Below are 144179 nucleotides of genomic sequence, written 5' to 3'. Positions count from 1 at the left end.
TAATTGAAGATAGACATATTGAAATGCTCCAGGTAGGGAAGAGAGAAAAAGACAAAAAGGAAGTGAAGAGAGTCTCCAAGAACTATCAGACTCAACTAGGAAATGCAACATAAGAATTCTAGGTATTCAAGAGAGAGAAGAGAAGGAAAATGGAGCAGAAAGCTTGTTCACAGAATTAATAGCAGAGAATGTCCCAAACCTAGGGAAGAAGACGGAAATCCATGTGGAAGAGGCTATCAGATCTCCTAACACTGTCAAAGTAAAAAGACCTATTGCAAGGCATATAGTAGTGAAACTGGCAAAAGTGAATGACAAAGAAAAAATACTAATGGCAGCAAGGCAGAAGAAAATAACCTACAAAGGAAGCAGTATCAGGCTTTCAGTGGATTTCTCTGAAGAAACCTTACAGGCTAGGAGAGACTGGAATGACATATTCAAATCTTTGAAGGACAAAAACTTTCAGCCAAGAATACTGTATCCAGTGAAAATATCCTTCAGATATGATGGAGAAATAAAAACTTTTCCAGATAAACAAAAGCTAACGGAGTTAATAGCCACAATACCCCTCCAACAAGCAATCCTCAAGAAGGCCCTCATACCTGAAGAAGAAAAGGGAGAAACGGGTTAAAAGCATGGAGTAAGGAGATAAATAGGTACACAAAATCAGAAAATTGTAGCTGTATATAAGAATAGGTTACCAAATACTCAAGTATAGCATTAAAGATAAAGGGAAGGAAAACACCAAAAACAAAGATAATCTTGTCATTTTAACCACAAACTCACAACACAAGATGGAATAAGATGTGAGAAAAACAACGTAGTAGGGGAAGAGGAAAGGGACTGAATCAGTTTACTTTAAGGAAATAAGAGGCCATCAGAAAATGACTATCTTATCTACAAGATTTTGAATACAGACTTCATGGTGACCACTAAACAAAAAAGCAGAATAAAGTGTTACAAATAATAAATAAGGAGAGGACAAAGAAACACAACATACAAAACTACATAACTCAATTGGTAGACTGAAACATACAGGATGAGAAACAAAGGAAATGCAGGAGAACCAGAAAATGCGTGATAAAATGGCAGCAGTAAGCCATCATATATTGATAATCACCCTAAATGTAAATGGATTGAATTCTCCAATAAAAGGACACAGAGTGGCAAGATGGATTAAAGAGAAAGACCCAAAATTATGCTGCCTCTAGGAAACACATCTCAGCTCCAACAACAAACACATGCTCAGAGGAAGGGATGGAAGAAAATATTCCAAGCTAATGGCAAACAAAAGATAGCAGATGTCACAATACTTATATCAGACAAAGTAGACTTCAAGATAAGACAGGTAAAGGGAGACAAGGAGGGGCAGTAAATAATGATCAAAGGGACACTCCACCAAGAAGACATAACACTTATAAATATCTAAGCACCCAACACAGGAGCACCAAATTACCTAAAGCAACTATTAACAAACCTAAAAGGAGATATTTTAATAACAACACAATAATAGTAGGGGACCTCAGCACTCCACTCACATCAATGGATAGATCATCCAGACAGAAAATCAACCAGGGAAGAGTGGAATTAAATGAAAACCTGGACCAGTTGGACTTGATAGACATATATAGAACACCGCATCCAAAAACAGCAGAACACACATTCTTCTCAAACGTGCATGGAATTCTCAAGGATAGACCATGTATTGGGAAACAAGGCAGGCCTCAATAAATTTAAGATGATGGAAATAATAACAAGCATTTTTTACGATCACAATGCTATGAAGCTAGAAATTAATTACAAGATAAAAGCTGAGAAAGGGACAAAGATGTGGAGACTAAACAACAAGCTATTGAACAACCAATGGGTCATTGAAGAAATTAAAGGAGAAATCAAAAATATCTGGAGACAAATGAAAATGAAAATATGCCATACCAACTTACATAGGATGCAACAAAAGCAGTACAAAGAGGGAAATTCATCACAATACAGGCTCACCTTAACAAACAAGAAAAATTCCAAATAAGGAATCTCAAACCACACCTAAGTGAATTAGAAAAAGAAGAACAAACAAAGCCCAAAGTCAGCAGAAGGAGAGAAATAATAAAAATCAGAGCAGAAATAAATGCTATCGAAACAAAAGAGGCAGTAGAAAGGATCAATGAAACAAAGAGCTGGCTCTTTGTGAAGATAAACAAAATTGACAAACCCCTAGCCAGACTTACAAAGAAAAAAAGAGAGAAATCTCAGATAAATAAAATTAGAAATGAAAGAGGAGAAATAACAATGGGTACCACAGAAACACAAAGGATTATAAGAGAATTCTATGAGAAGCTATATGCTAACAAAATGGACAATCTAAAAGAAATGGATAAATTCTTAGACTCTTACAACCTCCCAAAGCTGAATCAAGAAGAAATAGAGAATCTGAATAGACAAATCACAAGTAAAGAGATTGAAACAGTAAGCAAAAGCACCCCAAAAAATAAAATCCCAGGACCAGATGGCTCCCCTGGGGAGTTCCACCAAACTTTCAGAGAGGACTTAATACCTATCCTTCTCAAGCTATTCCAAAAAATTAGGGAAGATGGAATGCTTCCTAACACATTCTATGAGGCCAACATCATTCTGATACCAAAGTCTGACAAGAACAACACAAAAAATGAAAACTACAGGCCAATATCACTCATGAACATAGATGCAAAAATCCTCAACAAAATATTGGCAAGTCGAATACAGCAATACATCAAGAAGATCATACATTACGATCAAGTGGGATTTATACCAGGGACACAGGGATGGTTCAACATCTGCAAATCAATCAATGTGACACACCGCATTAATAAAATGAGGAATAAAAACCACACGATCATCTCAATAGACACAGAGAAAGCATTTGACAAGATCCAACAGCCATTTATGATAAAAACTCTTAAAAAATAAGGATAGAAGGAAATTATCTCAACATAATAAAAGCCATATATGACAAAACCACAGCCAACATCATACTCAATGGGGAAAAACTGAATGCCATCCCTCTGAGAACAGGAACAAGACAAGATGCCCGCTATCACCACTGTTTTTCAACATAGTACTGGAGGTTTGGGCCAGAGAAATTAGGCAAGAGAAAAGAATAAAAGGAATGCAAACAGGGAGTGAAGAAGTGAAACTCTTGCTCGTTGCAGACAACATGTTCTTATATATAGAAAACCTTAAAAAGCCCATCAGAAAACTATTAGAAATAGATAACTACAGTAAAGTTGCAGGGTGCAAAATCAACTTACAAAAATCAGTTTCATTTCTCTAATCTAATAAAGAACATACAGAGAGACAACTCAAGAATACAATTCCATCTACAATCACAACAAAAAGAATAAAACATCTAAGAATAAATTTAACCAAGGAGGTGAAGGACTTATACAATGAAAACTATAAGACATTATTGAAAGAACAGATGATGACAGAAAGAGATGGAAAGAGATTCCATGCACGTGGATTGGAAGAATAAACATAGTCAAAATGTCCATACTACCCAAAGCAATCTACAGATTCAATGCAATCCCAATCAGAATCCCAATGACATTCTTCACAGAAATAGAACAAAGGATCCTAAAATTCATATGAGCCAACTGAAGATCCTAAATTGCTAAAGCAAGCCTTAGAAAAAAGAACAAAGCTGGAAGCATCACAATCCCTGACTTCAAGATGTACTACAAAGCCATAGTAATCAAAACAACATGGTACTGGTACAAAAACAGGCACACAGATCAATGGAACAGAACTGAAAGCCCAGAAATAAAACCGCACATCCATGGACAGCTAATTTTCGATAAAGGTGCCAAGAACATACAATGGAGAAGATGTAGTCTCTTCAGTGAATGGTGTTGGGAAATCTGGACAACCACTTGCAAAAGAATGAAAGTAGACCACTGTCTCATGCTGTACACAAAAATAAACTCAAAATGGATCAAAGACTTAAGATACGTCCTGAAACCATAAGACTCCTGGAAGATAATATAGGTAGTACACTCTTTGATGTTGAACTTAAAAGGGTCGTTTTGAATACCATGTCTTCTCAGACAAGGGAAACAAAAGAAAAAATAAATAAGTGGAAATACATCAGACTAAAGAGCTTCTGCAAGGCAAAAGATACTAGGATCAAAACAAAAAGACAATCCACCAATTGGGAGAAAGTATTTGCAAATCGTATGTCTGACAAGGGGTTAATCTCTGTAATATATGAGGAACTCACACAACTGAACAAGAAAAAACAAACAGCCTGATCAAAAAATGGGCAGAGGATATGAACAGACATTTTTCCAAAGATATACAGAGGGCCAATAAACACATGAGAAGGCGTTCAACCTCACTAATCATCAGGGAAATGCAAATCAAAACTACTCCAAGATACCACCTTATACCTGTTAAAATGGCTATAATCACTAAGACTAAAAATAGCAAATGTTGGAGAGGGTGTGGAGAAAATGGAACCCTCATACACTGCTGGTGGGAATGCAAACTGGTGTAGCCACTATGCAAAACAGTATGGAGATTCATCAAAAAACTAAAAATAGAAATATCATATGACCCAGCTATCCCAGTACTGTGTACCTACCCAAACAACCTGAAATCAACAATCCAAAGTAACTTATGTACCCCTATGTTCATTGCAGCACTACTTACAATAGCCAAGACATGGAAACAATCCAAGCACCCATTGACCAATGACTGGATAAAGAAGATGTGATATATATATATATATACACAATGGAATACTACTCAGCCATAAAAAAAGACAAAATCCTCCCATTTACAACACATGGATGGTATTATGCTAAGGGAAGTAAGCCAGACTGAGAAAGACAAACAGCATATGATTTCACTCACATGTGGAATATAAACACATGGACAAAGAAAACAGTTCAGTGGTTACCAGGGGAAGGAGGTTGGGGGGTGGGCACAGGGGGTGAAGGGGAGCACTTATGTGTTGACAGACAAGAAGTAAGGTACAACTGACATTTCACAATGATGTAAACTATTATGAACTCAATAAAAAAATTTTTTAAAAAGTACAAAATGATCAAGTGGGATTTATCCCTCAGATGCAAAAATGGTTCAACATATGCAATCAATAAATATGATATACCACATTAACAAATTGAAGAATAAAAATCATATGATATCTCAACAGATACAGAAAAAGTATTTGACAAAATGGCTGCTATTAATAATGAAATATTTTCCATTTCTAGCTCTGGTTCATGTTACCATAGACAGGAGTTATGGATTTTTATATATATTCACCTTATATCCAGTCACCTTAATAAATAGCCTCTGATTTTTATAGTTCTTTGATGAAGTCTCTGGAATTTCATAGAGATATAATTTTATGATTAGCGAAAGAGATTATTTAGCTCTTCTTTTTCAAAAGTTATGCCAGTAATTTCATCTTCTTGTCTTCTTGAATTCTTTATAACCTCCAGTGAAATAATAAATTATAACGGTGATAGCATTTTCTTATTTTTGTGAGAATCTTGAGTCTTATTAAATGATATGTTTGGCATCTGTTGATGTAAACATATAAATTTTTCCTTTATTCATGTTGACACATATTTTGATTTTAGACCATAATTGCATTGCTAGAATAAAATTCTACTTAGTAGTATTGATTATAATTTTGCTATAGTACTAGATTTAATTTGCTAATATTTTTATGTAGAATTTTAATACTTAGGAATGAGATTGGTCTACAATCTCATAGCTTTTCTGAACTCTTTTCATCAGCTTTTGCTGTTAAACTTAAATGTTGACCTCATGAAATAAATTGTTGAGATTTCCATGCTCTGGAATGGTTTAAATCACGTTAGAATCTGCTGTTTTTGAAACCTTCTGGTTCTGGCACCTTTTGTAATGAAAAAAATCTTTGCTCTCTTTTCAATTTCTTCTATTATGATTGATCCAAGATTATTCCCAGAATCGTTATACTAATTTATACTTTTTAGTGAATCATCCTTTTCACCTAGGTTTTCAAATTTATTTCTAGAGAGTTTCAGGTAGTACAATGTTATAATTATTTTGATCTGATTCATTTCTGTACTTATTTCCTTATTTTCATATTCATAACCTTGTGTAATTTTGTCTTTCTGTGTAATTTTTTTCTCTATCAGGTTCTTGAAAATATCTATTTTAATTTTTTTAAAAGCAATTTTTATATTTATTTTCCATTCTACTTTTTGTTCTATTTTTTTGAACTTCAGCTTTTATTTCTGGTTACCAGCTTCTTACATTCTCAGAATTATTTTATTGCTCTTTTCTATTTTATTAAGATGGATACAGAATTCCCTTATTTTGGTATTCTGGTATTTTATCTTCAATAGCAAAGGCATTTAAAGCTATAAATTTTTCACTGAACTGCTTTAACTGAGTCCCATTGGTTTGGGTAAGAGGTGTAATCCTCTTATTGCCTTTATAAACATTTTGTAATTTCAATTTCAATGTCCTCTTTGATTGAAGGGTTATTTAGATTTCTCTTTAATCTTTAGCACTTGAGTTTTTGTTGTTTACGCATTTTTAATTTCTAATTTCATCAGGTAAAGATCAGAGTATATAACCTGCAGAGATCTCAATTGTATGAAAAAAATGTTTAATGTTTTCTTTGTGGTCAAATGCAAAATTTATTGTTGTCTAGTGGCTCTGCCTTATTCTGAAAAAAGAATACTTTAAAATCTCTCACTCTTATTGTGCTTTCATCGACTTATCCTTGCATATCTAATAGTGGTTGCTTTATACACTTCACTGCTTTGTCATTTGGTGTATGCAATTTATCACGATTAAATCATTTTCATAAACTGTACTTGTTAGGATGCCACAATGTCTCACTTTTTCTGATATCAATGTAACCGCTTTTGTGTGGGGAGCCCATTGCTAAGTTTGAGGCCCCAAAATGCCATAATTAACAAGGCTGTCCTATGGCAAATCAACACACAAACCATAAGACTTTTCTTCTTCCCAGATGTTTCATTCAATTTCTTTAGAGTGAAGCCTATCAGATTTTTGGCCCGGGGATATATTTCTCTCTCATCTACACTTCAGGAGCTTGGGGATGGGGTTGTATAGGAAGATACCTTTATTGGTAAATTGCTTCCTTGTCAAACTCACTTTTCACTCCCTATCTCTGCTACGCCTGCTGAACCTTGACTAGAATCAATCTGAAGTTCTGAAAGGCAAAGAGGAAGGTGGAGAAGGGAGAGAAAGGTCAGTCTGAGGGCATTTATTTGCTTAGGAAATTTCAAGATGTGTGGTACTTTAGTGTTCCCGGGGGCACAAAATTGGCAGAAGACAAATGGTGGATGATAGAGAGTTTGGCTGAAGCCAGGAAAATATTCTTTCTCTCCATTGGTCCCTCAGAAGAAGGCTCCTGTGGAGACTACTAGCTGTCCCAACTCTTTCTTTCTATTTCCTGACAACATATCTGTTCCTAGTGTGATATTAAGGCAATTAACAATGAGACAAGTTGTAACAGTGGAAAGACAGATTTTCTTATGGTTCCATTATGGGCTATGGGTTCCTGATCAGAAATAGGATCTAATAGTTAAAGGCATGAATTTGGACATAGACTTCCTTGACTCAAATCATGTTTCCATCATTTAGCAATTGTATAATTTTGGGTGAGTTGCTTAACCTCTACAAACTCAGTCCTCAATTTCCAGAGAAAGGCTATAATCATTCTTATCTTAGGGTTCTTGTGAGGAGAAAATGGTAGAATGTGTTTAATACAGCACCTGCTACCCAGGAACCTCTTAATAAGTAGTAGCTGTTGTTGCTGCTGTTATTAATATTGCTACCTAACATCATCATGCTCCTGTTTTCTCATCTTAAAATGTAGTGGGTAGGAGTTAATTTAATTGCCATCTCCTTGGAAATGTGCACATGTAGATTTTCTCTGTCAGCCTTCCTGGCTCAGCTTTATTTAAATCTATTTTAATTGTTGAGAATGTATAGTTCTTGTTGTCTGACCTGGTATTAGTTTCATCTCATTACCAGTGCCCTGCAGGGCCTGATGCTTAGCACTTACTAATTAACCACCCAACACTGAGAACACCACTCCTGGAGCTCTGCTTTTTCAGCAGCAATTGTCTGCTACACCTTTGAGCCAAGGGCTTAGATTAAGCTTCCGGCTCCTGAGGCAGAGGAAGGTGCTGGGGGAGCCAATCTTTTGTTTTCTCTAAAACAAAATGAGAATTAAAAATGAGCTCTCAACTTATACAAATCCCAAACAAGCACGTTGGAAAGTCGATGGCCTTCCCTAAGGCAGTAGAAAATCAAATTTATTTATTGACAAGAGATGAGTATGAAATATTTTAAATACTAACAATGAGCATGTAACTGAAGTTTGTGAAGGGAGAAAGGAATAAGATTCAAATAAGCTGAAGAAAAGTTATAGCAAAAATAACAGGGGTAGGAACTTTGCTATATACTAATGCCATTTGTATTAACATGTCAACCAGTTTTAAAAAATGTTCATGTGCATAAGGATAATACAAGTTTGCAGACTGATACAAAAATTGTGCATGACTAATCAGAATTTATCAGAGTGGGCAACAGTCATCAGTCTTGTCTGTACTTTGCAGAGTCCGGGCAAATGCTTCCATCACACAGGAAGGCCAGCCCCTTGCAGGAATCCATGTGATGAAATGAAAAGAGGATAGGCTTTGGTGTCTGGGCTGGCTCTGAAATATGATTCTATGACTTATTATCTTGGTGACTTTGGGTACGTTTATCCTTCATCTCTATAAAATATCCACAGTTATTTCATTCTATAAAATATCCTAACAGCTACTTTAAAATATTGCTGCAATAATTGGAAATAATGCTTGTAAATGACCTAAAATATATAAGATACTTAAATGGTAGCTACTACAACCAAACAGTGGCTTCATGTCAGTACTGATATGAGGCATAGCTAAACTTTTATTTAGATTTGTTTGTTGTAAAGAATCTAACCTGGCCCATAGAAGTCTGAAGAATGTCCTGCCTAATAAAAGTGTCTTTATTTACCTGGGGGCGTCAGGCCACACAGATAGTCTAATATGTGATTTAGAGTGAGGGCTTTAGGTCACACCGTATTAGCTCAGCCTCCTGAGGAGCTGGAGACTGAGGGCAGCCATGTGGACAGCCAACCGGTCTATGTGACCAATAAAACCTCTGGACACCAAGGTTGAGCTTTGCTGGTTGGCAATACTCCATGTGTGTTGTCACACATCGTTGCCAGGAAAGTTAATGCTATCCAAGACTCCAGAAGAAGGCAACTGGAAGCTCCATGTTTTGAACTTCCCAGGATGCTGCTCCATGCATCAATTCCCTTGGCTGATTTTAGATTGTATCCTTTAGCTGTAATAAACTGTAGCTGAGTGTATAACAGATTTCAGTGAGTTCTTTGATCCTTCTAGGGAATTATCAAAACTGAGGATGGGCTGGGGCTGGGCCAGTGGTGCAGTGGTTAAGTTTGCACATTCTGCTTCAGCAGCCTGGGGTTCACTGGTTCAGATCCTGGGTGTGGACCTATGCATTGCTTGTCAAGCCACGCTGTGGCAGGAGTCCCACACATAAAGTAGAGGAAGATGGGCATGGACATTAGCTCAGGGCCAATCTTCCTCAGCAAAAAGAGGAGGATTTGTGACAGATGTTAGCTCAGGGCTAAACTTCCTCAAAAAACTAATAAATTAATTAATTGATTAAAAAACAAAACAAAACTAAGGATGGTCTTGGGGACCTCCAAACTTGCAACTGGTGTAAGACGTGAGGGTGATTTTGTGGAATGTTCTCTAACTTTGCAAATTGCTTTGCAACTTCTCTGTAAATCCAAAATTATTCCAAATAAAAAGTTTACTTGAAAACAAGACAAAATGAACAAACAAAAAGCAAGAATCCACTGGAATCTGGCTAGATACAGCAGAAAGGAGGGCTTAATATAGGATATTAAGTGGAGGACTCTTAAGGCTGAGGAACAAAGCCTCAAATCACACCATCAAATTTCCCTAACACCAGGAACTTGATTCCACTGCAACTACTGGTAGCTCTGTCACACGGGCTTCTTCTGCTTCCAAAACTCAACCTTACAAACACTAGAAAATCATCACCACTGCTGCTCCTGTCTCCTGTACCAGCAAAAAATGGAAGCCCCATTTACAGCCTCCCAATCAAATATACCTTAGCTGCAAAGAAAGCTTGAAACATGAGTTCTGACATCTCCCTTGGGGAGGGATGACTTGTTTTGTGGGAAAAGGGAAAATGTATAACCAAGTGGATGATAGAATAAATACACCAAAGAGAAGAAAGAGATTGCAACTCTAACTTATTCCTTCATGATTAGAAAGATATTATTAATGCTATGGAGAGGCAGATTTGGCAAATATGATAGCAACAAAAGTTATCATTAGTTCAGCATCTATTATGTGCCAAGTGCTATCTATACACCATCTCTAAACTTCCTAACCGGCCCTGTGTGGCAAGTATTATTATCTTCATGGTTTATGACAAAACTGGAGTCAGAGAAGTTAAACCAGGGCCAAGATCACACTGCAGCAGATGTCACTGGCTTTTCACCTTCTCCATGCTGCTTCGTCAGAACGCCACCAAACAGAGCACCAAGTCAGGGAAGCACTGCTATATGGATAATGTACTAAAATACAGTTAAAGTTTAGCTATTCATGTTCAGTTTTCCTTGAAGGATTGTTTTCACTCTGAAATCCCGGTCAATGCTGTGTGTTCTAGGCATTATCATAGTAGAAATGTCTAAGCCCAGGCAAAGGCTAGTGAACAAGAGGTCAAGAAAGGTGTCCACTCAGAGGTGGTTGCAGAGTGAGGAATGTAAGACAGTGACTTTTGACACAGAGAATCAAGAGGTTCTGTCTGGCTTAGTGTTCTATCAATAACACTCTTTTTTTTTTTTTTTTTTAAAGATTGGCACCAGAGCTAACATCTGTTGCCAATCTTCTTTTTGTTTTTCGTTTGTTTCTTTCTTTGTTTTTTTTCTCCCCAAAGCCCCCCAGTACATAGTTTTATCTTGTAGTTGTAGGTCCTTCTGGTTGTGCTATGTGAGACACCACCTCAGCATGGCCTGACTAGCGGTGCCACGTCCGCGCCCAGGATCCAAACTGGCCAAACTCTGAGCTGCCAATACAGAGCATGTGAAGTTAACCACTCAGCCACAGGGCCAGCCCCTCTCAGGAACACTCTGGAGGTTCATCTTCCTGAGCATGGGAAGATTGGATCAGGCTGTCATCCTGCTGTTTGGCACCTCATCTGGCAGAGCCTGCAGAAGCCCTGAGGATGACATACAATAAAAAGAATGCTGCACATTTTTTAAACTTCCAACAAGTTTATTATTAGGACATTGTATACTTTTTACCTTGTGAATTGCCATTAGGTTTTCAGCTAAAGACTTAAAAGACATACTTCTATGTTTTAGGTGAAATACTATTCTGGGAAGGTTATGAGTTCCCCATAGAAAACTCACGTAAGGGAGAATATGAAGGCGGCAGAGTAATTCCTTTGTCTGATTTGCCATATTTAAATTTCTTTTTCTAATCATTTCTCAAGATTTCAATGATGTGGACTTGTTTTAGCATAATATGTGTGGTATAAACGGCTTAATACCCATGAACAATGCTTTCTTGAGTATCAAAATGAAAGCATACCAGAGTGATATATTTAACATTCATACTGGATCATGTGACTCCTCTGCCGAAATCCTTCCAATGCCTTTTCTTTGCTGTTAGAATAAAATCCAAACTCTTTACCACAATGGAAGAAAAATAAATATAGATTTGCTTGCCTTTGTTATTTCTTTTGACCTTGGCTTTATAAGCTTGAATGAATTTACCTACTGAACTCTGAGGCAATGTAGCTTATTACAAGGAGCTGGGAAATATAGTTCAATTTAGTTAAATAATATTCATTAAGTAGCGATCATATGTCAAGTTCATGGTAGGTGATGGGGATATAAATTTATATAAAACATGGATATTCATGCAGTCTGATTGCAGAGACGTATATAAATAGCTACAGAACAACAAGGTGCATGCGAAAAAAGCGCATTCAAGATGTAGTAGGGAATAACTGTTGGGAGGCAGACAGCCAGGGAGGACTGCACAGGAGACAAGATGACTGAATTGGGCTTTAAAGGATGGATAAATAAGAAAAAACAGCATAGGAAGAAGAACCAGCATGTTAAAAGGCCTGGGAGCATGAAACAACACAATAAGGATTTTGTCACGTTGGGTCATAAAGCGCTTGAGGGACAGGATGCAGAAGAGGAAGACAAAGCTGGGAAAAGATCCTGAGGGACTCGAATATCATGCTAGGGTTTTGCTTGCTAGTCTTCAAGCCAACGGTTTTCAATAATTTTTGAGTCTACAGTAGAGATCTAAATGAAAAACATGGTAACACATCAAGTTTAAAAAATACATAAAGATATACAATATTGTGTGTGTAAATATATATATAAATGGATATTTATAGTCTAATAATAAGATGAAGTACCATAATTATTCAAAATCATAATTGTAAATTGATTTACATTGTAAAGAGATGAGTCTTAAGCCTATTTATAACCAACTGGTTGGCCCCTATCCCCTCAGGCCATTTGGGAAGTCACCTCAGACAGTTCCCTCACATCCCAGTGTGTTTCTCTGAGGGCTTTTTCTGGTGGTGAAAATATATTCTTCAGCCTGCACAAGGGATCAGCCAAAAGTACCAAGGAGTGCCCACAGGCACCCCTCAAACAATGAAAGAAGGCTGTTAGTCAGAAAATACTCCTGCTTCCTCAACCCTCAGAGAGACAAAGCTCAGGTTTTTTCTTCACCTTCTTTCAGAAGCCCTAGCAAACAGAGTCCAGTTGCCCACAGCTGCAACCCCTCATCAATGTGCCTGTTAGCAGCTCTCTTTCCTTCCCCATCTCACATCTCCACCCCTCACCATGCTTCTGCCATTCACCTCCCAAATAAACCCTTGTCTCAGGGTCTAGGATGTTGATCTATTTTACATATTTTAGAAATGTTAGGAGGAAAAACTATAAGCCTCATTTTATGTTCAAGAGAATGAAATTTTTCCGTTTTTCACACATTATAAGATTATAGAAGATTATAAGGGAAGAATCTTCTCTTATTAGAATTTTAGAATCTTCTGTTATTAAAAGAATCCCATTTTGCAGAGATTTGGACAAAAAAGCTAAAGTAGAATTATGAGAGTGTGACTGGTCATCCTTCAGCATTGGGTTGCTCTTTAGGGAGACCCATTTACTGTTCTCACTCCCCAAAGAAGGATCCTGCAGTTCCAGGAGACGTGTGGACTTTCTTTTGGCCTGGCTTGATGTCAGTGTCAGCAAGCTCTACCTGAGTCTGCACTGAATTGCATGACCCTCTCAGCTCCACATTCTCTCTGATCATCATGTAGTCTCAGTTAGAGCAAAACCAGATTTTACACATTGATCAAAGCTTTACACTTTTTGATCTATAAGGGATTGGTGGTCACAAGTGTACAATCACATAGCAGCTGTAAGCAACGGGGGAGTCCTTGAACAGTTTTAAGTAAGGAAATGGCATCTGAATTTTATTTTACAAAGATCACTCTGGAAGCCAGAGTGGAACATGGAATGAAGGGAGGGTAAGAATGGGGATAATAAATGAGGAGGCCATATCTAATAAACCAGGTCAGAAATGGCTAAGGCCTGAACCCAGGGTATGAAGTTGGAGACCAGGAGATAGACTAGAGTGAAATTGTAGGACAGCATTCTTCAAGCACTGGCAGCAAATACAAATGCTTCTGGGTACCACAGATATTTGGTTACATCAAGTTTTTGTTTTGTGTTTGAGACTGGCTTCTACAAAAGAGAAATTAATTACAAGATACAACATACAGGACTCTACAACTACCTCAAATGATCTCTAGAGCTGGGACTTACCTTCGTAGGGAGTGCTATGACTGAGTTTTACAGAATTTGGAAACTACTGAAAATGTATGTGCAAATCTGTGCACTGTTGTGGAGAGACAGCTCGTAGTTTTACAAGTATTCAGATGGATCCAAGACCTAAAAGAGAAAGCATTAGCCTAAGAGAGGTGAAGACAAAGCCTTCAAATAACCTTTCCTCACAGGGAAGCATGGAAGTCAACTGGGAGTGAATGTTATGAAGAGCTTGTTGAGAACAAAGAATGACTGAGCCCTGAACATACAAGTTACTGTGAAGATTCTGGTCAATGGAGAAAGCAAGGCCTGGATGTTAAGGCAGGAAAAGTACTCAGCAGTACCTGATAGGGAAGCTTGAGATGGAGACGCAGCATAATTCTTTCTTAAGTCTGTGTTGATTCTTTCTTTCAGGTAGGGCTGATTGGGAAAATAAGCACAGGCCCAAGGCATTACAGAATGGGTAGGGGTAGATGGAAGATGTTTCCAAATAGGGGAGACAAAGAAGGAAGAAGCATTAGTGGCCCAGGTGTCAAAAAATGACCAGAGAAAGTGCTATCGGCCAAGACTATGCTAGTACACATGGTGCTTTGGGAATTTTAAAAAGCCTCTCCACTTCCTCCAAGGGGGTGCCATCTTGACAGGGCCCACAGCTTGGTGGATTCTAAACCCTGCTCCTCCCCTCACCCAGCTGCCCTTGTTCAGGACCCCACCTGCACAACAGTGCACAATAGCTCTTCCTCTGGTATACGTGGACATTCAGGACAGCATGTCAACAGCCCTCCTGCCACATCCTTTCCACCTTCCCTAGTCATCCCCTTCTCTACACCAGCTGCCCCAGACCCCAACCCTTGCTCCCACCACTCTACCCTCTCAGAGACACACTGGATATTCTCCACACCCTTCCCATCTTTTAAACAAAAATTCTATTCACCTCTCTAACATGCTTCTTAGACAGAAACACTTAAAACATCTTCCCAGCCTCATCCTTTCTCAAGACCAACACCTGATTCATCGTTAGATCTTCTTGATGTCGCTGGGGACATCTCTTTCCTTTTCTCATTCTACCGTCTTCTTCCCTTCATATCACCTTTCTCTCTTCCCTTGTGCCGTTCACTTTTTTGCTCCCTCAGGGATTCTGGTTGATCTTTGTTACTTGCTTTCTTTGTAGAATCAGGAACTCAAAACCAGACAAGACTGGAGTTAAAAGAATGTCATGGTGAATGTCACCACCGCACAGTTTTCTGGCTCTGCCTCACAGTGTTCTGCCAAATTTCTAGAATGCCTGCTTCATCAAATTCCTCCCAAATGGTTCTGGGACCTGAAGAGAGCATCTGGTATGTGTGATGTCAAGGCCTCTTTGCTACCTGTTGGCACCTGCCATTTTCTTCCTCAACTGGCTCAGCTTAGCAAGGTGTTGTTTTCCACCATTGCTGGGACCCCCATGGCAGGGTCTACAAGATGTCCCCACCATTGCTCCTACCCAGGGCAAGGCTGCCAGTGACCAAGTGTCAAAAGTGCTGATGTCTACTCAGAGGATGTCATCTGCCATTGATGCTGACACCCGTGCTGCTAACATCTTAGGCTTTCAACCTCTCGATGTCGTTCCTGATATATTACCATGCTGTGCTCAAGAATTAATTAACCTGCTTTTCTCCCGTTGTTTAATAAAATTATTAGAAAGCAAGCTGCTAACCGTTTGGTAAATTGTCAAATTGTGGTTAACATGAAAGAAGAGTGAATATTTATGATTCTAATATCTGGATCAGACCTGTGTAAAGAGTAAATGGTATTTCATCCCATTAACAATTATAAAGATGTTAATTAATTTTCATTCATTAACCAATGTTAGAAAGAGAGCTCTGAGTGGTACTTTTATACCACTTGAGAGGTTGATGTATTTCCTGCTACAGTTCTTTCATTTCTTTTCTCTAATGTTCAATTTCCAGCTGCTATTTATTAAGGCTGCCCGTGATCTTAATTCTAAATCAGAATTCTCCCGTAAAAAGAAGGCATGGAAGGCACAGACCGTGCCCTCTGTGGGATTTCCCATAAGATCCTTACTATCTATTATGGATTGAATTGTGTCCCCCAGGAAGATATGTTGAAGTCCTAAGACCTGGTGTCTCAGAACACGACCTTATTTGGGAATAGGGTTGTTGCAGATGTAATTAGTTAAGATGAGGTCATACTGGAGTAGGGTGGGCCCTTAACCCACTATGACTGGTGTCTTTATAAGAACAGAGAAATTCAGACACAGACACAGAGGGAAGATGGCCCTGTGAAGACTGAAGCTGAAATTGGAGTTTTGCTGTCACGAGCCAAGAAACGCTTGGGGTAACTAGAAGGAAGAGGCAAGAATGGATTCTCTCCTAGAGGTTTTGGAGCAAGTGTGGCCCTACTGACACCTTGGTTTCAGACGTCCTAGCCTCCAGAACTGAGAGAGAATAAATTTATGTTCTTTTGAGCCACCCAATCTGTGGCAGTTCATTACAGCAGCCCTAACAAACTAAGACACCACCCAAGAAATAACTCTACTACTAATTTACTTAGTCCAGAACCACTAGTTAGGCGTCCATCTAGGCTGAGTGCTAGGACTACAGAGATGAACAGCACAATCCCCACTTTCCAGGAACCCACAGTCTCAGGGGAGCAGACTCACCAACAACCAACACTAACCAGAGGGCTCCACCGCATAAGACAGAGGTGAGTACCAAACGTGAGAGCAACACGTGAACTGAGGTGACTGAGGGAGGCTTCACCCAGGAGGGGGCTTTCAGGCTGAGTCTAAGAAAGGAGTAGGAATTCTACAGAAATTGAAGGAACAAGAACTTTTGAGACAGAAGGAACAGTATTAATAAATGACCCCATCATAATATTTGACTGGCATGAACAATTGAATCACCATCCACATTCAGATCCACAGGAGTGTCCTCCTAGCCATTAAAACAAACTGTGTAGCCTCTGACTTCTGATATCACAGGGAGTTACCCTAAGGTATCCATTTGTTTGATTGCTCAGAACAGATCACTCTGTTGTCAAATACTGTAATCTGTAAAACACCTTTAAAAAGCCTATTTTAAAATGTAGGTTTTATTATTATTGGGTATGGTGAGGCCAACAGATCAGGAAATGATTGCCGCTGAATGCATAGTTTGTTACATTTCCCAAGAGGAGGGGGCACAGCACACCACGGGTGTCACATGGGGAAGCACCAGGGTTGGTCAGAAGGTAGAGGGAGTAGGAGAAAAACATGGACGAGGAACTTTATTTGGTTTCTGTAGGATGAGGCAAGGTGAGCAGGTTTAGGATTGGCCAGAGTGAATCATTTTAGCAGGCACTGGGCTGTAGGGGCTGTCCCAAACTGCCTGGTACTTGGGCCTGGGGTGATTCGGGCAGGTGGATAGTGGTCCAGAGCGTGAGAGCCAGGTAGAGATAAGGGTGTGTGTGGGCTCTGGATTAGTTAGTTTGCATGTGAAAGGCATGCGCCTGGGTTTATTGAGTTTACTGTCTGTAGTAATTGGCTAGCCCTGGGAGGGGCAGTCTCTCCAGGGTCGGCAAGGCCTCAAGATGCCAAAGCATCAGAAACACAGAACAGAAAAAGGCATGTTTAATACAAGCCCTTTTCTTATAATTAAGTCCAGTGTAGATTAGGTACAATTCTACTTCCTAAACTGTCCGCCTTAAGGAAATTATTTTAGCATTAAATGTCTTCTAGTAGAGTCCAAAAGAGGCACCAGGGCCAGGTCACAGGTTCCAGTGCTGAGACACACGGGCACTTTTGCTGCTATTCAGTAGGACTCAAAGAGGACCCTTGTACTTCCTTCTCTGTAAAAGGGAAGTCAGATGGAGTAGCTGACTAACAAGGAGTCATTTGGACTAAATGAGAGCTAAATGAGTTGCTTTCTGTGGTGTCAATGTGGAGCAGGTTGATTCTTTTGGTTTTTACGCAGAGCTCCAAGAGAACAATGCCAATTATTTCCACAAGTAGAAGGGAACAATACAGCTATCTGAGGAGTGATTTTCGCATGCTTAATCCCTTAAGGGATAAGAACTTTTTTCCTTCCTTCCTTATTCCCCTCCCTCCTTCTTTCTTTCCTTCCTTTCTTAGAAAAAAATTATCTTGGAAGTTAAAGAGGCAAAACTCTAACCTAAATTCAAATTCTTCCTAGATGTTTGCCAATGTTGACGTTGTTAGATGTCGTTAGGTCAATCCTCAACCTCTATTGACTACTTTTTATTTGCCCAGAACCGTGCTACGAGCTGTACAAGCATGTACGAGCTGTACAAGCATGAGCTCATTCATCTTGCTAATAACCTTTGAGGTAGGTGTTCTCACTCCCCTTGTGTTGGAAATAAGAAAACTGAGGCTTAAAGACGTTAGGGAACTTGCCACAGGGCAGAATTAGAAGAAGGAGTGTGGCAGTGAGGACTCAATACCAAGTCCATCTGATATCATCGCCGGTGTTTCTGACGGCTGCACCAGCGCTTCTTAAACTGAATGTGCATGGAAACCACCCCAGGATCTTGTTGAAGGGCAGATTCTGATGCAGGATGCTTGTGCTTCCTTAGGGGTCTGTGACTCTGCATTTCTAACAAGCTCCAGGCAGTGCTGGTCAGCGGCCCGCATTTTGAGTAACAAGGCAAGGCTTTTACTTGCAATATGACCTATTCTTTCAGGAAAGCAAGAATCCTACTTTTCTGAGTGCTGAAAGTCAAAATAAATGTGAAATTACTTTTAAAATTTTCAGATAGTTTCTATTTTCACGTAAAATTTTGTTTTAAAACCTCAGTGAATTTCAAAGTTTTCTGGCAGCAAAACTCATTTCTTAAAATTAATATGCTTATTTTAGAACAGTTTTCAGTTTACAGAAACATTTCACAGAAAGTACAGAGAGTTCCCATATATACCCTCTCCCCAGATGCACAGTTTTCCCTATTATTAATATCTTGCATTAGTGTGGGACATTTATTACAATTGATGAGCCAATATTCTTATATTATTATTATTAACTGAACTCCATAGTTTACCTTAGGTTCCCTCTTTGTGTTGTGCATTCTGTGGATTTTGATACTGTCCCCTTCAGACAGGACGCCCCTAGTCCTCACCACATCCTTCTGTCTCCTCAACATCTGCTATTTAGCATCATGTGTGCTCTGTTGTTTTTCTTATGAAAGAAAGACATTTTTTGGTATTCACATCTCTTAAAAAATGAGAAAATGAAAGCTCAACCAGAAAAAGCTTCATGTTTCCAGAAAAGTGGATGAGAGCAATCATGTAGCTTCACATGCGTTTGTTGACTACCCAGTCCCAATTATTTTTTAAGTTTGAGATGCTTGATAAAGAACTCCTTTCTCCTGCAACTTTGTCCTTTATGCCTCCAGCCACAGAGGACGGCGGTCATACAGGAGGACAGCATGCTGCAGGATTACAGGAAACCCAGCATTTTCCAAGGGCATCCAGTTCTGCCTCCTCCTCTCGCCCTCTTTCAGCTGTTGCTCCCTCCCTGCCAGAAATAGTTCCAGAGTGTCGGGCTCCTCTCGCACAGTCCATCCTGCTGCCATGCTCTCATAGGGGCTGTCCCAGGTTTCTTTGGTATAAAATACAGGATACCCAGTTAAATTTGAACTGAGTATGTTCATTGGATTCATTTAGTACGTCCATGGGACTGACTAAAAATACTACACACACGCACACACACACACAGATAATTTTTTATTTGAAATTCAAATTTAACTGTGTCCTGTTTTTGTTTGTTTGTTGTTGTGTTGTTTGTTTTGTTTGCTTTTTACTAAATCTGGTAACCCTATCTCTAAGACATCTTCTCACCTCCTCAAATACCATCCCAGAGACGAGTGTTTCATCTTTTTGCTGGGACCTGCTCGGTGTTCCTCCCCAGGTGAACCAACCATCTTGAGTTAATGTTCCTATTTTCACTCTAACTCTGTAGTTGACAAATGAAATGGCTTGTCATTTTCTTCTGACATAATAGTAATAATAGACCTCTTTATTAATTTTCACCTCTTTCTGTCTTTCCTCTGTGACCAAAGCAAGTATCAGGACAATGCTTAAACAGAAATAAACTGGTAAAGGCATGTTCTTCCTGCGAATCCTTCCTCCACACCACCATCTTCCAGGCTCAACCTCAGGTTTTTAGGCTGTACTTTGAAGCCTTTCCCCAATTTTATTTATTTTACCACTTCTATTTGCTGCTGCTCACTCCATTCTTTTTATTTGAGTCCATTTTGAAACACCTCCTTTCGGTGTTTCCTTTAATTCATTAGGGACAAGACACCATGCAATAAGAACTTGCCATCTTTTATATATTAGAATCATTTTTGTGATAACATTTTTGGGACCAGAGGTATAAAAAACGAAATACTTGCTCAGCCCCAGACTTGCTGAAGCCATCACAGTTGGATCTCTGATCACTTTCTGAGTGTAAAAGGAGTAGACCTGAATTGCTCAGGAGGGTTTGGTGACGTGTTTTTATGCCACAGACGTTGACCAATGGAGGGACTCATTTTGTAATTACTTTCCCCAGAGGTTGCTGAGGTTTCAAATGGGTCTTCGGAGCCTCTGCTACTCTGGCCTCCCCACACTCTCTCCATCCCCCGTCAATAAAGCCTCTCAGATCTGTTGAGGTGAGAACGTGTGCTGGTCTCTTCCATCATAATATTGCTATAAAACTAAGAGGAAACTAGAGGTCATTTTGAGAACAAAATAATCTAAAACCTATAACCTAGGTTATTAGTGTCAAAGCTGAGAGCGTTGGGAATTAGGGTGGAACATGAAGAACTGTGAAAGCAAAAATCGGAACACAAAATTCACAACGTATGAGCTTCATCAATCGTGTGTCCACATCCTCAATAGAACTTGTTTTCAACTGCACAGGAAATCAGTCCATTTATTATCAACATTTTTATAACAAGTGATTTGTGTTATCAGATTAACCGTCCACTGTGTTTGCCACACTTGATTATTTTCCAAAACCAAACACCCTCTCAAAGGCAGAAAATAGTGTCTCTGAGAAATATTCAGATTTTGCCAAAGCATGTTTGTTTTTAATTTCTTCTCAGTTATCCCTGTAATCTGCACTAAATGACTTGGCACAATTAGGTTTCAGTCCACTCAAGTTGTAAAAATATGCTTAACCAACTTGAAGGTTTTTGGTGACCATTTCAGCGAGGTCCAATCACTTGTCAGTGAGAGGATTTTTAATTTCTAAATGAATTGAATCAAAGCATCTCTCTCAGTCCTGCTTCTGTAATCATGATGCCCCTGCAATGTCTTTCTGAAGTTTATACATTCAAAGAGGCAATGGAATGAATAGAGCTTTACCATTCCTATGGCAGGGCCTTAATCAACAAATTTGTGAGGAAAGCTAAGCCAAACGGAAAGATCCCAAGGGAGTAAATAAATGGTTACGTGGTGACATCGTTGATATTCAAGCACTGATTTTCTGTTTTGTTTTTGGTTGTAAACTCACGTTCCCTTAGGGATTTTGACTTAGGCCAGAAGGATCTGACGCTTCTCTTTCCCAGGCTTTGAGGTCCCGTTGAGGCAGTTTTGCCTTTTGCCTCAAAAGTTGCTGAATGCCACCTGACACAATATTTTTTATGGAGTGTTATTTTCTTTATAAAAATTATTTTTCCTGAAATAAACGTATCTGAAATAATTAAAAGTATGCTTAGAGATTTTAAGCTTGTAAAGCTAAATATTATGAATGTGAATTAAAGTCAACTGGCTTTTATGCAAGCCCCATTAGCATAAGAGCAGGAAAAATACTTCACAAATCTGAACATAGCCCCACAATCCATAAGAGCTAAGGTTCTGACGTGGGATGGATTTTTAATGTGAAGGCATCAATTACGCACAGCCTCTCTATTTATGTGTCCTCCGTGGGGCGAAGCTCAGTGAATTTGGAATAGATTTGCCCCATATTATCGGGATTATATAATGCTACAGCTAGCCTAATTACTAAAGCAGCACAGTCCAGATCTCTCTTGTGGCAGATGAGGAAGGTGGAAACCCAAGTGAGTATACCCCAACCAACTTGGGGCAGATGGTTTTAGAGGCCCATTGTCAGACTCCAAGGCTAAGAATTGTTAGCCTTTACACAGTTAGACAGGGTGGTAATACTGTGTTCTGGTCTACACAGCATCTATTCCCCCCTTCTTCTGATTTGGCTTCCTGGATCATAGATGCTGGAGCAGCTAAAACAGCATTTCCCAGATGCCCTTTCAGCCTGGATTCTACACGTGACCTGGAGAAGAAAGAATTAACTGCTGGGCTGTAAATCTTACCCCAGCCTCAGAGATGCTTGCGCACAATTTGATCCTTAGCCAAACTTTTTGAAATATCTATTGTGGTTAAATGAGGGATACAAAACTGTCCCTAAGTAAACTGTTCTGGTTGGCGTATAACTGATAATTTATGGCTTGAAGCTGCAATGAAGAGTAAGAGCTTGGCACATGACCCTTGGGGTGCTAGGTGATTAGCAAAGTATTTAAGCTCAGGGATCCTAAACGCTGTGGCTTCTCTATGCTGATGTGATCCACATTCACTTCAGCTGCTTTTCATTTCTTGTGACCAAAACATGCCCGATGCATGTAATTGGTGACTTCAGCAACTGCATCCAAGGCCTCTGTGATGCTGTTGTTCTGGATGTTCTCTCTTCCGGATTCTTTTTTTTTTTTTTGAGGAAGATCAGCCCTGAGCTAACATCTGCCACCAATCCTCCTCTTTTTGCTGAGAAACACTGGCCCTGAGCTAACATCCGTGCCCATCTTCCTCTACTTTATATGTGGGAGGCCCACCATAGCATGGTTTGACAGGTGGTGCATATGTCTGCACCTGGGATCCAAACTAGTGCACCCCGGGCCCCCGAAACAGAACATGTGAACTTAACTGCTGTGCCACTAGGCGGCCTCGTCTTCTGGAGTCTTTCTTGAATTAAGCAAACATTGCACTGGGTAAGCCTATTGTGCCTTGAAGGTTTGAATGACAATCCAAACTAGAATCCCACCCTGGGGACCTCACCCTGAAACTCTGCCAAGCAGACCCTCCTGTGTGCCACCAGGCGATGCGGCCACATGAAAAGCCATCAAGGCCTCCAGTAGGCATAATTCAAGAAGTATGTGGTTTTTCTGGGGCAACTCCAGTGTCTTTGTACTGTCCAGACTCCAGCATCATAGGTGTGAGCAGCAAGCTATGGCAGCAGAGGTTTTTCCATGATAACTAACTTAACATATGGCAGTGCACGCGGTTCCCCTCAATATGCAGACTTTTTGCTTCCTGTCCCCACAACTTGGAGATTTTCCAGTTTAGAAGGAATTAATTTTTCCATCAGAGGATGGTTCTGTTGAATTGGAAACTGAGACTACAACCTGGCCACTTTGGACTCCTCATGCTACTGATCCAACAGGCAAAGATGAGCTTAATCTATTGGCTGAGATGATTGATCCTTATTACTAAAAGGAAATTAATTTGCTGATATTATTGGGGCAGAGAGGACTATGTTTGGAATCCAGAGATTTCTCTGAGAAAAAAGGCAGGTCCACTGAAGATTCAGACCCTTCAGTAATGAAGGTTTAGAATATCCCACCAGGTTAAAAGAAAATCTTGATCTGCTGAAATTATGGCTGAGAGCAAAGGAAAGAAGGAATGGGTAGTGGAAGAAGGAAGCTGGGAATATAAACTATGGCCCGGTGACTAGTTATAGAAACAATGACTAAGCGGCTATATATATTTTCTTCTTTCTCGTTATATGAATGTATGCATGTCTCTGTATTTGTAAATACAAATTTATTTTTTTCTCACATCTCTCCCCTTACTACTTTATATAAATTTTGTTGGAAGTTAAATTTACAATTTAATCTTTAAGTGACCAAATATTCAGGTGGAACTATAACTGAATTTGGGGAATAATTATTATAGCTCAGAGATAAATAGTGTGACTACTAATGAAGGTGGATACATCTATTGTTGAAACTTTGGGCTCCTCGTTTTGAGAAAAGGATGAGAATATCTTTATTTGTACAAGGGATAGTTGCCTTTCTGGGTGAAAACACAGTTGTTTTGTTGTTTGGAAGACAGACATAGAAAGGATGCATATGTGTGCTGAGTAGCCAAAGGGATGGATTTTCCAAGTTATTAAGTTATTGTCTCTTAGATTCAAATGCACCCTGCCATGATTTGCGAGGCTGGGGCTGGGACGCCACAAATCGCTCTGGAACAAAGCTTTGCCAGAAGGCTTTGCTCGCCTCTGCCAATAGGGGGTGCTAGAGGGAAACCACCAGACAGGAGGGGGAAGAAGAGGCTTGCTCCTTCCTGTTACTTACTGTTTGCTTCTTATTTGTTCTCTATCCTATCAGTGTCACCCTAGCCTCACTTCTTCGCTCTAGAAGTGGCAGCCTATTCTCCAACATTTGCAAACTAGCCTCAACATGCTCCAGCTCAGAGATGCCAGCACGAACTGTCCACTGCCCTCTCCATGGAGGTCTGAGCTTCAGTTGCCCAGGGCTCACCTCTAGGCTTCTAAATTTAATAATTTCAACCTTTTTTCTTATTCCTCCAGCCCTAGAATTATAGCTGCTTCATGCAATTTCTACTTCTTATCAGTTTTATCAGTTCTTCAAAAACTAGTTATCAATTCTTTACATTAAATTCTTCCAGTAAAAATGACTGGTGTGGTTTCTGTCTCCTGACTGGCCCCTAACTGATACAAAAGATAAGGGCAGGCTGGATCATAAAGCATATTACGATACCATTACGTAGTTTGGACTTACCCTCAATAAGATGTCACTGAAGGGTGTTTAAAGCAGGCAAGTGACATAACCAGATTTAGATTTGAGAAAAACTACCCTGGCTGCACTCTGGAGAATAGGTTGGAGGGGTCGATACCAGAGGCACTTAGGAAGGCATTGCAGAAATCCAAATGAGACAGTGGCTTGAACTGAAGAAGTGAACGTCTTGATAGAAAAAAACTGAATGAATATAAGAGCTAGTAAGTAGCTAGAATCAACAGGACTTGGTGATGGATTGGATAAAGGTGGTGAAGGAGGGAAAGGAATTTATTTCATATGGAGGTGAAAAAGAAGGATGATGCTCAGTCTCTGGTAATGATAGCTGGGTGATTCAATTCATAAAAGGAAGCCCAAACACTGAGGGTAATCAAGATTAGGGCAATCAAATGAGCTCCATTTTGAACTGTGGCCTTTTAGCTCTTAGAACATCTAAGAGTGGTTGGATTCAGAGATATGGAGCTTGAGAGAAAGAGATTTGACCTGGAGATGGAGATTTGGGAATCCTCAAACTATGGTACAGAGAGCCAAAGAAGTTGATGGAGTTCCCAGGGAGAGAATGGAGTGAGAATTCTAAGGCCAAAATTCTAAGAACAAAATGTGAGCATGCTTGGTGTGGTTCTTAGAGTAAACAGGTGCATTTCTCTCTATTCCTGAATTTGTGTTCAGATTTATAGCCTATTCTTGTGACCTCAGGAAATTTGCTACACAGTCTCCTCCTTATGAGAGAGTTGCCATTGTCTAGCATTCACAGCCACATCTGCAGTGTCACTCTGCATCGGGGGGCTTCAGTGGGGAGTGCCCTATTTGTTGGCATGACTACTAGTGACCAGTGTGGGGCTATCATCTAGGAGGAGTTGATTCAGAGGTGCCTAAAGAAATGCTGAGAAGCCTGTCAGCAACATGAGACCCTCTGAGAGGGTAAGACCACTGGAAAGCAAGTGTCTAAAGGGCCACTTGATGAGGACATGACCAATGGGTGCTGACACAAAGGGGACCAATCTATCACCTTTACCCCTTCAATTACATTTTCCTTTAGGAATAAGTATAATGGTGCAGTGGTTAAAAGCACAGGAGCTGGGCACACTCAAAGAGTGGATCCCAGCTCTCGCACTTATCAGCTATTTGACGTCTGGCAAGTTATTTCATTCCTCTAAGCTTCAGATTATTCATCTATAAGATAGAGAAAGTAATGGCAACCCAACTCATAGGGAAGTTGAGGTTTAAAGGAGAGTAAATCCCAGTGCTTGGCATATGATAAGCATTCTATGTTAGTTATAATGTGCTAGATGTCAGTTTATTTCCTCTCCTCTCCAAAGTCATCCTGCATTATCAGCTCTATGATAATGGAGATTTAGGTATTTCTCCTTTGCAGTGAGCCCGGTATTAAGCTTTGTCAATGGAGGGTTATTGTGGGAGGAGGGATTTCTCTCTCCGATTCTAGTCTGCTGCCATTTGTGCTTGTTGCTCCTGCTCCATGGCTGTCAGCAGCACATGTGTTGGGAGATCCAGTGGTATTCTGACCCAGCTGCACGCCCAGGATGTATAGTCTCTTGTCAAGCTTGTAGCTTGGCCTGGACCGGTGATCACTTCACATGGCCCTCCTGCCATGGACACTGAGCATCCCAGGCCTTGTGGCATTCTGCCCACAAGTAAGCTTCCAACGCCCCGACTCACTCTGTGTGCCTGCCTGCCAGCCTCAGCACACCCACCAGAGGGTAGTTTCCTGCTTGTCCAGCAAATACAGACTAGCTCAAGCCGGGGCAACACAGCCAACGTCTCTACTGTCCCGTGGGCTGCAACTACGCCTTCTCCAGTGAACTCTGAATCCCAATCTTGGGAAGGGCCCCTCACTCCAAGTTTGTCCTTCCTTGGGGACTCTCCCTCAGCCCTAGGATATCCTTTAGAGTTTTCCATACATCTTTAGAGTTACTTTCCTGCTATATTTAATACTTTTTATACTAAACTTTCCATATTCAAATTACTGTTGGTTTCTCTCTTCAGAATGGACCCTGACTGATAGACTATTTGTAGGTATTATTATTTAATTCAATAAATTCCTACTGAGTTCTTGCAATGTGACTGAGTAGTGAAGAAACATTAGAGAACAAGACAAAATTCCTGCCCTGATAGAATTTGCATTCTTTATAGAAGGATTGAAGCAACAGAGTTAAATGATGTGAGATGTCTCTTTGGTTCTAGAATGCAGAAGGTGCCCTCATGTGTCTCATAAAGCTGAGCTTTGAGATAAAACTCACGTCTCCTCCATACTCTATAAAAGTTGGTTTAAAATATCAACTAATTCAAATCCAGTTAATTCAAATGTTTTTACCATAATCTTTTTATTTAATCCTATTTTAAAATCACATTGCTTTTGAGTGAGCTTATCTTACAAGTTCATTATGATATACATTTTAAATTTAAATTTTTACTATTCTTGTATCCTGGTACTTTGTTCTTTTTTCAATCATCTTAATGTGAGTGGCAGTATTCACTAGCTGTGTCGTTACTATGCAGATATTCTTTTAAAGTTGCTTAGCAACAATTATTCAACATTCAGCTTTTATTAGCTTTTGCTCTGAGATGTTTTGAAACCCTGAAAAGGGTGTACTATTTCAGTTATCTAGCATTAAACTCTATTATTTCTTTGCTAAAATAGCACAAGTTAATCTTAAAATTTGTACAAAAATAATATATTTATTAAAGCCGATAAGAATTACCAATCGAGCCCAGCATTTCTGCACATTTCTGTCAGACTTACAGATATTCAGAACACAATGCTAGTTGGAATAAGTGAATTTGTGTTTCAAATTCACTAATCTTGAGAGTCAAGATGCATTTCTTGATCAAATAAATTCTGAAAATGAAAGGATGAAAAATGTGGTTAGACTAGATAAACTTACCAGCCTCTTCGATAATTTTGTAGGAATCTAATTGACGTTACAAAGGGCCTCTGCCCTTTCCTCTATCAAGTCTTTTACCAAAAGAATAAATTAGAGACCAAAGAGAAAATGTAAACAACTGTCAAGTGTTTTTCCCTGAAAAAACAAGTTTATTTGAAACATATCAATGTAAAATGGTGCCAAGGGCTAGAAAGTAAAGTGCTTTATAAAAAATAAATAAAAGCAACAAGTACAAACACAAAAGTAACCATTATCTTTATTTTCCCTCTCAAACAGTTGTGTTCTTACATATTGAACAAGTTCATAAAATGTTATGAATAAATCAAAATTGTGGAGAGTTGGATTATGCTAAAAGAAAACCTTGGTTGATCCTTAATTGAAATAAAATAATTATTTTCCTACTTTATTGAATCTTCAGGCAGTGTGCCCAGTAATCTGTGTTTTTAAAAATCCAACATCACACTCAGTAGTGAAGCAGTCTTCTTTAGTAAGGCTCAACATGCTGTGGGGGGTGGGGGTCAAGAATAATGATAAACATTCATATAAACATCATCCAGTCAAAATATAAAACACTGCCACCCAGGACCCCAGAAGACCCCATGTGTCCATTCTTAATCACAACCTCATTCACTCTCCTGGACATAACCATCCTCCTAATTTTTTTGACTGTTATTTCCTTGCTTTTCATTACAGTTTTACCACTAATATCTGTATTCCTTATAATAGTTTCATTTTGCCTGTTTTTGAACTTTGTACAAATGGATTCATATAGTATGTGTTTGTATTTGACTTCTTTCTTTCAATCAGTGTTATAGCTATGAGAAGCTGTAGTTCATTCCGTGTCATTGCTGTGTTATTAGTCAATAACTTTTTATCCATTCTACTGTTGAGGGACATTAGGATTATTTCTGGTTTGGGGCTGCTAAAGTAATTCTTGGATGAACATTCTTGTATAGTATCCTAATCCTCCACAAGTGCATAAGATTTTCTAATAATTTTGTGGGTTGTAAAGTAATACTAATAACAACAATAATAGCAATAACAACGAGAGCAAATATTTTATAGTATTTATTATTTTCCAGGGACTGTTCTGAGAATTTCACATAAACTCATTTAATTCTCACAAAAGTCCTATGAGGGCAAAAATTGATTCTTGGGTCTGGGGTAGGGTAGAAGAGACAAAATCTTACTCTTTTTGTGTACAAAGTCACATGCTCAACATCACAGAACTAGAAAGATAGGCTTCAAATCCATGGAGTTGGCAGCAGAGTCTGTATTCAACTACCACATCACAGTGCAATAGTATTTATAAGGTATGAACTTCTTCAAACTTGTTAGAGAATGTCAAACTGTTTCCAAAGAGGTTATACTAATTTATACTCCCACTAGCAGGATAAGAGGGTTCACTATCTTTGTCAACACTTGCTATTGTCAACTTCCTTATTTTAGTCAATCTGGAAATAATCTCGTGATTTATATTTGTGTTTCTCTATTACAAATGAGGCTGAAGACTTTTTCTTTTTTATGTTTACTGACTATGTGGATTTCCTTATTTACGAATTTCTTGCTCAAGTTTTTTGCTCATTTTCTATTGGATTTTACACCTTTGTCATTGATATATAGGAGTTCTTTAGATGTTCTGTATACTATTTCTTTGCCTATTGCATGTGGTGCAACTATCTCTTCATACTCTGAGGCTGGCAGTTTTACTCTTTACTGCTTTTGGTGAAAAATAGTAATGTTAATGTATTCAGATTTATTCACATTTTTCCTTTATGATTAGAGCTGATTGTGTCTTATTTAAAAAAATCCTCTCCTATCCCAACATTTTCAAGATAATCTCTATATTCTCGTTGTAATTTTGCCTTTAACATTTCAATCTCTAAGAAACCTACAACCAATTCTAGGTATCAAAGTTTTTCTCCACAAAAATACCCAATTGTCCCAGAATCATTTGTTGAAAAGCAGTCCTTATTCCACTGCAGAGCTGCACCACTGTGGCCATAAACCAAGCCTCCATATAATAAAGTGCTACACTACCTTAATAACTATAGTTACATTTTGATACCTGCCAGGCAGGGAAGCGCTGTTATATCATTCTTCTTAGAGTGCCTTGGCTATTCTTGTTCCTTTACACTTCCATATAAAATTTTAAAATATACAAAATTTAAAAAAATTTGGAATTTTGACGAAGATTGAATTGAAACGACAAACCATTTGGGGATAATTAAGATATTTGCAATATTAAATCTTCTAATCTTTGAGCATGGAGTACCACTTTGTCTTCTTTAGTGTCTTTAAGTAAAACTTCATAACTTTCTCCAGAGTTTTGTACATCTTTTGTTAAATTGCTAAGTATCTAATATTTGTTGGTATTATTTTAATGATACTTTTACGAATTTTCATACTCTGTTGCTGCTATATAAAAATGCAACTGATTTTTGTATAGCAATTTTTGCATTTATAACTTGTTAAATTCTCTTATTCTAATAATTTGTAGGTTCTTTTAGATCTTCTACATATACAACATTATCTAACAGTTTTGACTTGAAAGCGGTGATGACAGACATCCTTGTCTCCTTCCCAGTCTAAGGGAGAAAGCTTTCAAGGATTCATCATGCTGTTTGCTGCAGACGTTTGGTAGAAACCCTTTAATTAGACTGATGAAGTGCCCTTTATATCTAGTTTGTTAAGACAGTTTTTATCAGAATGGATGTTGAATGTTTAGCAAATGCTTTTTCTACATCCAATGAGATCATCATGATTAAATCTCCTTTAATTTGATTATGTGGTGGATCATGGTAATTGATTTTCTAGTATAAAACAACTTTTGATTCCCAGCATAAGCCTGACCAGGTCCTGATGAATCATGATCTTGGCTGGATTGGTCTTAACACTTAGTTTAGGATTTTGCATCGATGTTCCTAAGTGAAATTGGCCTGTAATTTTCCTTTCTCATATCATCATTTGGTATCAGGTATTTGCTGGCCTCATAAACTGAGTTAAGGAGTATCCCTCATTTTCTATTCTCTGGAAGGGCTTATGTTCAAAATTATATATTTTTTGAATATTTGGCAATACTCACCAAAGAAGTGGTTTAGGCCTGCAATTTTTTTCTAGGAATATACATTCAATTAATTTAATGGCTATAGAACCATTCTTTTGTCTTTTTTGGTAAGCTATAGATGTCTAAAAATATGTCCATTTCTTCTACATGTCATAAATTTATTGCCTGTAAGGTGTTCATAAGATCTATTTAATGTCACAACAGAAAATTATGTCCTCTTTTTCACTCCTGATATTTATGTGCACCTGCTCTCTTTTTTCTTAACTTTGCCAGAGGTTTATCACTGTTGAGTCTTTTTCAAAGAATAAACTTTTGATTTTTTTATTACTTCCTGCTCTTTATTTTCTTCTTTTCTGAGATTATTTTGCGTTTTTCTAACTTATTAAGATAGTTGATTCTCTCATTAATAGTCAGCCTTTCGTTCTACTACACACATTTAAGGCTATCAATTTCTTCCAACTACTGTTTTAGCTACAACCCATACATTTTATTATTTCAGTAGTGTTCAGTTCCACTTATATTCTAAGATCCATTAGGATTTCTTGATTGATTCATGGGTTATTTGGAACTGTGTTAACTTCCTAAAATATGGGGCTGCTTAATCATTTACTTCCCAGGTAAATACCAATTTAAAATTATCCTCCTACTCAAGTGAAACTTTCATTCTATGAAGTTACTTTATCTCTAGCAATGTTTCTGCTTTAACAATCTTTTCAGATATTAATACACCTACATCAGCTTACTTTTGGCTGGTATAACTTTTACCATTATTTTACTTTGAAATTTTCTGCATTTTATGCTTTAAGTGTGGTCTCTTACAACAGCATATCATTGGTTTCATTTTTCAACCGGTTTAACAATCTGCCTTTAAGTAGATAACTTAGTCCATTGACATTTAATGTAATTACTGACATATTTGGGTTATATCTATTATCTCAATATTTTTCTATTTATCCTTCCCCTTCTATGTTTTTCTCTTTACTTTCCTTATTTTATAAAGATCTTTTTCCCTCTTTCATTTTTCCCCTCTACTAGCTTGTAAGTTATATACTCATCTCTATATAACAACCATTTTATTGGTTGCTACATAGAAATGAGTTACACACTAGGTATCACCTTCATACTTTAAGTTAATCAATATTTTTAGTCTCTTCTCAGACCATCCACACTGAAAGCACTTACTCTAATCACTACTCTACCAATATATATATAATCATTATTCTTGTGTATTTTAAATCCCTCATTTTTTAACCCCATGAAGTATATGGTAAATGTTACTTTAGATTATTTTATACCTACAACCATCTTGGTCCTTTATTCCTCTCATCACTTTCCTACTACATGAAGCACAGCCTTCAGAATTTCCTTTCCTAAGAGCTACAGGTGGCAACCTTGCTCATGTTTTGTTCTACAACTGTCTTTATACCACCATCATTCTCTAAATATATTTGCTGACTACAGAATTTTAAGTTGGAAGTTACTTTTCTCTCACACACTACAGATAGTCATTCAATTGGTCTCTAGCTTCCATTATCACTGTTGACAAGTCAACTAAAGAAAAGTCTAGCTGATATTGTTTTGAAGGTCATCTGTGACTTTTGGCTACTTTTACAAGTTTTTGTCTTTAGCATTCTACTGTTTCAGCATGGTTTAAGTGAGGATTTCATATTTATCCTGCTTGGCATAAATCTGTGGATTGACACTTTTCATTGATTTGAAAAATTCTCAGCAATTTTCTCTTCAAATATTGCTTCTGCCCAATTATCTATTTGAAACTATTATTAGCTATACACTAGACCCTTTTACTTTATCCTCCACTCTTTCATATTTGCAAACTCCTTTTCTATGTTACATTCTGGGTACTTTTTTTTGTCCTATTTTGCAGTCATTAATTCTTTTTTCAGGCCTATCTATCTAATCTTCTGTTAAACTTGCCCATTGGTTTATTTTTAATTTTAGTTATTCTATTTTCCATTTCGAGAACTTCTACTTGGTTCTTTTTCAAATAGGCTAGGTCAATTTTTATGCCGTTTCCTGAAGAGATTTTCAAACTTGACTTTTATTTTTTAAACATATATAGATGTTTTATATTATACATGTGCTACTTCCAAAGTTGTTTTCTGATGGTCCTTTGTCTTTCATTAATGGCGCTAGTCTTCCTTGTGAAGTTTAAATTTGACGCATTCACTTCCTAGGAAAATTATTTGTGACCTTATTATCCTCGAAAGACCTGTTATATCTGCCAGGTACTCATTCTGGGGCCACTAAGTTCATAGCTTAAGTTTTGTTTGTTTTAACACCCAGATCACTTGAATTTGGCATGGCCTGCAACTTGGCACAAATACTGGAGCGGGTCTGCTTCTAGCTCACTCTTACCTTGAAAGTGAGAGGCTGGTTTTCTCCACCTCAGGTGAGCTCTATCTATGCTTTGTCTTCTGCCCTCTGTGGTCCAAAGGAGCATCAAAACCAAAGCTGAAATTTACCCTCAGGGCAAAAGAGTCTTCAGCAGTTTCACTTAGAAATTGGACTTGTAATTACTTAATCTCTTAGGATATTGCCAACGCCTAGATGTTTCCCCAAAATGACTTTATACTCTACCTAAAAGTTTTAGTTTTCAGCAAGAGAAGTGCTCAGATCAACGTACATTGCAGAAAAGGAAATCTAACATCTTTGTGAAAATGTTGTATATTTTGTAGCATCCTTTCCTTGTTTATCAATGTCAAGAAATTTCCCACGTCATTAAAAACTCTTTGTAAGAGAACAGATTAGTGGTTACCAGGGGAAAGCGGGGGTGGGAGGTGGGCACAAAGGGTGAAGTGGTGTACCTATAACACGACTGACAAACAATAACGTACAACTGAAATTTCACAAGGTTGTAAACTACCATAATTTCAAAAAAAGTTAAGCAGCTCTTTGTAAACCTAAATTTAAAGTGTTTAATTATGCATATTATCACAACTCAATTTCTGATGTTTGGGGAATTTTTACTGTTCTTAAATTTTCACTCTCTTAAAAAACATTCTAATTATGAAAAACTCTGTCCACATTTCTGAATTTTTTTCCTTAGGATAGAACCCTAAAAATAGAATTAATGAGTGCAAAAGGCATGATAATTTTTGATGTTCTTAATACACATTGCCAATTTATTTCCATAAACTGTGTCAGATTCTCAACCACCACCACCAGTGGTAAGATGCTCATTGTGCCATCTCTTACTGCCATTGAGTATAATCCAAACATCTCCCCCATTCCAAATTTCAAGCAGAAAAATGTTATGATCAGATCTGCATATCAGTAAGGTGATGTTTACAACCACATGGAGAATAATATATTAAGGAGCAGGCCAAAGTCACGGAAGCCACATACAGGTTACTACAGAAAAAAAAATTCTAAGTCTAAAATACCAGACTGCTAAGTGGAAAAAAAGGAATGATTTTGAGAGAGTAAAGCAGTAGAGTGTAGCAGCTTTAACTGTATAGCAAACCACCGCAAAACAGAGTGATTTAAAAGAACTACAATTTATTCGGCTTATCATTGGCAATTCGGGCTGGGATCAGCTGGGCAGTTCTTCTGATCTTGGGAGGGCTCATTCACATATCTGTGGTTGGCTGAGAGCTGGTTGGTCTAGGATGGCTTCAGCTAGGGTAGCTCACCTCTGCTCCATATGATCTCTCATCCTCTGATAGGTCAGCCTGAGCTTGTTCACATGACAGCTGGGCAGGTTTCCAACAGTGCGGGAGGAAGTGTATAAGACTCTGAGGCCTACACCCTAAATTTGCATAATGTCATACCCATATTCTTTTGAGCAAATCAAGGAACAAGGCCAGTTCAGGTTTGAAGAGCTGAAAAATAGATGTGATGGAAGGAGCTGCAAAGTCACATTGCAAAGGGCATGGGTACCAGGAGCAGTAGAGAACTATGGTCATTTTGCAGTCCACTACATGGAGTTGTCAGAATTGCTGTTAAATGAGAAGGAGCCCTCTAGAGAAATGGTGAAATTCAGGCTGAATTGAAGAACCCTAAACTGGTGAACTGGGTATATGTTACTTTCCTTCCCTGCTCAGTGAATGAATGATAGTAAATCTGATTTTAAATGAGTTGGAAATGCCAAACAGAATTTCAAACACAGACCTGAAGTTCAGAAATGAGACTGAGGTTGGTGTTACAGATTTAAGAGTAAAGCTAATATCTGAAGCAATGGATGTGTAAACTAAGAGTCCTAAAGATGAAATCCCAGACAACATCTTTATTTAAAAAGAAAAAAAAGAAAATTTATAACTTAAAGGAGAGTTAGGCAGTATACAAACCAAGCAGGAGTGGTTTGAAAGTAGTAGAGAATAGTTAATACTATCAAGCCTCACAGGATAACTTATCAATCTTACACTGATTAATATCCTATTGATTTCAGCGAGTGAGTGGTCACCTTGGTGAGAGCAGATGATGAGGGAAAAAGAAAAGGAGATGATGACATTGAGGGCATTGCTAATGGCTGGCTGAAGCGAAGGATCACAGAAACTAGGGCAGATTGGGATGGAAGTGAAGGCAGTAAAGAAATGACATTGATCAAATGGAGTGGTCAAAAGACTAGTGAGTTCACAGTTAAAGACCATTCATTCCTTGACACTACTTCAGGAATTTCCAAACATACCCTTACTGTCTCAGTATTTGCACAGCACACCTACAGCAAAAACAAACCCAAAAACCCATATGGTTTCATTTATTACATAGTCCAAACAACTTAGTATTTGTCCTAACAACTGAGCACCTGTTGGACACCACACAGCTTCTCAAACTTTGTAACCACATTGGACATTTTCTCTTACTAATTTTTCTGTTATACTTGCTTTTATCACAGCAATTGCTAAAAGCCCAGCTTCACAAAGATATGTAATCCAAAAGAATGTTGCAATATAATAGTAAAACTGTGAAATACCTCAAGCTAGTAATTTGTGTGGTGTCCAATAAATATGGCTGTGATTTCCTGAAAAACTTAAAATATCCTCCAGCACCCCTGTGAGTTCTCTTTGGTGCCCTGGGGCATCTCAGTTCACAATTGGGGAACCACAGCTCTATCCCCTAACCTAGCTTTATTTTTCTCCATAGTACTTATCACCCTACATATTTTATTTACATATTTTATTTCCATCCTTTAGAATGCGAGTGCCAAAAGGCTGCACATTTTGTCTTTGATAACTGCTGTATCCCCAGTCTCTAGAATGATGCCTGGCATATGAAAGTTCTCAACAGGCATTTGTTGAACAAATACTAGGTGCAGTGGGAGTAAGAAACCGCTCACATTATGGTAAGAGATAGTGACAAAAGCATGAAATGTTGTAATACATAATTTCATATGCAGCAGTTCTGAACAAAGTGAGTTTAAGTGTAACCATGATTATGGGTGACTGAATAAGTGAAAGTGAATCATGAACCGTCAAAGAGCCATTAGGCTACTAGATATGTCAACCACATGGATTAATACTAAGGTCACCAACATGATGGCAAAAATTGAGATGGAGAGGTATGAGCCAGTGCCAAAGAACAAAAAGGAATAGGGAAGTATAACAAAAAACAAAGTATAAATGAAAAAGAATTCTTAAGTTACGGTGGCACAATGATGAATTGAAAGGGACAGTAAGGAGGGGGTTTTACGTTATAGCAAGTTGTAAATGGATCCACAACTCCCACTTCACAAGATGCAGAGAAGCAGTATCCTCATGGGTGTTAGATTTCTATTTGCCAAGATGATGAAAAAGATAGTACCGTAACGAGTTTGAGGATGCACTGTATTTGGTCATGATGAAACAAGGTTCCTGAATGCACAGTCAGATTTTAAACTTCTTGAGGGCAAGAGCTTTATCTTATTCATTGCTGTATTCCTAGAACCTGTTATAGTGTAGAGACTAGATTATTGATTGACTGACTGCCTCTCTCTCAATGAGAAAAGACTAACTGATCAACCTACAGACTGACTCAAAGAGGAATGGAAGAAAGGACTGAGGGGCCTGGCAGCCATACACAAAGAGAAAGCACAAGACAGCAAACCAGAGCAAACACAAATCAATTTTTAAAGAGCTGACATAAACACAATTGCATCTGAGAAAGGATCACTTCAGAATCTCAGAGTAAACATACATAAAGATACAAGTCATTTTAGTGTATAATAATTTTTAAAATTCATACACATTTTAGGATGTGAATGGGATTATCATTTGCTTTTTTCAGTTTATAAATCAACTTAAGTGTACAAAAAATTTATGAAGGTCATTTTATCTCCTCAATCATTAGGCAATGAGATTCTCAAGGTAACTACAAATTATTTAAGGGTAATCTGTCTTACTAACAAATACTGTAGAAATGAATTATACAATGTATATTATATAAATGATAGTATACTACTAAATCTTAAAGCTTCTTTTTAACCCTTTATTGTAAATAAACAATGACTAGGGGATAACGGGCATTTAAGAGAATAGTCATATATGTACTATTAAAGTAGAAATAAAACTTTCAGGATGACAATGTCTTTAAATAATAACCTTGTTGGAATTCCACATCTATCATTATCATGATATATTTATCTGATGAAGCTAAAGAGATGAGGCTGATGCTTGAACAAGAATAGCATTAAAAACAAATTTATATATAAAAAATGTTTGGCAAAATTCCACAGTTTTGTCCATTTCATAGCCATTCTTTCTTTAGTCCAAAAATCAAATTCCATCAAGTACCGTTACTTCAATAATGTAAAGCTTCATCCACTAGTGATCCTGATCTATATATTGCAGATAGCATTCATGACATCTCCAAATAAAAGAATACGTCATTAACACCAGGCATTCTCAAAGCCTAAAAGCTGAAGAAATACATTTTTAAAAACAAGGATATGTTAAATTAAGCAGTTCTGAACTTGAAACGCTTTGTTAAGCTTTTCTGGATAGACTAAAGTTTCGGTTTCCGAGACTCCGTAATACTAAATTGCCTATTGGGTTTAGTGGCTTCCTGCATCAGCTCCTGCAACTGTCCAATTTGTTCATCACGAAAGTCATTAAGTTTTTCTTCTGGTAGGGTGGTTCCAAAACATGCTTTTCCAGTTGAATTTTGTCTGTTTTCATTAGCTTGTTGCCACAGAACTGCTGCATACAGCTAGTGAAAAGAGAAAGAAAAATGAAGGTTACGGATAAAATAAGATCTGTATTCACTCATTCAATATCGGAGGACTTGAAGAATTCTAATTCCACCAATTTTTCTCTATCACTTAGTTTTCTGCATTTGGCGAAGAAGATACAAACAAATCTTATTTTTAGCACTTTAAGTGTTTTAATAGACTGTTAGCGAACTTCTTAACCTGGAAATCTGGGGGGGGGCAGGTTGAGAAGGAAGGGAGTAGTCCATAGACGGGCTTCAGGAGCATGCAGAAACCACCCCAAAATCATGCAAAAGTGTATGACACAAGCATGCACATAGTTCTGGGGCCATAGTTGTCATCAGATGTTCAAAGGGATAGCCATGGGTCTTACACGCTTAAAAGTAGGTCTCAGAATTCATTAAGTTCATTCCCCTGTCTCCAATTAAAAAAACTAAATCACACCAGAGAGAAAGAAACGTTTCAAACCTTTAAGCCTTCAATATTTAACAACATCTTTGTCAGAAAAAACTGCATTTTTTAATGCTGTAACTTTCCTCTCATTCAGTCAACATCTTCAGCCTAATATTCTAACTACCTTAGTCCTGCACAATCACACTTTTTTGAAGCAGATTCCTACTCTCAACTCAATTTTTTAATCAGGCAGGAAGAACCAATGTATTTCAGTTCATGAAGGTAACAGATTATATGCACCCTCTGGGTAGTGAATGAACTAGTTAACCCTGGATAATACCGCTACTCTGGTTTAAGATCATTAAATTGCTCATAATTGCGGGATTGCCAGCATCACCAAAGGAATTTGAATTCCTAACATTCCAAACTTTTACTTGTATTAGAAATATTTTCTTCATGTTTTACAGAAATCCATTTCATATAATAACCAAAAAGAAAAAAAAAAATGGCACACCCCCCAAGCTTTATCAATCCCACTTCTAAGTATATGCCCCAGAGCAGGGTTTCTCAATCCTGGGACTATTAACAAATTGGGTAATTTGGATAATACTTTGTTGAGGGGTGGGTGGGAGTGTCTTCTTGCACTATAGAATGTTTAGTAGCATCTCTGGTCTTCATCATCTAGATGCCAGCAGCACGCCCCTTCTCTTGATAATCAAAAATGTCTCCAAATATGCCAAATGTTCCCTGACAGGCAAAACTGCCCCAGGTTGAGAACTTTTGTCCTAAACAAATTTTCAAACGTGAACAAGTAGCATGTGCAAGAACGTTCATTGTGGCATTGCCTGTTAAATTAGCAAAAAAAAAAAAAAAGGAACAATCTAATTGTACTTCAACAGGAGAAAGGACAAACACACTGAGACCTATTCAGACATTTCCTTAAAATCCATCAGCAGTAAGTGAACTAAATATCTATGTATAAACATGGATGAGTCTCCAAAACAAACAGAATCCAAAAAGCAGGTTTAAAAAAAGTTATTCTTTTGTTGAATGGAAAAACCGATACTCAAATTCACATGGAAATGTGAGAGACCCTGAACAGCCAAAACAATCCTGAAAAAGAACAAAGTTGGAGCATTCACAGTTCCCAATTTCAAAACTTACTACAAAGCTACAGTAAGTAATCAAAACAGTGTGATGCTAGCTTTAGGATAGACAGGTAGACCAATCAGATAGAATTGAGAGTCCAGACATAAACCCTTATATATGGCCAATTGATTTTCAACAAAGGTGTCAAGTACATTCAATGGGAGAAAGAATAGTCTTTCAAGAGATAGTGCTGAGAAAATTGTATTTCCACATGCAAACGATAAAGTTGGATCCCTACTTCCCACCATATACAAAAATTAACACTAAATGGATGAAAGACTTAAACAATAGAGCTAAAATGATAAAACTCCTAGAACAAAACAGGGGTAAATCTTCATGACCTTGGATTTGGCAATGGATTCTTAGATATGACACCAAAAGAATGAGCAACAAAAGAAAAATAGACAAATTTGATTTCATCAAAATTAAAAACTTTTTGCATCAGAGGATCCTATTAAGAAAGTGAAAAGACAAACTAAGGAATGGGTAAAAATATTTGCAAACTATATATCTGACAAAAGTTTAATACCCAGAATGTATAAAGAACTCCCACTACTCAACAAAAAGACAACCCAATTAAAAAACGGGCAAAAGACTTGAGTAGACATTTCTCCAAAGAAGATATACAAATGGTCAACAAGCACATGAAAAAATACTCAACATCATTAGCCATTAGGGAAATGCAAATCAAAACCACAATGAGATACCACTTTACAACCACTAGGATGGCTATAATAGTAATAATAAAGACAATACAAAGAAAATAAGTGTTGGTGAGAATTTGAAGAAATTGGAATGCTTGTACATTACTGGTGGGAGTATAAAATGGTATAGTCACTGTGGAAAACACGTTGAGCAGTTCCTCAAAAAGTTAAAGAATTACCATATGATGCAGCAATGCCATTCAAAGGTATAAACCCAAAATAAATGAAAGCAGGAACTCCAATAGATACTTATATGCCCATGTTCAGAACAGCATTATTCACAATAGCCAATATGTGAAACAACCCAAGTGTCCATCAACAGATGAATAGATAAACAAAATGTAGCACAGACATACAATGGAACATTATTCAACCTTAAAAAGGAATGAAGTTCTGAGACATTCTACAACATGAATGAACTTTGAAATATTATGCTAAGTGAACTATATCAGACACAAAAAGAACAAATATTTGTTCTTTTTCCACTTATATGAAATATGTAGAATAGGCAAATTTATAAAGAGAGAAAGTAGAATAGCGGTTACCAAGGGCTGGAGGTTGGAGGAATGGGGATTTATTGCTTAATGGGCACAGGCTTTCTGTTTGGGTAAGAAAAAGTATGGGGTATAGATAGTGATAACTGATCCACAACATTGTAAGTGCAACTAATGTCCCTGAATTGTATACTTAAAAGGGTTAAAATGGCAAATTTTATCTTATATATTTTTCACCACATTAAAAAAAGTTATGCAAGGAGTTCTGCTTCTATTAATAGTGGAATAGCTTCCATCAGACCAACTTTCCTGCAGGTAACACTATAAACTCTGGACAAAATATAACCAAACAACAACCCAAGGCACTGGAGAGCAACCAAAGTCAGACAGAAAGTAGAAAGGCAGAGAACACTGGGTTAGAAGCACATTTGTACGGCTTTCTGTCTGAGGGAAGATCCCAGTAGGTGCTGAGGGGTAAGGGAGGAGTCAGAGGACAATGTAAGATAATAGCAGAAAGGGATTTTAAAGCAGTTATTATGAATATGTTCAAGTATGTAAAAGAAAATACAGTCATAATGAACGACTAGATGAGAAATCTCAGCAGAGAATGAGAAACTGTAAAAACCAAATGAAATTCTAGAACTCTAAAATGCAGTATCTGAAATTTAAAAAACCTCACTGAATGGGCTTAATAGCTTATTGGAGTCGAAATAAGAAAGATTCAATGAACTTGAAAATATATCAGTAGAAATTATCCAATCTGAAAGAGAAGAACTATTAAAAAATGAGCTTAAGATCAACAATCTGTAGGACAATGGTGAAACATCTACCATATGTTTAAATGGAATCCTAGAAGAAGAAAATGAAGAAAAAATATGTGAAAAATGAATATCTGAAAAATAAATGTACAGGTTCAAAAAGTTTAGCAAACTCAAAGCAAGATAAACGCAAAATGACACCACACCTAGGCATATCATAGTCAAATTGTTGAAAAGGACCAATAAAGTGAAAATCTTAAATTTATAAACAGTATGACCATTTGTATAGATTTTAAAAATAGAAAATATATATTATCTACAGATATATACATATGTGCAACATATTTAAAAACAAGCATGGAAACAGACACCAATGTCAGAATATTAATTACCTCTGTGAACAAGGAAGAGGGAAAAACTGAGGTAAAGTTTTAGCTGTACTTTTAATATTTTACTTTACTTTTTAAAAGACTGATAAACAAATACTGTAAAATGTCAATATTTGTTAAATCTGGTGGTGGATACGTAAGTTTCTTTTATACCATTTTCTTCTTTCTTGTCTTTTGAAAATTTTCATGATTTTACACTTATAAATTTAAATATGTATAATTTCAGAATATTTCATTGGGGCATAGTTTATAATAATTAAGGTAACACTTTAATGCTTAAACACTTAAGTTTCTTGAGAAAACTAGAAATATATTTCACATAGAAATGTGATGAGAAGGCTCCAGTTCAAGATGGAACATTAGGAGGCTCCTGTACTCCCCTCTTCCCATGGACACACCGAACCTATAGCTACCTATGGAACAATTCCCTCTGAAAGAAATCCAGAAAGTGGCTGAGCACCTTCTGCATACTTGCTGAATGAGAAAAAATCCACATCAATACAGGTAAGAGAGGCTGAAAAAGAAACTTGCCAAAACCCCAACCCCACGTGGTAACATATAATGAGAAGGGAACTCACAACTCCCCTCTTCTCCCTGAGGAACAAAGGGTTTGGAAGCCACATCTGGTGCCATAACTTTTAAGACTTTCACCTGAGAGATGGGGCCTCAAAACATCTAGCTCTGGAAGCCAGTGGGCTTGCATCCACCAGACCCACAAGGGTATAGTGAACTAAGAAAAGGTCTTAATGGGATCACACAGATTCATGTGGCTTTCTCCCCAGGGCCCAGCACAGAGAGAGCAGACTGAAACACACAGTCATTACATGAAAGAGGCCTATTTGCTGAGCTTAAAAGCTGCAGCCTGAAGGGCAGGCTTCTAATTTAACACACACCTAGGCGCCAAGTGCCATCTTCTCCAGAGACCGGGGGGGCAGGTGGGGACCCTCTTGACCCTCTCCCAATTCCCCATTATAGGTCACCAGTGTCTCCATGAAAGGAGCCTGTGCACATGCCTGGTGCCGTGGCTTGTGTGACTCCTGCTGAGAGAACACATCCCTCAATAACCTGGCTCTGGTGGCCAGTGGAGTTTGTGTTCACAGCTTTAGCAGGATGGTAGCAAAAAAATGAAAGAGTTCTTAACTAGATATCACTGCAGGGCTTAGTGCAGAGGTTGCAGACAGAAATGCCAATTCCCACTCTTCCCCTGGAAGAGGTATATTTGAATACTTTAAAAGCTGCTGTCTGAGGCTCTGGGTTCCAATTAGCCTCCATCTAGATGCTGACTGAGATCCTTCACTTTGGGACACTGACATGTCTCAGCGCACCCTCAACTACTGGAAGCCACTAAGACAAGAAGGCTGCTTAGGCAAGCACAAAGGTCTGAGAGACAAGCAAGACTAACAGCAAGATTGAACAATAAGGTTCATCTCCTACACAAGGTCATCCCTTCAAGAACTGGAGCAGAGATTGTGTTATCTAATGCAGAGAAACCACCAAAGGGAGTCAAAGATGATGAAGAAACAGAATACATTACAAAGAAGAAGATAAACGCCCCCCCCCCAAAAAAAATCCTTAATAAAACGGAGATACATGATTTACCTGATAAAGGGTTCAAAATAACGGTCATAAAGATGCTCACTGAGGTTGGGAGAACAACGCATGAACAAAGTAAGAATTTTAACAAAGAAACTGAAAATATAAGGAAGTACCAAAAAGAAATCAGAGCTGAAGGATACAGTAACTGAACTGAAAAATTCAACAGAGACACTCAACAGCAGACTAGATGAAGCAGAAGAAAGGATCTGTGAATTCAAAGGCACAGCAGTGAAATTCATCTGATCAGAGGAGCAAAAAGAATAAAAAAGAGTCAAGACAGCATAAGAGACTTATATGACAACATCAAGTGGACCAATATCTGCATTACAGGGATCCCAGAAAGAGAAGAGAAAAGGGGAAAAAGCCTATTTGACTTTTTTTTTTTTTTGCAGGAAAAGATTCATCCTGAGCTAACATCTGTGGCTAATCTTCTTTTTTTCCTCCTCAAAGCCCCAGTGCATGGATGTATATCCTAGTTGTAAGTCCTTCTAGTTCTTCTATGTGAGCCACTGCCACAGCATGACAACTGTCAGATGGATGGTGTGGTTCCACAACTGGGAAATGAACCTGGGCTGCCAAAGCCATGAGCCCCAAACTTTAACCACTAGGCCATCGGGGCTGGCTCAAGAAAGCTTATTTGAAGAAATAATGGCTGAAAACTTCCCTAACGTGGGGAAGGAAACAGACATCCAGATCCAGGAAGTCCAGAGAGTTCCAAATAAGATGAATCCAAAGAGACTAAGACACACTATAATTAACTTCTGAAACAAAAGAAAAACAACCTGTTAGTCTTTAGGGGGTTCCCTTGTACCTATCAGCAGATTTTCCAGCAGCAACTTTGCGGGCAAGAAGGGTATGGGACAATACATTCAAAGTGCTGAAAGAAAAGAGTGCCAACCAAAAAAACTACCTGGCAAAATTGTTGTTCAGAATTGAAGGAGAGATAAAAAGGTTTCCAGACAAGCAAAAGCTGAAGCAGTTCTTCTCTACTAGACCAGTCTTACAAGAAATGTTAAAGGCACTTCCTCAGGCTGAAATAAAAGGATACTAATTAGTAACAGAAAAACATGTGAAAGTACAAATCACATTGGTAAAGGTAAATATATAGTTAAATTCAGAATGCCTAATGTTGCAATGGTGGTGAGCAAATAACTTATAAATCTAGCATGAAGGTTAAACATACAAGTATTAAAAATTTGTTAATGGATACAAAAGTTAAAGACGTGTAAACTGTGGTATCAAAAACAAAACATGGGGCGCGGAAGGAAAACTGTAGAGCTTTCAGTATGCATCAGACATTAAATATCAGCTCAAAATAGACTGAAATACATATAAGATGTTTTCTATAAGCCTCATGGTAACCACAAAACAAAAACTCATAATAGATTCATAAAAGATAAAGGAATCTAAGTATACCAACTACAGAAAATCAAATCCCAAAGGAAGAGAAGAAGGGAACAAAAGAATTACAAAACAGCCAGAAAACAATGAACAAAATGGCAACAGGAAGTCCATACCTATCAATAATTACTTTAAATGTAAATGAGCTAAACTCTCCAATCAAAAGATACAGAGTGGCTGAATGGATTTAAAAAAGTAAAGGGATGGAAAAGATACTCCATGCAACTGGAAACGAAAAGAAAGCTGGAGTAGCAATACGTAAGCAGATAAAAGAGACTTTAAGGCAAAGACTAACATAAGAGACAAAGAAGGTCATTATGTAACAATAAAGGGATCAATCCATGTCATTTGTAAATATGACAAATTGTAAATATTTATGACATTTGTAAATATGTATGCAGCCAACATATGAGGACCTAAAATATAAAGCAAATAGTAACAGACCTAAGGGAGAAATAGACAGCACTGCAACAGGAGTCCCCTAATAGTAGGGTACTTCAAGACCTCCTCTTTCTTCAATGGATAGATCATTCAGACAGAAAATCAAAAAGAAAACATTGGACTTAACTACGTCTGGTGTAACAGACGTAGTTAAGTAGTAGTTTAACAGACATTTACAGAACACTACATTCCAAAGCAGCAGAATACATATTCTTCTCAAGCAGACATGGAATATTCTCCAAGACAGATCATATGTTAGACCATAAAACAAGTCTTAATAAACTTAAGAAGACTGAAATCACACCAAGTGTCTTTTCTGACAAGAAGGATATGAAACTAGAAATCAATTCCAAGAAGAAAACTGGAAAAATCATAAATATGTGGAGATTAAACAACACACAACTGAACAATCAACAGTAAAAGAAGAAATAAAAAAAATCTTGAGACAAATGAAAATACATGCCAAAACTTAGGGAATGCAGCAAAAGCAGTTATAAGAGGGAAGTTATAGGAATAAAGACTACATTAAAAACAAGAAACATCTCAAATAAAAAAATCTAACTTTTAGACCTGAAGGAACTAGAAAAAGAAGGAAAAAAACTAACCCCAAAGTTAGTAGAAAAAAGGAAATGACAAAGATCAGAGTGAAAATCAATGAAATAGAGACTGAAAAGATAATAGAAAAGTTCAATGAAACTAAGAGCTGGTTTTTTGAAAAGATAAACAAAATAGACAAAGCTTTAACTAGACTCACCAAGAAAAAAAGAGAGAAGACTCAAAATTAGACATGAAAGAGGAGACATTACAATTAATACTACAGAAATACTAATGATCATAAGAGACTACTATGAACAATCATATGCCAACAAATTGGACAACCTACAAGAAATGGATCAATTCCTAGAAAGATACAACCTACTAAGACTGAATAATGAACAGGAAATCTAAACCGAATAATTACTAGTAAGGAGATTGAATCAGTAATCAAAAAGCTCCCAACCAACAAAAATCCAGGACTAATGGCTTCACTGGTAAATTCAACCAAACGCTTGAAGAACAATTAATACCAATCCTTCTCAAATGCTTCCAAACTCATTTTATGATGCCACCATTACCCTGATACCAAAACCAGACAAGGACACTGCAAGAAAAGAAAATTACAGGCTAATACCCCTGATAAACGTAGATGCAAAAATCCTGAACAAAATATTGGTAAGCCACAAACAGCAATACATTAAAAGGATCATACATCCTGATCAAGTGGGATTTATCCCTGGGATTCAGGGACGGTTCAACATCTGCAAATCAATCAATGTGATACACCACATTAACAAAATGAAGGATAAAAAAATCATATGATCATCTCAGGAGATGCAGAAAAAGCATTTGACAAAATTCAACATCCTCAACAAACTGGGTACAGAGGGAACATACCTCAACACAATAAAGGCCATATATGATAAGCCCATAAAGTCCTGGCCAGAGCAATGAGGCAAGAAGAAGAACTAAAATGCATCAAAATAAGAAAAAGAGAAGTAAAACTGTCTCTATTTGCAGACGACATGATATTACATATAGAAAACCCTAAAGATTCCATCAAAAAACACTTAGTGCTAATAAATGAATTCAATAAAGCTGCTGGATACAAAATCAATATAGAAAATTCAGTTGCATTTCTATATAATAATAATGAAGTATCAGAAAGGGAAATTCAGAAGATAATCCCATTTAAATTACATCAAAAAAAATAAAATACTTAGGAATAAATTCAACCAAGGAGGTGAAAGATCTGTACATTGAAAACTCTAAGACATGGATGAAAGAAATTGAAGAAGACATACACAAATAAAAGGAAAGATCTTCTGTGCTCATGGACTTGCAGAATTAATATTGTTGAAATTTCCATACTGTACAAAGTAATGTATATAGTCAATGCAATCCCTATCACAATTCCAATGGCATTTTTCACAGAAATATAATAAACAATACTAAACTTGTGTAGAACCACAAAAGACCCTGAACAGCCAAAGCAATCTTGAGAAAGAAGAACAAAGCAGGAGGCATTATACTTGCTGGTTTCAAACTATATTACAAAGCTATAGTAATCAAAACAGTATGGTACAGGCATAAAAACAGAAACATAGAGCCAACCCTGAAAGCCTAGTGGTTAAAGTTTGGCACTCTCACCGTTTTGGCAGCCTGAGTTCATTTCCTGGTAGGGAAACCACACCACTGGTCAGTCAGTTGCCATGATGTGGCAGCAGCTCACATAGAAGAACTAGAAGGACTTACAACTAGGGTATACAATCATGCAATGGGGCTGTGGGGAGGATAAGAAAAAAAGAGAGGAAGATAGGCAACAGATGTTAGCTCAGGGTGAATCTTTCCCTGCAAAAAAACCAAAACCAAAACCAAAACCGAACAAAGATCAATGAAACAGAATAGAAAGCCCAGAAGTAAAAACATGGGTCAATTAATTTATGATAAAGGAGGGGCTGGCCCCGTGGCCAAGTCATTAAGTTTGCGTGCTCCACTTCTGCAGCCCAGGGTTTTGCTGGTTTGAATCCAGGGTGCGGACATGGCTTCGCTCATCAAGCCATGCTGAGGCGGCATCCCACATGCCACAACTAGAAGGACCTACAACTAAAAATACACAACTATGTACCAGGGGGCTCTGGGAGAAAAAGGAAAAATAAAATCAACTCAAAATAGATTAAAGACTTGAACATAAGACCTGAAACCATAAAACTCCCAGAAGAAAACAGAAGGGGTAAGCTCCTTTACATCATTCTTGGTAATGAACTTTTTGGATTTGACATCAAAGGCAAAGGCAACAAAAGCAAAAATAAACAAGTAAGATTGTATCAAAACAAGAAGCTTCTGCACAGTAAAGGAAACTGTCAGCAAAATGAAAAGGCAACCTATGGAATGGGAGAAAATATTTGCAAATCATATCTGATAAATGGTTAATATCCAAAATATATAAAGAAGTCATACAACTCAATAGAAAAAAAAATCCAATTAACAAATGGGCAGAGGGAGAGTGACGTCAGCATCATGGTGAAGTGAGCTCTTCCCTTGGCCTCTCCCCTCTAAAATACAAGCAAAAGGACATTCATACACCAACAGAGGACATATGCACATCACCAAAGACATCGAGAGATCCACACAGCCATATGCCTGAAGGTAGTGGTGGGGCTGGATCCTCCAGAAGAAGTGGAAGCTGATCTGCAGGAGCTCTGTGGAGAGAGATGGGCTGCAGTAGCAGGAAGTGTGCAGGTGAAAAGAGCACCCCATCCTGCCAGGTACTCCAGCCCCAGAATCATCCAGAGCCAGCGCAGAGAGTGTGGCAGCTGCAGAGGGGAAAGTGCGTAGGTGAGAGAGATGCCCTGCCCCCACCTGGTACTCCTGCCCCAGAAGTGTCTGGAGCATGGTGTGGAGAGCTTGGCAGCAGTGGCGGAGAAAGGGAAAATGCCCAGTCCTGCAATTGCCCAGAGCTCCGTACAGAGAGACAAATGTGGGCTAGGGGAAGCGCTGGGGAAGGAGAGTACTCTCCCCCTGCCCAATGCTCCAGATCCGCCATTGATCAGTTGCTCAGAGAGGAAAGCAGGGGAGCTGGGGAGCCCCTGCTCATGCTGGGCCCAGAATACACAGTGCCTAATCCCCATGCTGTGGCAGTACATTGCAGCTGCGACCTGATAAGAACACCATCAGGAAGCAAAAATCCACTCCATCAAGCAGTATGAATGGATATATTAAATCTCCAGACCAGAAGGAAAGTGACAAGTACCTAGAAACCAACCCTGAAGGAACAAAAATCCATAACCTAAATGACAGAATTCAAAACAGCTATCACAGAAAAACTCAACAAGTTACAAGAAAACACAGAAAAGACAAATTAATGAATTCAGGAGCTCCTTCAAGAAGGAGATTGAAACCATAAAAAAGAACCAATCAGAATTGTTGGAGATGAGAACCACAATGGATGAAATAAAGAAAAATCTGGATTCTCTAAAACAACAGAGCTCAAAATATGGAGGAGAGAATCAGCCAGCTAGAGGATAGTACTATAGAAATGCTTCAGAGGGAGGTGAAGAGAAAACTGACTAAAAAAAAATGAAGAAGCTCTCAGAGAACTATCTGACTCAATCAGGAAATGCAACATAAGGATTATAGGTATTTAAGAGGGGGAAGAGGAAGCAAATGGAGCAGAAAGCTTGTTCAAAGAAACAATAGCTGAGAAGGGTAACAAACCTGGGGAGGGAGCTGGAAATCCATGTGAAAGAGTTCTCCAGATCTCCTAATGTTGTCAGTGTAAAAAGACTCACTCTAAGGCATATAGTAGTGAAGTTGGCAAAAGTCAAGGACAAAAGAAAATATACTAAGGGCAACAAAGCAGACGAAAATAACTTACAAAGGAACCCCTATCAGGCTTTCAGCAGATTTCTCAGCAGAAACCTTACAGGCTAGGAGAGAACGGAATGAGATGTTCAAAATCTTGAAAGACAAAAACTTTCAGCCAAGAATAATCTATCCAGTGAAAATCTCCTTCAGATATGACAGAGAAATAAAAACTTTCCTGGATACACAAAAGCTAAGGGAGTTCATTGCCACAAATCACCGCCTACAAGAAATCCTCAAGAAGGCCCTCATACCTGAAAAAAAAAAATAGGAAACGGGCTACAAAGCCTTGAGCAAAGAGATGAATAGGTAGGCAATAATCAGAAAATGGCAGCCCTCTATCAGATCAGGTTAGTAAATACTTAACTTTAACATCAAGGATAAAGAAAAGGAAAACAGCAAAACAAAAATGATCTCATCTTTTTACCCACAAACTCACAACACAAGATGGAAAATGATATGAAAAAAATAATTTAGAAGGGGGAGAGAGAGAGGATGGAATCAGTGTAGTCTAAGAAAATAAGAGGCTACCAGAAAATGGACTGTCTCAATATGAGATTTTTTTATACGAACCTAAGGGTAACCACTAAACAAACAATCAGAACAGAGACATTTACAATAAACAAGGAGAAAATGAAGAAAATCAACTGAGAAAACTACCGAATCAAATTGGTAGTCTGAAATACATGGGATGAGACAGAAAGGAAACACAGAAAAACTGGGCAACATGTCATAAGATGGCAGTATTACCCCCTTGTACAACAATAATCATTCTAAATGTAAATGGATTGAATTCTCAAATCAAAAGACAGAGTGGCAGGGTGGATTAAAGAACAAGACCCAACAATATGCTGCCTCCAGGAAACACATCTCAACTCTAGAGACAAAGATAGGCTCAGAGTGAAGGGATAGAAGACAATACTCCAAGCTAATGGCAAACAAAAGAAAGCAGGTGTTGCCATACTTATATCAGACAAAGTAGACTTCAAGATAAAACTGGTTAAGAGAGACACAGTGGGGCAGTAAATAAGGACAAAAGGGACTCTCCACCAAGAAGACATAACACTTATAAACGTGTATGCACCAAACACAGGAGCACGAAAGTACATAAACAACTATTAACAAAGCTAAAAGGAGATATCAGTGACAACACAGTAGTTGTAGGGGACCTCAACACCCCACTTACATCAATAGATAGATCACCCAGACAAAAAGTCAACAAGGAGATAGGGGACTTAAACGAAAAACTACACCAGATGAACTTAATAGACAGACATATATAGAGCACTCCATCCAAACACAGCAGAATACACATTCTTCTCAAGCATACATGGAACATTCTCAGGGAAAGACCATATATTGGGAAACAAGGCAAACCTCAACAAATTTAAGAAGACTGAAATAATATCTAGTATCTTTTCTGGCCATCATGCCATGAAACTAGAAATCCACTGCAAGAAAAAAGCTGGAAAAGGAACAAAAATGTGCAGACTAAACAACATGCTACTGAGGAACCAATGGGTCGTCAAAGAAATAAAGGGAGAAATTGAGAAATACTTGGAGACAAATGAGAATGAAACCACACCATACCAACTCTTATGGGATGCAGCAAAAGTGGTCCTAAGAGGGAGATTTATAGCAACACAGGCCCATGTTAACAAACAAGAAAAAGCTCAAATAAAAAATCTTAAACTACACCTAACAGAATTAAAAAAAGAAAGAACAAACAATGCCCAAAATCAGCAGAAGGAGGCAAACAATAAAAATGAGCAGAAATAAATGAAATTGAAACAAAAAAGACTATAAAAAGGATCAATGAAACAAGGAGCTGGTTCTTTGAGAGGATAAACAAAACTGACAAACCCTTAGCCAGATTCACTAAGAAAAAAAGAGAGAAGGCTCAAATAAATACAATTAGAAATGAAAGAGGAGAAATTACAACAGATACCACAGAAATACAAAAGATTATAAGAGAATATTATGAAAAACTATATGCCAACAAACTGGACAATCTAGAAGAAATGGATAAATTCTTAGACTCTTACAACCTCTCAAAACTGAATCAAGAAGAAATAGAAAATCTGAATAGACAAATCACAAGTAAAGAGATTGAAGCAGTAATCAAAAACCTCCCCAAAAATAAAAGTCCAGGACGAGATGGCTTCTTGGGAAAATTCTACCAAGCATTCAAAGACAATTTATTACCTATTCCTCTGAAATTATTCCAAAAAATTGAGGAAGACGGAAATATTCCTAACACATTCTACGAGGCCAACATCACCCTGATCCCAAAACCAGACAAGGACAACACAAAGAAGGAAAATTATAGGCCAATATCGCTGATGAAAATAGATGCAAAAATCCTCAACAAAATATTGGCAACCTGAATTGCCAATACATTAAAAAGATCATACACCATGATCCAGAGGGATTCATTCCAGGGACACAGGGATGGTTTAACATCCACAAACCAGTCAATGAGATACACCATATTAACAAAAGGAGGAACAAAAACCACATGATCATCTCCATAGATGCAGAGAAAGCATTTGACAAGACTCAACATCCGTTCATGATAAAAAGTCTCAATAAAATAGGTATATAAGGAAAATACCTCAACATAATAAAGCCCATATATGACAAACACACTGCCAACATCATACTCAATGGGGAAAAACTGAAAGCCATCCCACTGAGAACAGGAACAAGACAAGGGTGCCCACTCTCGCCACTCTTATTCAACTTAGTACTAGAAGTTTCGGCCAGAGCAATTAGGGAGGAAAATGAAATAAAAGGAATCCAAATAGGTACTGAAGAAGTGAAATTCTTGCTGTTTGCAGATGACATGATTTTATATATAGAAAACCCTAAAGAATCCATCAGAAAACTATTAGAAATAATCAACAACTACAGCAAAGTTGCAGGATACAAGTCAACATACAAAAATCAGTGGCATTTCTATACTCTGTGAACTAACAGAACAAGAACTCAAGAATACAACAATATCTACAATCACAACAAAAAGAGTAAAATATCTAGAAATACATTTAACCAAGGAAGTGAAAGACCTATACAAGGAAAACTATAAGACATTACTGAAAGAAACTGATAATGACACAAAGAAATGGAAAGATATTCCATGTACATGGATTGGAAGAATAAACATAGTTAAAATGGCTATACTACCTAAAGCAATCTATCATTTCAGTGCAATGCCAATCAGAATCCCAATGACATTCTTCACAGAAATAGAACAAAGAATCTTAAAATTCATACAGGGCAACAAAAGACCTTGAATAGCCAAAGCAATCCTGAGAAACAAGAACAAAGCTGGTGGGATCAAAATTCCTGACTTCGAAACATATCACAAAGCTATAGTAACCAAAACAGGATGGTACTGATACAAAAATAGGCATACAGATCAATGGAACAGAATTGAAAGCCCAGAAATAAAACCACACATATATGGACAGCTAATCTTCAATAAAGGAGACAAGAACATACAATGGAGAAAGGGAAGCCTCTTCAATAAATGGTGCTGGGAAAACTGGACAGCCAAATGCAAAAGAGTGAAAGTAGATCATTATCTTTCTCCATACATAAAAACAGACTCAAAATGGATCAAAGACTTGAAGGTAAGACCTGAAACCATAAAACTTTTGGAAGAAAATATAGGCAGTACACTCTTTGACATCAGCCTTAAAAGGATTTTTACAAGTATGATGTCCACTCATACAAGGGAAACAAAAGAAAAAATAAACAAGTAGGACTTCATCAGACTAAAGACCTTCTGGAAGGCAAAGGAAACCAAGATCAAAATGAAAAAACAACTTACCAACTGGGAGAAAATATTTCAAATCATATATCCTATAAGGAGTTAATCTCCATAATATATAAAGAGCTCACATAACTGAACTACAAAAAATAAACAATCCAATCAAAAAGTGGGCAGAGGATACGAACAGACATTTTTCCAAAGCACATATACAGATGGCCAATAGGTACATGAAAAGATGTTCAATATCACTAATCATCAGGGAAATGCAAATCAAAACTACACTTAGATATCATCTTACGCCCGTTATAATGACTAAATCACCAAGAAAAAAAATAATAAATGTTGGAGAGGTTGTGCAGAAAAGAGAACCCTCATCCACTGTTGGTAGGAATGCAAACTGGTCCAGCCACTCTGGAAAATAGTATGGAGATTTCTCAAAAAAATAAAAATAGAATTACCATATGACCCAGCTATCCCACTACTGGGTATTTATCCAAAGAACTTGAAATCAACAATACAAAGAGACTTATGCACCCCTATGTTCACTGCAGCATTATTCACAATAGCCAAGACATGGAAGTAACCCAAGTGCCCAACGACTGATGATTAGATAAAGATGATGTGGTAGATATATACAATAGAATACTACTCGGCCATTAAAAAAGACATAATTGTCCGATTTGCAACCACACAGATGGACCTTGAGGGCATCATGTTAAGCGAAATAAGCCAGATAGAGAAAGACAAACACCATGTGACTTCACTCATGTGTGGAATAAAAACAAACAATGGACAAAGAGGACAATTTAGTGGTTACCAGGGGGCGGGGGCGGGGGGGGGGAGGGAGGGTGGGCACAAGGGGTGCAGGGGCACATTTATATGGTGTTTTACAAATATTAATGTACAACTGAAATTTCACAATGTTATAAACTATCTAGACCACAATAAAAAAAATTTTCTTTTAAATGAGCAAAGGATCTGAACAGACATTTTTCCAAATAAGACATACAAATAGCCAACAAGTACATGAAATGGTGCTCAACATCACTAGTCTTCAGGGAAATACAAATCAAAACTACAATGAGATATTACCTCATACCTTTAGAATGGCTGTCAACAAAAAGATAAGTAGTGTTGGTGTGGATGTGGAGAACAGGGAACCCTAGTGCACTGTTAGTAGGAATGTAAATTGGTGCAGCCACTATGGAAAACAGTATGGAAGTTCCTCAAGAAACTAAAAATAGAACTACCATATGATCCAGCAATTTCACTTCTGGGTATTTATACAAAGGAAAAGCAAAAATTAACTCAAAAAGACATCTGCACTCTCATGTTCATTTGAGCATTATTTACAATAGCCAAGACATGGAAATAACCTGTGTGTCCACAGATGAATGAATGGATAAAGAAATGTGGTATGTATGTATGTATATACATACACACACAATGGAATATCATTCAGCCATAAAAAAGGGGAAATCTTGCTATTTGCGACAACATAGATGGACCCTGAAGGCACTGTGCTAAGTGAAGTAAGTCAGACAAAGAAAGGCAAACACTATATGATTTCACTTATACAAGGAATCTTTTAAAAAGCCAAATTCATAGTTACAGAGAACAGATTGGATGTTGTCAGGGGCGGGGGGTGTGGGGCGGGGGGTGTGGGCAAAACCAGTGAAGGTAGTCAAAAGGTACAAACTTCCAGTTATAGGATAACTAAGCCCTTGGGATGTAATATACAGCATGGTGACTGCAGTAGTCCTCCTTTATTCATGGTTTTGCTTTCCACGGTTTCAGTTACCCATGGTCAAACCACAGTCCAAACATATTAAATGGAAAATTCCAGAAATAAACAATTCATAAGTTTTAAATTGCACACCATTCTGAGTAGCACGATGAAATCTTGCCCTGTCCCACTCTGTCCCACCCAGGACGTGAATCATCCCTTTATCCAGCATATCCATGCTGTATATACTACCTGCCCGTTAGTCACTTAGTAGCCGTCCGTTATCAGATCAACTGTAGCAGGATCATAGTGCTTGTGTTCAAGTAACTTTTATTTTACTTATTAATGATCCCAAAGTGCAAGAGTAGTGATGCTGGCAATTAGGATATGCCAAAGAGAAGTTATTATTGTTAATCTCCTACTGTGCCTAACACACAAATTAAACTTTATCATAAGTATGTATGCATAAGAAAAAACAGACATACAGGGTTTATGTATATACATATACATATCTGTGGTTTTGGGCATCCACTGGGACTCTTGGAACATATCACCCATGGATAAGCAGGGGCTGCTGTATAGTTAACAATACTGTATTGTATATTTGAAAGTTGCTAAAGAGTAAATCCCAAAAGTTCCCATCACAATAAAAAAAAAATTGTAACTGCATGTGGTGATGGATGTTAACTAAACTTATTGTGGTAATCATTTCACAATATATACATATATCAAATCATTATGTTGTACACCTAAAACTAATAGAAGGTTATCTGTCAATTATATCTCAAGTTTTTTTAAATTTGATGAATCAAACCCATATTGGTTTGATGAAATGAAAAAAAAAGATGTGAGGAACGATCAGTGAATATTTTGAGTGGAAAAACTGTCAGAAAAAGGAAAAAAGAACACCACTTCCCCCATCATTACCACCCTCCCCTCCACTGCCTACCAGTCTGCCCCATGTACTTTGAACATTCCTCTACCAGCAGGATACAAGAAGAACATAAAAACAAACAAACAAACAAAACCCACCTAACTTCAGGACCATAGTTTAGGGTGTCCAAAGACAGGAAGAAGCAACAATAAAATATGAATTTTCTGACTGGTCCCCTGCCAAGGAAATCTACCTAGAAGGAAGGAGGAGACTCAGAAAAGAAAAATACAGAGTATGAGCTACAGCATCCTTCACTTTTAAGCTTTGATCATGTTAACCTCTAAGAATAAAGCTATACCAGAATTTTCCTAGTTAGAAGACTCCTATGATTGATCTCTTGAACCAAAAGAACACACAGTGCTTCCTCAGGTTTAGTTAAGTAGCTGCTTCAGGTAGCAGAAAGCCCCCAGAAGAAGAGGCTTTACGTATGGTGAGAGCAGATGTAGCGGACTGAATGGTATCCCCCAAAGATATCAAATCCTAGTCCCTGGAAGCTGCACTACCTTATATGGTAAGGGGTTGCTGATGTATTTCAGTTAAGGATCTTGAGATGAGGAGATTATCCTCGTGGGCTCTAAATACCACCACAAATATTCATAGAGGACAGAGGTCGAGAGAAATCAGACAAATCAGAGAAGGTGATGTGAAGAGGGAGACAGAGTTTGGAGTGATGTGGCCTTAAGTCAAGGAATGCCTGCATCCACGAGAAGCTGGAAGCAGCAAAGCACGGATTCTCCCCTCGGGGCTCCAACACCTTGAGGAGGACATCTGGCCTCCAGACTGTGAAAGAATAAGCTTCTGTTGTTTGAAGCCACCAAGTTGTGCTAATTTTTTACAGCAGCCCCAGGAAACTAATACAGCAATAAACTACAGAAGTACACTTTTAGGAAAGTCTTCTAACGGAAAAAACTAACGTTCATGCTAGGGTAACAACTTAAATTGTTACCAAAAGGCAAATTAAGTGGGGCTTGCTAATTCTGTTTCTCACTAGAGTTTTGGAAAAAGCAGAGGACCTATAGTACCAGTTTATCAGTGACAGAACAACTAGAAATATTTTGAGACTAGTTCTGCCTTCACTGTACTTTCCAATTCCCTAACTATGTATTAAACTTGTTTATAGTCTGAATCCAACTGATGCTACCAAATTACTGGTAACAAAGCAGACAGTTAGAACATGAATTTAATGTATACAGAACATAAAAATATGTCAGGTTAATAAAATTATCTCTAAAGAAAAGTATTAGCAAACTGAATTCTTCATTGCACAGATTGTTTTTAAAGAATAAAAATCAACTGTATTAGATTTATTTTTTTGCCAGCTTTGGGAACTAATAAAACTAAAGGAATAACATAAGAAGAATGTGCCTCCTGATGGAAGCACATATCACCTATACTGAAAAATCAACCTACATCTAATAAGTCTCTACAACTAACCCAATTTAGAGAATAATGTGTTAAATATCACTGTGAGAATGCAATTGGCAAAATCCATACTATGAAAAGCTACAAAAACAAACAATCCCAGTCTTAGAGCTAATAAGGGAAAAATGGCAAATTTACAGTGGAGAAAGCCAGACAGCACCTTAACAATGATCAAGGTTAACATCACCAGTGATAAGTGATAGTGACAGCACGTACCCCTTGATAATTATGCACTGAGAAGAATATATCACCTCTGTAATGTTCTTCCCAATAATGTACAACCTCAATATAATCATAAGAAAACATCAGACAAACCTCAATTAAGGAACACTCTACCAAATAACTGACAAATAGTCTTCAAAAGTTTTAATGTCACGAAAGACCAGGAAAGACTAAGGAACCATCACTGATTAGAGGAAACTACAGCCACATGACAACCAAATGTAATGAGGAATATTGGATAAGGTCCTAGAACAGAAAAACATCATCAGTGTAAAAACTGGTGAAATTGAAATATAAGCAGTTAACTATATTGCACCAATGTCAATTTCTTAGTTCTGATAATTGTGCTTTAATTATGTAAGATGTTAACATGTAGGAAAGCTGTCCTATTTTTGCAACTCTTCTGTAGGTCTAAAATTAACTCAAAATAAAAAGCTAAAAAAACAAGGAAAAAATTTCAAAAGGAGAGATTTAACAGACGTATCAACTAAGTACAATGTATCAATTTATTTGGATTTTTCTTCAAACAAAAAATACTGTTAACAAAAAGAGACAATCAGAAAATTTTTAAAAGTGATCGGATGTCTGATATTAAAAATCAGTGCTAATTTTGGAGGTGTAATGGTATTACGGTCAGAAGTTTTAAAAAATCCCTTTTAGAGATAAATATTGAAATGTTTGTGGACAAAATTATATGCTTGTGATTTAGTTTAAAATAATCTGGGGGTGAGAGGAGAAGTAACCAGGGGTACAGATGAAACAGGATTGGCCACGAGTTGATAAGTGTGGAGCTGAAGCTGAGTGATGGGCACATGATGGTTCATTATATTCTCTCTACATCTGTAAATGTTTGAAATTTTTTCCATTACCTAAAAATATATATATGTATATATATATACACATACACATAAGATGTAACCTAAGTCAAATTTAAATAAACAGAATTAATTATGTACAAATACCATTCAATTAAAACTATTTCAATCACTTCTAAATTATAACTATGGGTTTGAAATTTAACTTATCTACAAAATCTCCCAGGCAATGAAAAGCTACCTTTGGCCCAATCTAACTACAAACCTGTAATGCTAGAGAGTCCTCTTGTATTGCTTTAACTTCTCAAATCAAAAATCATAGCTCCCAATTCTTTTTGTTTCTATAAGTGTCTTCAATGCTAAATTTAATTTTTTGAATCAGCAAAGAAAAAAGCAAACTTTTATTCAGATTCAAATACTTTCTGTTCTCTGCCATCTCACGTTCTAAAATATCCTTCAAATATTTTTTCTGGCAGATTCATCAGGGTTCAAAGAAAAGTAGTTAGCTCTGAGGGTATCTTTTCTCAATCCTGAGGCCTTTATTTTCAATGAGGTCATAATGATCACCTGGGTAATAAAGTTTTAACCGTTTTAGTTCTTACTGTTAATTAATTTTGTTTGATCCTCATTCTCTCCTGCTGCCAATTAACCATTTCTTTAAGTTTCTCCTTGCTCTCTAGTAAGTGTTCATTAGTGAACACACTGAGGTTCTTTAATGAAAAATGCCTACATTTACCAGCAGTTTTTCTTCTTTCTGTTTCTGGAAATATTCCTTAAACACCTTAGCATTATTATCATTTCTTAAGCCACATACATTTGTAAAATATACCAAAATCATTTAATAGGTTTCATAACAATTTCCTCACTAAAATAATAATATTTTGAACTGATACTTTAGCACATGCTTGTGAACTCCGATTAAACTCACTTCGAGTACCATTAAATTACTATTTATATTTATAGTATGAATCAGTGGATTTGTGCTATCTGCCCCATGGACTAGCATCAAAGTGGAATAAAATCACTTACACATCTAGCATACAAAAATTGAGACTGGGCCACAATTTTTTAAGATGCCAATGAGGAACAGAGTTGGCAAGAAGAGAAGAGAATGGGATTTGAACATGGGATGATGGTAGAGTCACACAAAGCCAAAAATCAAGAAAATAAATCTATGCATTTCAGAGAGTTGGGTCTATAAGTGTGAGTCACAGAATATCAGGGCAGAAAAGCTACTGGACCCCACTCATATCTTAAAGAAACACTCACATGTATAGAAAGACATATAAGGATTGGTCAAATTAACTAGTACACCTATACTACAGAATAGTATGCAACAGTTAAAAAGAATAAGATCGAACATGCACTGACATAAAGAGCAAGTAAAAAAAGCAACTTGCAGATTATGTATATACAATGCCATTTGTATATGATTTTTAAGCATGTACAAATTTATATATGTAATAGAATGTTTATATATTTATATATGTAAATAGAGAAGCTGAAAGAATGCCCACAAAAGTTTGGGGGGCAGTCTTTCACATTTTGTTCTAAACATCTCACACTTCTGTACTGTTTTGATCTTTTATAAGAAATATTTAAATAATTAATATTATTTAAGTAATAAAATGGGAGGGAAAGCAAGCAAGGAGGAGAAGCTTATAGGAGAAATCTTGGAATGGAAGAAGTTATAGCTCTGGTTCTTTATTAATTTGTCCTAATAGCAGAGACTAAATCAATTTGCCTATTGTAATTAATTAATTTGGCCATAAAGATTAACAAAAGAAAATTCCAATTCTCATTTTGTTTAATCACATATCTACTCTTTTTACTTCTTTGTTCTTTAAAACAAAACTGCAACTAAATAGCCTAAAAGTACAGACAGAAATATTTTTGATTCTGTAAGAAATCATGATATGTAAAACTCCAAACTATCTAAACTCTGTAAATAAAAGGATAGTTAATTGCCTCATGAAAGGATATCCATATTTAGAAAAGCATTTACCATAGGCCATCTTTAACAGTGCAATCCAATGGTTTAAGGAAGCCTCCTCCTTTTGAACTACACAAATCATATCATTAATTCCCTTACAAGACAGGCATATATGGTGCTGCCATGCCCACAATTTCTTGAAAAGCTAAAATGACAGTAACTTTTCAGAGTTCTAGCAAATTAAATTATTTGTACTCCTTCAACATAAGCTCCCAAAAAGAAGGACAACTACTAGCTCCAAAAGAAAAAGTTACCTTTCTTGCAAAATTATTAAATTATTGTAAGATTTTATTTAGCAACACTCAACCAACAAACTTAAGTTTGGAGCATTTAGTCAAGCTTTCCCTAGAGACCTGATTAAAAATGCAATGCCTCCTCAAGGAACAAAAACAACAAAAACAGCCCCCTCCAAGAGAAACCTGAAAGTTACCTGAATTATAATAACTAAATTCAAAGACACCTTGGGGATTTGAAGCACAGCTGCCCAAGTCATTAATACAGAATATTTTATATTACAGAAAAAAGGAATCTATGTTGGCAATGATAATAAATTTAATTTCTTGGCTCTCTTGGATCAGGTTTTATGATTCTGAAGTCACTGATGATAGATTATTCATTTTTATAGGACAAAAAATATAAAATAACCACCTATGTTATTTCTTAGCCCCCAAACACAACACATCACATTGATTCACAGAATACAAACAAAGAAGAACTGAAAGTAGCAGTAGTGTCACGAGTAAGTGTGTTCCTCAGGTGGCCACGGAGCTGGGCCTCTCTGGAACCCAGCTCCCCAGGTTCCTCCGCCCAGTGCAGTAAACCAGCCTCAGGACTCACCTGTAACTCCAGGGATGAGCAAAAACTGTGTTAGTTGCTACTTACAGAAGCACAAAAGAAGACACTAACGACAAGAACATGGAAGGTTCTTGGGTAGGAAATGTAGAGAAGAACTGGTTCACAAACGCTCTTTACACTTGTTCACCATGAATTCTCAATGTCCTTGACAGTAGACACACACAAATCAGATATGTCATAATGGCAGAAATGAGAAGTCAGTTCAAATAAATAAGCACATTCCTCTTCATGAAATTCATCCAAAAGTTCCTAGAAGTTTAATAATAACAGCATTGTACTTAAGATAAATATTATTATGTAAGTTATTTTTCTTAAAGGCAACTCTTCATCACCTAAAAATGTATTCAAAAAATTTCAAAAATACATTTTCCTGATCATTTCAAAAACTATAGAGGTAAATGGATGTATATGTACATTTTATGCTTTATGTAGCAACTTTATTCTTTTGTGAAATAATTTGCCTCAATAAGTTTTACAATACTTCACTATGTTATAGATACAGAATTATTATAATACTATGATCCATTAACACAGGATACTGAAAAATGACAAAAACTGTTAGCAAGCATTCTAATTAACTGGACATCTTTATAACACCTACCAAATGTGTACAGTACAGGACTGCTGTGAGAAATAATAAACAATTAATATTTTTAAAAGGTATTTGTACCCAGGCTATAAAATACTGTAGAATTCTCTTGGTTATGTGTCTTTGTGAGCACTCGTGTGGAATGCTCTTCTCCTGGCTGGCTGCTTCTTATCTCTCAGTTCACAGCTTGTTTGTCTCTTCCTTAGAAAGGCCTTCCTGACTCACTTATACAGCTCTGTTACTCTCTCTCAGGACCCTAAATTTCCTGCTTGGTACTCTAATCTGATATTCTTTCCCCAACTAGAATGAAGAGTCCATGAAAGATGGGGACACATCTGACTTTTTCACTACTGAATTCCCCTCATCTAGCATGGCGCCTCCATCAAAGAAAGTGGTAATTATCATTTTAATGATGAATAGATGAATGTTGTCCAAACATGTACCAGAAACCACTCTTGCAGGATATTATAGGCATAATGTCAAATGGCTAATCTTTAAATACACCTACTTTTTAATCTAGATTTTAAAGGATTCATAATTTAAGATTTTTGATATTTTCACTCTATGGAAATATCCATACTCCTCTCAATATCCTGTTTCTTACTATGACATTTTCAAAGGTTATCTTCTCTGCTCAGTGGTTCTCAAACTTCTTGGTCTCAGAATTCCTTTATGTTTAAGGAGTTGAAGACTTTATAGTCTTAAAAAGCAAACAAAGAAAGAGTTTTTGTTTGTGTGGATTACATCTATCAATATTCACCATGTTAGAAATTAAAATAGATTTTTAAGCTACTACTTCACTAAAAATATATGTATTACCCATGACCTCATAAACTTGATAAACTCATAAAGCAACAGCACATTTTTATGAAAAATAACTGTTTTCAAAAACAAAAAATCTCTTAGAAGACTGGCACTGTTTTCCAGTTCTGCAAATCTAATGTCTGGCTTACTAAAAAGACAGTTGGATTCCAGTATCTGTTGTGATATGTAATTTTGGTTGAGGTATATGAAGAAAATCTAGCCTCACAATGATATAATAGTTGGAAAAGGGAATACTTTAATACTTTCCTAATAACTGCGGATATTACTCTGATACTACACCAAAACTGGACAAGCGGTAGTTTCTGAAAGGTTACTTGCAATGTACCATATCAATGAGCTTTTCCTACTCTATTATATTAATATTCATTGTTCTATTTCACCCTTTGAATTTTCTTTTTTTTTTTTTGAGGAACATTAGCCCTGAGCTAACATCTGTCACCAATCCTCCTCTTTTTGCTGAGGAAGACTGGCCCTGAGCTAACATCTGTGCCTATCTTCCTCTACTTTATATGTGGGACACCTGCCACAGCATGGCTTGCCTGCATGGCATGTCTGCACCCGGGATCTGAACTGGCAAACCCCGGGTCACCAAAGTGGAATGTGTGAATTTAACTGCTGCACTACTGGGCCAGCCCCTTGAATGAATTTTTTATCCAAACATAATTGTGCCATATCATGCATTGGTCATTTGGAAAATATTGGTTCACTGGGTTATACCAATCTCTCAAATGCTGACATTTTATTATACAATATAAAAAAATTACATTTGTTTTTTTTTAATTAACATTTATTTTTATTGCGGTAACCTTGGTTTATAACATCATATAATTTTGGGTGTACATCATTATATTTATATATGTATATATATGTATACACACACATATACGTATGTACATATGTATGTGTGTATATATATATATATATATGTAGATTATATCATGTTCACCGCCCCAAAAACTAATTAGAATCCATACTCCTGTGCCTAGTCACCCCTTTCACCCTCCTCTCTCCCCACTTCCTCTCTGGTAACCACCAATCCAATATATTTACTTTGCCATCTTTCCTGTAGTTTAAGTTCACTTTATCATTGTTTATATGGTAATACATTGCTTCAGTATGCAGCAAATTATGAGAAATTATTATAGTCTGTCCTCTCTCCATCCCCAAATTGATAGGCTGGCTTCACTCCAAAACTTCACCCCTAGTTATTCACTATGAACAACTGAAACAATTCATCAAGATGACTAGTGGCATAACTGTCATAGCTATAGGAGAGAACCATGAACCCAATACACCTTTAGTTTACTTCAGAGATCGTTATTACCTTGCTACCATACACTCAGAAACAATGACGTTAACATGGCCATATTCTCAGGTTAGAAACTGCAATCGTATCGTATTTCCCACTGGATTAAATTTAAATTCTATCAACCAACCCCAGGTAACCAGTCCAAAATTATTTTCAACTTAAATTTAATAGGTATTCCCTATTCCCACAGTAATATATACATCTTCGACTTGACTCTGGCATTTATCACAGTTTTATTAATTTTTTATTTATATACCTATCACAGCTACTTGACGTAAAGCTCCTACTTGGCAGGGAAGGTGTTCTATTCACATAATGGACAATGAACAACCAATAGATGAAGTAAGCAAATAAATACTAGATCACCTTTCTCATTAGATCCATCTCTGTATCTGCTTCATCCTGCCTCTAATCTTCTACTCCAGCTATTCTCTCCACCGAAAGTACCCTACTTTTTCTTATCAATCTAAAACCTTATAGGGAAGATAGGGAGACCAAAACTGATACTGCAGCTATAAAATCCCTTTATATTCTGAGGTTCACATTTTTAAAAACAACAACACTAGACAGCAAATTGAGTAAGGTTGGTATCAATGACATTTTACGTATATTAAATCAAAATAACTTAATTTTACTTATTTGCATATTAGAAATTTTTGTGCTTTCATTTTCTGTACTTCAACTAGATGCTTACAATTTTATTTTGCTTTGTTATAGGTAATATGCATATACTTAAAAGGCGTTGTGTGTGTGTGTGTGTGTGTGTGTGTGTGTGTGAGAGAGAGATCCATCAGCTAGAACATCTGATCAGGTGACTTACAAGACTGAACAATTCTGGGAAGCAAAAATGCAGGAATGAGGAGGGATGGGATAGGGCAATGACGTTTTTTGTTATAAATGTTTTGGGACTACTTGACTTTTGAAACTGTAAACTCAAAACTTTGAAAAAAATAAAAAGAATGTTTGGTGATTACATTTTCCTGGTAGGTGTTCCTGTGTTCCAATTTTTCCATGACCCTATTTTCTCACTGCTTCTTAGATCTCCAATCTGCCCTCATTTCCTAAAGTGAAGTCTGTCTTCTGTTTTCCTGTCAGCCTTATCTGTGTCTTAAAAGTCTGTAAGACAGAAAAGAGTCAGCATCAGCATCACCTGTGAACTTGTTAAATATGCAAATTATCAGGTCTCATCCCAGATCTACAGAATCAGAAACTTTAAGTGGGATCCAGCAATTTGTGTTATAAGAAGCCCTCCAGATGATTTTTCTTTGCCCTAAAGTTTGGGAACCACTACCATAACGGTTCAACATTCCCTTTTCCTGACTCCTTCCTTCACAATGGCTGCATCCTGTCAATTTCCACACAGCCCGTGCGGAAGATCGATTCTGTTTAACACAAACACCTGGGGAGAAGGGGTTAATTATCTTAAACACTGCTCTTCATTCTGCCTCTGAGGTCCAGGAACTGGTAGGTGTTCAATAATAAATTTGAAATGTTTTAAGTGTTTAACGAAAAGTAGTAATATAGAAGGGATACCCTGGACACCTTTTCACCAAATAAAAGCATCTTTCTTAACTGTAAGTAACAACAAAGACAACTACTACAACACTAAAAAACTGGGTGTACTTACAATATCACATACTTTTGACTGCTTTGACTCATCCTCTCCTAATTCTTGTAATCAAATAAAACCACAGAATGTGTTCTGTAGGATGTGTCCATCTATGCTAATAAACAAAGTTTCTATGGATTATTTTTAAATTAAATTTTAAACAACTTTATAACAGTCCAGAAAGACAACTTAAGAGTTAATAAAGGATTCAAATAAAAATATTAATACTTTTTAATGTCACATCGCAATGTGTGTTAAATACTTCACACCAGTAAATATCTGGAAAAATCAATTCCCATTCTAAAGATATAAAGCTAACATGGACCCTGGAACATTACGGAAATCAAATGAATGTCTGTTGGAGAAGAAAGTGATATAGTAAAATGGAGGATAGCTTAGAACCAAAGTAAATTTCAACAGCGGTAACCTGATTTGCAGATAGTTTTTGTTTCTAAAAGATTATCAGTAAAAATAAAGATAAGAGTCTTACTTAGCAAAATTTTTTGTAATTTTATTCTACTTTGGTATATCTTAAGTTTCAAAAACTTTTAAACAAACACAAAAATAGTAACATCTTCAGATGGTATGAAGGGGCTTGGAGTAGGGTTACTTTTTCTCAATAAAATATTTTTATTCATTATGTTAAAAAAATGGAAATTTAATGTAATCAGTATGATCTCAGGATGAAAATAAGAGACCTCTAATTCATTATTAACTTAAAAATATTCTACAATATAGTTTTTTATATATCATATTTAGCACAGTAAAGTTTCTGGGAAATTCAAGGACATAAACATGTTAGCCTAGATTTACTAGAAACAAAGAAGTACATATTATGTCACCATTTTAAGTAAAAATTCTAGACTTTAACCAAAATAAAGAAAAACTGGACACATTTCCATCATGGCCAATCCCTCAAACAACGCAAAATGGAAACTATGAAAATATAATATCTGATCATTTATTATGAATCTGCCTACAAAGTTGGTCTCAAGCCCAACCGTAACCTCTGGCTTATTTCTCATAAATGTTATACTATACTGTAGCGAAATCAGTTTAGGAAAAAGAATTCTCTGTTACAAAACAAATTTGCCATTTCATATACAGTCTTATCCATTCTTTTTAAACAACTTCTCAAACAGAATTAGGAACCTATCTTTAAAAGTCTCTTAAATATAATTTAACTATAAAATCTCAATAAAATGTAAAACAGTAATTTCCATAACAAATGACTCTCAATTATCATAATAATGAAGAGACATACAGTTCACACATGGTTAATTTTGATGTACACTCCACTCAGCTGAACTGGACCTTAAGATCTTTTTCCAAAGACAATCTGACCTGCTGGACGACAGTTTTAAAAATATTCAGATCAGAACCACTGTGGCTACTAAAAATCTTAGTCATGACACGTTCCAAGAAGAATGAAACAGTGACTGCGTAGGCTGGACCTGTGTCCCATGCTACCTGTTGAATAAAGGGGAGCCCTACCAGCATGTTCTAATTCTCACATTTCTCATTCCCTCATTTTGTAAGGTCATATTAAGACAGTAAGAAAATGCAGAGAAGTGAAGATGCAGCACTCCCTAGGGTTCATGCTCATGCATCCCTTAACAAGTTTCCCCATTTCACTGAGTTAGGTCCTGGCCTTATAATGAGACTGGCTTCCAAGGCATGTACATAATCTCCAGTGGGTATAGATAATATAAGTTTTTATACTATCCTCATACAATAAAAGAACAAGAATACTTTAAAGAATACACATTCACAAAATTGAATATTCAACTCTAAACAGAATTTCCTTAAAATCTCTATACTTCATTAGTAGATACACAAATTGTGAGCATTATCTAAACCAATATACTAGGAAAAATGCTTTTGGTGTTTCTACTTTCAATAACACAGTCTATAGTATACTGTCCTCCTTTTCTAATTAAAAAAAAGATGTTTTACTCTGGTAAAATACACTGAGGGAGCAATTAAAACTTTCCTGATCATATCGTTTCTTTTCCAGTCTAATTATAGATTGATTTTTAAAAGACAAATAACTTATAAGTCACTAGAGAGAAATTATTTTGAAATCTCCAAGAGGTTATGATTCAGTCTATATTATATTTATTAACTACACTTTTGAAATTTAATGAGTTTTTTTGGCAGTTCCAAATAATTAAAGCCTCTGGTATTCAACCCTGGAAACTGGCAAAGTATATTGGAATTTTTGATAAATTTCACCTGAAAGCCTTTTCACAAATGCCTGCAGGCCTGTAATAAACAGTGTTAAATATGAGAGAAGTAAAGACTGGAAGAGGAAGAAGAATGAGCAGAAATGGAGAACAGGATAAGAGCGACTTGATTACCTGAAGGACAGGCTAAATAGTAGAAAGTTAGTATGTGTTAAATTGGTTGTTCAAGTTGATTCAGCAGAGATTTAAAAGTCTGGTATTAATAGTAACTAGAAATAAACTACCTGAGTTTGGGGAGAGGGAAGGAATTGGGAAAGTGAAAGAAAGGTAACAGCAAATAAAGAAGATACTGAGTATTCAGGCCCTTCATATTTCTTTTAGAATAAATTAGTGATTCTCTGATAAAAACTAAGCACAGAAACACTGCTACTGTAATCATTCCTTCTTCCAGTCTCAACCAATAGCAGCTAATTGTGGACACCCATAGACTATACGTTATTTTTTTTAAGAGATGACAAAGAAACTAGCACAAGTAGAAATTAATGTGTTAGGTTATACTAAATCCCAAAAATGATTTTCCCATTTGAAAAAGAAAAAGAAAAGTTCTACTGCACCAATTTCAGATGTTTCCTTTCACACAATTGTAGACTGTTCTCCCAATGTAAGGCCTCAGCGGCCCTTTGCTATTCTTTCTACAAATTTACTTCTAAGTTCCAGAGGTTCAACATTACCAAATCCAAAGCCTAATCTCACACCCTGACACTTCTGCCTTCACTGCAGTCCCATATTTACAACTGCCTACAGTGCATCTCCACTTGGATACTTTTCCATCAGGAGCCATTAGATAACACATCCCTGTCATCATCATCTCTCCTTTCCCAATGTCCTCAGTATAGTACCATTCTCAAACATTACAGAACCAGACGTCAGCAAAAATGGCAGAGCAGAGAACTCCAATGGTCCATACCACCACAAAAGCGACAAATACACTGGCAAAAACTGTCAAAACCAACTTTTTCAGTACTCTGGAAACTAATGGAAAGCTTGCAGCAACCAGGTAAACATGAGTCAAGAAAAAATAACTGAGTCCAGTCAGAGAGCTTTGTGGTTATTTGAACTCACTCTGGTCCTGTCCCATGCTCTCCAAATGGGCAGTGGCCTTGACGACAACAGCTCCCAGTACAAGTACCTGGTATCAGAGGGAATAGAACAGACTTTATTTTCAAAGAGTGGGGGTTGTTTGCTGTGACCTGTTTGGTGACTCCCTGGAGAAGCAGCTCAAATGACTTGCCTTTATCTCCTCCGATGGAACTCTCCCCGTGCTGAGGGACACCCAGGACATTTGTCAAAAACATCTAAGATAAACGTACTAGTCACCGATGCCTGGGGCAAGGGATAACAGTTGAAGCAAACAACAGACTAACCAAAAAACTTGGAAGAAAAGCTGAAGAAGGAGACGCTTTGGGGAGAAAGGGTTTTGAAAAGCACCCACATATTTCTGGAAATTTAAAAGGTCACACACATGGCCACATGTCTAAAATGCTGAAGGAGTTTAGATTCCAGACACTGCTTGGAGGAGATCCCTCCTGGAGAGGGGCCTGACCAGGAACATCTACACACACTTTGCAAGAGCAAGACATAAATTTTTATACTAAGCCACAGAGATTTGGGGATTATCTGCTACAGAAGTTGGCATTAATTACATGAATAATACAGACGTGGAATCTAAGGAACCTAGAAGATACGGATGCTATTTTGCTATAAGATAAAAAAGAACTTGTTTAAAGAAAAAGTGACTTCTTTATATTATGTTCTGTTCAATTATGCTCTCGGCAAATATATTTTCTTTGTATTGCTGAGTCATTAACAAAAACATTAAAAAGAAAAACAAACAAAAATAGGCTCAATAAGTTATTTAGAGCAGCACACATTGGCCACCCCCCCAACTTAAATTTCATAATGCAAATCATTAGGTAAATGGAATTACATATACTCAAATTTAACTTTGCTAGAATACATCTATCTTATAAGGTAAGTTTCACATGAATCAGAGAGTTTTAGCATTAACACCCAGGAGTAGAAACTGTGAAAATAACTATGGACCAGTTTCAAGCTGAAAATGAAGTGTAACATAGTCAATACAAAGCTATTCAAATTGTATTCAAATCCACGAAAGTATTCTTCTAAATGATAATGATTCAGATGAGGAATATATGACAAGAGAACAGCTCTGAAGAATAAAAAGAGAATCATTTGAAACAATGGAAAGGTCAAGTAACAACTGGAAAAACATGCAATTGTTGACAGTTCACTTGAAACGACCAAACCCTAAACTTGCATTCATCTTGACTACATATTTTTAAACAAAAAAATTAACAATAATTTCACAAAATGCTCTAAAACATATACAGAAAAAAGTGAATTCAGGAAGTGGCATCTCAAAAAACATCAAATAGATATAAAATATTAACTTCCTTTTGAGCATGCTGCCATATGCCATACTTAACGGTATCAAGAACTTCTTCTCCTTATGGCAGGATCAAAATGCCAGTTACCAAATTTTGCAATTTACCATTCTTATTTAGAGATTTAGCACTTATTATTATTTAGTTAACATACATTTAATTTTCTGATTATTAGATAGCCCATAAATGCTGAAATAAGTAAAAGTAACACAGAAATATATGATATACACATATGTATATAATATATATTATATAAAATAAAACAGAATATATTATAGCCTAAATGCATAAGGTACATGTTTTCCTTAAAAAGATTACAGATACCCATCCAACCCCCCCAACAGAAAAATTCATCAACTATTACATTTGTGAAGTGTAATAACATATGGTAATACAGACTGTCCAAGTACTGTTTTATACAGAATTTATTAACTTGAATCTCTTAACAATAGGAATCTGTCAAAAATGCCTGAAGATACACGCCTCATTTTATAACAGACAATTTTGAAAAAGCTGCATGAATCAAATTTTTATAAGCTGAATTATATTAAATGAACTATACAGAACAAAAGGGTTTATTCCTAACAGCTCTGTTAAGGTTTAAAAATCCCTTTGGAAATAAAATAATCAGCCCTAATTAATCACAGTTTCAGTTCATATTTCTGTGCACTGGGTTTTCTGAAAATGACCCCGGTCTATATTATTTTCTAATTTTTTCTCCAGCATTACAGCACATGCATCTTCCCATTTCAAAGAATTACTCATAAATATAGGGAAACTAGGAAGGTTGTTTATCAGATGAAAAGAACACAGATTTAAAAAAAAGGCAAAAGAGTGAAAGCATTCAAAATTCTATACCATATTCCTAGAGAATATCAGTATCAGCCTCCTGGAAGTACTCTCCTATTTAATCCACCCCCCAAAACAAAAATTTTAAAACAAGTAATCTTGCAATGGCTGGGACTTCTAGGATTCCCAGGTTCCAATTAACTGGAATGTAGAAACCAGTATACATCCAGTCTTGTTATCAGGAAATAGAAGGGAACTGTCATAACAAGGATACCGTGCACAAAGGAATAGTAACTCGAGGAAGTCTGGAGAACAGAGAAAATAATCAGTTTAGGGAGGCAGTAAAATGATCTTTGAAATTCTTTTAGTTCTCTAGACCATCAGTCTCTAGAGTCAGATGAGAGCATCTCAGGGATACAGGGACTACAACAAGGTAATCCACTGGGATTAAGGGAAAGAAATATCAGATTTTCTACTGCAGTTTTTTATTTAAAAAATAAGGGTGGGGTCGGCCCCGTGGCTGACTGGGTAAGTGCACACGTTCCGCTTCACTGGCCCAGGGTTTCATTGGTTCGGATCCCAGGCAGGGACATGGCACCACTCATCAGGCCATGTTGAGGCGGTGTCCCACATGCCACCACTAGAAGGAGTCACAACTAAAATATACAACTATGTACTGGGGGATTTGGGGAGAAAAAGAAAAAAAAAAAAGATTGGCAACAGTTGTTAGCTCAGGTGCCAATCTTTAAAAAAATAATAAAAATAAAATAAGGGAAATTTCACTTTATTGTCACTGGCATCCTCATAACTGTGTAACATAGTCCAAGTCAAGTAGCATTCAGGCAATAAATAATATGCGGTTAGTTCTCCAGCTCCTGCATGCCACCAAAATGACAGAGACCTCTCCCCACAGCCCCTGCACCTGCTTGTGGTGTATGATATTGGGATGTGCTACAGTCTGATAGGCCAGTTAAATGGATTTACAATTTATATTAACTAGTTTAATTAAACCAACTCTTACGAAATGGACAAGTGGCTTTAAAAGATGCCTGCAATGAATCTTCTGGTTGAAGACAATATTAATAATGCGAACACAAGCAAAGAAGATAACAGAGAACAGATACTTTTCCAACTACTAGTACAAGCTCATCAGCCACATTAATGAGGTAAAAACAATGGTAATAATGTACCCTTGATATGATGTGAGAGCATGGCATTTACTTTTGTGGTCTTCCTCCCCAAAACCCATAACCCATTTATTCATGAGGAAAACATCAATTGGAGGACATTCTACAAAATACTTGACCTGTACTTCCTCAAAACATCAAAACAGGAAACGTCTGAGAAACTGTCACAATTTAGAGGAGGCTAAGGAGACACGACAACTAAATGTAATGTTGTCTCCTGGATGGGCTCCTGAACAGAAAAAGGTCATTAGGTAAAAACTAAGCAAATACGAAGAAAGAACGCACTTTAGTGAGTAATAGTGTATCAGCAATATTGGTTCATTAGTTGTAACAAATGTACCATACTTTAAAAAAAATGGGAACACAATCAGGTCTAAAAGAACTTAGCCCAAAATTTTCAGAAGAATCAAGACTACTTGAAATATAAATTTACATCCACTATTGTTAATGATGAACGCTCCACTCTAATAAGCGTATATTATACTTCAGATATTAGCTAATGATAAGACACGTTCAGAATTTATAAAACAATAAATACATATACACATGGGTAAGACATGCTCCAAAAGCTTGGAGACTGCAATTCTAGAAAATGATTAAGTAAATTAACTAGATGTGATACTACTGTTCATACATCACCAACTACTTATTGAGTACACACTAAATGTCAAGTGCTAGAAATACAAGGATAATCAGACAATTTCTGATTGTGATTCAAAGCAGCTTCTAATTTAGTGATGAAGCAGACAAGAAAAAAGGTAATTAGCACACAATGTAATAATGAAGAGGAGTGAGTGCATAATAACTGCCATAAATAGAAAGGAACACAGAGTTCAATGGGAACACTTTGGCTGAGAAATGAGACATGGGGCAGAGACACAGGACAAGGTGCCATCTAAGCTGAGTCTAAAAGGATAAGAAGTTGGTCAAACTAAATAGAAGGAAGGTGTTCCGGAAACAGGGACCAGTATGTACAGGAGTCTAGAGCTACACTGTCCAATGTGACTACTGAGCCCTTGAAATATAATTACTGAGAACCCAAATTCTTAATTTTATTTCATTTAAATGTAAAAACTGAAGCAGTTCAGTAAAGATGTCAATTTTCCCCAAAGTTATCTCTGCAAGTTTAACACAACTCCTATCAAAATCCCAGAGATGTTTTCTGTAGACACAGACAAGCTTATCCTAAAATGTATATGGAAAAAGAAAGGCCCTAGAATAGCCGAAGCAATTCTGAAAAAGAAGAATAAAGTGGGAGGAATCACTCTTCCCGATGTTAGGGCTTACTACATAGCTACAGCAAACAAGATAACGTGGTGGAACCATAGACGCAAAGATCAATGGAACAGAAGAAAGAAACAGAGCCACACAAACATGCCTAATTGATTTTTTAGCAAAGTGCAAGAGCAATTCAATGGAAGAGAAACAGCCTTTTCAACAAATGGTGCTGAAGGAACTGAACATGCACAGACCAAAAATTGAACCTTGAGCTAAAACTTCACACCATACACAAAAGTTAATTGAAAATGGATCACTGGCTTAAATGTTAAACAAACTATACAACTTTCAGAAAAAAACAGAGGAGCAAATCTTCAGGACCTAGGAGTAGATGAAGAGTTCTCAGACTTGACACAAAAACATGACCTGTAGAAGGAAAAAATGATAAATTGGCCTTCATCAAAACTTAAAACTTTTGCTCTGAAAAAAGATCCTGTTAAGAGGATGAAAAACAAACTACAGAGAGGGAGAAATATGTTCAAACCACATATCTGACAAAAGACCAGTATCTAGAATATACAAAGAATTCTCAAAACTCAATAGAACAAAAATCCAATTAGAAAATGGGCAAAAGGCATGAAAAGACATTTCACCAAAGACAACATAAGCACATGAAAAGATGTTTACCATCATTAGTCATTAAGAAAATGAAAATTAAAATACAATGAGATATCTACACACCTATTAAAATGGCTAAAATAAAAAACAGTGACAGTAAATGCTTGTGAAGATGTAGAGAAACTGGTCAACCACACATTAGAGGTAACCACATAAAATGGCAGTCACTCTGGAATACAGCTTGGCAATTCCTTTCAAGTGGACTTACCATACACCCCAGCAATTGCACTCTTGGGGATTTATCCCAGAAAAATTAAAACATTTTCATATAGGAGCTTATAGACAAATGTTCATAACAGTTTTATTCATAACAGCCAAAAACTGCAAAGTACGTAAATGTCCTTCAATAGACAACGGTTTAACAATGGTTAAATCAACTGTAGTACATCTTTACCATGGAATACTACTCAGAGATAAAAACGAACACAAAGCAATTTGGATGAACCTCAAGGGAATTATGCTAAGTGAAAAAACAAATCTCAAAAGTTACATATTGTCTGATTCCATTTTATAATACTCCTGAATAACAAAATTACAGAGACAAAGAACAGATTAGTGGCCGCCAGGGGTTAGGGATGGAAGAGGATGGGGTGAGTGGCTACAAAGAGCTGGTGATACAAGAGAGACTTGTAGTGATGGTACAGATTTGTATCTTCACTGTGGTGGTGCTCACACAAGGTACCCATATAAAATTGCACAGATCTATACACACACACATGCACGTATACCTAGTAAAATATGAATAAACTCCCTGGCTTGTAAACAATGCCAATTACTTGGTTTTGACGTTGTATTATAGTTATACAAGATGTTAACATTGGGCAAAGATGGGTTAAGACCCCCCTATACATTTCTTTTTAACTTCCTATGAATCTATGATGAATTCAAAATAAAGTCTGAAAAAAAAACAAAACTGGAGCCAGCCCTGATGGCCTAGTGGTTACAAGTTCAGTGCTCACCGCTTCAGCAGCCTGAGTTCACTTCCTGGTTGTGGAACCACACCACCCATCTGTCACTTGCCATGCTGTGGCAGCAGCTCACATAGAGGAACTAGAATGACTTACAACGAGGATATATGAGTATGTCCTGGGGCTTCGGGGAGGGAAAAACAAAAAAGAGGAAGACTGGCAACAAATGTTAGCTCAGGGCAAATCTTTCCCTGCAAAAAAAAAAAAAAAAAAAACCAGCATAAAATATTTCCCCAGCAAACACCACTTTATTGTTTTGATAGGAAACATTTCACTTTAATAGTTGTATTGTGTAAGACGTAGTTGTATTGTACGAGGAGGAGAAGAGTACAAGCATTACTTCCAGTATTACACACAAGCATATTACCAACCTAGTTAGTGTCCATGGATTGATTCAGCTCAAGTGAATTTTTTCTAGGCACCAAAGTAATGCATAATAGAATATGTTATGCAAGACAGCATGACTTACAGTGATACGTATTAATTGATAATTAAATCGGAATACTAAGTTTTAAAATTATAATATAATTAAATTTGTTAAGCTTAAAAATATAGTACGGACAACTTTTTAAATTTAAAAGAAAGGCATATTGTTGATGCAGAATCAAGTAGATGCAAAAGCTAGTACTATGATCAATACAGCAACAAGAAAAAAAGCATTAGAAGAAGGTATTACAAATTTCACGATGAATGGCAACTGCAGTTTACTAGAGCAGAGCAATATAAGAAGGTTGTTTGTTTGTGCTGATTATTAATTTATAGTTGCTAAGCTCCAAATTCACTCCAAGCTGCTCTGTGAAATGGACCTGGGCCCTTGAAATATTTTTCCTTTGCCAGCTGGTGCAATGTTAAGCTTTGTCAGCAGCAGGCACAGGAGCAAGACTGCAGGAGGAAAGGGTTTTGCCTCCTCATTCTGGAGTGCTGAAGTGTACACAGCTTTCTCCAGCACCTGCTCCTGTAGCACTCACAGCTCCTGCAGTGCCCAGTGGTCAGAAACAAGCAGTGGCCCACAGCTCCCCTAATCACCCCCCTCAGATGTCTCCAGTGAGATACCTCCCTGTAAACAACTTTCCTCAGCACCCTTGGGTGCTAATTTCTGGCAAGTTCTGCCAGCACGGCACCACAGCAACTTCTCTGCCATCCAGCGAGCTATGGCTGGGCCCTCTCCAACAAGGTCTGGATCTCAGTTGGAGAGGAGGAACATGTCCTTGGAAGCTCTATCTCAGCCTGAGGATGGTAGCTGCTCCTTTTACCTGTTATTTCTATTCATGACTGCTCTCTTCACTTCTTCCTAGCCAATCCTGTTACTCAAATCTGCCGGCACAGTTCCTCTAGGGGAGGAAAAATATTCCTCTACCTTCTAGGTTCTTCTAGCTGGTCTAAGAATTCAATTGACATGACACAGAATAACAGGAGAAAATCAAACAAATTTGATAACATGTATACATAGGAAAACTGAATAGCTGGCCAAAATGGCCAAAGCCACCACCTTAAATACCATCTTCAGCTAAAGACAAAGGAGGATGTTGGGGGTACTAGTTTGGACTTCAAAGGGGAGGAAGGCGATTCACACGGAGACGGAAAAGCAAAAGTTTGGTAAACAAATGTTTGCCATAGCTTGCAAGAACAATGGGACATGGGGAGGACTGGGATCACATGGGCCTTCCTAGGTTCCTCCCTGTCTACCACACCTAGTTCATACTATACTATGGTTATCTACGGTGATAGCTCCTTCCTGGAACAGACCTTCTACCCTAAATTTGTTTAGGCAGTTAGGGGGAAGGGCAAAGTTTATTTCTGAGTCGTCCGTTCTTAAAAACATTCAAGGCAAAAAGACACAATTTGGGATGGCAAACTCTGATCCCTCACATTACTAATTCTTTTTTTCTTTTGAGGAAGATTAGCCCTGAGCTAACATCTGCTGCCAATCCTCCTCTTTTTGCTAAGGAAGACTGGCCCTGAGCTAACATCTGTGCCCATCTTCTTCTACTTTATATGTGGGACACCTACCACAGCATGGCCTTCTGAGCAGTACCATGTTCGCACCCAGGATCCAAACCGGTGAACCCCAGGCCGCCGAAGCAGAATGTGCGCACTTAACCGCTGCGCCATCAGGCCAGTCCCTAATTCTTTATATTAAACTTTCCTATTCAAATTACTGTGTGGTTTCCCTCCTGACTGGTCCCAGTCAAGTAAAAAGTATTTTAATGATAATAAAGTATACAATATAAAGAGACATTTTTAGCAAACACTGAATTTGATAAATATCCTCTCAAAAGTAAAAAAAAAAAAAAAAAACTGATAAAATTACTTACCAAAAATCAGAACTATATGTTTAATAAAAAAATTTTACACAACTTTTAACAGGATCTGAACTCGTAACTTTGGCAGCTATGAAACAGCTTGGATTCTCGCACAAAAAAAGAAAACCATTTTCAGACGGAAAGATGGTAGAAGATATTATTATTTCAGGTATGGAAATATTGTTAGAAAAGTATCAGGGAAAAGATAAAAAAGATATTTTACAAAAAGTGAAAGATTTTAAATTAAGTCACCCAACAGGTGCCCATAAAATATAAGACCTTTCTAACAATACCATATTTTTCAACATAGCACTCTGAACTTCCATTTTCAAGCCTTAATTTTCTTTAAGTGATGCATACTCCTGACACTCAACAGATACAAGTGCCTCATATCATAGCTGCAGTGTTCTTGATAACGGTCAATACAAGGTTGACATAAGGGAAGCCATACTGCAGAAAAGAAACCATATTGTAATTTTGAATGACCTTTGATTAACTGACCAAGATATGCTCTGTAGATTTTATGGACCCTCCGAGCTGCTATAAGTTGATAACTTTGTTCTTCTGAGTTCCTTAGGAATGTGATGACCCCTAGGTAGAGTCTGTGCTGATCGCCATCATCAGTGACAACTGAAAGATCAGGGTTCAGAGCGTTGCTCTGGTCTCTGCATATCCAGTAAAACAAGAGACTATCAGGAACTGAGACCAGATGTCTGCTCCCACCTAGAGATCAGATGGAGGCCTCACTGGGAATAGGTCTATTTTTCAGGGACTGTTAAAATTTGGGTTGTCTATACTTCTTATCCTTCTGGTCAGACACTTGATTATAAAACATGCTTTTGGAGGTTCCAAAACTGTTGAACAAGATAGAAAATTCTAATAATACAAAAATGTCAACATGTAGCCTGGAACAAGAGAATATTTCCAAATGAGTGCTAAACAGTTTCATTCCTCTAACCCAGATCTATGCCCCAATTCAGCAGCACATAGCTAGATTGGTCGTCGCCCCAAATCCCTCAAGAATGAGGAATACCAAAGAATAGGAGGGTTTGAAACCAGCAGAGTTAGCCATTGATGATTAAGCAGCTAGGAACTAAAGGTTTTTTTCCTTTTTGCAATTACTGATTACAGCTTTTAGCTGTTTAACTCACCCACTGTTAACTCTGCTGTTTAGGCAATATGCTATCTGACTTCTACTAGGCTCCTATAGATAACATCTCCCTGGAGCCTGGGTCCCCATGGTAATGGATGTGTGAACTGTTTTTCAGGAACTAGAACCCCTTTGTCCACTCCAGGCTGGTTGAGACCACCAACTCATCATCTGGGCCTGCGGAGACGTCCCATAAGTGACCTTTGGATGTCAAGAGGCTAAAAACTCCACCCTCAGATCACACTAACACCACCATTTTGTGAACATGGGTCCTGTGAAGAGGGATGAAGTCTGACTACTCTTGCACAGATCATCAATTACCTCACCTCTCCTCACCTCCAATCACCTCTCTCCACATTTCAGACCATCTTGCCCACCATCCCATAAATATCCCTGAGTCCCTATTTTTGGGAAGCAGATTTGAGACTCATGCTCCTGCCTCCTTGCATGGCTGCCTTGTGATTAAACCCTCTCTCTGCGGCAATCTCCTCATCTAGGTGTTTGGCTTTCTGGGCAGTGGGCAAAAATAAACCTGATTCAATAACATTTTTACCTCTTTTTCTACAGCCTAAAGTTTCCTGAGGCCCCAAATCATACACTAAACAAAGCCATGAACCTAATAAGTACATAATAAATACTTGTTAAAGAATACATCGCCGATTTTATTAAAATCTGTTTTTGTGTGTGTTTTTTAATACATGGCAGCTAAAACTATTACAGTACACTGGTATAAAGGGGCAGACAGGATGACAAGATGACACGAAATTCCCTTCCACTAATCTCCCTATAAATAAATACATACATACTCACTTCTTTTAAAATAAACATTGAGACTAATCACCATTATTAAAGACTGATCATTTGAAAAGATACTATAGTAGAAAAGGAACAAAAGAGCTACGAGACATTGAAAAAATACTGACATCCTAAGGTATCTTTTAAAAAATACAACTAGAACAGTTCAGGAATTATGCAAATTTAAAGTATACTGAAATGCAAAAAGCTGTTGAAGAAGTATGACCAGACAGAAGCTAGTAAGATTATCACAAGAAACCAAATTAAAGAGTATTATAATTTGGTACCCTTAAGATGGTAGAAAACCTAAAACATAGAAGTCTGTGTACCCTAAGAAAACAGTGGGCTGAAGATGTCTTCCCATCATGAACGTACTCTCTCCCCCTTGCACTTAACGTAGTGATTTTAAAGTTTCAATTGACCAGTTCCAAAAAAGAAAAAAGAATCCAACCTATTTAGATGTGAGCAAAGTTAACTGGCCATCCTAAAGACAAGATAGCTATATATGAATTTCTTAACCAAAAACTTTTATTGTTCAAGGTGTAAAGTTAACCTTAATTGCATGATCCAATCTATTACTGTGATTATTACAGAAGAATGCCAGTTTCAGAAACACAAACCAACTTCAAGAAAAGCAAACAGTAAGAGCAAGGTGTCCAAGCAAAAATTATTTATGACACTTGTTAAACTGGTATGGCAGATTTTATTCAGGACTACTGGATTGAGGTTTTACAAGAGAAGAGAAAATTAGGCTCAATTCTGAGTACAACCAGAAGTGGAAATTTACAGCCAAGGAGTTGGGGGAAGTGTGTCAATGGATAGAATTACTAAGAAAGTAGGGTAATTCTTTGCTAAACTGACCTAATAGGATTCTTGCTAAAGGCAGGCCAGGGTGATCAAATATTACCTGGGGGATGGTGGAGAACAGGAACCTGCTCAGATATCGAGGGTGGAGGATTCTGGCTAAATCAACTTGATAGGTTTCTTGCTAAAACTGGGCTCTTGGAAGACATGCCCAAGGATGAGGCCTAGTCAGGTTCAAGCGAGCTTGACTAAAGTTTGGTCAAGAAGAGACTCTTTGTCAAAGGCCAAACTGAACTTCCTTGGACACACTTTTGAAAACTGAAGGGAAGGGGGGGCAGAGGGAGATGATTTTCTGGAATTCTTTTAGATGTAAGACTAGGCTAGCCCACCGTAGCCAACAAAAATTACAGGCTATACAGATATAGTCTCCCATGAGTCTGTACCCTGGAACAGAGCTGAACTTTGAAATTAGCTATAGATGTAAATTGAGCATCCTAGGGTACAATGTCCTTCAAGAAGCCAGTTGTGCCCTTAAGCTCCGTGGAACATTTCTGTTGGTATTTTTCAGGAGTGCTCTATTGGCAGCCATAACTTTTCACCTTATAAGGCAAATAATTGTCTAAGGTTTAGATTTATTTCTCTATGATCCAAATGTCTTGCCAGGTCTAATTTGTTCACGTAATACTTTCTACCAAATGGGTCTAATGCAAATGTCCTTTTCATCTGAAAGATGGAGAAATTAAGGAATAAATAAACTATGAAACATTACAAAGGTGATACAGCAAATCAGTGGATAGAATCAAGAACAAAAAAATCTTGACTACATTCAATACTTTATTCATAAAACTATAGTACACCACTTCCTTACCAAAACTATTGCTTCCCTACCAAAACTACTGAAGTGTTACCTACACAGCCTGGTTGGTATAGGACTGTCCGGGTTCATGACTACTGTTTTGACATTTCATCCAGTTTAAAATTTGTCCTGAATTTTTTCACTTTCTACCAAAGTATTAACAGTGCTGAGATGGTATTGGCATACCTCTGCTTTGTACTTCCAGCTTTAGCCATAGTCTAGTTTACTAGTGAGAGAAATGCAACAAAGATAAACTCTCAACTTAGTAAGTGGTAAGATCTGGAAGATGACTATTAATAACCCATGTCTCTTTCCTGACCCTTTCCTGATGCAGTGTATCTGTCCTTTCAAGGACAGCATGCAAGGCCTGACTGATAAAGCAAGTGCACTCACACGGAGCCTCCAGATATATAACTCCTTCCGGTCTAGAGTAGCACTCCCAGGTAGGTATTTGGTTCTACTTCCCTTACCAGCTACTTAGTCTACTGGGCAGTCGTGCTGTGGTCTGTGCTTCAGCCAAGTATACAGAGCTGCCATTCAGCAGGCTCAGTAGAAAACATGGGAAATTATAGGTTAGGTACATGTGAAATATGTAAGGGAGGTAGAGTTTATAGACAGTAAACACAACAGAGAGAGAGTTTCATCCTACCAGAGTGGTTCTGTCATTTAACACATGGTAGAAACCTACAACTATTTATTGTTTGGTAATGCTTTTTTATTTGGCAATAAACTCTTTTGGCACCAGTAAAAAAAAAAAACAAAAAACAAACACGCATCTTGAATAAAAAATTAAGTACAGAATTTTCACTTCTCAAAAAAATTTGATAATAAACATGCAACATGGACACTACTGCAGTATCACTGACCACATGAAAAGCAGAAGACAAATTCACTGACAAGCATTAGCACCTAATTTAAAAGTTATTTTCAATTATTTTAAGAAATCTATACACAGAGACAACATATATGGCTCTAGATAGTATGTTTATACATTACACTGAGAAGCATTTTTAAATAAGATCAAGCCACTAATCATCTAAATTAATTTTACTCATTTTTACTCCAGATTATCTTGTGCATATACGAAAAGCAATAGTTCTTAAACTGTAGCAAAAGAACAACTTTGAAAAAAGGTAAACGATGTTAGCCTTACATCAGTGATCCCGGATACTACAAATAGAAAATCAGTTAAATCAAATCTAATAATAGCTTGATTTCTTTATCCAATTCATGGAATCAAAGTAAAGCTATTAGAAAGTCACTATCTTTTTAAGGTGAAATATCTGACATTATTGTAAGTGCTACCGTAAATTCTGTTTAAAAAAAAGTTCAGCATTAAAGATAAAAATATTTGTTTTTAAAGTAATAGAAATATAAATTTTGGTGGAGCAAAGTGCTAAGGTAAGAAACAAAGTTACCATTAAGTTTAAAGACCCTTAGAGAAGGAATGTACCCGGAATTGTTTGTGGCGTGTACATAATTTATAACTATGCCCAAATTGTGATATTCTACTAATAAAAATAGAATCTGTTGCCAAAATTAACACTTTTTAAAAAATTTGTAGCTTGCACAGTAAGAGTAATCTACAAAATTTTTGTAACAAGGCTGATTTTGAATGCAATACTTCAGCATGGCTGTATGAACTTTCTCTTTGGCCTGCCTATCATCTACAGATTTTAGAAATACTGAAGCTGTTAAAAAACTAATTTGTACATCAACTCAAATGTCCTACAAAGATATGAAACTTTTTTGTAAATGAATTCCTTAGTTTTGGTTGCATTTTGTTTAACCAGTAGGAATTCTTAATCAAAATGAGACAAATAAAAAGGCAAAAAGCTTAAGCTTTTAACTCTTTTAACAAATGTCATTTTTTGAAAAGAAAGCTTATAAACAGAGACTGAAATTTACTGCTACTAAGAAACAAAAAATTAAATTTTGAAATTCCATCATTACATATCTGTCTCAACAATCTTTTGTTGAGAACAATTGGGAGCAATCTTTTGAAGGAGCTCCTATTTATGATTGGATGTATTTATACTCATACCGAAACGGACGAAAATTGAAAAGCCCTAGGATTTAGGAGCATCCGAATTTGGCAAAACATTCAAAAATGATTAGTTTTGCCTTATAAAAATATTTGCCAAAGAAAGCTACTCTAAATGGAGACAAGAAGATAGTATCTGTTAAATTTTTGGGGCTTAAATATTTATACATATCAATACAAAAAATATTGATTTGAGAATATCCTCCAGTGAGAAGAATTCACCCTGAGCTCCTTCGATCTCTTAACACCTGCAGAAAGATGGTTTTCTCAATTAAAGAAGTCAACAAATCTATTAATCATAAAATATAACTTTGAAAAAGCTTGCAGGCAATTTTAAGAAAAATCCTTAAACAACAAAACCATACTGCAAAAACTATATTCTTCAGAAAAAAATTGACACGGTATTACAATTAGAACCAGCTAAAAAGAAAGTATGTTAATATATCCCAAGAGTAATTAACCTGTTTTTGTTCTTTCTCTAACGTTCACATAATCACCATAAAGGGTGGTTTTTTTGCCTTAAAATAAACAGATATATGTAATTCTTATATTTTGAAAACTTACTTCTGAGAGCAGTTTTCACAAAGAGCTATATTACAGTTCTATCAAATACAATAAACCAAATTTATAAGACTTTTACTTATTTTTTGAGGAAGATTAGCCCTGAGCTAACATCTGTGCCCACCTTCCTCTACTTTATATGTGGGACGCCTGCCACAGCGTGGCTTGATGAGCAGTGCGTAGGTCCCCACCTGGGATCAGAACCTTGAACCCTGAGCCACCAAAGTGGAGCGTGCGAACTTAACAGTTATGCCACAGGGCTGGCCCCCTATAAAATCTCTATTTTGATCTTCTTCAGATCATCATTCACATAATTCATACTTCGCAATTAATACTGTAACTATGTGAAACTTGCACACTCTTTAAAGTTTTATGAAAAGTATATTGTTTTAATAAGAACCACAAACACTAACTCAAACACAATGTATTTGGTAGCTATCAGCCTTGCAAGACTGTGAACTCCAGAGAACAAAGACCATATCTGGGGTCAGTTCTTTTTACCACTATGAATTATCAGTGTCTAGCACAGTATATGAAACATGGTAAGCATTTAATAAATAGGTACAAAATGAATAAATTTCTTAAGTTAAGATAAGGATAATTTCAGAGAAGACCTGACAGTGATAAAGAAAGGAGGCAAGAAACAAACAGTAAAGAGAGCATGAGATGGCCATTCAAAACTCTAGGGAAGTTAATACAAAAGACTATATGTTGAATCAATTCCTTAACTTCTAAAATAATGTCGAATAAAAGTCCATATATTGGGTTTCATACATTTATCTATAAATAGTAAATTACTGCACTCAATTTCCCCTAAACTGACTAAGAAAGACATTTGCCAAAAAAATTATTTAAAACACTAATCAGGAGAACCAGAAAACCTTCAAAAATGGATTAAAATTGTATACAAGAAATAGAAAAAATATTTATTCCATTTTAAAATTAGTGAAAACATTTGAAATATTTAAAATGACAACAAAATATCTGTATCAGACAATACAAACATGAAAATTACTAGTTGAAATAAGAAAGATGAATACTATTTCAGATAAAATTGAATTATGAAGTTTTCTGAATTTCACTCAATAGTCTTTCCAGATATAAGGATCTTCTGCCATCATGTGGAAATTTTTGAAATTACACCTACACAAAAAATTCCTATATCTGGCTAGAGTATTCATTTCCAAATTAGAAAGGATGAATCCAGATGTAAACAAGGTAAATATTCTTAGAAGAATTTAGAAAATGATCATGCACAGTTGCTCCTAGATTCTCTCTTCTTCCTGAGAGAAGATAGGGTTCACTGTAGCTTGAGGAAACTGCATGACACTCATCTTTTTTGTTTCCAAGACTCTTAGCAGCTACGGCTATCCTAGGTCCCTCCCAGTTCAGGACCTTAAATTCCTTAACTATTCTTTCCTTATCTCTCCCCCAGCTTGGGCAGTTACAAAAGCATATTAAATGGAAAAAGAAACAGGAATATTAAGCTACTTTAAATTGTCCTGAATAATTAGGAACCACAGATGCCTGATATAAGATTTATAAAGACCAAAAGCTTACTAATGGCAACCTAGCAAAAACATAAAAACTGAAGCAGCTATTCACACATTCATATGCCTAGTGACTTGACAGTAGATCTAGATAAAAATATGAATTAAAGTGCTTGGAATAAGCCTAGTACTCTATGAAATAGTAACACTGAAGTCTCATACATTTATGAAATACAATTTAAGAATTCCCATAATCACGCTAAAAGCCTTTGCTTAAACTATTAATCTTTATAAAGACTACAATTCACACATTTACTTGGTTAACTTTTTACCCAGCTGGGGACATTAGCATGTTTGGCCTTAATCCAAAAAATATTCATACATTTTTCTTTGGGAAAATAAAAAAGATTTACTAAGCATCTACTATAAGCAAAATACTGTCCTAGGAGCTTTAAAGTACACAAAGATAGGTAAAATATAGCTTTTGTACTCAAGGAACTTACCATCTACTAGTATCAAAAAGGACATACATAAGTAACTAAAATACAATGTAGAAAGCACTAAGTACCAATACAAAAATAATGTTTTAGGAAATTAGAAGACAAAGTTTTGCTTTTTACTAGAAGAAGTAACGGAGAAAGAGTTGGTAGCAAAGGATTGGAGCTGTTTTGAAAGACATTTTAGGATTTGGTCATACAGAAAAAAATAGGAAAACATTTAAGCCAAATGAATAGTGAGAGCCAAAACAACTTAAGGTCATATTCAGAGAACACTCAGTTGAATATGACTGGAACATAGAATACACAAAAGAGAATATCGAGATGTAAGGTAAGAAAGATATATTTGAGCAAGATTTTGCACAATTTTGAATTCCAGGTTGAAGAGAAGTCAATGGGAAAACAGTGATGGTTTTTGACAAGGGCCATAATATGATCAAAGTTGTGTTTTATAAACTGACAGTTAAAAGAGACTTAAGGCAAGATTATTTATGAAATTACTACAAACATCCAGAGGTAATGACAATGCAAATGGAGACAATAAGTCAGAGTTCTGATATGGTAAAAGGAAACAGAAACAACAGGATTTGGCAACTAAGTGGATATGGAAGAACAGAGGGAAAGGAGAATTAAGAATAATGAAATTACAATTTTGCTTTCAGCACCCTCAAAGCTCTTTCCTGGAAATCTTGCCTCCTTCCTATCACTGTCCTTCCTACCCCACACCAGAGCTAAAACAGCTAACACTTCTTGAGAACTTACTATGTGCAAGGTAACCACTATGCATATATTATCTTACTCAATCCTTAACCTTAGAGGTAAGTACTGTTGGTATTCCCTTTCTACTGATGAGGAAACTGAGGCTTGGAGTGGTTAATCAAATTACTCAAGATCACACAGTAAGGGGCTGGATGTCAACCAATGTCACGTATTCATTAAAGTGTTAGCTGATAATAGTTTAAAATGTAATCTCTCATAGAGGTAATTATATTTTTTTAAAAACTCAAAAATAAAAAGATCTTCAAAATTCAACCGAATGAAACCATAAGAAAGAATGGCAAGTGACAGGGCAGATAGACTGGGTAGAGAACCGCCTAATCATAAATTCAATGGCTAAGGGAAAGAGAAGTTTTCCTCCTGTACTCAAACTACTCATCGTCTGCCCACTGCCAAAAGACCAACATTCTCAACCACTATTCTTTAAGGTACAATGAGTCTCATTCTACCTTATACAGACTTGTAGCAGACTTGTAAACTCTTCAAAGACACTGACCATAGATTAATCTCTGTATCCCCTGAAAAACAGTAGGCATTGAATAAATGAGTGAACAAATAGACTCAGGTTGCTTCTGTCTAGTCCTCTCTGGCATAGTGTGATCAACATCCTACACAGTTCAAGGCCTAAATTTGGAACAACTTCTCTATGCCCCACCTTGAACTTGTTGCTGAAACCTCTGCTCCTGATTCTTTGCTTCCTCTCCAGTTTTTGACCTTAATAATGTCCTCTGGATTATCCCTGACACAACCTGTTAAGGCCTCAACAAACAAGTGGCTGGCCCAATTTATATTAGAAGAGATGTTTCTCCCGAATCCCAGGACATTTCCAAGGGTTCCCTAACCTGCTGACTTCTTCTTTGCTTATTGAGGAAAGGCTTTACTTTCCGTGGGATCTAACAGTATCCATGTTAAATCCTGAGAGGATTCTCCTCTGACTGACTATCCAGTAGGCTGTGCAGAGGACCTGAGAGATGGGGCCAAGATCCCAATGCTCTTAGCCTTAATTTGTATATACTTTCCCAGAGAAACAATGTAACAAATAGTAATTAGGCTCCCAGACAGCCCCGGGGGGAAAAAGTCTAACCACAGCGCAGTTAAAATATTACACAATTGCAATTACATTTTATTTTTTCACTATAAATCTACCATATTTATGCTATATTATGGACTAAATAGCTGTTTATGGTTAATTCTGGTTAACAACATTTCAGTATCCAAACTAAAAGGTGGATGAATTATCATTAGCATCTTCCAAGTATTAAGTAGAGCAATAAACTGCTTGGTATCATCAAACTACAGTAAGAAGAAAGCTAACAAACATACTATAATAAAAGCAACGAATACTTCTACTTCTATAACTACAGACTAAGAAAAAGCAAAGATTTTAAAGAAAAATAAATCATTAAAATTTAGGATTCCAGTTACGCTTTTCAGAAAGAAAAGATAAAATTACTAAAATAACTTTTTAAACTTTGTATAACTTCACACTAGTGCTGTTACTATTTAAGAAAATATAGTTTAAAAATATACTGTAGTTCAATCTTAATACAAGAATTCTTGCCACCCCCTTAATTTAGGGTGTAGAGCATATTTTGATAGCATTTAATTGAAAAGAATAGAACTAAAATAATCTGGTATGTCTCACTTATCAAAAGTGCCAAATCTGAATTTGTTCTTCACATCAAACAGAAATTAAATTTTCTTCTTTTTAGACACATGCATTGACATTTGTAGACAAACCCTGTTTAAAACAAATTAGATGTATGCAAATACAGGTTTACAGAAGGAAACAAATTATGTGCTGATTATTCACCTTACAAAAGGATTCACAAAAGAATTCCTTTAAACAGTAAGTTTGAGAGTATGCTTAAAATATAAATTTCAGAAAAATCAATTTATAAACTTTCAGAAATATACTCATAGTATAAAAGTATATTAGAAAGTATCAAGCTTCCAAAACTTCTTTTATTATTATCTTTGTCCCAAAAGCTTGACAATCTAATAGATTAAATTGGCAAAACTAATAGATTAAATAGCTGAAAATGGCATAGAAACGTATATTTTAAATAGTTCTTAAACATATACTTTTATAACTAGCCTAATAATAATCATAAAACTACCAAATTCTTCTTTAAAATTATATGCAGAGACTAGCAAACAATAGAGTCAAGATGGCTAAAGGTGGCCAGAGAAACCACAGCAGAGTCGGCTTTGCCTTCCTTGTGCAGGTAAGCCAAAAGTACAAAAGGAAAACCCAGAGACCCCCATCAGCATTGCAGTTTTTGTTTTGCCTTTGCAATTTTCCAAGAAGTGCTCTGAGGTGTAGAAGACAATGTCTGGGAAACGGAAATCCAAACTTGATGATCCAGTAACGGAGCATTTTGGACCAACTAAGGGAAGAAGGAAGGATCCTAATGCCCCCAAACGGCCACCACTGGCTGACTTCCTGTTCTGTTCAGAATTCCACTCAAAGATCAAATCCACAAAACCTACCACCTCCACTGAAGACCAAAGAGATGTGGAGTAATCTGACAGCAAAAAAGCAGGCGTACAATAGTAAGGTAGTGAGATGGAAGGAGAAAAGAAAAAGGATTTAGCAAACTCAGGAAAATCTGATGGTGCAAAGAAGAAAGCTTATTGCCTGAAAAAAAGGAAGAAGAGAAAGGTGGGGAGGATGGCAGACTGAAGGAAGAGAAGGAGTTTGACAGAGAGAAGGATGGAGACACAAAGCTGAATCTCTCTCCACAGGAATTCCAGAGCAGGGAAACACCACAATATGCCTCTCTGAGGTGTATATGCCCTCATCATATTTAATTACAAAGTCAGAATATGATCATATTGCAATTTCTAAAAGTGTCCTAGAAATTTTAAGTGACCTACATGAAGTAACCAAGGGTGTTATGGGCACCCTGAAACTATGTCAAAGTTGTACGTATTTCCAAACATTTTAAAATAAGTTTTTCTCACTTTGCATCTTGCTCTTGGCCTTGTAAAGGCATTTAAAGATGTTTATGGCATTTTTTTAAGTGGTGTAAACTATGGTTATTGGCTGCAAATCCTGAGTTATCAATTGTACATATCTATAGCTTACAAAATGAATAAGTAACATAAACAAACTTTGAGGCCCATGCTGGGAAGTGGAAGGCAGTGAACAAGATGCCTTTTGGAGGGGGGGGTCATAGTTCAGGGTACGTGCTGTGAGCTGGACCCACTGATGCTGCAAGCTGATGTTGCCGTAATTGTTTTATGTATCTGTATATATGTATTTGCCATGCTATCTGTTGCCATTCTTAGTTTGGAAGTGGGAAGACATTCCTATGAGAAGTGTATGGATTTTTTTATTCAATGAGATAGTTGTTAAACAAACTGTAGATTTCTTCATTTTCAGCAAAGAGTCACTGCATCAAAGGCCAGAAACCTTTGCTACTTAAACATACAATATGCAACATTCTGCTATTTTTTTGTAGGTTTATAATGAAATTTTTTTGAAGACAAATGAATCATTTACATATATACACACACATATATATATTTAAAATCTATTCAAATAATAAATACTTTAGTGTTTGAGAGTTTAGATATCAAAATGTAATTTATTTTAGAAATGTCTCAAGTTCTAGTGATTTAGGAGCAGACAAGAGCAAAAAACTTGCAAATAAGATAAATATGATCCTCCCGTGGGAATTAAGCTAATTAAATCAACACACAATGGGAAGTAGTGAATTCTCTCAAGCCCAGAAGACAAATTAGGTAGCTTAATCTAATAAACACAATAATAACAATAACACTTTGACAGAAAGAAGGTGCTTAAAATAAAAATAAAGTATTAAGAGGGGACAAACTTGCTAACGTGTTCAGCACTGTGGAGGAAAAAAGAGCAGTGAAGCAGTAGGCCCTATGATGTTTTCTACTGTAAACTAAACGGATGTTTTCTACTGAAGACACAGTGAAGCCTGATGAAAAATCTCTCCTGCCTACCCACTTCCCATTATTTTTTTTTTTTTTAAAGATTTTATTTTTTCCTTTTTCTCCCCAAAGCCCCCTGGTACATTGTTGTGTATTCTTCGTTGTGGGTCCTTCTAGTTGTGGCATATGGGACGCTGCCTCAGCGTGGTTTGACGAGCAGTGCCATGTTCATGCCCAGGATTCGAACCAACGAAACACTGGGCCGCCTGCAGTGGAGCGCACGAACTTAACCACTCAGCCACAGGGCCAGCCCCGACAATTCCTATTATTTTAATTCCATGTTTACTAGGCAACCTTCTGAACACGAATTCAGTCTCCCAGAAAGCTTAATAGACATCCACGATCCCTTACTTGCAATTCTGAAGTCAAAGAAGTTTCCAAAAACAAAAGCTCTTTCAGAACTTATCTGGCAGCAAACACTGACCAAAAATGACATGAACCTTTATTTACACGACGAAATATGAATATTTTACTGCAGAAATATTAATGTATTTGACTACAGGCTACCACCTCAGATCCAACTAGGGCGTTTCTTAAAATCCAAACTCCTTACTACCTTTCTAAAATCTAAAAACTTCTTGGATCAGCCAGGTGGTATAGTGGTTAAGTTCGTGCACTCCAATTCAGCAGCCTGGGATCCGCAGGTTCAGATACCAGGCACGGACCTATACACCACTTATCAAGCCATGCTGTGGCAGGCATGCCACATATAAAATAGAGGAAGATGGGCACAGACGTTAGCTCAGTGTTAATGCCTCTCATCAAAAAAAAAAAGAGAGAGAGAAAGAGAGAAAATAAATAAAATAAAAATCTAAAAAATTCTGAATTCTGAGACACATCTGAAAGAGGGTTCCCTGGATCTAAATGTAAATATTCTGACTCCCAGAAAAGGAGAGCCCTCTTAACCAGCTGCCACTCCCCCAAACCACAGAAATGAGTAAATCAGCATTCTAGTTCATACTACAATATTATATAAATTTAGTTAGTGTGAGTCTGATGACATTATCTGATTGTCTCTGGGTATATTGGTAAAATCCAATTCAAGACCTGTAAGATCAATTAACCAGGACTTATAATCACAATCGTGGGTGGCACATACCTACCTTGAATCTCTTTCTTAAACCTACTGGTTTCCAAGCCACTAAGTGAGCCTGTTTACCAGCCCTCCATCCTCTGTGACTGAGCTGCCAGAAGACAAACCAACAGTTAACCAATCTTCTCTCCCAATCCTACCTCCCTGTCAGCCTTCATAGAACCTTCTACAATACTTTGAAAAAGAAAAGGTGAAAAATTAGAAGACAATAGATTTTTAACAGTTATGAAGTAGCAACTTAATTCTGATCAAATTAAGTTATTGGAGAATCAATGAATATCTACCCATGATCTCTAAGAAATTAAACGAGAAGATTCTTCATGTTGTTTACCAGATAGATGGCCCTGATGATTCTTTTCTGATCTCAGTTTAGAGCACTAAACATTCTAAATATGTCTACTAGTGGTTAGGTAAAAAAAAAAAAGAGTAACTAAATAAAATTTAATTTTGAATCTACACATTTTTTAAGCATTGCTTTATAGTTTTCAGTGTACAGGTTTGTACATCCTTTGAATTATCCCTAAGTATTTCACATTGTTTGATGGTAAGTGGTATTTTAAAATTTCAATTTCCAAGTTTTCATTGCTAGTATATAAAAATACAGTTAATTTCCGTATATTGATCATGTATCATACAACCTTGCTAAACCGACTTAATAATTTTAGTAGATTTTTTGTAGATTCCATCAGATTTTCTACATAGATAATCATATCACCTGTGAATAGAGACAGTTTTATTTCTTTCTTTCCAATCTGGATGCCTTTTATTTCTTCTCGTCTTATTTCAGTGGCCACTCATAATGTTGAGTAGAAGTCTACACATTTAGATTTTTTTTCATTTCATTTACAAAACTCAGTAAGAAGTCATATAAAACATATGACTGACATTATTTACCAAACATGAAGAAGTCTAGGTTTAAACTAAAAAATTTAAAGGGCAAAAGTAGGAAATATATTTATAAGGTGCTGGTGTTTGACTTGTTGAATGTGTTTGCCTCCAGTGCTTTGTGACACAAGACTGGTAACAAAAATACTGAGTATATCCAACTGCATTTTTAAAAATAACACTTATTGGCTTTCTTATAATCACTAAAGTAACACATGGTCTTTGCAGAGAATCTGGAAAATCTGAGGTACAAGAAAGGAAATTACAATTACCCTTAATCATATCATCCAAAGATAAAAACTGTCTACGTTTAATCGGATCGTGAGCAATTTTCCATGTCACAATTCTTCTGAAACATCATTTCTAACAGCTGCATACTAACCCACCCATCATATGGCTACGTTATAATTTCATTCTTCTTCCACATTGGACATCTACACTGCTTTAAATTTTTCACAATAACCATATACATGCAGCACAGCAAGTAACATCTTTGTATATAAATCACAGAATGACCTCGTATTAGGGTCCCTTTTGGCCAATCTTCTATTAAAGCTGTTAGTGTTTTCCCTACCCAAGCTAAATAAGCTCTTTTTATATTAATGATATCAATCATATATCATATTAATCCCAAAGATATTCCATTTGCCTTTTAACTATTCTTTTAATTCAGGAGTTATTAAGTTTATGTTAATTGTAACCGGATTACAAAAACAAATATAATGTACTGTATTTTTATTACCCATTCTATTACTATAGCGACACATAACCCTAAAACTAACAGAAAAGATTAAAGAGGAAAATCAGTGTTGCCAATGAAAAGCGTAAAGTAGGTTAAGCCAATTGATACAGTTTTAACTTATTTCCTAATATAATCATATCTTAAGGGTAAAAGAGAACTTTTTGGTCCATTCCTAATTTCAAGGGTAAAACATTATTTCCTCTACTGAGACAACTGAGAGCCAAAGAAACCTTCCGAAAATTACACAGAAAACAAGTGCCGGACTGATAGAACAGTTTACCAGTTACATTGCAGCAAGTTCCATTCTCATTTCATTAGTGAAAACAATGTTTGAGAGAAGTGTGTGGCAATTAGCATCTTGAGCTAATAAACATAACAGTAAATCACTACTTAAACAATACTTAAACATTTCTTTGTTATGCTCAGAATATAGAAGACAAAAAACATGATTAAGAAGCTTCCCTTTCCCTTAGGAGAAATATAAAAAAATGGAGGAAGAATCAAACAAAAAATAAACTGCAGCATGCAAACAAGCAAGATTCAAAGGAAAAAAAACCTATAATCATTTTACACTGCAAAAGTTTAATAGTTTTTTGGAAACATTCATTTCCAAAATCTTAACTAGACTTTCACGAGGTTAGAGCACAAGATTTTTGTCCTGTCTAGCTGTGAGACAAAACAAGTCATTTTACTTCTATAGGCTTTAGTTTCTTCATCTTTGAAATGAAAGAACTGAGGATTTCCAGGTCAAGACAGCAGACTAGAGAACTGATGGGAGCTTCTTTCTTATTTCCTCTCCGTTCCAAAACCCCACTGAACTGATAGTAAAGAAATTTTTTAAAGGAGTAATCCACAGTGACTAAGAAAATAAGAATGGAGCCATTAGCAGCCAAGAGATTTCAACAAATTCCTCAAGACAGAAGGCAGGCAGAGGAATATAACTAATCAAACAGTGTAGCTAGAGGAAGTCTCAGCTGAGAAGACAAAACAGAGAATACAGTTGAAGATAAAGCCAAACTGCCAGAACCAAGGGAACACAAACACCAGGTAGGTGAGGAAATCAGGAGTGAGGAGTAAGTCCAAGGGAGATACACTGAGACGCTGAAACCCTAAAAGCAATTTCCAGGCAACAGGCCTACCTCTATGCAGAGTTCTCAGTTTCTTATTGCTTTACTTGTAAATATGGATAGAAAACCAAAATTTGCAAGATATATGAAACATGCAAGACACCAAAATAAAGTGAAAAATGTCCCCAGAAGAGATAAATTAAGGAGTTGAAAAGAATATACTGCTCTTTATTATAAGCCCTCCTACACTAATTTTTTAATGACATGTGTACATTACTTTGATTTTTTTAAAAAGTTTAAACGTATTAACTAAAAACCATAAGAGTTTACTGAAGTAATCTGAAGCTCCTTTTCAGTCAATTCTAACAGTCTGTAAAATTTCAGACATTTGTTCTTATTAAGCAACCATAAAATATATTTATTTCATAAAATAGTAATTAAAACCAGTAAAATTAATAGTATGCATATACATATAATCCTTTATCTTCTTAAATTCTGTGCAAAAACTTACTTCAAAGTTTTAAGAGTCCACATTATGTATACACACACCCTACAGACACGTATGATCTGTTTCAGAACCACAACCACTAGTATATTAATATTACCATGCTATCACCACTTTAAATCTGTAAATTCAAATAAATTGTAAATCATTTAAATAAAAGGAACACACCTCTGTTTCAGTAACATAGTATAAAGTCAATAATATAGGTAATAGTGATCAAATTATGATTTTTTAAAAACACCTTTAGTTACTTTATAAAATAAGCATTGTTGCAACACAGTTCATGACACCAATAAAAGTTAAATATTCCGGGGCCAGCCCAGTGGCATAGTGATTAAGTTTGCGTGCTCCACTTCTGTGGCCTGGGGTTTGCAGGTTCGGATCCTGGGCACAGACCTAGACACCACTCATCAAGCCATGCTGTGGCAACATCCCACATACAAAATGGAGGAAGACTGGCAAAAATGTTAGCTCAGTGACAATCTTCCTCAAGCAAAAAGAGGAAGATTGGCAACAAATGTGAACTCAGGGCCAATCTTCCTCACAAAAAAACAAAAAAATTAAATATTCCTAAATAGAAACAGTATCTTAAAAGCTTCACTAAAAATCCAAATACTTCAGAAGTAGGCAAAAAAAACATTTTATGTTTCAAAGGTACACTGTTTCATATCCTCTCCTTTATCCCTTTTCAACCATTAGTTAAGGACCACAATATGGCAAAATTTTTTTAAAAGGTAATTAATGTAGAAAACATACATGTGTGGCACAACACCATTCAACCACTCAATAAACCATCACAAAAACACTACATTGAGTAACATGCAGAATCAACAGTACAACTGAGAGGTTCCTAAATGACTCCCTCGTAATTGGTAGACGTATCCCCAACACGTACAATTCATTCACTGAACAGAGAGGTCATTCATTCCTCTTCTCCCGCAAGCTAAAATACAAACTACAAGTCAGGATGTTGAAAAGCAACAAAATGAGGTCCCCAAATTAGGCAAGAGAGGCATACAATTATAAAAACTGCAAAATACCCATCCAACCCTAATTACACTAAGTTAAGGAAACTCTAAATATAGGTGACATGCAACTTAATCATACATTTTTTATCTGATGATCCACTTCAGTCATAAATAAGAAAAAGATATCCCATGTGAGTTACAAATGGATGGTTACATGAAATCTGAAGCACTTACTCCTCTCCAAAACAAATACAACAAAATAAAACAAAAAAGCAAATGTTATACTATGATAGCTAGACTATCATACAAATCTAAAGAATTAAACATAATCAAGAAGGAAAAAAGAATGTTCCTTTGCAGAAGTAGCTAGGGATAACTAAACACAGAAGAACAGAACAGAACAGTTCCAGCACTACATTACTACCTTCATTCTCTTAACGCCTAAACGTTAGTGCTCCACCTTGACCACCTTCCCCTGATACACCCACTTTCATCCACACCTTTGGACCATCAACTACAGATAATGAATTCCAAATCTCTATCTCCAGCCACAACCTGCCTCCTGAGTATCAGATCAATATACATCTCAGAACATCTCGACTGTCGCACTAGAATTTTTAACACAAAATGTACCACCTGCTCCTCCTATATACCTATTCTGGTTATTGGTATCATGTTCCAAAATCTGAAAGTTATTCATTCTCCGGTCACTAATCCTGTATCAGTCACCAAGTCAACTCCTATTCTACCTTAAAAAGGATAACATATAAATCCATACTCGACATTCTCAATACCTCTGTCTCAGTTCGGGCGTCTATATATTTTGGATTTATGTATCTCTCCTAACAGTTCTCCCTATCTTCAATCTGGTTCATTCTTCAATCATTCCTTTATATTGCTGCTAAAGAGATGTTTCTTGAATATAATTTGAATAATTTCCACCACTGCTTAAAATCTTTCAATGATTCAAAATAAAAATCTAAAACCCTTATCAGAATATCCTGTCTCTTGCCACCTCTTTAGCTTTCTCTCTTCCTAATCTCTCATAGAAGACACTAAAATCCAAACACATCACTGCAGATCCTGGAAAAAGGCATACTATTTCTTGCCTCAATACCTCTGCATATGTTATTCCCTGTTTCTAGAAAGTCTTTTTCTTGATGTGGTAACCTTGACTTGCTCAAGACTCAGCTCAGACACTATATGTAGCCTTCAACTTTCTCCATTCCCTCCTTGCTCCCATAGCATTTAAGATACCCATTCAGACCATAACTGTCTAACATACTTTACTAAACTTTGGACACTGTGAAAGTAAAATACATTTACTATTCACCTTTGTCTCCCACAATGCCTAGCACTTTTTCCTGGCAATAATAAGTGATCAATAACTATTTAAGCCTTTCTGCTTTTTCCAGAAACAGAACTTCCACTATGAACCTTCACCAACAGACCCAGAGCAAAGCTGTTACCTAAGAAAAACAACAGAAACCAGGCAAGAAAGCAACAGACATAAACAAACGGGGCAGAAAAGGGAAACTCTTCAAAGTGGCTCCTAAGAGCTGTTTTTCACTTTTTGTCTCACATTCTATCACAAACATGTTTTACTGTTATTTACTCTTCAGTGCGCTTTCTGATTTCCCATAAAATAAGTGGTAAGAAGTTCTCTTCACAAGTGGGTAGGTTCAGGGAGAAAAATGGAAAGCATTACTTAAACCAGCCATTCTTCAAAACTGAGCAGAGGTAGAACTTTAAAAAAATGCCATAAGACTTTTTTTTTTTTTTTTTTTAAAGATTGGCACCTGAGCTAACAACTGTTGCCAATCTTTTTTTTTTTTTTTTTCCTGCTTTATCTCCCCAAATCCCCCCTGGTACATAGTTGTATATCTTAGCTGCAGGTCCTTCTAGTTGTGGCATGTGGGACGCCGCCTCAATGTGGCCTGACAAGGGGTGCCATGTCCGCGCCCAAGATACGAACCAGCGAAACCCTGGACCACCTCAGCAGAGCGCGCGAACTTAACCACTCGGCCATGGCGCCCGCCCCCTAAGTAAGACTCTTGATCTACGCAGCCCCACTTCCACTTCTCATAGTTGCCTTTCTTATAAAAGACTCAGGAGTAAGATTATGATGGTTATTTTACCAACCAGTTTTCAAACATTCTCCCTAACAAATTCCCAACATCTCTTTCTGAACTTACGTTTTTTTCTCACATGATAAGGAATTATATCAATTCACTATTTACTCTGTGAATACGTATTTACATTTTTATCCTTAAGATAAAATGAAATACTTTCCTCTTCCCTTCCTCCAAATAGTCCTTGAACAGAAATTTCCCAGCTGAATTCCCTCTCATATTTGCCACGGTTTTCCGTGATCACAAATGAAGGGCATAGAGAACTCTCCTCCTGATACTCAGGCCTTTAACATTCCTGATCCTTCCCCTTTCTTTTCTCCAGTGGTACCCATACCCAACTTTGCCCTTTAAAGTAAAACAAATTCAGAATCCATTCAAGTTCATAAATAATTTTAGAAGTGAGAGAATCCCAGAGACCAAACCCCACATAGCACAGAAAGTCCACAATCGTGTTACTCTCAGTTAGCTTGATATAAACATAAGCATCAAGCTAGTAATACTCACATAACATGTGCCAACTCTGTAATCATCATTAACCAAAAAACAATAGAAATCCACGTGTAAAAGACGACATCAATGGAGTCATATTAAAATAGAGCCAGAGCAGCCATTTCAGAGGAATTGCCTTACATGTCTTGTTTTCTTTATCTTTCAAACTGAACCACACCACCAACATTCCAAGGAGTTAGTAAGGACAAGAATATCCTATTTGTAAGGAGTGATAAAACTGGACTTTGCTGATGATGGAACTGCTAACCAATCAGTGAACAAGTCTGGCCTTTTGCCTGATGACTGAATCTCAAGCCAATCTATGAAGTACAAACCTAGCCTTACCTCATCGAGCACCAATGAACTCTTCTTTAACACAACGCACCTCACACTCCCTTTTTCCCATAAAAGCCCTAAGCCCCTCTCCTGTAATCGGAGCACACTTGGGTTTCTGCCTGAATCTGTGTCTCCCGAATTGCAATTCTGATTGCCCAAATAAATATCTGCTGCTTAAATTATAGTAGTTTTTCCATGATCGACACATGCCATAACTAGGTGCATCAAGTATAACATAAACAGGGGCCGGTCCCATGGCTGAGTGGTTAAGTTCATGCGCTCTGCTTCAGCGGCCTGGGGTCCGTGGGTTCTGATCCTGGGCATGGACCTACACACTGCTCATCAAGCCATGCTGTGGTGGCATCCCACATAGGAGAGCTAGAAAAAAGAGCTAGAAAAAAAAAAAGGAAGATTGGCAATAGATGTCAGCTCAGGGCCAATCATACAAAAAGAAAGTATAACATAATCATAAATTATGCAACATGGGGCAAAAAAAAAGACTTAGAAGGCTGAAGGATATCACTCTCTGGGATCACTGCCCTAGACAAGTTTTCCTCCCCTCCAAGTCATTAGAATATTCTCTAGCCTTCATCCTTTTCAGTTGGTAGAATCCGCCCCACCCCTTCTAACTCCCAGGCTTAAAGTGAACTGCTTTGCAACTGTAAGAATTATTATTTTATCCAAATAGTTAGATCACTAGCTTTAAACTTACCTTTACCCAGCTGCTAACTCATTAACTACAGGGCCCTAGTGATACCAGCTCAACACAAGACTGACATAAGGGAAGCCATACTGTAGAAAGGAAACCATACTGTAACTGTGAATGGCCTCTGATCAACTAACCCAGGTAGATATGCACCCTCCAGGAGACATACATGCTCTGTAGATTTTATGGCCCCTGCTTATATATGTACCTCCCAGCTGCAATAAGATGATAATTTTGTTCTTTCCTAGTTCCCTAGGAATGTGATGGCTCCCAGACAGAGATTCTATTCTGATACCCATGACAAGTGCAAGATCTGGTGTGGCAACTCCCAATCTGTAACACCAGAGGGTCAACATTCCTAACCCCTCCCCTATAACCCACTGACCTATAAAACTGCTTCAAGATTCTGTGCCCTGCTTAAGATGGTTCTTTAGGATGTTAGTCCCCCATCTTCTGATTTGCTAGCTTATCACTTAATAAACACCCTTTCTCTCTGCCACCATCTTGCCTTTTGACGAATGGCTTTTGTCTGGTGGCGAGCAGATAGTGCCCTCTGCACAGTAACACTAGCCCCATGGAACACACTTTTCTACATTCCAAAAGATGCTAGATCAGTAATGGGGAAGAAAGGACAACACTTCCCTACAGAAATACTCCAACTAATAAATTTAGAAGGGATGAGGGAAATAGAAAATCACCTAAATTAGAACACAATGGCAAGATCCATCAATGAATGCTAAATGAGCTGGCAAAGTTTAAGGAGAAAGGGGATGCTTGTATAGCCGAGCATCTCCCTCAAAATATGTATTCATTTCAAAAGGGAAAACAGTAACTTTACAATGGAGAAACCTGGCAGATATCACCTTAACCAAGTGATCACAGTTAACATCACCAGTAATAATGAGTCATGTTGATATCACGTGCCCTCTGACATGATGTGTTTAGAGGGGCACATCACCCTTGTGGTGTACTTCCCTATAATGCATAACACCAATCTAATCATGAGAAAACATAGACCCAAATTGAGAGAGATTCTACAAAATAACTGACCTTTTAAAAAAGTGTCAAGGACATGAAAGATAAAATATTGAGGAACTGTCATAGACTAGAGGAAATTAAGCAGACAGGATGACTAAATACAACATGGGATCCTGGATTAGAATAACATTAGTGAAAATACTGGCAAAATGCAAATATAGCCTGTAGTTAATAGTAGTGTAGCAACGTCAATTTCTTAGTTTTAATTACACCATGGTTTTATAAAACGTTAGCACAGGAGAAGCTAGGTGTAGGATGTATGGGAACTCTGTAGTGTCTTTGTAACTCTTCTGTAAGTCTAAAATTATTTCAAGGGTTAAAAAAAAAAAAAAAAAGGCTGAATTCCTGATACCAAGCCACCTAGGTCAATCAACACACTTTTTATTTACCCAGGTTTTTTTATGCCACTGTCTGTCCTCCAGTCTATTATCAATTTATTCTGAGTTCTGACTCTCTCCCTAAAAGCGTCCCAAGTTCTTATACTTTAAGACCTCTCAAAGTGCCCTTATTTCTTCCCAACACAAAGCTAGACTTTCCTTCCCATCCTGCCACAAAATGACCTAAGTGATATTAAAAGATATCATATCACTTAACAAACACCTTAATATTTTAGTTTCCTTCCAACTAACAAAGTGCTTTGAAATATATTTACATACACTAATTAGAGATTCGTATTGTAAATACCGTTACTATACCTGAACTTGAACCCAGTTCTTCTGGCCCTAAGACCAAGTTACTATATTCAACGAAAGCAGTCTGCATTTTAAAAGATTCAACTTCCCTGGCTGCAGGCAGGCCAAATACATCTAAAACACACGATTTTTAAGAAAGTTCTAAATTTCACCAGTCCTAAATGTTCCTCCTGCAATCTTCAATGATTTTACTATCAAGAACTCTCGGATTCAGTGAAAAAGCTCTATATTCACCCTAATCATAACCTTTATGATTTTTTTAAAAACAGATTTCAGTCATCTCTTTAGCCATCGACTTTTTAGGCTGAAAACTTGCCTACCTCTGTTCTTACCAACACTGCTTCATGCTTTCAAATACCTGAGATGTCGCTTTAATCTTCAGTTCCAATTAATTTCTTATTATTTGCAAAAAAGAACTAGGGGCAACCCTGCAGGGCCCTAGCCTCTCGACATACTCTGAATATCGTTTCCTTTCACTCAAAAAAAAGTCAAAAGGCTAATCTCTAACGCAGGCGTCTGCTTAAGATTTAGTGCAATGACGCAGAGCAATGTAACCAGGTACCGACACCTGAGACTCTGGAGAAACCAACTTTCACCTGCCTTCACTCTGACCAGCGTTTTTCTCCTTCACCGCTTGTCGTACCCCACACAGACTTATCTGATTTATCAGTCCACTGAGAACATTATTAAGACCCAACAAAAAGCACTGAAATTTTTTTTAAATAGTAATTATGGAAACAAGCCTCTAAGTTTGAAAACTAAGTAACGAGAAAATCATTAATTTATTAATAGGCGCTTGCTACGTGCAGGGCACTGGAGAAGTCAAAAAGCTGCTAGATGGTCAGCTCTTGGGGAACTGGACGGCGATTTACTCAACTCTGTAAGCTCGCATCCTCACCCCTCCAGCACCGGGCCCGGGCACGAGCTCAAAAAGTTACCCTGACTTGGAGACGCTGATGTAACGGAACCGGCACCAGCCAGGAACCCGCGGGAGAAACAGACGGGTTCGGGATGCAACTTTGGGAAGTACTGTTCGAACAGCTTTGCGCTGTTTAAATCAAACGGAACAGACTGCCGCTGTGTTGACCTGCGTGGGCCCGGGGAAACCAGCCGCGACAGGAGGTCATTCGCATGGACAAGCCTGGACACCTCTGAGGGACCCCAAAGGTCTGGGGCGAAGCAAAGGGGGCAGTCACTTGCCTCCCATTCCTGCAAGAAACGCTGGGCCTCCTCAGAACCAACGGTCTTGTGTCTCCTAAATTCGTCCTTCACGTACTGGTCGCCAAGGGCTTTGAGGTCTGGGGGCAGAACCCGGTGCAGCAGCAGGAGGCGCCGATACAAGGCCCGGACCCGCGAGACGTGCCGCGCCGGCATCGCGCCGCGCGTGGACCGCAGACGGCGCCTGCGCAAAGGGACGGCGGGTGCCCGCCCCTCCGAAGCCGCGGATTAGTGAACCGGTGCACGAGCGGAAGAGGACGCGCGACCTTTATCCGGTTTGGTCCGCTCTAAAATCAAAACCTACCGGAAACCCGAGCTGCAGTGGCGGGCAGGCAACGAGCTGGTCCTTCGGGCTGGAGCCGGGCGCGGGGGGCGTGGCTTTCGCGGAGTCGCGCTTTCGCCGGGACTGCTGAAAGCCAGCGTCCGGGGCAGAGGTCCGGTGTGCGTCGCTTCTCACCCGGACGTCACACTGTGTTGTCTTTCTCATTCATCCTCACCCTTTCCGTCCTGATACAGGCCTGAGAAAGCTTTAGTCAAAATCGGGCTCCTCCAGGAAGCCTTCCATGACTAGCTCGACCCACTTCAGGCGTCTTACAGGGTTCCTGCCTTCTGCGCGGGGGACGAGCGTGGGATTAATCTCTCCCTTCGGAAGCCCACCAACCCAAGTACTTTGGACAGGGCTATGTTCCTACTATGTACCCTGAAGGCGTGGCCTCGTTCATGTAACTCAATGAGTCCTGAGCTGGCAAGTTTCGTTAGCTGGAGTCGCGTTGGCTGCAGAAGAATCAGTGGGAAGCCTTCTAAATAGATGTATTGTTTCCAGGGCCACGGGCCTGGAGACTCTGATCGAATAGTCTGAGATGGAAGCGTAGAATCAGGACGTTTACGAATCTCCACCTTTTGCAAAGGTGATAGTGAGAATGTGACTGGCGTTGGAGCCCAGGGCTAGACGACCCCAAAATATCCCACAATAGCATATTGACTCTTTTGAATTAGAGTTACTTAAGAAGCAAAAAGAGCATTCTGACCCTCCTGTGTGTTTTCCCACTGAAGGCATGAAATGAATCTCCCATGTGAAAGGTACCCTCCCTGCATCCTTATCACAGAGCTGGGGATTCAGGGGGCAGAAGTCTGCAGAAACAAATCTTACTAATTATTACCTCAAGCCTAAACTCTGCTGCAGTTCCTCGCCTTTTACTTACCTCAAATGTAAGTTTCTTTGTCCTGTGATTCCTCACAAATTTAGTGTTTCTTTGTGTAGAAAATATATATACTGCCTGCTTTGTTCACTCTCCGTGCATCGTTTCTTTATGATCTCCAATACATACGTATCAAACTGGGTGTTTCTCCTGTTAGTCTGGCTTTGTGTCAGTTTTGTTATTAGTTCACCCATAAGAACACAAGAAGGGCGGGAAAGGGATTTTTGCCCTCCCAGGCACCGGTTTCCAAAACTGGCAGCAACTTGACGTGGTTCTTTCTCTCCCATCACACCTTTGGTCCTTCAGCAAATCCTGATGCCTCCACCAACAAAATATATCCAAAATTTGACCATTTCTCACCACAGTCATCTCTCCTTACTGGATATTGTGGTAGCGTCTTGTGTTCCTTCCTCTGGCCGGTCATGAACCACCTAAGCTGAAAATCAGATCATGTCACTCCTCTGCTTGACAGAATACTCCAGTGGTTCTCAACTGAGTAAAACCCAAAGTCTCTCCACCTTCTTTGCTCTCTAAACTTTCTCCTACTGCTCTCTCCCTAGTGGGCCAATTCCAGCCACACTGGCCTTCTAGCTCCTAGTTCATCTTTGCACGACCAGGCATACTCCCAACTGAGGGCCTTAACACTTGCTGTTCCCTCTGCTTGGAATGCTCTGCCACATAAATCTTTTGGCTAACACCTTTATTTCACCCAGCTCATTATTTCAGGTCCCCTTCTGATGAGACCCTCCCTGCCAACCGTATTTGAAATTGCAACATCACCAAGTCGAGAATTCCCTAAGCCCCCTCTCTGCTCTATTTTTCTCTATAACACTTATATATTTTACTTATTTGCTTATTTTCTGTTCCTCCCGACCCCGACGCACACCCTAGGATACAAATTCCATGAGGGCAGGGATTTTGTGATTTTAAGGTTGTCAGGTGACTCATATGACCTGCTGGTGACAAAGGAGCAGGAGTGTGGGAATTGACATGATTCCCTCACAGACGCGAGACTTTTGTCAGTGCAAAGACTTTGAAAGACAAAGACACACACTTGCTACCAAGGGCAGGGACTTACTTATTTTAGTATCCTTGTCGAGGCCCACCACAGTGCCTTACAAATAGTAAGCACTCTAATATTTATTACCTTGAATGGACTTTTTCCTTTTGCTTAAGTTTAGGAAAAATATTTGTAGAACACAGAATATTTTTTAAAAATGGATTTAATTTGGTATTATGACAAACCACATTAGTGGCAAGGATTGAATGGCAGGGTGGTTATTTTACTTTTAGGAATTTTTTTCTGACCATATTTCATCTGTTAATATCCCTGTAAATTGAAAATTAATTTCTTATTCCAGTTTACTTTTTTTCTGGTTTCCTTTGGGGTTAAAGTACATGTATAATAAATACTTCTTTCAGAGCTAAAGCTCTTATAAAAATGTGGAAAAACATTCTGCCAATGAATTAATAAAAAGTACCAATAAAAGAATTAATTCAGCCTAAAGGGAGCAGAAACGGTCCACAGAGCATTGGTGAATCAATGCTCAGAAATGGCCGATGTTGGATGAGAAAGAAGCCAAGACATAGTGGTGTGGTTAGGCCTTCAGCAGAGGGAGCAAGCAATAACAGTGAGAATAATGATAAATGACCTTTATTTTTTTACAATGGGCTGACAGTGATTTGTGTTTTGAGGACAAAACTTTCTCTGTTTCCTTGACCTTCCAATGTAGGCTGACCAGTTTTCCTCTTGTGGTCAAAATAGCCATGAACAGAAAATAAGTTCTGAGTTGTATTTCTGGCCACTAATCCAGATCAGTACACTTCATGCAGGCCTTTCCTTTATCCTTTGTCCATGTGCTTCTTTTTCCTGTGTGTTATTCAGCAAGTCACTCAGCCACTCTGTGCCTGCATTTTCTCACATGTCAAATGAGCTGGGGTAGGTAATTCTCAGTACCTTCCAACTAATCTAATCATGATTTCTCTCAGATTCCATGCAAAATTTTTTGTAAAAGTAGAAACGGATATGTATCTACTCTGAAATAATTTCTTTGAAAAGGTTTTTGTTTAAGAAGAAAGGGGAAACTCCTAACACTTTATGTGTAACACGTCCCCTAAGCCTTTCAGGGCACACGAAATATAACAACCACAACATCCCCATCCCCATAGGGAAGATCAACACAGCAATGCACTATTCAATGCAGTGCTTGTGCAGACTGATTCCCACACAAATAGAGATGGAAGAAGCTGCTAGAGAAGGTATTTGACAAGCAGATTGAGAACTTTGAGGTCGAAAGATATAGATAGAAGTAAAGAGAAAATAAACTGAAAGAATGAGAAAGGAAACCCCTTTGCGGAGCATACTGATCTGTTACTTTGTATTATGCCCTAGTCTTTCCATGAATCTGTTGAAAATAAGTCTTACTTAGAAATAGTGTTAAAGCCTCTTCCTCCACAGCGGAGTGAGAAAGGACTGGCGAATGGGAGAGGCTGGTGGCGAAAGATTTGAATCCACTTCACATCATTAGAGATGGAAACAACACGCCTGCAGGACTCGATTCGGTTGCACAAGTGCTCAGCTTTGAATTTATGGTTACTAAATTCCAAATTCTAAATCATTGAGAATAATGAAAAGTAGAAGCCTGGGACAAGATTTCTCTTTGACCCAAACAACCTTCAAATGCCTAGAGGGCTGGAGACACAAACAAGCCTGATTTAACCAGGGTAACCAACCACGTATTGTCCCCCAAACGACACTGGAAACGGTCTCTCATTTTCTATCTTACTTGGAGTTCCAGATAGGAACATTGCTGCGTGGAGGTGACAATGTAAGGAGGAAGAACTTCTTTAAACATTTTTACTTGGTAGCTGAATATTTCTGATTTTTCTGATTATTGAAATGCAATGGTAGGTAGCAGGTAGCCTTAAAAGCCAAAATTTCAAGCTTAAACAAAATGTTTCAAGGAATGAGAGAAATAAATAAATCTATGGAAAGTCTATTCTTTAAAAGTCTTTGGAAAACGTATTAGTCTTTATTTAGTATATTCCTGAATTTCTGAAACATGTTACATGAGAAAGAAAGCTCCAATTATAAAGGATGTTTTGAATGTTTACAATTGTTGATAAAGATGGATGGAAAATCAAGCACAGTCCAGATAAATTGTCATGTTTAATAATTCAAGCTACTAATAATATTAATTTTTTTCTAAGGAGAAAAAAAGTGACCATTGCCATGGAAGCTGAAAAACGCTTGAGAAATTTAACACCCATTCCTGATTGTAAAATAAGAAAAAAATAGAAGTTAATAGATTCCTCTACACAAAAGCTAGCGTCTTAGTTAACGGAAAAATATCTGCCAAAGAAGGAAAGCTTTTGTGTAAAAAGGGAATGGAAAAAGAATGCATATAATATTTCCGACATTGTGCAAAAAACATAAATAGAAAACTCATTTAAAAAAATAAAGTTACCTATGAGGGTGAGGGGGTGGGGGCAAGGCAGAGAGGATAGGAATGGAAGCGAAATGTTTCTATTTTTATATAGTTTCAACTTTTGAACAGAGAGAAGCTCTTAGAAAAAAATTAAATTTTTAAAAAGCTAACACTAACATAGAAAACAAACCTTAAGAACTATTTCTGAACACTGCTTTGGCCATACGCTGTAAATTTTGTTCTAAATTGGTCATCATTTATATTTATTTCCTCTTTTTCCAAAAGTTACTTAGTTAATGTAAAAATAGATTTTTGGCTCTCTTTCATAACTGCTATCTAATTTTATTGAATTGTTACCAATGAATAAGTCTTGTAATTTATCAACTTACGGGCGAAGAGGAATTTCTTCAAATTTCCTTTGAGGCCTACTACATGACATTTTGTGTGTGTGTGTGAGGAAGATTCACCCTGGGCTAACATCCGTTGCCAATCCTCCTGTTTTTTCGCTTGAGGAAAGTTAGCCCTGAGCTAACATCTGGGCCAGTCTTCCTCTATTTTGTATGTGGGACGTCTCCACAGCATGGCTGACAAGTGGAGTAGGTCTACACCCCAGATCCAAAACAGCAAACCAGGGCTGCCAAAGCAGAGCTTGAACCACTCAGCCACAGGGCCAACCCACACAGTTTTTTTGAGGTTATAAGTACGCTTAAAGGAATATGTTTTTCCATTTTGCATGTAAAAATATAAATATTGGAAATATATTTTAGATCAAGCTTAATTATATTATTCAAATTCTCTATTTTTTCTTTTTATTTTTTTGCCCACTTGATCTTTCAGTTTCAGAAGTAGAGCCCTGGAGTTGACAATATGATTGTGCATTTGTCAGTTTCTCTCTTAGGTGATATCTCTTTTTGCTTTGTGTGTTTTGAAAGTTGTGTTATGTCAGACTGAAAGTTAGTTTGAAAGTTAGATATGTTAGACATATTACAATTTATGATTGTTATATCTTTGTGTAACTTTTAGCAAGATGAAATAGTTCTAGTCCCTTTCAGTATTTTTAAGTTCTATTTTGTCTGATATTACTATAGTTCCAGTTGCTTTCCTTTTGTTAGCGTTTGCTTAAGGTGCCTTGTTATCGTCAACCGTCCCACATCATTATGTTTTGTTTCCACTTCACCATCTAGGGCTGGTTTTCCTTTTATTATCCAGTCTCTCAGTAGGTGAGTTTAGCCTATTCATATTGATTGTGTTTAATGGTCTGTTCGGACTAATCTCTGCTGTCCTATTTTATTTTCTACTTGCCACAATTTCCAGACTTTTTCCTACTGTATTGCCTTTTATTGAACTACTAATTGGAAAGCTTTACATTCTATTTCTTTACTTCTAGTTATAACCCTTGCATTTTTAACGTGTATCCATAATGTTACATTGTTCAAACAATATTTAAAGTTAATCATACCTATATCTTCCACCAAATAAGACAAGAACAATGGCATGATTCTGTTTCCCTCCCTGCCCAACTTTTGCAAGGTCCCGTGTTGACGTCAATTGAAATCGTAGGTCAAGGTTATTGCTTAAAAGTACTTTTTCTTAACAACCAATACATATTTAAATTTAACATTAATTTTTTTGCCTCACTGCTACTTTTGTATCCCTTTTCTTCTCCCTCAGTTCATTTTAGGATGTGCGAATAGGCTTTTGGTGGTTTGGGTTTATTTGGTTTGGTTTGGTTTGGTTTGGTTCCGATCCATTTCAAACTGAGAGCACATGACTTTCTTCAGGTCTATGACGTTTACTGTATCATTTCTTTAAAATTTGCCTGCCTTCTCTTATCTCCACTGTTACCCTCTGGAATTTATATTGGATGGATGCTGAAACTTGCGCTCAGTCACTAAAGCCTCTGCTTTCCACATTTGTATCCTTGGTACTTTGTTCTGGAAGAAGTCCCTGACTTTACAGATGTGTTCACCTGACATTCAGCTCATCCACTGAGTTTTTGTCTCATTCAGTATTCTTAGCGATGCACTATCCTCTCTTGTTTTTTGAATATTCTTATCCAAAAGTCTTTGTCTACTTATTCTAAAGTCCTGTTCTGCTTGTCTTTTACCTTACGCTTCTTTCTTGAGGTGTAAGTCCTTCGGTTTGCTGAGTTCATTATCTTTCCTGGTATAGGCTCTCCTCCAATGTGGACGATTCTGATTGAATACTTACTTCTGTATTCAGATGCCCTATTAGTGTGTCTGCTCTACCTATTCTCTCTGCTTTATTCGAGGGAAAGGAAAATATGCTACTGAGGATAGTATGCCCATTTATTTTCAGTAAGAATAGGGGAGCAGAGAAGATGTGCCACTAAGTTATCATGCCAGTTTGGGTATCCCAGCTGGCAGTCTTTCACTTGTGGAAATTCCTTTCCCCTGAGGCCCTTGCCAGCTACCTACAGGCACTCCCCTCTCTCTCTGATCCAAGCTCCCATACTCACTGCTCTCCCCTCAGGCAGACATCTGGCTTCTCCTGCGGTAGCTCCGTAGCTAGTCACTCTGTTAGCTGTCAGGCCCTCCCTGTTCCTACTATTTATCTCCCCCGGTGTGCTCTGTTCTTGGAATCACTCTCATCAGTTGTCAGCAACACTCTTATACTCATCTTTTGGGCTGAACTTTCTTTTTCAAGGAAATCCCACCTACTCTCCCTTTCTCAGGACATCCTCACAGTTTCTGGACCATCAATAATTCCGCTTATGTTTCCAATCCGGTTACAGCTTTTTAAAATATGTATTTTATCACATTTCTAAGGATTAGCCGGAATTGGAGACTATAGTGTGCTTCTAGTCTATTATCTTAACATTTGAAGTACAAAGTATTATTTATAACCGTAAAAAACAGAATCAAGTCTAAATGTCCCACATCAGGGAACTAAGTAAATTATGATATATGCATACAATGGAATATTTAATATGTTTTAAAAAATGATGTCCATGTTGATATTCAGTGTGAGAAAGTGTGTCTTAATTATTGTTAAGCACCAAAAGCAGGACACAGATAGATAAATAGATAGATCGATAGATAGATTTAGTTATTTTTTAAAAAGTAGTATAAAACCTAGGAAGAAATAGAAAATATTAACATTGGTGTTGTTTCTGATAGGATTATGGATGTACTTACCAATTTTTTTTTTTACTTACCAATTTTGAACAAGTTATATCTCTTTTATATATAAAAAGATATTTTACATTACTATTTTAAAAAGCTGTTGAAAACAGAGAATTCATATTATTTTCAAACTTCCATAAAATCTTTACAAAAACTGTTCAAAAAGTGGATCATACCATAATAAAAAACTTCAATGAATTTTTTAAAAAGCAGGAATTTTACAGAACTTATTCTCTGGCCACCACACACAAAAGTAGAAAGTCATGATAAGAGTTTATATTAAAAAAGTACAACCACTTGGAAGTTTTACAACATTCTATTACATAGATATTAGAACAAAGGAGAGGAACTTAACTATAGAGTATTTAGAAAATATTAAAAAGAGACACTAAAAGACTAGGAACGATATACATTTCATTTTAAATCGTGGGATACATATACTCAGGTGCTCCTCTAAGAAGACATTATAGATGAGTAGAATTTAAGCTGGGCCTTGGATGATGGGTACAATATGGACAGGTTAAGGAAAGACTGAGGGATGTTCAAAAGGGAAAAAGGACATGAAAAGCACTGTTGAACTTGTGTTATTGAAACAGTGAAGAAACGAAGTTGATTAGAATTATGAATGGAATACTCTAGGCAGTAGTAGAAAATAGTCTTTAAAAAAATAAAATGTTTGTTTGAAGCTAAAAATAATCTTATACATCTATATTTTTTAATGTCTAATTTCACAGATGGTAAAACTGGGAGAAGTTAAGTGACTTCCCAAGTTGAATTGGTTTAGAATATGGAGAGCCTTAAAAGGCATGCAACACAGTCCCCCATTTATAGGGTAAGAAAAGAGGAGTTACTGGAAATTTTGAGCCAGGAGGACATGGTGAGAACAGTGCTTTAAAAAGAATAATCTAGGGCCAGTCCTGGTGGTCCAGTGGTTAAACTCAGTGTGCTCTGCTTTGGCGGCCTGGGTTCAGTTCCCAGGCATGGACCTACACCACTCTGTTAGCAGCCATGCTGTGCTGGTGGTCCACATACTAGGAAATAGAGGAAGACTGGCACAAATGTTGGCTCAGGGCAAATCTTCCTCAGGGGAAAAAAAGGAATAATCTGGCAGCCATGTGCCAAATAGACACTGTGTTAAAAATTGGCTAGTAAATATCCTGTACTTCAATACTAAAAGAGTTCCTACAACAGTGGGGATAAGGATTTTAATATAGCTAATGATATTTTAAGCCATAATAGTAAAATTTGTCTCTGAGGAAGAGAATGTAAGAGTGAAAAGAGAAATGATATAACTCTGGGTTATATCCACATTTATAAAGCAGGAGGTGACTAATAACTTAAGGGCTGTCTGAAGAGCTCAGTCCAGAATCATCCCACTTGCCACATGCCACATCCACAATACCACAGTGTTTCTCTGAGGAAATGGTTTAAGCTTTCCAAATAACTGATGAACATTCAGAACACAGCTTACTTATACAAAGTTGGCACTCGTAATAAAGAGCCACAAAATCTCTATTATCTGTTTCTTCTCCCTTTCTACTCTCCTCCAACCCAAGCCTTCCACCAGTGCTCTTGATTGTATCCCAGCTCTTCTGAGGGGTGGCTTCATAATTCTCCCTCATTCTTTCTCTCACCAGCATCTTCAGTTATTCTCCTTATGAGATTATTTCATTCAGCTCATAAACATTCACAAGAATACTTCACATTAAAAAAAAAATTGTTCCATCTTTTTTGCCTTCCCCTCAAACCACCATCCTATCACTCTGCTTCCTTCACTGGCAAATTTGAAAAAAGATTATGTATTTCTTCATCTCCATTTCCATTCCCCACTTAATCCTTTTTAATCTATTTTTGGCCCCATTACTCCTCAAAAATCACTTTCTTCAAAGTCACTAGTCACTTGCTTCTGTTCACACATCTGCTGTCTCTTGACCTTCAGGAAATCTTTCCACCTTTTGGCTTCCATACATTTGTACTGGCCAGGTGATCCCACCGCTAGCGCCCCATTGCCTCTGTGTCCTTAGCTAGCTACAGTTCTTCTCACCCCAAAATGTGAACACATCCAAAGGCTCAGTCCAGTCAACTCTGTCAGTGTCCTTGTCCTGTCCAGCTGTTCCCAGCAATTGGTGATGCCCTGCTGCCCCCACCTGGCCAAGCCCATTCTAACCACTTCAGAGGCCCTCACAGGACCCTTACCTGGAAAAGTGCCAGGACATCTTAGCAAATCTCTCACACACCCCTGACCTCTCTATAGTTTCAGCCTTCCTCTCTATCTAACCACTGGATAAGTTCAAACTGGATGTCGTGTCATCCCTTCAGAGTCTATGTCCCAAATTAAACCTATGATTTCTCTCCAAAGACCTTTCTCTCTCCACCATTCTTCAATTTACCTTGACTCAAGACTCAGGAGGCATCTGTAACATCTTTCACTCTCTTCATATATCTTCTTATTGAGGAATCCTTGTTGAGACTTCTTTTGTAGTCAGTTTTTTCCCCATATCATTGACCTACCTGCCTAGACTCTGTATCCCTTATCTAAATGATTACAACAGTCTGCTAATTTGATTCCCTTTCTTCAAAGCCTTCCAAAGCTTTCCCAGTGTCTTCAAGGTAAAGTCTGTGCTCCTAGGATATAAAATTGGATAAAAAAATCACATTGCAACCAAAGGCAAGACTTGCAGCTGAGCTATTATTAATCCACTTTTTCATTATATGTGTATAAAAGTATGTTTTCATTATAATATACAATTTTCTTAAAATTGAAGGAAAAAATTTTAAATAAATTCAGACAAAGATTTCAACTTCATAATGCCATTATACTTTTAACCTGCAGATAGCAAAAGTAAGTAAATATATAAACAAATGCAAAAAATAACTGTCTAACAAAGGAAGTCATTCCTCTCCCCTCTCCCCTAAATTGAAGTAAGTTCACAGTATGTGTTCTTGATGCTCGCAAATTTAAGGTGACTAAATCGTATTCATATTCAGCTAGATTCCAGCTCCGCCGTTTTTTAACTATGTAATCTTGGACTAATTGTTTAAGCTCTCTGGATCTCAGTTTCCTCCTCTTAAAATGAGAATAATATTATATACCTCAAAAGCTTCTTGCGTGTTTTAGTGACTTAATATGTATCAAGGATTTAGACTAGTCGGTCATTGCACACAGGAAGTGCTGATGAGTGTTAGCAGTGATGATGACGTAAATTGACAGCCAGTAGAACCTGAGCTTCTTATTTTAAGAAGTAAGGTTTTTTTACTTTTTCCAATTTAGAATATAATATTAATTTTAGATATATGAAACAAATTAACTGAAATGATGTAACGCAATTTCACTCTGACCACCTAAATTCTTAAACGAGAGTTTGTACCTGAGCCCCTAGTATACACAAGCATGATAGCTTTCCTTTAAGCAACAAGAACTGTTGTTCTTGAAGTGATACTGTCTTATAAATCTGGACTGAGTTTACTGACTCAAGATAAATCCTGCAGTCTCTGATAGACTCTCAGCATCCATGATAGGAACAGAACATTTTAGTCTTGGACTTGTGTTGTGAAGTCACTTGAATTGCTATTACATGTGCTGGCTGAGAGTGACTGACAAATTAAGTGAAAATTAGTGTTTAGTCTCTGTCTACCATTCTGTGGCCATGATGAAGAGGAAAGAGGATCATTTATCTTCAGAATGAAGAGCGGGACCTGCATAATTCTAGAAACTACATTATTCTGAATGAGAAACTTCTTAAAAATTATTTTCAAGGTTGAATTGAGTGTTTAAACAAAGAAGCATTTGTTCTTTCATAAAATAAGACTGTCAATGAATGGCACAGGATTTCTTTAAAAATATAACAGCAAATATCACAAAGATCTTAGAATTAGGCTCAAGTTTTAGAACAAATCATAAATTTATTTTAATTACTTTATTTAATTTAACCCCAATAGTCTTTTGGATAGTACGATAATGTTCTTAAGCAGATGAGATTATTTAAAAAATGGATATATAATGGAATTAAAGCCTTTCTCAAGATTGTCAAAACATATGCAGCCAGTAATGAAATATACATTTCAAAATTAGGTCAAACAGCATCTGTATGAACAAATTTTTTTAAAAAAAGAAAGAGAAAAACCTAAGTCTAGTCTTCCTTTATGGATATATGCTGGATATATGCCTTTCTCAAGAAATGTGGCAGAATAAACATTCTATAGAGAATCTACTTTGCCATATATATATGTGTATTATAGTAAAGAAAATTTTTTGTTCACAGGTACCCAATTTAAATATGTTCATAAGGGGCTGGCCCCATGGCCTAGTGGTTAAGTTCTTGCTCTCTGCTGCAGGTGGCCCAGTGTTTCGTTGGTTCGAATCCTAGGCGCGGACATGGCACTGCTCATCAAACCACGCTGAGGCAGCGTCCCACGTGCCAAACGATGAAGTACCCACAACAAAGAATATACAACTATGTACCGGGGGGCTTTGGGGAGAAAAAGGAAAAAATAAAATCTTTAAAAAAAAAGAAAAAAACATGTTCGTAAATGTGAAATAAATCAGTGTTTAAGATATCTAGTTATAGACCAAAACCATTATAAATTCAGACATTATTAAAGGGGAGGCTTAAAAACATATGCAGTGATTCTTCATCTTTATTCTACCTAGCAGCTCCTAATGAGTCCATAAAAGGCTACTCAAGATGCCTAAGGAAGCCTCTAACCTGAGCACACAGAGTGTTTTCCATAGTCTTCCTTTTGGAGAACCTATATAATGGCTCAAGAAGATGGGCCTGAGGGAAGAATGATTTGTCCTGAAGGCAAATTTATCCTAAACTGGTACTTCTCAAATTGTAGTGTGCTCACTAATCATCTAGGTATCTTATTAAAATGAAGATTCTAGGGGCTGGCCAAGTTGGGTAGTGGCTAAGTTCACGCACTCCACTTCGGTGGCCGAGGGTGTGTAGGTTCAGATCCCAGGCACGGACCTACACATCACTCATCAAGCCATGCTGTGAGTGTCCCACATACAAAACAGAGGAAGACTAGAACAGATGTTAGCTCATGGCCAATCTTCCTCACCAAAAATAAAGCAGATTCTGATTCAGTTGGTCTGGGGAGGGCCTGAGATTCTGTAGCTCTGTCAAGCTCCTAAGTGATGCCGATGCTGCTGGACCACAGACCACACTTTAAGAAGTGAGGTCTTAAAACGTAATTCATATCATAAGCTAACAGAGAATGACATTTTACTTCCCCAAACTTCATCTTCTTGTTAAGATATGTCTAATGTGGATATTTGAGTGGATATTTGGGTGATTTGGAAACATTTTAAATTTCTCCAAATTGAAGTCCAATTTAAAATATTCTCATTGCTCTCAAAAAGCACTGGTATGAGAAGTAAAAAGAAAAGAGAATTACTTTTTTTTAATGCTTTTTTGTGAGGAAGATTGACCCTGAGCTAACATCTGCTGCCAATCTTCCTCTTTTTTTCTTTTTCTTTTTTTTTTCCCTCCCCAAAGTCTCAGTACATAGTTGTATACCCTAGTTGTAAGTCATTCTAGTTCTTCTATGTGGGATGCCACCACAGCATGGCTTGATCAGCTGAGTGCAGGTCCATGCCCAGGATCCGAACCAGCAACCCCTGGGGCTGCCAAAGTGGGGCACGGGAACTTAACCACTCAGCCACGGGGCTGGCCTCCTACTGGTTTTTTTAAATAAAAATATCCTCTGAAAGGATAACATAAATCATTGAGAGCAGAGAAGAGCAGAACTAAGGCTTCAGTACGATTATCTTTGAGCTAAAGAGCCAAGGCAAGAGAGAAAGGCCACTGCAAAGGTGAAGCGGCTCAGTCCGGCTGGAAGTCCTGTCTTCAGGTCTGGGGCCTGCCCGGCCTCAGTAGATAGCACTTTTACAGGACACGGGGAGAATTAAGTCTTAGGGACTTAAGGCTGAAGATATTCACGAAGGCCTACAGTTGTCTAATCAAGTTGCTTTTATGCCTTTGGATCAGCGTTACGTTACCCCACAGGGAATTTAAACACAACATAAACATGTATTTCAATGAACTTAGAAGAAAGCTTGTTGTCCCGTCTCCTGTTTTAATTAGATATGTCGTATACAAGAAACATATAAATGCAGACTCTGTGGTTTCCCTGGCAAGGCTACACACTAAGTAAATCCACTGTAGTATTATTTTGTTTGCTTTTTTCCCTTAATTAAGTTTTTAAAGTTTCCTTAGCTCTCTGTGTGGCTGCTTCAGCTTAGGCAGCTGGGTTTGTGGTGAAGGACTGGGAGAGCACATACCAGCTCCCCCGATCCCTCCTGGGCACTAATCATACCTCCTATGCAGCCAGATAGGAAAGCAGAAGGAAAAGGAAGGGAAAACATCTCCACCGCACAGTAATGCCCTTCATAGATACCCTCTCCTATCCTACTTAAAAAAAGCTGATTGTATTCCTAGCACATTGATAGAGTGGGGAATATTCCCAACTCTTAACCTCAAGTACGTTGACAGCCTTCCAGGGCTTATGGAAAACAAGGATAGCATCCAATTATACAATGCCAATGTATTAAAATATTTCGCTGGCCCAAGTGTTATCTGCACCCTAGATCTCTGGACTGGAGGCTCCTCTAGAAGCCAGTTTCTGAGGCTGCAATCGTATCTTAGCCAAATAGCCAATATGAGGGCAATCAATATTCAGGCCCCTAATTCCTCTCTTCCTTTTGTTAAAGTCTCAGCGAAGAAGGCAGGCTTTGACTAATGGGCGCATGCTGCTGAATGGCTGTCTAAGTTAGAAAGCTGGATGCCTCAAAACCTTGTAGTTTTTGACTGCCTTTTTTGTTTTGTTTTGTTTTAGTTTAATATGAGTTAGACCTTAACTGAATGCTGCTAAATTTGAGAGCAAAAAGGAGCATACGCATAATGTGAAGTGTGTGTGTGGTTAAGGCAGCCTCCAAACACGTGTGATGGAGCTCATGGTAACTCACGGAAGATACAGGTATGTATCTGCATATCTTTTTTATGTCTTAAGACTATAGCAGAGAAGACAACTTAGTATCCATGCAGTATTCTTTAATTTATGCTTCTATTCTCCAGGTTATGTACTTGGTTTAAATAAATTAAAATTTATATATGACCAAAGATACACATAGAAAAAAAGACCAGAAGAAATATACCTAAATGTTAAAAGTGATTGTCTCTGAAAAGTGAAATTCGAGGTGATTTTTCATTTTTTTCTTTATATTTTTCTTTTCCCCTCCCCCCAAAATTTCTTTTAAAAGAAAAACAAACAAAAAAGATTATACCACAAGCAGAGGCATAATTAATGGTTTTTCTTGTTGATATTTGTTCCACAACTATTTCACACTGACAACTTATTTCAATCATTCGACATAATTTATTAAGAACGTCCTATGTAACAGACACGGTGCTTGGCATTGAGAATGCACTAATATACCTGTATTGCATGTTTTTATCAAACAAACATTTAGCCAAATACTTTTCATTGACCTATGGAGGACACTGGAAATGCAGGTTCCACATTACCCCGATCGTCTACTTAAATTTCTCCTTATTCTCCACCTTTCCTTAATGTCACTCAGAGTAGAATTACTCTGATCAAACAAGCTTTTTTATCACTTTGTTTTGGTCTTTAGTGAAAGTATGTAATGTCACCTGATGTTACAGATGTAACTGCCATCAGCCCTGAAAACACAAATGCACAGGCCTCTCGTCCATCTTTTCGTGGCTTTGCACCAAGAACCAGTAATGGTGCAGCAGCCCTCACACTCCTCTGAGGCAGGGCAGGCCTGAGGAGGCATCAGTGAACCCTACTCCTCTCCCTTCTGAAGACACTCATATTTAGGAAGCCCCAAAGAAAGCTGTGTGGGACCAGGCTCATCAAACAGAATAAACAAAAACTGATTAAACACTCCAAGACGAAAGTCTGTAAAAGATGCTTAGCTAGTTAAATATAGATCTTCAAAATGGAACTATTGTGTATGCCCCAGGTTCCACAAGAAACCGCTGTGATTAGCAACTTGCAGCTAACATTTAAATTCTAATGTAGCTAAGTGGTGTTCCTTCCCTGCCTAGGTATAGTGTGTTATTTAAAAACATCTGCTGCCAAGCCCACCCTGTTGCTTTTCACAAGGGACAGCACACTAAAAAGATTTCCTGCCTGGGCATTCAAGGTCCTACATACACTGATCTCAGCCTCTGTTCCTCACATTCTGTTTCTGCACAACCTTTCACTCTAGTCAAGTGCCATAACTAGTTAGTCCTAGAACATGCCTCTCACTTTCCCATTGTTGTCTCTTAATCCCAAAAGCTCTCCTTTCTTTTCTCCATTTTATCCATCCATCTACGATAGCCAACATTTACTTCTTCAACAAATTCCCTAAGAGGTCTTCACCCCCAAGAATGCCCTCTATCCTTTCACTCTATTGTGCTTCTCTCTGTAGAACTCATTAGGCCATGAGTAGGTTTAAGTGGGTAGATGATTTGGATTGGGTAGGGGTGTCAGGCCCCCCGTCCACACACTCTTAGAGCATCTTCTCTCTCCAGCGCCTTACCATTCAGTACTGTTGTTTTGCCTTTACTTGTCTTTTGCCCGCATAAGGCAGCCCATCTAATAGAGGCTTAGATGGATCTTTGATGGGCCAAAGGGTCCTTTTGTGTTAAAGAGCACACAATGAGTAATCAAAGAAAGGCTTAATCATTACTTTATGATCTCATTACTCTTTAACTTTTTAAGATTGAGTCTATCCAAGTAGACTTCGTGCTCTTTTGAGGCAAGGAACATCTCATACTTCTTTTATCTCTCAGAGTTCCCAAGGCAATGCTTTGCATATATTAGGTGCTCAACAGATGTGTGCTTCTTTATTTCCTGCTCAACACCATCAATGACAAAAATGGCCTCATAGAAATACCAAAAAAGTAAAAAATCTGCCTTATAAATCTGAAGCTGATCAGCTGTCTGGCTCCATTCCTTTTGGACCCTCAGCCAGACTCCTGTTTTAGTCTGGATATTCTCCAGCAATACTCAAACTAGATATGGCTGCCCTGGCTCAGAGGAGAAAAGTGAGAGTGAAGAGAGCACAAAGTCACTGGCGCAATTATCCCTTCCACTAGCATTTCTATGCAGACTCTAACTCCATGAGAATTTTGTGGCAGAGACTGTTTATTATCTCCTGATACTATCCTCACTTCCCCTTTTAGAAATAGAAATCTCACATTTTAACTGAACACGTGGCTGCCAAGCTGACATCATATTGTTCAGCCTTCCTTGTCTCTAGGCAGAGGCATGACTAAATTCCAGCCAGTCAGCTGTGAACAGTGATGTGTGCAAGTTCTGAGTCAAATTCTTTAAAAAGGAATTTACTTGAATTCCTTTCTATCTTGTCTATCCCTCCTTCCCTTGCCCAGGCTCAAATGCACAGCATAAAGCTTGTGAGCCAATTTTGAAGATGACAACACCCTCAAGGATGGTATAACAACAAAGTAGAAAAAACCCTGAGTCCCTGAATTACCTCATGAAGCTGAACAACCTATGCCCTAAATTACCAATTAATTCTGACTGATACTTAAGGGGAATATAAAATTTTATCTCATTCAAACGACTGTATTTTCAAATCTCTTTGCAGGAGTAACTTAGCCTATATCCTAATTAATATGGATATTTTCCAGATAGCTAGAACTTGTTAAGATCAACCCCTGTCCCTTGCTTATACCACATATTATACTTTGCAGAAGCTTATGCACAGGATCTGTCTTCTGTCTAGATTTATTTCAATATATGAAGCTACTTAAGGATATAATAGCCATATAGACATGGGGGTCGCCTTCACCACTTTTGCCTTATCTGAGTTACAGAGTGTGGTTGCTCTAGGATAAGTACCACCAAATTTTGGCCTTTTCTCATTTTCTTTCTTTTGTCCAACACAGATTTAAATGTCACTTTTTACCACATGAATGCACACATTCGATGTTTTTCACCAATGTCGCCATAGTCCAAGGCACCAATTTTGTTTGAGAGGTCTACCATATGGCGTATTCTCCAGGAACACATTATGGCTAAAAACTGGGGTCCAAGAAGGAGCGTTCCCATCAGAGAAACCAGAGCTGCATATCTCCTAACTCTCAATCTCAGATACAGGTTCCACCTCGTTTGCCAAAACACTCCTGCTGGAGCCCTGAGATGCCACATTAAGAAGTCCTTCCCTGAGGCTACCATGCTGTGAGGGACCCCAAACTAAACCTACACAGAGAATCCACAGGGCATGGCCCCCAAGACTATGTAAAGAGAGAGATGACTGGCCAGCTTCCAGATGTTCTAGCCATCTACCATTCCAGCTCCAACCACTGCCCGACTACAATCAGATAAGAACTTCTGAGCCAGAACTACCCAGCTGAGCCTTTTGTGAATTGGTATCCCATAAAAACCATGAAATATTATAAAATATGTTGTTATATTAAGCCACTAAGGTTTGGAGTAGTTTGTTACACAGCATAGATAACTAGAACAGTCACCAAAAGTACAGAACCCACTATCCAATTTTGCCGGGGCCATGAGGGAAAAGGGGTATTTCTGACCAGAAGTCTTGCTGCCCAGGAATTTTAGCATAGAGACCACAGGGTTTGGAGACAAGAGTCTTAGTCCTTACCCTTTGCCCCAACTTGCTTATAAAGTATGACTGTAAGCAATTCACTTAAGTTTTTCAGATTCCACAGTTACAAAGAGCCTAAGTGACTCTTAGGAAGGCTACGAGGGTCAACAGGACACAGTAGGAACAACCCTCCCAAGGAAAGTGTTCAGTAAGTGTCACCTGTGGCTTGATTTCCTCATGACACTCATCTTCTTGAAGGTCTTTTAAGAAGCTGAAGCCGCATGAAATGGAAAAGGACTCAATGAGTAGGCTTTCCTCTAGTGCAACTCCAGAAGAGTCAACAGAGCCAACTGATTCCAATTAAATGTCAGTTACCGTCTGACCTGTTAAATTACAGATGAAAGGCGCTAGCCCTTCCATGATTTGTAGAGAGGAATGCTGCTTCTCATCCCGAATCTCTGTCCTGTAACTCCACAGGGGCAGGCCCCATCTCAACAGGAGGAACAGAAGAAAAAGTCTTCTCTCCACCAGGCCCCTTTTTATGAGCTTTGCTCTCTGTGAGATCTCAGGGAACATATGTGGTCAGGATCATTTCTTCCAGCACCACAGCTCTTTTCAAAATTCCTCCTTTGGCAGCCAACAAGTCTCTTATAATCCCTCTGGAAATAGCTTTTCCCTGAGAATAATCACCCTGGCGAGGAGACAGGGGAGAATACATAACTGTCCCAGGAAAGCCTTGTCTGAGGCCATCATTTAGTGCCAATCCTAGCACCGTATGGCGACTACTGAAGGAAAATATTGCTTTGGTATAGAAATCAGACTTCGTGGCTGCTCAGCATGGGTGGCCTGACGACCAGGTGGGAAGCAACTGCAGAGACAGTTCTTAACCGAGGTTACTTCTAATATTCAATGGTTAAAGGAAAATAATGAAAATTAATTATTTTACTGCATATTCAGATATTTATCCTGCCTCTAACCGGACAGAAGCAGAACCTAAAATAGCTGCTACCCTAAAAGCTAAAATTGAGACAATTTTCTGAAAAAAATGTCTATACTTTTACATATTTGCAACATGAATTGTTCAATCATTGTAATTTTTGAGTGAAAATCTTGAGCTAGCTATTTATTAATAATAAGGCCAGCCAAGCTCAATATTTTTTAAAAAAAGAAAGATGGGCAAAGTTCATTGATATTGCACTAATTAGGATTCTAGAAATTTAATTAAATAGTTACATTGAATTCAGTGAAATTGATTTTGATTGTTTCAAGATAACAGGTAACATGAAAAGATATAAATTTAAGAGGAATAGGTTGTATTTCAAAGGTTATGTTTTGAGTGATATTTTCCTCATCTTCCTATCCATTTCCACAGCCCCAGTTTTGCCGGAGTAGGAACACAAAGAAAATTTGTTTCTGGCTTCAATTTTTAAAAATCTGATGTGAAGTAAAACCAAATTCTAAAGGCTACCTTGCCTCTTAATTTTAAAAGTATTAAAAATGCTAGTTGTTGGATATATGAAAATATATATATTGTTGAAAAGATTAGTAGATTCAAATTATTAGTAATTTTTAAATCAACTTTTTTTTCCTTATTCTAATTTTTAAGTGTTTCAGGCCTTTTAATGGAAGCTTTCAGGGCTGTATCCTGAGTCATTTAATTTCTGTTAACAGATCTGTCCTGGCTTCTTATTGGCATTTATTCCTATGCCACCCACGTAGAACTCCAAATGTGGATCCAAGGACTGCTGAGCTGTGAACACTCTATTTGTGTAATTCTGCCAGTGACCACTCCTAAACCTCAGAAGAATCAAAGGAGAGCAAAGATATGCTGAACTGTTAAAAAAAAAAAAAAAAAAAAAACCCTTGAGGACACTTACAAGAATGTGAGTTCTTCTATAGTGCACCCTGTCAGATCGAGGTCCTAAGGGTCAGGACCACCAATGTACACTTTTTGGCTGTTAGGGCTTCTGGGCATGATTTGGGGCAAAGTGGTATATGCATATGTACCAGCCTGCCCAATGCTCCGCACAGAAATTAGGACTAACCACAGCTGAAAGATGAAACCCTCACTTGGTACAAAGAATAGGTGAATTGTGAGCCCTGGGTCAAAATACCTTCTTTTACCTTCCTCCATCCCTAAATAGGATTTGTGTGTGTGTGTGTGCACACGCATGTGTGTTTTGTACTTTAAATCAGAATAAAAAGACATGAGACAGAAGGGCTTTCCCACTCAGCAACTATGGATTAGGCAAAAACTAAGAAAAAGAATCTAGAGTAGTAATCTGAAGTTTAACTACTGACTTTCTTGCCAACATCACCAACACTAAAAGCTTTGTTTCATTTTCATTTCAATTTGTAATTTCAATTTTATTCACTACTCTGAATTAAAGTGAGAGTAACATCAGTTAATTATAAGCTAATTTTGGCATGATCTGGAATAAATTAGATGATTTCTTAGTTCACATAAATATATTGTAATCATACATTGGGATTTTAGACTTTGAAGGGAGCTTTGAAATTATTTCCCATCTAAACCTCTCAATTTGGAGATAAAAAAAAAAAAGAGGAGATCCAGTGTGATTAAGTGACCTGCCCAAGGTCATCCAGCTAATTAAAAGCTGAGTAAGAACTAGATTTTGGGGCAGCCCCATGGCCGGGTGGTTAAGCTCTTGCGCTCTACTTTGGCGGCCCAGGGTTTCGCCGGTTCGGATCCTGGACGCAGACACGACACCGCTCATCAAGCGATGCTGAGGCGGCGTCCCACATAGCAGAACTAGAAGGACCTCCAACTAGAATATACAACTATGTACTGGGGGGTTTGGAGGGAAGAAAAAGAAGGGAAAAAAAAAAAAGATTGGCAACAGATGTTAGCTCAGGTGCCAATCTTTAAAAAAAAATAGTACTAGATTTCTTGTCTCCAGGTTCCACATCTGGTATTTGTTTTGTCTATTACACCTCAACTTTTGATTAGTCATAATAAGAGATAGTAGTGACCTGGATTAAACAAAATAGCAAATAAATCTGGTGTCCCCTTTCCCTATTCCTGGGCTCCTTGAAAATGGAGTTGTTTTGTTGTTTTTTAATTATCTTTATATCCTCTGCAGTATATAACATAGTGTAGGTTTTCAGCAAAAATGTGTTGGGTTAATTGCACTGAATAATTGGGGGAATCAACTGATCTATTTTGTGATGAGCAGCGGATTAATGTTAATATTAGTATTGTGGACAGTGAAGGAAGGCTGCCAGCCAGGTGCAGAAGGATGGGGGAAGCTGGTGTGCAGGTTATATTTTCTATTTCTATAACACAAAGAATGAACTACATGGAGGCTGTAGAGACTTAAGAGGAAAATACAAACAGCAGTATTATTTACATTATCTGAATAAGCCATTCCTTTTTCTAGGTATCCTTCTCAAGTTGCTAATGAATCATATTCTAACATGTATGACTTGCTCACAATTTGTTCTTATTTCTCAGATATAACTTAAGTCAATTAGCTCTGAGCTTATGAGGATTCAAAATAGGTTGCTAATTAAAATTTTAGCAGAAGGAGTATCACATCTTACAAAGAGCATTTGAACTGAGAATTTGGAGAGGTGGTTTCTGGTCCTGGACATGTCAGTAATAAGCTGTGTGACTTCAGATCAGAAGTGCGAACTTAGTTATCCCCGTGTTCCTTCCAGCTTTAAAATCATGTTTCAATAGCCTTTCTTAACGAATTCATATTTATTGAACAGTACCTAGAACTAGGCTGTGTTTATTGTTCTAAAGAAGGTAACTACCTTATTTGGAGAGAGCAAACTTAACACACCATGTTATCACCATCATAAATAGAAGACTCAAGTCACATGTTAGGTAACGAGAAGGTGACCATGGGGGACAAGGGGATTAAAGAAGTATAAAACGGAGTCTCCGCCTTCCAAGACTTTAACAAACTGGCCGGGAGATAGAACCCTCAAATAAGAAAATAAGTAACGTTCGCGTTGGTCTTGTCCATGCTAAGGGTCTAATTGGTGTCCAGTCGGTTTTATTTGGGTAATATTTTTTAATAAGTACTAAACTAGGTTACATAATCTTTAACTCCATATGCAAACAGAGAGAGAAATGTGACCTAGACTGGAATCACACATCCTGAAACTGGAAGACCGCAGCAAGATTAAATAGCCCAGGTGCCTCCTTCAAACAGGGCTGTGAAACCAGTGGCATCACAAAGGGCCAGGTGCTCAGAAGGGCCCCACAAGTGGGGTTTAATGCTCTGTGGTTGCTGTCTTGAAATTCTTCATAACGTTACCGTTTGATATGGATTTTGTGAGTGAAAGTCCAACGGGGCAATGGAGCATGTGCCAGGATCTTGGAGCCTCAGCTCCCGTGTGATCCCGCCTCCCTGCATCTCCCCAGGATGGGTTCTCAGCGGCCTGCTCCCCCACTCCCGGGCACGCCACATACCAGCCAGTCTCGCCGTCCCCTGGCCGCCTACAGCCGCTGGCACGAGCCTGGGCGCAGCACGGGGAGGGAAAGAAGGAGTGGTGGCCACAGCCCAGCCCAGGGCTGACACTTCACTGTGCATCTCTTGGGCAGCCAGCCAGAGGCTGCGTCTGGCCAGGGGAGATCCTCTTCCCTACCGCCATCCAGATCCTGAGCACACGCCGGCCCTGAGGTTTAAAGCTCCTTGGGGGTCGTCACCTATCTGCTGTAGATTGGGGCGGCAGCCTCAACTTCCCTAACTCCTCGCCCCTCCCACCACCCCAGCTGAGGCATCATGCCTGGGTGGGCTGCGGGCAGAAGCAGAAGCTGGTAACTGTCAGGCCCACCCACGCCCTGGGGCAGCTGTGAGGGTCTGCACTCACCCCCTACGTATGCCCTGCCCCTGCCTGGGGAGAGCCTCTCTTCCTCATTTTACCTTGATTGAGTAGGTCCTGTATCTGTCTCTTCTGGCCCCCTGGAGGCAGGAAATTTCCCCTTCCTTTTTTTTTTTTTTTTTATTTTAGAGTTTTATTTTTAATTGCAGTAAAAACAAAAAAACACATAGCATAAAATTTACCATCTTAACCATTTTTAAGTATACAGTCCAGTAGCGTTATGTATAGTCACATTGTTGTGCAACAGATCTCCAGAACTTTTTTTAAAACTATTTTATTGAGGTCGTGTTGGTTTATAACATTGCATAATTTCATCTGTACATTATTATATATCAGTTTCTGTGTAGACTGCATCTTGCTCACTCCCAATAGTCTAGTGTTTTTAGGTCACCATACATATGTGCCCCTTTACCCCTTTCACCCTCCCCCAACCCCTTCCCTTCTGGTAACCACTGATCTGTTCTCCTTTTCCAGGTGTTTGTTTATCTTCCACATGAGTGAAATCATATGGTGTTTGTCTTTCTCTGTCTGGCTTATTTCGCTTAACATAACACCGTTAAGTTCCATCCATGTTGTTGTGAATGGGATGATTTTATCTTTTTTGTGGCTGAGTAGTATTCCATTGTGCACATATACCACATCTTCTTTATCCAGTCATCAGTCGATGGGCATTTGGGTTGCTTCCACCTTTCCCCTTCTTTTTTATCTTGTGCTCTGATATTTGCATTTAAAATTGGCATTGCACAATATAAAACTAAATGGGAAAATTCATGCTAAATATTTAATATCTAAATGTTTCTTTACTTAGAATATCATTAAATAGCAAATAAAAAACACCATGACAAGATCCAGAGAGAGACTATGGCAAAAAGGAAAAAGCTTCCTATGTACCTTCAACAGCATTTTTCCCCCTGCTTTTTAAACAAGGGCTCCACATTTTTATCTTGCACTGGGGCTTGCAAATTACGTAGTCAGGAAGAGTTTTTTGTTATTTACAGTATAAACATATGTACTACATAGAGTTTTTATTATTACAAATTATGTAGTCAGAAAGAGTTGTTTTCCCATAAACAGAAAGAGAAATTCTGTCCTAAAAAACTTACTGACTTGAAAAAAAAACCACATAGCATTGGCGATTGGACTGGTTACCATTGGGGAAGCGGGGAGGGGGGAAGGCAAAGGGGGTGATTGGAGTCACATGTGAGGGGACGCACTATAATTAGTGTTCGGGTGGTGAACATGATGCAATGTATACAAAATTCGAAATATGATGTACATCTGAAAAAAATAAAAATTAAAAGAAAATGAAAAAAGAAATTTACTGACTTGCAGTGATGTTTACATGCTTTCAAAAGCTTGAAGGATTTCCACCAACCCCTAAGCTCCTAATCCTCTTGTATTTATTTTATTTTCATTTTTATTTTTATTTATTTATTATTGCCTCTGCCATTTCCTTGAAGACTCCTCAAGCTGCCAGAAAACTTGAGTTTTAATATCTGACGGTTGGAAACACTTGCTCCACCGCTGTTTGTGCATGTTTTGTCAACCATTTTGAGGCAAAACTATCCACTAAGTACAAACTGAACGGCAGGAAGAGAGATCCTAGAAGAATAAACACCATCCACTACACAATACACTCACTGTGGGACAGCTGAGGCTCGTGGCCTGTGGCCTAGTATACTCCACTAGATCTTGCTGGCTGAGATTGCGCAATAGTACTCGGAACATGGGGGAGAAGATCTTAAAAGTGCGCAATAGTGATTGTTTAATGTATATTTTTAAAGGAAGATACCATAAAGACAACTCATCTTATAACAAATCAATTATAATTATATCATAGATGGCATTAAGGGACTATGAGCTTACAATTTTGTATTCTGCTCTCTTCACTTGACCTTAAAATGTCAAGTATATCTGCTATAATTTACTTGATATTTTTCTTATCTTTGGATGTTAGTTGTTTTCTGGTTTTGTGCCCAAAACTCTTTTGTATTTAGGATTATTTCTTTAGAATAGATTCCCAGTTATTGGGACAAAGAATATGATATTGATAAAGAATGTTGATAAGTATTTTCAAATTGCTTTCAAAAATGTTACAGAAATTTCTACCTTGACAAACTTGAGCATTTCACAGCATCCTTTCCAACACTTAGATTTATGATCCAGTTAATCAACTGATTAGTCATTTTCCAATTCAAAAAGCAAATCATACCTCGTTGTTCTTTGATTACTAATTAGAAGAACTGAATACTTATTAGTCATTTTTCATATCTCTTTAGCAGACTGTCTTTTTATATCCTTTTAGAAAAATGAATAGGCTATGATGGCAAAGATGGGCAAGGTTAGCTCTTTCCCAAACTGTCTATCACTGGCCTGGATAGAATAATACGCACACTCCTGAGCCAGTCACCATGGGTGAGGGATAGAGCGGCACCTTTGTTTGTGAGGCCTGGGCCACGTGCCAACCATGATGCCAGGGTATGGAGTCAACCCAGTTGAGCTGGGAGCAAACATCATTGCCCAGTACAAGTCCTGTGCTGGACTGAGGAAAACTACACAGTCTCTAACTCTAGACATCATGGTATATGGTATAAGTATATTTCCACGCCTTCAGTTGGGTATAAATGCTCCTAGGCCAAAGGGAATTGAGGAACAGATAATCACAAAGTGGTCATTTGTAGAAAGACAGAATGTATTTGCAAGTGATCAATTATCAAGTACTTAACTTCCCACAGACAAAAGCTAATGCTCCCCTAAGAACATACAATGGAGAAAGGAGAGTCTCTTCAATAAATGGTGTTGGGCAAACTGGACAGCCACATGCAAAAGAATGACAGTAGACCATTATCTTCCACCAAACGCAAAAATTAACTCAAAATGGATCAAACACTTGAAGTTAAACATGAAACCATAAAACTCCTAGAAGAAAATATAGGCCGTGCACTCTTTGACATCAGTCTTAGAAGGATCTTTTCTAATACCACGTCTACTCAGACAAGGGAAACAAAAGAAAAAATAAGCAAATGAGACTTCATCAGACTAAAGAGCTTCTGCAAGGCAAAGGAGACCAGGTACAAAACGAAAAGACAACCCACCAACTGGGAGAAAATATTTGCAAAACATATATCCAACAAGGGGTTAGTCTCCAAAATATGTAAAGAACTCACACAATTCAACAAAAAAAACCCAAACAACCTGCTCAAAAAATGGGCAGAGGATATGAACAGACGTTTTTCCAAAGAAGATATACAGATGGCCAATAGGCACATGAAAAGATGTTCAACATCACTAATCATCAGGGAAACATGAATCAAAACTACACTGAGATATCACCTTACACCTGTTAGAATGGCTATAATCACCAAGACAAAAAATAAAAAATGCTGGAGAGGATGTGGAGAAAAGGGAACCATCATCCACTGCTAGTGGGAATGCAAACTGGTGCAGCCACTGTGGAAAACAGTATGGAGATTTCTTGAAAAATTAAAAATAGCAATACCATATGACCCAGCTGTCCCACTACTGGGTATTTACCCAAAGAATTTGAAATCAACAATTCAAAGAGACTTATGCACCCCTATGTCCACTGAAGCAGTATTCACATTAGCCAAGACATGGAAGCAACCCAAGTGCCCATCAACTGACAATTGGATAAAGAAGATGTGGTATATACATACAAGGGAATACTACTCAGCCATAAAAAAGACAAAAATCGTCTCATTCCAAATTCCATGGATGGAATTTGAGGGTATTATGTTAAATGAAGTAAGCCATACAGAGAAAGACAAACACTGCATGATTTCACTCATGTGTGGAAGAATAACAAACACATGGATAAGGAGAACAGGGGTGAAGGGGCACATTTATATGGTGATGGACAAATAATTATGTAAACTGAAATTTCACAATGTTGCACACTATTATGACTTCAGTAAAAAAAAAAAGCTAATTCTCCCTTTTAGAACTAGGCATCTGCTAAAAGCAAGCATTGGACTAGATCTATTGTATACAGTATTTTATGAAAACATCAATTGTATCCATAATGCACATCCAAACAAACCTTCTGCTGACATATTGGTCATTATTATCTTTCCCTCTAAGTGAAATTTGTCTGGAGTGAAATAGAACAATAGAAATGTTTGTAAAAAAATAATAATGAAAAACGATCTCTTAAAAAGAGTACTTTCCGCTTACGGGGTTCAGATAGATATAAACCATGAGAAGCTGACCGAAATGAATTTTGAAATCTTGAAGTTCCAGTAACGCAGAGACACATATAATAAAAGGATTCTCTGAAAGTGTAAATGAAAGGGCCGTGTTACAGAAGATTACTTCTTAGTTACTTGGTCTTCTTAATCACACTCTCTTCCACTTACGTTTTGATTACAAAGAGACCAAGCATCATGAAACATCAATTCAGATTTATTTATGTTGGCCCTGAAATGTATGTTAGTTTCACAGCAGCTCCCCCTCATCTGCACGGGATGTGCTCCGAGACCCCCAGTGGATGCCTGAAACCGCAGGTAGTACCGAAACCTGTAGATACTGTGTTTTTTCCTGTATGTACCATACCTGTGATAAAGCTCAATTTATAAATAAGATAAAGTGAGGGATTAACAACAGTAACTAATAATAAAATAGAACAATTATAAAAATATACTCAATAAGTTACCATAGATCTTAGAAACTTCAGCATATGATTTATTTTTCTTTCCTTATTGAGAACTTTTACCTTTTCACTTAAAGGAAGCATTTTACGGCTTCTTTTTGGCATATCCCAGTTGCCAGCATCACTACTCTCGCACTTCGGTGCCATTAGTAAGTAAAATAAGGGTTATTTGAACACAAGCACTGCCATACAGAGACAGCCGATCTGATAACTGAGAAGTCTACTAGGTGACTGACGGGCAGGCAGCATATACAGCGTGAATGTGTGGACAAAGGGATGATTCACGTCCAAGGCAGGAGGGAGTGGGATGGTATGAGATGTCATCACGCTACTCAGAATGGTGCACAATTTAAAACCTATGAATTGTTTATTTCTGGAATTTTCCATTTAATATTTTTAGACTTTAGTTGACCGTGGGTAACTGAAACCATGGAAAGTGAAACCATGGATAAGGGCAAACTACTGTATATTCTTCCCTTCTACTTTCCACTGTCCCTTTCATTGTTGGGGGAAAAAAAGAAGGTGGGAGAGGGTGTACAAAGAAGCTAAGTAACTTGTCTGAAGTCACACAATCACTGACAGAGCCAGAAACCAAAATCCTGTTTCCTCGAGTCTAATCCACTAAATCCCTCCAACAAGCATCCTAACCTCAGCAATCAATCGGATTTTCCTGGGTGTGCATTCCAATGGCTAGAAATCAGGCAAACTGTAAATGCCACCAACAAGTGATAAATATGAGCTAGTGAGCACCCGGAGCTGAACCCAAACCCTTGTCTAAACACTCTGCAGTCAATCCATTTTCCACATATTTTCCTGAGTTCTCCTGGATATTATTCTAGCTCTGGAAAGAAAGTTGGTTGGAAAACTTGGCATCAACTGTGCAAATAAAATGAAATGAATAAGTTTTTCTTTAAAGAGAGTCTATTTTTTCTAACCATCGGTTCAGAAGCTGTGGAAGCAGCCGTATTAAATTAAACAAATGTGAAGAAACCTCATGTTTTCAGTGGAGCAGACATGGTTTTTGCCATCTGTCTTTTTGCAATTGTAGAGTCTCCTCATAGTAGATGTGGTAAAAAGAAATCATGATTGGTTCTTCCCTAACAAACATTTTCATGAAAATTGTCATCATCTTAACTACTATCAGAATGAACAAAATAGGACAAAATAGATATAAAAGGAGTAGAATTTTCAAGTAGGTTTTTGAAAAGGTCCTGATTTTTATGATATGCTGTCCGTTTCCTCATTCAAAACACATATACAGTTGTCATCCGTTCCAAAATGAACAATGTAAAAAAATGGAGGCTTTTAGACAGATGGATGAACGCGTGTCTCTTGATTTCGAAGATAGCAAAGTACCTGGAAATGCTTTGAAAACGTATAGTTAAGAAAAATGCAGAAAACTGGGATGCCACGTATGCTATAATACAATCTAAAACGAGTTGAGAATCAACAAGGTGACAGAATTCTTTTTCTATCTTAGATAAATCACTAAATATGTGCAGGTCTTCTTTTTGTATTTGCAGAGTTGGAATAATAATAACATTACTCATACTCAGAGGGGCATTATATGGGTGCTGGGTAAGAGTATTTTAAAAGCAGACACTTAGTATTATTACAGTCATTTCAGATTCTCACTTCTAAAATTCTTTATAATGCTGAATCATATAAATCCCACTTCCAAAATATCTCTTGAATCTACACACTTGTCTTCATTTCCATTATCATTACCGTAATCTAAAATGACATGATCTCATATCAAGACTGCTTCCGCACTCTCCCTGCCTCCTTGCTTGCAAACAGTTGACTCCAAGTCCTGAAAAGATTATGGTTCTTTCTCCCAACCTCATGTCTGATATGACTAAAAGTATGATTTATCTTTTAAAAAAATTTTAGCATGTGACCCTGGAAAACTGTTTGCTTTTTTGGTCTCCAAGGTAGGCATGTGACTCGCACTTATATAAGACTATTGTTTGATAGAGAAGTGCCTCTGTGTTTAGATGCCTGCATTCTGGACCATATTAATTAGAATCTAGAACTAACTTCTGATGGATTAAAAAAAAGCCATGAAGATCATAGCTTCACGTTCACGAACCTTAATCAAAATTTCAAGCTCAAGAATCACTGTGCATGGAGCAACAGAAATGCTACTTATGTGGCACTTTATATTTTTGCAAGAGAAAATGCTGTTGAGAAGCACACATCTGTGGTTTTCGCACACTCAGCATCCAATAACTGTTCTTCTTTGGGAGACCAAGCCTCATCCATTGGCTATGCCCTTGAGAGGACTTAACCCAAGGAAATGAGCATGTGATCCAGGCTAGGCCAATCTGAAGCTCTTTTCCTGGGAACTTGAATCTTGAGCAGGTAACAAAGACTAAAATAAATTCAAGCTTATTCATCCTGATGACAGTGACCTTAAGAACTCTCCCCTGATTCTTACTACCTATATTCCTGGAGAGATTCTAATTCCCATCCTTTTGGAGGCCCAGCTCTGAGTTCTGGCAATAATATCCTTCTACTGATTTCTTTTTTTGTTTAAATTAGCCAGAGTTGATTTTTGTTTGCTACTTGCAATCAAAGAACTCTACTTAGTACAGCTGTTACACCTTTTTAGTTTAAATACTAAACTAATTTACCTAAATAATACTATAACTTTAATTTCACAACAAAGAAAGTTATAAAATAATATAATTAAAAAAGAGAAAATCTTGGGGCTGGCCCCGTGGCTGAGTGGTTAAGTTCGCGCACTCTGCTGCAGGCGGCCCAGTGTTTCGTTGGTTCGAATCCTGGGCGTGGACATGGCACTGCTCATCAAACCATGCTGAGGCAGCGTCCCACATGCTACAACTAGAAGGACCCACAATGAAGAATATACAACTATGTACCGGGGGGCTTTGGGGAGAAAAAGGAAAACAATAAAATCTTAAAAAAAAAAAAAGAGAGAGAAAATCTGTAACACATGTAGTTCTGGTCATCCCTTTCTGTAGTGTCCTTTCAGATAGAATATGGCATTAAGAACATTCTAAGCTGTTTTTCACCATACACACACACACACACACACACACGCCATTTGAGTGGCCATTCAACTTGGTATTAGTCTAAAGTCTAGCAGCTCAAACATACGTTTCTCACTGATGTTAAAAGCATTTACATCTGAGGATTCTTGGCTACTCCCCAGCAGTTCTAGTGTACCAAGACTTTCTCCAGCTCTTCCCATCACTAAGGGTCTGCGTGCCTCCTGCCAGGTCACCACAGTGCCTTCAGATAGAGAGAGGGAAGGGGGACTTGGGGTTAATAAAGCAGTGGCTACATCCAGCTCAGCTGCTACCCAATCAACCCTCCTTTCAGAGTCTTCTGAGAGACAAAGTTTCCCTAGCTTTACTAGAAACTTTCAAGTAAATATTTAATTTTCCAGCTTATATGTAATATCAAAGTTTAACCATGAAATAGTGAGACTTTGAAAAGTAAGCAATAGCAAATGCATATATCCAAAAGAATATTATTTAAAGTAGACATCTTAAGATGCTATACATTTGTGAACGGCACAAAAAAGCATTTTTGTAAAAGCTCTGTTAGAATTAGTTAGTCTCTGTATTTTTTTGACCATCAAAAGATCTAGGGCCAAATAACTATTTCTTGTGTCTGAAACAAGTTTTTCCCCAAAGAATGAAAATAAGGTCATTTTCCAAAGAAAAGTCAAATTTTCAGAACAATGTCTATAGTAAGATCTCATTTTGTAAAATCAAATACGAATATGTTCAAGAAACACTTCTATCCCCATTTTAATGTAGAAGTGTTTTTCAATACCAAAAAGCTGTTATTAAAATAACGGTTCATCATACAATCATTGGCACCTGAGAAATAAAAAAATTATACATAATCCAAATGTCCATTTTCCATCCTATTTTAATTTCCCTTTCTATTAATATCCAAATAAAGTGGCTGAAGTTCCCATCCAATTTTTCCAGTAGCTAGTACCCATCCCAAAAGGTCCTAGGATTCCTTAGAAACCCTATCATCATCTCTTGGTCTGAACAGCTGCTCCCACTAAACTTCTTTTCTACATTCCCCATCTTGCCCTCCTTTTCTGTTCTTCAAGTGCTTCTGTGCGGTTAGCCGTCTTCATTCCCAAGCTTCACTAGCACGAAACTTAGGGATATTCACACTTTTACTAGAATTCGAGGAAAATGGAGACATATTACAGGTCAGCACCAAATAGCAAATAACATGAAATAGAATTTTATAAATCCTAAATATTCTTACCCATCTCAGCCCTAGGGAATTTCTCAATGTCAGTTTTTCTCTCTAGGCTCCACCTTCTACCATATTTTGGGAGATCTATTTCTCCTTGATACATAAATCTTTTTCCAATTTTCTCTTCTTTCAGGCCTAGGAGGGCACCTGAGTTCCTCTCTCCTCAGTTGCTAGAGAAAACTCAATATTTTTAACATGTACTATGCAGAATAATTTACTCTTAACCTCCACTCCAGATGAGGCTCACAAAATATTATTTCGTACTAAAAAACAAAGTCATTTATTTACTTCAAAACAACTAAGACACGGTGGAGGGAGTGGTGTGCACAGATGTACACGTTGGACATATATTGATAATCATTGCAGCTAAGTGATAGCGAATTCATGGTACTAATCTCTGTACATTTATAAATGTTGTATAATAATAAAAAGTTGGTAAAAAGACAGATAACCCTTGGGGGGTGAATGTAAATACAAGCTGTCTTTTTCTGCGGAGGTAGATATCTCTCTGTTGGAAGTCTGTAAGTGCCTATGTGGCAACGCTTAAAAATGGTGAGAAGTTGGGGCTGGCCCTGTGGCCGAGTGGTTAAGTTTGCGCGCTCCGCTGCAGGCGGCCCAGTGTTTCGTCGGTTCAAATCCTGGGCGTGGACATGGCACCGCTCATGGAGTCACGCTGAGGTGGCGTCCCACATGCCACAACTAGAAGGACCCACAACGAAGAATATACAACTATGTACCAGGGGGCTTTGGGGAGAAAAAGGAAAACAATAAAATCTTTTTAAAAAAAAAAATGGTGGGAAGTTGTGTAGAAGCAGTTACTGTCCAATCCCACTTTTTAAAAAGGTCGTTAAGGTAGTTTCATAGAATGCATAAATTCATAAACACCACGCCTCTCTCGCTCTCCTTTCTGAAATTTTGCACAGCTATTCTCTCTACCTGGAGGACTTGCTTGTCTTCTTCCCCCTACGTTTACTTGCTAACTTTCATTTGTATTTCAAATCCCAGCTCCTTTGGAATGCCGTCTCCCCTAAACTCACGTCGGTTCTCCTGCTGTAAGCTCCCATAGTACGCTTTACTTCCTCTTCTCAACACTCATCGCACACTATATGTATGTGTTTCTATCTAGATTGTATGCTCCACAAGGGCAGGGACAAAAATACGTCCTATCCTCAGCTATAGCCAGAGTATTTAGCATAGTGCCCAGGATATGGTAGGCATTCAATAAATATTTGTTGAATAAATAATTCAGTGATTGATTGAATGAAACTGGGTGAAAACACTAGCCTAGTTTCTGGTCAAACAGCAGAAACAATACATATATGTTGAGAGAAGAAAGAAATGGAGATTTAGAATCAAAATTTTATAGAAAGGAAACGTATGTAGATGGAAGTTGAATGGAATGGACATAAAGCACTCAAGCTAGATAACTCTTACCTTCTCAGTGAAGTAGGAGGTTAAAAAAACAGTGAGTAAATGGCAAACAATAAAAACAAATCACATACAAACAAATTTTGACGATTTTCAGATCTATTATATTTTTTTCAATCATCATTGTATTCACGCTTGACTTATCTGTACTTAAAGGTCTATCAGTCCTACCACCATCTAATATGATTATTATATTTAACCCAGGAACAAGAGGTATTGACTGCATATTATTTTAATATAAAACCTATTTTTTTTGTGTTAATTCTGTGAAAGAATGAGCCAAGACGGTATAAGAATGGGTAATCAGTTGTTTTTCTTCTTTTGTGATTTGTGTCTCTGTGCATCTTTGTGTGTGTCCATATGTGTTTGTATGACTGTTGGTGAAAGGACTCCCTCATTGGGCTGGTATGGTGGACAGTATGTAAATTTTGAAAGTAACATCAAAATTCCCTTTTTTTCCTTAGAATTATTGACTTGTCCAGGTTTTCTCTGGTAATTTTCTAATATTCCCCCTACCATCACAGCAGAACTGATTTCTTTATCCCTAACTCAGAAAAAGCACTAGGCCTAGCCTTGAAATGAAGGTTTTCATAATATTTAATCTTTTTTTCTTCCTTTGGTGTAGCTTAAGTGGCATTACTCCTGGTCCTGTCCTTGTTGACTAATGAGGATAATTGGTCCCTTTACTCCTGAAAACATCCTTTTATGTATTTTGGAGAGTTATTATGGTCCTTTTCAGCTCTCTCTTCTCTAGGCAGAACAGGCCTGATTCTCTTAACCTTTCCTCACAGGGCTGATTTTCCAAACCTTTGATCATTTTTGTTCTTCCCCTCTGAACTCTCTCCAATTTGTCTGTCTCTTTCAAAACGTGGTGCCCAGGAGAGAATTCAATCCTTCAGCTGAATCTTAACCAATATGGTATTAACCTGGCCAATGCTTAGTGGATGTGTAATAGAATCTTAAATATTACTTATCCAAATTCTGGGATGGAAGTTCCTTTTATTTAAAAAATAATAGAAATTAGGAATTTTAATTTGACACTCAGTGTTCTTTAAATAGTCTGAGTGATTGTATATCACAGTATTTGAAAAGCATTGAGCTGTCAAACAATAGTGAATGGAACTTGAGTTGGAGATACAGGATAACATTTTTAGGGTGGATGAGCTTCATAAACAAAAATAAATAGAGCCTTTCAAATACTGAGAAAGATTTCCATACTATTTTATGTCATTCTGCTCTGTTGTGTAGGATGTAATGTTTGTAAAAGAATTTATTCTGTGTTTATGTTCCCTTGAGAATCTCCTGGAAATAAACTTTCACAACAACTCCAGTGTATCTAAGGTTTATTTTATTGATTTGCATCACAGCTTAACATTATGCTATTAGTTATCAAAAACTAGAGTCCATCAGCTGGTTGGACAAAAGGAGACAGAGCTTTTCCACTGAAAGATGCAGGAAGATTAATGAATGGTTTAGAAGAGGGTATGTCTTACATATTTTACACCATTAAAAAACTAAGGTTGTACCAAACATCTACTTAAATTCTTTCATTTGTACCATTCCTTCAAATATAGTAATTTGGTACCTCCCCCCCAAAAAACTAAAGAAAATACAAAAAGACATATAACACAACAACCTTTGCTTTTGTAGGGTTTAAACTCGAGCAGACGAGACAAGAGAAAGAAATATGAAATACTACTAGAAAAGTCGTTTAATGTTTCATTGTGTGGTACTAAGTATAGAAAAAATGGTAACTCAGAGAGTGGAGAGATCAGTATAGACCTAAATACAGCAGAGAATGACTTCATAGCAGAGATGGGCTTGCAGTGAGCCTTGAAAAATAGGCAGCAGAGAAGAAAGGGAGAGAGAAGAGGAGAAACAGAGGCAGGAAAGGAGAAATTAACATGATGGGTCTAGAGAACAGAGAGGAAACTGACTTGACTAGAATAGAGAAATGAGGGGAGGAACTGGGAGAAATAAAAAAGTGGACTATTCTGATAGGCGGTTTGAAAGCCAGGCAGGCACGTATGAATTCAATGTGGTGGGCAAGTGGGGGCAACTGAAGGATTGATGAGAGTTGCTATTGGGGAAGATTAGTCTGGTGGCAGCCTTCTGTGTGGATGGGATGAAGGCGGCAGGGGCAGGGCAGAGGCAAACGGAGCACCTGTGAGCGTTCTATCCATCATTGAGTGCTTTGGGCTGTCAAACTTGTCCTTTTAAATATTTGAGCCCAATTATTCTTCCTTTGCTATACTGCTAGGTGACTTTCATACAAGTCAAAGAAATAGTCAGAGTTAAACATTTCGGTCTTAATCCATCAACACATGTATTTGAAGCACCTTAGAAACCCAGAAAGAACATTTAAATGTGGATATTAATAGAGAGATTCAACTTTAAACGCTTAACTCTGATGACACTCTCTTTGAGGAGAGAGAGAGACAAGGGGTAGGGGCAGGGAGCGAGAGAGCCAAGAGGAATCAGTGTGACCACTAGATGTCACTGTTGCTAACCTACCTGAAAATTAGAAGTATTCAATGGGCTTAAAACAAACTCTCTTCCATGCAAGAGAAAATTTAAGAATCCATAATACTTGCAGCCAAAATGCTTCCCAACTCAGCTCTCCCCTACATCCAATCTCTTCCCAAAAGGCAAATTCAGGCTACCCATCTGAGGGTGTACTATAATTTCTAAAATAAGCCAGCTGCAATTGTTGCATTCTTCTTTTTAATCCAGCTTCCTTCCTTAGCACTGGGCACTCCACAGTGCTGTGTAGGGCTAGGCTGTCACTTCTTGAGCAGTATACCCAGCCATATTGACTTAGTAGGTTAGTTCTTTTTCAAGTGATTTGAAAAATTTTTAATCACTTAATATCTGACTAAGAGTGTTCAACTCAGTTGCATATGTCACAGGTCTATTGCTACAGAAGAATTTCAGAGTTCTCTTTATCACTGCTTTGTTATGCAGCTTTTAATACAGCAGACAATTTGGAAGCTCAAAGCACACTTTCTCATGTGTTTACACAGTCCTCATTACCCAGCCATTAAAGATATTTTGGATATTTTAATTATTCTAGATGTTTAGGCTACAGCTTAAATTCTGAACATAGCTTCCTACAACAATATATTTTATGTACTTAATATAGGCTCTTAAGTAGCACTGTATGTACTTTTTGTAAATAGACACTACATGAAATACCTCATGAAATGTTTAATGACTATCCCCTATGGTAACCGAATCGTATTTAACCCAAATTCTTGGGGATTTTTGCTACTCCTCAAAGATACTATTTAAATTAAGCTGGTGGGAAGCCAGCCACACACTACAGCAGAAGCAAGGACTTGATAAGCCTGCCATCTTAAGCATCTGGATTTTTTTCCCATCTCCTGTTTTCTTGAGGACAGCAAAAACCTGTCGTTCCAGCTCCTCTTTCTCTCTCTGATTGTAACTCCATAAAGGAGCTAAAGATGAGGATACGGCAAAGTACTGTTTCACTGAATTAAGGTGATTAAAGACAAAGATGCATAATTGTTCTTCAAATTCATGAGAGTAGGTATAGTTTTTTGGAGCGGTATATGCAGCCAGGTCTCCCTGCCTTGTAGGAAAAAGCCCCTTACTTTCCCAGGCGTCTGCGTCTCCGGAGAACTGCTGGGGCACCTTCTCAGCAGGACTCCTAAGAGCACAAAATCAGAGAGCCTCATCTTACACCATGTTCTACTTCATCTTGTACTGCGATTTCAGCCCACCAGGCATTCCAAATTCAGGGCAATGTAGAGAATTCAGAAGATTCTGAGGGCAAAGACATTAAGGTCCTAGACACGATGTGCCAGTCCAGCGGCGTGCAGGTAGCCAGCTTTCAGAGGGCACTGCAATATACAAGACGAAGATGTTCTTTCTCCTCCTCTCATCCTCTCAAAGGAAACTTTCTTTCCTTTCCATCTAATCTAACTCACCACAAGCGACAGGCTGACAAATTCCTTGAGCAGCATCCATGCAACGCGGAAGTGAATGACCAGAAAATTTTGTCTCTATGTGCCAAGAACATGTGAAAAGATACATTAATTCTTATTTTAAATGCCGTATAGAAACTTACTTCTCTAATACACTATCCATTGTGATGTGTTGAGTTTTATATTCAGATTTTTATACACTGGTTTAACTTCAAAGAATGAACACAAATTTCTTTTTGTAAGTAAAAATGGAGATATAAAAAGAAAGAAATATTTATATTGGCAAAATAAAATGAGACATTGAAACAATGTTGATAAAAAACCTTTTGATACTGAAGGAAAAATAGGATTATTCTATTTGTTATGAAGTATATGTAACTCAGAGATATATAAATCTCAAATTAAGCTCATAGACATTCAGTTGTCTTCATCAATTCTTCTGGAGCAACAAGCCAGAAGGTTTAGCAATCTGCAAAAACTGATATTGTGGAATCTATATTTTATAAGGCAAAATGTTTACCCACAAAGAAAATGTACATATTTTCCATTAGGAATCATGTTAATAATACTTTTGGGAGTTTGTTAATTCATTTGTAGGCTACTTCAGAGCAACCAAAAAGAAACTACCAGCATTCCTCTATTCTATCAGAAGCCATGCAAATTTCTCCCAATTTATATGATGCAATAATATTTGTAATGTGGATAGTTATTTCCATTTGAGGTCAAAATGTGGTAACAATAGAAAATCAGACATTTGGCAGAAATCCCAGGTTTAAGCTTAAAAAAACAGAACTTTTTGATCACTGGTAACTTGAAAAAAAATTTTGTGCTTAATTATATTAAAATGTCTTTGCAAATTAACAATTTGTTATTGGTAGCGATGTTGCTACATTATTTTAATCTGAATTAAAATGTAATAGTTCAGATGGAAAACCCAGATTAGAGGGGAAAAAATGCAATTAAAACTCTGGGCAAAGCGTCCCAGGAGACATGTGTTCTACATGATGACTTGTCTGGAGTTCTCTTAGGAAATGCTCTCTCTCCGGATGCTCCCACACTCCAACGTGGGACCCATGCCAGTTGCACACCACATCCGAGCAAAGAGAAGGGATGTGAAATCGAGAGCTTAGCTTGGCTTTCCCAAATCCAAATCCTACACAGTAAATAAAACGGGAGAAGGAGCTTGTGGCTGCATAAGGCACGACTCATAAACTGTTTTGTAACACTTTTAAAATATATTTAAATATGTTAATTTCTACATTTACATCTGTTCATTCTTTCGGGTGTTACTGTTTGATGGTTGTGTAGGGGTTCCCTCCATAAAGACACCCAAACCATGGTGCTCAAGGGTGAGCAGGCTGAGGACTGGCCAAGGCTACGGGACCTGAAGGCAGGGGCTCCTTGCTCTAATTCAAACAAGGCACTATATGCGCTAGCGGCAGCCTCCCGTTCTCTAGACCGTGCTCTGTCCTCTCTCTCCAATTGCACCTTAAGAGAAGAGGCAACATTGTGTAGTTCCTTGTGTCAAGTACAACAGCTTATTTCCCCCAAAATAAGTGAATAAGATAACTGAACAACCATGAGATTTAGAGAAATCGATGCATTCTAGAGAGGATATCTTCAGGCTCTGTCCTCACCTGTGAATGCACCAAAGCCATAATCCCAGATACAAATAAGAGCTGGGCTTTTAAGGTACTCAGGGGCTGGAGTAGGACTTCTTCTCCACGATGCTGTGCTTTAGGAAGCTGAAATGCCTGAATAACCACCCGAACATCTCTCCCACTGCAGAAATTGAAGCCCATCTTCTCTTTGGGCTAAGACATACATTCTCAACGGGAGTGATAGCGCCCCCAAAGGAGCGAAAATTGGTTCTTGGGGGCAGAAAAAAAAAACTTCCTCTTTTTATATATGGATATACAGATATTCCATAAAGAGATATACTGTTTATCTGTAGTATTAAAATGTCATGGGGAAGGAGACTAAGAAAGGATGTCAGTAAAGTCTCCGGGGGGAAGGAGGATGCAATGATAAAAAACAGGTGGAGAAACGCTGGATTCAGGCATTTTTCTCAGAAAAGCTCTGTCAAGATTATGGCAGCAGGAACAACACAGAATCAAACGGCTCAACGATTGTTGAGCAACAACATATGCAGCGTTCTATATTAGCTATTATAAGAGAATCAAAGAGATGCAAAATTTTGTTCCTTTTTTTAAAGTGGGTATAGACTAGTTGGATAGTGAGAATCTAGCACAGGATGTAACTAGATGCTGAGACGGATATCAACATCTGAATATATAAAGAACTACTTAAAATATTTTTAATAATGTGAAACAGTTTAAGAAAAGGGCTAAGTATTTGTACCAACAATAAGGTGACGCATAGCTCAAAGGAGAGAAAGACTAGGGTGGTGATCAGGGAGGGTGTCATACAACAAATGGCATTTGCACTGGACTCTAAAAGGCAGGAGGGGTTTGACTCAACAGAGAAGAGATGGGGAAGTACCCAAGCCAGAAAGTGGCTTTGGGACTGAGGACTTGCATCAGGACACAGAGTAAGACTCCCAAGCCCAGAAGGAAAATAAAGTCTCGAGGGATCTAGGAAAGAGTTTAGAGACCTGTGCCAAGTTTTAGCCAGTTTGAGGGTTGCTCTGGGACCTTTTTTTTTCTTTTTCCATTAAAAAAAAATTTTATGACAGCAATCTTAGTGCGTGTGAAATGGTGTCCCATTGTGTGTTCTTTTTAATTTTACATTTTTTAATTTAGTAAAATATACACAACATAAAATTTAGCATTTTAGCCATTTTTAAGTTACACTTTGGCCTTATGTACATTTACATTGTTGTGCAACCATCACTACACTCTATCTCCAGAACTTTTTCACCATCCTATACTGAAACTTCTGTACCCATGGAATAATAACTGCCCATACCCCTCTCCTCCCAACCCCTGCTAACAACTGTTCTACATTCTGTCTCTATGTATTTGACTTTTTTAGATATCTCATATAAGTGGAATCATGCAATATTTTCCCTTTGTGTCTAGTTTATTTCATTTAGTATAACGTCTTTAAGGTTCATCCATGTGGCAGCATGTGTCAGAATTCCATTCCTTTTTAAGGCTGAATGATAATCCATTGTATCCAGCCATTCCTTCTTGTTATAACTTTCTTGATAATTGAAGCTGAGAGATTAAAAGTATAAGCATCCTTTCAAAGGCCTTAGAGTACTGTAGCCATGGTGAGGCCAGATTACTCCAGACTGAGCTGTAGTCACTGAAAAGACCCTCTAACCAAGAGTAGATTTAAACACTGTCAGGAAAACTCCCCTCCAAAGACAGGATTGGGGGAGAATGATGCAGAGCAGAGCACACAGAGCATGCAGACCAGCAACTGCATCCCTGGCCTCAGTTGGGGAAGCTGCTCCCAGAAAAGCTACAGGCTGGCAGCTACCACAGTGATTGAGGAGGGCCAAGAAGGACTGAGGGTTAGAGCAAGAGGAAGACATTGTATCCCTGGAAATAAAATCAGGAAGAGATTTGATATTAAATAACATTCTTATTTTGATCCCCAGGACTTAAGGGAAAAGCAAGAAGCATGCAGAAGTCTTGATCTGGCTTAGAGTTACAAGATGGTTTAGAGAGGGAAAAAGCTGAAAGGTAAGAAGATAAGGTGGTTATTGTGACATGGTGACAGAAAGAAAAGAGGCGGGACATATTATTAATTCTATAGGTATATCAGTTAGCTACTGCTGCATAACAAACCACCCCAAAACTTAGTGGCTTAAAATAACAGTGTATTATTTCTTGTGAATCTATGAGTTGGCTGAAGGATTCTGCTTAGCTGGGCCAGGCTTGGCTGATCTAATTGACTGGCTAACTGGGATCATTCATGAATCATCTGTTTTGTCAATTTGGGGCTGGCTGATCTAGGATGACATCTGAGATGACTTGAGTCTTCACGTAGTTTTCTTCTCCAGCTAACCAGGGTTTGTCTTCCTGGTGATAGCAGAGATCCAGAAGAGCGAGCAGAAGCAATGAAAGGCCTCTTGAGGCCTATGCTTGAAACTAGCATGTCATGATTTCCACCAAGTTCTTTTGGACAAAGAAAGTCACAAGTCCAGCCCAGATTCAAAAAGTAGACTCCACTTCTTGATGGTAGGAGCTGCAACTTCATGTTACAAAGGGAGCGGATACAAAGAGGGATAGAGAATTTGAGCCATTTTTGCAAGCTACCTCTCCACTGAAGGAGAAATTTACAAAATTTAAAAAATTACAGGATTGCAAATTTACAAAATATATGTGCAAAAACAAATCCTGTTTCTTCATTTTCTATAACAAATCTTATCTTCTTCATGAGACTACACTACCCTAAGTAT

At 37.6% G+C, this 144179-nt stretch overlaps 1 protein-coding gene and 1 long non-coding RNA gene across 3 annotated transcripts; one reads left to right on the top strand and one right to left on the bottom strand.

The window, feature by feature from the left end:
- The first annotated feature begins 16222 nt into the window (after positions 1 to 16222).
- On the top strand, positions 16223 to 19589 carry LOC138923953 (uncharacterized). The gene is made up of 4 exons (XR_011438331.1): positions 16223 to 16297; positions 16593 to 16666; positions 18210 to 18285; positions 19346 to 19589. It is a non-coding gene; the product is annotated as an uncharacterized lncRNA (long non-coding RNA).
- Positions 19590 to 33849: 14260 nt separating this feature from the next.
- On the bottom strand, positions 33850 to 103132 carry SDHAF3 (succinate dehydrogenase complex assembly factor 3). 2 transcript variants are annotated; one of them, XM_023639247.2, is made up of 2 exons: positions 102593 to 103132; positions 33850 to 37879 (listed from the first exon to the last, which is right to left on the bottom strand). In XM_023639247.2, the coding sequence occupies exons 1-2, from the start codon at positions 102773 to 102775 to the stop codon at positions 37676 to 37678; spliced, it is 387 nt and encodes a 128-aa protein (XP_023495015.1). In that variant the 5' UTR covers positions 102776 to 103132; the 3' UTR covers positions 33850 to 37675. The 2 variants fall into 2 exon arrangements, with proteins under 2 accessions (XP_023495015.1, XP_005609286.2); XM_005609229.4 differs by lacking the exon at positions 102593 to 103132 and adding an exon at positions 102271 to 102562.
- Between the last annotated feature and the right edge of the window lie 41047 nt (positions 103133 to 144179).

The sequence above is a fragment of the Equus caballus genome, chromosome 4 (genome assembly GCF_041296265.1).
Source record: "Equus caballus isolate H_3958 breed thoroughbred chromosome 4, TB-T2T, whole genome shotgun sequence".
Classification (NCBI taxonomy): Eukaryota; Metazoa; Chordata; class Mammalia; order Perissodactyla; family Equidae; genus Equus; species Equus caballus.
Note: the sequence above shows the minus strand (reverse complement) of the source record. Positions and strands in the feature narration are given on the sequence as shown.

Bases quoted from the DNA above. Each gene is read 5' to 3' on its own strand.
- SDHAF3 (XM_023639247.2), bottom strand. From the start codon at position 102,775: ATGAGAAAGACAACACAGTGTGACGTCCGGGTGAGAAGCGACGCACAC. The intron at 37,880-102,592 runs GTAGGTTTTGAT...TCTTTTCACTAG, and splicing joins CACTGCAGCTCGGGTTTCCG to CTGTATGCAGCAGTTCTGTG.